Source organism: Lagopus muta, chromosome Z (genome assembly GCF_023343835.1).
Source record: "Lagopus muta isolate bLagMut1 chromosome Z, bLagMut1 primary, whole genome shotgun sequence".
Lineage (NCBI taxonomy): Eukaryota > Metazoa > Chordata > Aves > Galliformes > Phasianidae > Lagopus > Lagopus muta.
Genome location: NC_064472.1, coordinates 13,109,401 through 13,230,383, shown reverse-complemented (window position 1 = coordinate 13,230,383; position 120,983 = coordinate 13,109,401). Strand labels below are relative to the sequence as shown.

The following is a 120,983-nucleotide window of genomic DNA, read 5'->3' as shown; positions in this document are numbered from 1 at the left end:
TTATTTCTACCTTTAAATTTTGAGAACTGGAATCCATCAAGACATTAGTCTCTTGTTTAATAAGCAAAAATTGAAATAGGAAATTGTTGAAAATGGCTTTTTAGACTAAATAAAGCTGACATAATCCTATTAAAACAAGGTTCTCATATGTATATCCTGAGCTGCAACGCTAGAAACTTGAATGGAATGCCACAATCCCTCTCTGCTCTGGCTTTAGGGACAGCTACTTTTAGCCACCTAAATCACTGTTAATGTTTAGAACACCAATTTTTAGGGCGGTGACGTAGGATCTGAACTGAAAGACGACCCATGACAAGGAGGGAAAGCCAAAGCATTGAAACAGCAGCTGGAGCTGGTGAATCTATGCCTGTAGGGCCAATCCTGCACGTCAGTGTGTTCACTACTTTCACGTCTTGTGAATCCTGGTGAGGGCCGTGCCTGGACTGCAGCTTCCCAGAGCCAGGGCAGGGAGCAAGTCGCGCATGTGGATGGGCTTCTGCCTGGAAAGGACAAACGGGTGTGTAGGCAAATCTGCCGGGTCTGCGTAGGGCCTTCCTTCAGCAAAAGCATTTCACACACACACACACTGATCTCGAGGAAATAAACAGATCCACGCTTGAGACCGCAGGGACCCACTGCGACTGAAACAGAGCAAGGAAGGGATATTTTCCTTTTTGTTCTTCACTGATGCGCACACCCGCTGCGCGCACTGCCACTCGTCATCCCCCGAGCCACCACCGCAACACGGGGCAAGTGCAGCTCTAGGGAAAGAAAAAGCGAGCATGAATCCCCCCCCCCCCCCCCCAAAAAAAAAAAAAAAAAGAAAAAGAAAAAGAAAAAAACAAAAACAAAAACCCAGAAAACCCCTCTCCTGCGCCCGGCCCACCCCGCGAGGCTGGCGCTGACGGCGCGGGCTCTCTAGCCACCTCCCTCCCCTCAGCCGCCCCCGCGCCGCTCCCGCCGGCGGCGCGACGGGAGGGTGGGGGGGGGGCCGGCATGGGGCGGGGCGGAGGCGCCGTACGCGGCCGTGGCGGCTCCGCGGGGTTTTTCTCGCGAGAGCGGGCGAGGTTTCCGGTGTTGTGACTGCGGGGCCGTAAACATGGCGGTGAGCCTCCGCGCCCGCTCGCTGAGGCACCTCCGCATTCGAGGTAAGGTGCCCGGCCGGGCCGCGCCGCCCGGTTTCCGGCGCCCCGCCGCCCCTCTCACCCGCCCTCCTCCCCCCCGGCGCTTCCTTCTGTCTTCCCTGGTCTTTTTTCTCGCCGCCCGCCTAACGCTCTCTCCGCTTACTGTCCCCGTCCCCGCAGGTCGCAACGACAGCGGCGAGGAGAACGTCCCCCTCGATCTCAGCCGAGGTACGGCCCGGGGGCGCTGGGGGGCTGGTCGCCGCCCGTTCTCTGGCCGCGTCCCGCCGAGGGGAAGCGGCCTGCAGCTCGGGGCCGACCGCGGGGCCTTGCTGCCGTACGGAGGGGCTCGGGGAGCGGGGCGGGGAGAGCGGAGCGCGGCGGCGGGAGCTGCCGGCGGGCCGTGGGGAGCGGGATCGGCCGCGGGCGGAAGCCTGTGCGCGGACCCGTACCCTGAGGAGGCGCTGGGGCAGACCCGGGGGCGCCGCCGCGGCCGCGAATGGAGACGCGGCGCAGCCTGGGGCCGGGCGGGCGCCCTGAGGGAACCCCACTGCTGCTCCCGCGGCCGCACGCGTGGCTTTGCTGCGGCTGAGGACCCCGCTGCGGTGATCGGGACGTTCGTCTGCCGCTTGTGTGCCGACATGCCTTGCTACCCGTTGCTCTCGGAAGTACGTGGGGGACGAGAGGAAGGAAACAACAATAACGTGCTACACATTAACTAGTTCCCGCTTAGACAAATAACAGCTTGTTCTGTACCTGAATGCATTGTCTTGCTGCATGCTGGGCTCTTCCAAGAAGCAGGATAAATGCAGGAAACAAACTGCCTTCAGCAGCAGCAAACCTCCTGTGGATAGAAGATTTGCACCTGAGGCATGGGATAAAGTAGGAGCTTTATTGCTCGGTGCCGAGGCAGCTGCTCTCATGAATAGGTCCATTTTGCAAGGAGCTAGACAAGGAAGTAACATAATCGATGAGATGAAAGAGGGCTGTGAAATTTTGATATACCTAGACTTCAGCAAAGTCTGACACTGTCTCCCACCGTATTCTCCTGGCAAAGCTGGCAGCCCACGGCTTGGACAAGTACACTCTGCTGGGTAAAGAACTGGCTGCGTGGCCAGGCCCAGTGTGGTGGTGAATGGAGTTAAATCCAGCTGGTGATCAGTTACAAGTGGTGTTCCCTAGGGGTCAGTAGTGAGGCCTGTCCTGTTCAATATCTTTATTGACGACCTGAATGAGGGCATTGATTGCACCCTCAGGAAGTTTGCAGATGACACCAAGCTAGGAGGAAGATGTTGACATGACTCAGGGTAGGATGACCCTACAGAGCGATCTGGACAGTCTGGGTTGCTGGGCTGAGGCCAATGGGATGAAGTTCAACAAAATTGCTAGATCCTGCAGTTCAGTCATAACAACTCTAGACAATGCTACAGGGTTGAGATGCAGTGGCAGAAATAGTGCAGGGGGGAAAAGGACTTGAGGGCATTGATTGATGCTCAGCTGAACGTGAGCTAGATGGCCAAGAAGGCCAGCAACATCCTGACTTGTACCACAAATAGTGTAACCTGCAGGAGCAGGGAGGTGGTTGTCCCCATTATTCAGCTCTGCTGAGTCCCCGTCTTGAGTACTGTGTTCAGTTTTGGACCCCTCAGTACAAGAAAGACATCAAGGCCCTGGGTCGGCTTCATCAGAGGAAGGTCATACTTGACCAATCTGGTGGCCTTCTATGATGGAGTGATGGCATTGGTGGATAAGGGAAAGGCGACCAGTGTCATTTACCTAGACTAGAGCAAGGCCTTTGACATGGTCCCCACCACATCCTCATCTCCAAATTGGAGGGATGTGGATTTGATGGGTGGACCACTCAATGGATAAGAAACTGGTTGAAAGGCCGCAGACAGAGAGTGGTCATCAATGGCTCTATGTCCAGGTGGGGGCCGGTAACGAGTGGTGTCCCCCAAGGGTCTGTCTTGGGACCGGTGCTCTTCAACATCTTTATCAATGACATTGATGTAGGAATCGAGTGCATCCTCAGCAAGTTTGTGGTGACACCAAGCTGAGTGGTGCGTTTGACACGGTGGAAGGAAGGGATGCCATTCAGAGGGACCTCAAGAGGCTAGAAAGGTGGGCCCGGGTGAACCTGATGAGGTTCAACAAGGCAAAGTGCAAACTTTTGCACTTGAGCTGGAGGAATCCCAGGCGTCTGTACACGCTGGAAAGAGCAGTCCTTGAAGGCAGCCCTGTGGAGAAGGACCTGGGGGTCCTGATGGATGAAAAACTTAATATGAGCCAGCAGTGTGCTCTTGCGGCTCGGAGGGCAAATGGTATCCTGGGCTCCTTCAGAAGAGAGGTGGCCAGCAGGGACAGGGAGGTGATTGTCCCCCTCTACTCTGCTGTTGTGAGGCCCCATCTGGAATACTGTGTCCAAGTGTGGAGCCCGCAGTACAAAAAAGACAGGGAGCTGTTGGAGAGGGTCCAGAGGAGGGCCATGAAGGTGATCAGGGGACTGGAGCACCTCCCCTATGAAGACAGGCTGAGGGAGCTGGGCTCGTTCAGCCTGGAGGAAAGAAGGCTGTGGGGTGACCTCACTGCAGCCTATCAATACCTAAAGGGAGCCTACAGAGGGGAGGGGAATCAACTCTTTGAAAGGGTTGATATGTGTAGGACGAGGGGAAATGGTTTTAAGTTGAGGGAGGGGAGATTTAGGTTGGACATCAGGGGGAAATTCTTCACCCAGAGAGTGGTGAGGTACTGGAACAGGCTGCCCAGAGAGGTTGTGGATGCCCCGTCCTTGGAGGTGCTCAAGGCCAGGTTGGATGTGGCCCTGGGCAGCCTGGTTTAGCATTAAACGTGGAGGTTGGTGTCCCTTCTTGTGGCAGGGGGTTGGAGATTCATGATCCTCGAGGTCCCTTCCAACCCTGGCCATTGTGTGATTCTGTGATCTGTGATTCTGTCGTGTCTAGAGAAAGGCACCAAAGATGGTGAAGGCTCTGGAGCACAAGTTTTAGGAGGAGCAGCTGAGGGGTTGTTTGGTGTAGAGAAGAAGATGCTCAGGGGAGACTTTATTGCTCTTTAACTACCTGAAAAGAAGTTTGTGGTGAGGTGGGGGTTGGCCTCTTCTAGGTAACAGTGAAAGGATTAGAGGGAGTGGCCTTAAGTTGCACAAGGGGAGATGCAGATTGGATGTTAGGAAAAACTTCTCTGAAAGAGTGGCAGGGGCTGGAAAGGGCTGTCCAGGAAGGCAGTTGAGTCACCATCTTTGGAAGCATTCAGGAAACTTTTAGATGTGGTACTGAGGGACGTGGTTTAGTGGGCAGTATTGGTGGTAGGTGGACAGTTGGACTGGATAACCTTGGAGGTCTTTTCCAACCTTAATGATTCAGTGTGATTCCATGTAAAGAAAGTATGAATACTGGCAGTATCTATAATAATTTTGGCTTGGAGTTAACCATATCAACAGTTTCACCTCTAATTCTGTCCTTTTTTTTTTTTAAACTGATGTTTATTTTTAAAATTTTATTCTTAAGTAGTTTTATGTTTTACCTTGGACTGAGAGGTATCTGTGCCTGTATGTATCTTATTTAGAAGTACATTTAGTTCTCTGGAAAAGTTCTGAGTTCTTTTCAGTTTAAAGGAGCAGGGTCTTGTGTTCTACCGCCTCATCATGGCATGGATACAATTGTTTTAGTGTCTTTAACATTAAAGCCAGTGTAGCTTCATCAACAGAATGTGGGATGAAGGCCTAAACTGTCCAAACACATGACACAGCTGTTACTGTAAGTAGTGTTATCTGTTTGTGAAATTTACGGAATCAGGATTTTAATGAATGTGTTTAGTAACCTTTTTACATTGTGTAACACTGAGTTGTTCTGATGTGTATTGTTCTTCTGCAAAATTTAAATGCTGGAGTGGTAACTTTTAGATCTGTTGGAGATCTTTTACTCAATTCAAAAGGCATCTATAGTAAGGGGTTTTTTTTTTTTCTTCCATGAGGTATTTTAAGCCACCTGTAGATCCAATGAAACTCTTACTGATAACATGTAACCCTTACCAACAGTAAAGGATTTGGTTGGTTTAGGCTGTTACACTGGCCAGTAATGATATAGAGAATTTTGAATATAAAGCTAAAATACAAATGAAAATGTCTCAGTGATCAGCTAATTAAGCTAGATGATAGTCTGATTGCCTCACTGAACACACAGTGCATGTTCTTTTTCCTACTGTTAGAATAGTTATATAAGCAATTAGTTTAAATATTTTAAATTCTCATACTTCTGTATAGTTATACTGTTTAGATTGACTCTGTTGATGCTGATGGCATAGTTTTCCCACATGGCTCACATTTTTAGTAACTTAAAATAATATTCTATTGTTCTTTGTTTCCCCAGCTAACTTTGTGTAACCTGGAGTATCTGAGTTGGGTGAAGTAGAAAATTGCCACCAACAAGGCATCAACCATATATTTTAGCTACAGTGATCTCCTTGTTATTATGTGAATTCCAATTGGTGTTGCCTTGTGTTAAGCAGATTCTCATGTAAGCCACATCTTTTTTCCTCTCTACAAGTCAGACCTTTAGTAGTTCGTAGCTGTGGATGGTGTAGGGGGCCAGTGCTGATGTGAAGTATTTCAGAACTAAGAATAGATGAAGGGAGAGTGCTAGCCCTGCTTATGCTGCTTTGGGTTCTGCTTCTTTCTATCTCTTAGTGCAGAGTACTCCAAGAATACCTTGCTGCATGCAGAGTTGATCTGTCTTTTCCTTATCTGTCTGTTCCTGTCTGCTGCTGTTGCTTGGGGGTTGCCAGTGTTTCCCAGAACGCACCATGTAGTTTTCTTGTTATGTTATTTTTATCATGCCTAGTGTAGTGAATTTCACTCCTTGGAACTTTTTAGCATTCTTCATTTTCAAAAATGGTACTGTAATGTTTATGAAAGGTGTTTTGTATTGCGGTGCATTATGTGTTTGAGCTGCTAAACATAGTGGTGTAGAGTTTGTGATTTGTTGTTTGTTTTTTGAAAGTTTTCTGTTGCTCAGGTCAGGCTATTCTTTTAAGACAATTACAATGAATCTTATGTGGTGACAATGGTTTTCTTAACGCCTTTTCTCCCTATAAAATCAATTTTCTGAAAACATGGTCAGGTCTGGAAAAATAATCCCTAGCACAAATAAGGTTGGGCAATGTACTGGTACAGTAAAGATAAAAATGTGAAGATATAGGTTAAACTGGTTGTGTTTGACTATTTAAGGATATATATTGACTCATCTTTTGATTATAAAATTAAATTATTAATTGGGATTCATTGTATACTCAACTTTTGGCCTTGTGTTATATTACCTTTTCAGAATAGAAGAGGAAAAGGAGGACAGATTCACCAGTAGCGCAACTCCCATTGCAGTCATCTGGAAGGAATTAGCGATGGGATGAGGCAGACTGGTTTAATTAGACTCCTGAAATCAAACTCCTAACTACTTAAGGCCAGAGAGGACAATTGGAATTATTGACCAGGTTATCGCATTCAGTAGGAATTCTTGCTTTGAGTCTGTTTGTGGTTGTGTCTGTAACTGTGCTGCAAGCATTTCATGCTGTTAGCATAACTCATCTTAGTTCCTAACTGTTTTGCAGGGGTTCCTAGCTGAACCTGTGAGCTCCTATACCTCCCAGAGCTCTAGATGTTCTGCAAGACTTGTGTAATATTTCTTGCTTTGCTCCTGTCTGTTACAGAATTTACTTACAAACAGATTTTGAAAATTGGTTACTGCTTCAGTATTGCCTTATGCTGCTGTGACCCACACCCCTGCTTTGGGGCCTATTAGCTGCTGTATGGGCTCTGGCAGTCTGAATGAGAACTATTCTTTATAGTGCCTTATCTGTAGGCAGCGTCCTTTTTATGTGCTTTGTTCAAGAGAGCCCCATATTTGTGTGTGTTTCTGTAGTTCTGAGCCTGCAGTGTCTATCAGGAGCTTTCCAGAGGTCGTTTATTCCCTGCTGTGTTTGCGAGATAGAAGGGTGCAGATAGAACTGCTGAGGACGGATGAGCCAAGTTCATGACTCAGTTTCCTTCTTTTCAAGGGTAACAGTCTTCACTTTTTGACGTTGTGCTTTTTATTAAATGAAATGCACCTTCTCAATCTTCAATTTATAATCGGTAAATATGCATTACAAGATGCTGCTTGATTTAGCAGCTTTTTTGGTACTAATTTGCTTTTGTGCTGAGTCTTAGTTGCAGTGAGAGACAAGTATGAATAAAGTAGCTGAGAATTGGCTTTTTTTCTCCTTGAGAGTTAATTAATTGGCATGTTGCTATCTGAAAAAATATTGTTTTCCTTTTTTCCCTCCCTTCTCCATCATTTCAGTCTAACACACAGGAATTCTGTTAGACCACAAAATTTGACGTATTGCCTTTCTCACTGTGCTTACGTCACTTTAAATTGTGTTATATCTGATTCCACGTGCCCACATGGCAAATTATAATGCACTGAATGCAGGACAAAAGTCTCAGGAGGCTATTTGCATTTTGCTGTCCACAAAAATGTTTGGCGGTTCAAGGGTTATTTGAAAGGTAGTTAAAGAAGGCTGAGTTTTGTTTCCAGATTCAGCTTGAGACTTGGTGACCACTTCATTTCCAATTTGCTTCATCAGTAAAAAAGGAAGCAGGAAGGAATGCTGCCCACCTGCCTAATATTGAGAGCTTAAGTTGTGGGGGAGGGGGTGTGTGTGTGTGTGTGTGTGTGTGTGTGTGTGTGTGTGTGTGTGTGTGTGTGTGTGTGTGTTGAGAGGGGGAATGATTTTGGAGTCCTTACAAGAAGGCAGTAAGGAAGACGTGGAGATGCTGGTTGGTGTATGCTTTCTTGATGGCTCAGAGGCAGTCTTCTGCTTTAATGGCAAGACTGTTACAGAGGAACTGCCCATTCTTCTTTGCATACTGTTGTGATACATGATCTGGCTTGAGGATATGGAAAAGCAGAGCTCCTCTGCTTCTAAAAACATGATTTTAAAAATACCCAAATAAAATGTATGAGCAGTTTTTGCCCTTACTTCGCAGTCTGCCTTCATTGGTTGGGTTACAGTAATAGGGTGGTTGTATTAGCAAATCACACAGAGCAAGCTGGTTTTTGCTTCCTTCTTTGAGAATCTGTAACAGAGCTGTAATAGTAGCAAGAAGGTATTTAGCAACAGCTTTTTGCAGCTCAAGGATGTGGAGAGTCAATCTAGGAAGCAGTTGAAGGGTTATCTTATGTGCCTGGCTGTCTGAACAATTCTCAACCTCATTGTTTTTGAATACAGGTGCTTTAATTTTTTTAAAGCAGTTTAGACTTCAAGAGGGGAGCTAATTGCTAATGGCAGCCTGATAGCTTTTTAGACAACACGTATCCTTTTGGTAGATTTTAAAAGCGGGGGAATTAGGGGGACTCAGCATACGCACTCCAAAATTAAGACGTACGCTTAACTATCTACACATGTCCTTTGAGTTGCCGTTGTTTTGGAATTTGTATAGTGTAGTAGCCTGGTTAGATTAATAACACTTGCATATTTTTGGCTGTACTTTCTAAAATATTATTGCTTTTACAGTGGTAAGATTTTTCACAACTACTGAAGTAGTGTGTGCTTTTACGGTATTTTCACTTTCATTTCTTGAAAACAGGATCTACATCTTTGAGGGGGAAAAAGTCATGAAAAGGCAATTCTAAAAACTTGATTTGCATCCATACTTAGTATTAAGGTATCTGCAGGAGCTCAGCATTCCACTGTCTTTGAATATCTGTACTCATGTTTCTTGAAAAGTTTTAGCATCACAAAATTTGTTTGTTTTTTTATGGGTGGGTTTTATGTTTTTACTGTAGTGGTTCAAATTGGTCTACAAATCTCAGCACTTTATTTCTGAAGGGCAGAAATTACAATTGCCATTCTAATATCTTGTGATTTCATTTTGTATTTGACAAAAGAGATTGTTTTGATATTTATACTAGTATAAGTAAGTTCTTAGGTATGTAAGCAATGCTGTGTTTTCACAACAGTATAGTCTGCTTTTTATGGCCTTTTTTGGGTGTCTGGTTAGAGTCTTACAAACTTCTGAAGTACCAAAATCTCTAGTCTGTTACCTTCTTGACAGGAGTGTTTTATTATTTGTCATAAATACTTTTCTGCCTTTTTTATCGTTAGCTTCCTTCCTTGTTTTAGACTAACACAATGCTTAGTTTCTGCTTTTTTTTTTTTTTTTTTTTTTGTCAGAGCCTACTCAGGGCAGGTGCTATGTAAAGAAATGCACAGCCTTCATCATAATTACAGTGAATAAGGAAGCTGTGTCAACAGTAGCCTTCCCAGGAAGAAATACATCAGACTTTTGTCCTATCTTGTAATCTTTAAGCAGTTTACCAATTAGCTAGCAAAGTTGAAAGTTTTTTCTTATCAACTTAGAGAAGATGCTCAATATCAACATTATAAGTGAGAAGAAGCAACTTATATTAAAAAATGGCTATTTACAAACTGGTTAGATCCCATACAGATCCCAGCATTGCAGTAAGGAGTTGATGATGAAATAGTAGCTGAATAGTTTTGGGAATCTGCTGAAAAATTGGTTATGCATTTTATCTTTCAGATTGAATTGTACTGCTGCCTGTGTCATATAGTTTTTGAAATTACATGTTACCTACCCAAAAGACAGGCTAGTTTTCTTAGAACTAAGATATAAACATGCAGCACTAGGCTTTGAAAACTACATAATAGATTACATAAAATAAGAGGTTTGCTTTTCACTGGAAGTGTTTTTTTACTGCATGCAAGTAGGCAGATGCTTGTTCCACAAGAAAGGTGATTGCAGACTGAGCAGCTCAGGGATGGTCCCTTTCAATGCAGAAGGGAAAATGCCACAGCTGTATACAAGCGCTGGCCAGTAGCTGACAAGCTGCTTTGACTGGAACACTTGGAACTTTCATAATAAAATGTTTTGATTTATTGTAGCTTAGAAATCTCTGCAGTTAGTATCTTCATTTAGAAGCAATGTTGTTTCATTTGTTAACCATCTGCTTTGGTGATGGAAAACTTGTGTGAATGGATCAGAAGAAAGAGGTAGCAAAACTTCAGAACATGGTTAGTATAGAAAGTATTCAGCAACTCCTTGCAGCTGTTGAAGAGGAGGAATGCTGGTAAAGAGGAATAAGTGAGAAAATGGCTTAAAATAAAGAAAGGAAAATCCTATTTACAGTTGTATTTTTGTAGTTGTCTGAGTGAATTATTATATCTCTGTAGGACTCATGTTCTTACATTTTTGTTGTATTATTCAGTGGTGTACCAAGACGCATCTAAATAGTTGCTTGAATATGTATGAGTACGTATTATGACCAAGTCCAAATTCTGGCTGAACAGCAATATTCTTGGAATCCAAATTAATTGATAATTTAGACTGAGTGATGGAGACTTTATGGAAGTTTCCTGAAAGATGAGCTTTTGTGCTACTTGTTATTTTGGCTGCATGTGATCTTTTAGGCAAGAAAGTGTTTTCCAGCAGTTCAGCAATCTTTTTCTTCTTTTTCTTCTTTTTATTTATTGTAGAAATTAAATATATTTGTGTGAGGCATAAACTAAAAACGAAGATTCTGAATTCCATTTCAGTTGGAGAAATGTGAAGTTAAGAAAATTTTAGGCTGCTTTTTAGTGATAATGTGAATAACCTGGTGGGTCAATAAGAGGATGTCAAAATGGTGAGAATGGGATGGGACACTCTACCCACATTTGAAATGGATATAGATAGTTAGCACTTTTTTGGTCAAAGTGAAAGAGGTACATCTTAATTTCCCAGTTTATGTGGAATATAATGTTTGTGAAATGAGCAGCAACTGTTGATGTAACACTATAGAACATGAGTAAGAAATTAGTTGTTTGCAGGTATAAGGTATTTAAAACAAAACAATGTGACCTTGATTAATTGAAAAATATACAAATACTCTGAAAGAGTAACAAAGAATAGCTTTATTAATTTTTTCAAATAAAAATATATGGTAATTGGTATGGAGATTTGATGATTATTTTCTTTTTAGCTGCATTAAACTGGGGCTTCCTTGTTGAAGTTTATAGGGATTATAATGAAAGTATATATCGCTTTAAAAATTGACAGTTTCTTCATACAAAAAGAAGATATCAGGAACAGCTATTACCTGAAAATTACTGCTGGGAGGAAAAAACAAACAAACAAACAAAAAAACAAACAAACAAACAAAAAAAAAACAAAAAAAAACCAAAAAAAACAAAAAACAAAAAAAAACAGGCAACAGAATAAAGCTGTGATTAATCTTCTTCCTTTACCTCCTGAACATGATATCAGAAGTGAGCTTTAGCAACCTCAAACTTAAAGAATTTAAAATGTGTTCAGCTCCTGTTATGCAAACTGTTTGTGATTCTCACAGGTAGACTTGCTGGAATTTTCTTCTGTGAAATAAAAAAAAGTGGGAAAGTGGAAAAACGTTTGTTTTCTGTTCCCATAAATGTGGCTAAATGTAATTTGTTAGGCTAGCAAGTTTCTTCAGCAAGATGGCTAAAATTTCACCATAGAAAAGTCTTTAAATTAGATGTCTTCTGCGCTTAAAAATTTGTGCTTATATCTTCTTGTGAAATCTGCAGTGCGATTATGACTTTTCCTGCCCTTTCTCTGAAAGTAACTGTTAGGGGAGAATAAAGGCTTTGAACAGTCAATCACAACTGTGAGTAAATGTCCTCTCTGCAGCTTCTAACAGTCATCATCCTGTGTGCTATTTAGAAATCTTCTAGTTATAGTCTTCTGAAGAGGTAGTAATCACATCATACAATCAGCGTAGTGTAAAGAGTTCCTGCTGCTGTTGGTGCTGTTTGTGAATTACCTACATTTTGCAGTTGTTTACCTTTATTCATGTTTGGATTTGCAGCTATTAGTTTGCTCTTTCTCTGTATTGACAAATTGCCCCTTTGTCTTTATCAGCAGACTGGGTGATCCCACCTCAGGGTAATGGAGTTAAGTTATTGCTAATTACGTGAGACCCTGTGGAGCAAAATTTTCTGGGGACATTGGGCAGCTGCAGGCACCTTGCAGTTCATCAGTAAGGGTCATTCAGTTGGACTGCATTTATGTTTTTGGGTTCTTGAACAAATTAAAATGTTTGCAGACAGGATTAAAGTGCTACTTGGGAAAATATTCTTAGATATGATCAAGTTCCTCCCTTTCAGAAATTTTCTGCTAATGTCAGTGATAGTATTATTAACCTGCTTGTTAGCTCAGTAGTATTCAAGGAGATGCATCATCAAAATTACTTTGAGTAGTTTTGAAAGAAGATTTGCGTGATACACAAACCAAACAGTAGTGCATGATGTGAAGCAGTCAGTGCACATCTTTTTAAAGCTACTAGAAATTATGTCTGGCCTGAATTATCCTTTTAGAATTCAGGAAAGAAGAATATTAGTTGGAGGGATTAAACACAAATTTCTAAACCATTACAGTAAGCTTTTATCCCCCGTTCAAATTATTATATGATCTAGAAAATATTGATGTCAAGCCATTGAGTGCGGTTGATGCACCAGAAGGGTGGGTTGCCATCCAGAGGGACCAGGGACCAAGAGAGCCTTGAGCACTGGGGCCAGGTACACATCATGTGGTTCAACAAATCCAAATGCAAGGTCTTGCACGTAGGTTGAGGCAACCCCCATTACCAATGCAAGCTGGGAAATGAAAGGACTGAGTTCAGCCTTGCCAAAAAAAAAAAAACAACCAGGGAGTTCTGAAAATGGCAAGATGGACATGAGCCAGCAATGTACCCTCACAGCCCAGAAAGCCAACCATATCCTGGGCTGCATCAAAAGATGCATGGGCAGTAGGGTGAGGGAGTTGATCCTGCCCTTCTTCTCTGTGCTGGTAAGGCCTCACCTGGGGTACTTGTCCGATATGGAGTCCTCGGTACAGGAGAGACATAGACCAGTCATGTCCAGAAGAGGAGCACAAATGTGATCCAAGGACTGGAACACCTCTCCTATGAGGACAGACTGAGAGAGCTGAGGCTGTTCAGCCTGGACAGGAGAAGGCTGTGAGGTGACCTGAGAGCGGCCTTTCAGTATCTAAAGGGAAGGAAAGAAGGGGGCAGACTTTTTAGCAGGGTGGTGACAGAATAAGGGGAAATGGTTTCAAGCTTAAAGGGAATAGGTTTAGGTTGGATATAAGGAAAATCTCCTCTACAGTGAGGGTGGTAAGGCAGTGGAACAGGTTGCCCGGAGATGGGATTGTTGCCCCATCCCTGGAGATTTTGGCCCTGGGCAACCTGATCTAGCTGCAGATGTCCCTGTTCATTGCAAGGGAGTTAGACTAGATGACTTTTAAAGGTCCTTTCCAACTTTAAGGATTCTTTGAATCTGTGACTAACTTGATTTCCATATAACATAACCAATGTTACAGATCTGGCAAAGGGTTGTCCTCCAACTGTTTACATTTTTACCAACTTTTCAACAAAATAGCTGTGGTACTGGGTTGTTCCTGCCTTGCAGCCTGCTTTTGGCAGCAGATAATTGGTACAATAAAGAGAGTAGGAGAGCGGGAGCATAGTCACGCTGCCACGGAGCTTTTCCCGGCCTCTAGCAGTTCATGATTGAGTTTGTTTTTCCTTCTTTGTTTTTAATTAATATCTGAATTTCTGTGTGGTAGAGCAAGTTCTTTTAGACTGTAACTGTATGTACTGGAAGAACGTATATCAGTGTTTTAATAGGAAGTACTAACATCAGGACTTCTTTTTGGAGTCTAATTTCAGCTTGATTTTAATAATTAGCATGTTCATCTGTTACTGTAGAAAGATGGAAATATGTTTTGCGTGGGGGAGAAAAGTACGTGAAATATAGAAGATTGTAGATTGGTAAGGCTCTTGGCACATCTGTCTGATGTTTGAGAGCTCCAGCAATTCCTAATGCGCTGAACAGACAAATTACTGAATGAATTTTGAAACCTATCTTGGTACCTTATGTAATTGTAACTTGAAACTTATTTTCAAAATTAATATTTGAGGAAACTTAGGCAGGATAATTGCGTGTATATTACTCTAAAGAATCACTTGTTTATCAAAAACAAGTGTTGGTTTTATCCTTTGGAATGGGTTTTCTTTGTTATGTCTTGCAGTGTTCAAAGTTTAAAGGTATTTTATGTTGTCTCTAGCAGTCCAACATCACTTAAGTGATGCAAAGCCTTCAGCTTTGTTCAGTGCTTTTGTTGGAGCTTTAGATGCTATGAATGTTGTGAACATTTTAAATATAAACCTATTGTTCTCGAGTTCTAGTAGTAAAAATAAAACAACGCTGTCTACAAATGTAGTATACAAGATGACATACTGTGAATAATTAACATAGTCCAAGGGTGAGAATGTATGCTTAGGTTGAGTTTTCTACGAGCATGATCTGAATGGATTGGTTTGATATATAGTATTCTAAGAGGGTAACTTGGAAAATTGTGCATTTCTTGAACTGATCTCCACACTTCAAGGTTAATGCAATGTAAGAATGTTATTAAATGTCACCTTGGGAATCCTTTTTAAAAAAAAATGTTTGATTTGCATTAGTTTATATATTGCATCTGCAGAAGTCTGTACAGTCACCCTCAGCAAGTTTGCCGATGATACGAAGTTGAGAGGATTGGCTGACACGCCTGAAGGCTGTGTTGCCATTCAGCAAGACCTGGATAGGCTGGAGAGCTGGGCAGAAAAAAACCGGATGAGGTTTAACAAAAGTAAGTGTAGAGTCTTGCATCTGGGGAGGAATAATTGCATGCACCAGTACAGGTTGGGGGATGAGCTGCTGGAGGGGAGCTCTGCGGAAAGGGACCTGGGTGTCCTGGTGGACAACAGGTTGGCCATGAGCCAGCAGTGTGCCCTTGTGGCCAAGAGGGCCAATGGCATCCTGGGATGCATTAAAAAGAGCGTGGCCAGCAGGTCAAAGGAGGTGATCCTCCCCCTCTACTCTGCCCTGGTAAGGCCTCATCTGGAGTACTGCGTCCAGTTCTGGGCTCCCCAGTACAAAAAAGACAGGGATCTCTTGGAAAGAGTCCAGCGGAGGGCCACAAAGATGGTGAAGGGCCTGGAGCATCTCTCCTATGAAGAAAGGCTGAGTGAACTGGGTCTGTTCAGCCTTGAGAAAAGAAGACTGAGAGGGGACCTGATCCAGGTCTATAAATATCTAAGGTGTGGGGGGCAGAATGACGAGGCCGGACTCTTTTCAGTGGTGAGTGGAGACAGGACAAGGGGAAATGGACAGAAACTGGAGCATAGGAAGTTCCGCACAAATGTGCGCAAGAACTTTTTTACAGTGAGGTGACGGAGCACTGGAACAGGCTGCCCAGGGAGGTGGTGGAGTCTCCTTCTCTGGAGATGTTCAAGACCTGCCTGGATGCCTACCTGTGCTACCTGGTGTAGGGAACCTGCTTTGGCAGGGGGGTTGGACTCGATGATCTCTGGAGGTCCCTTCCAACCCCTACAATTCTGTGATTCTGTGATTCTGTGTAATAGGCTCTTAAACTTTACTTGCTTGTTTACTTACAGAAGTATATGCAATAAAATACATATGAGAGATTAAATTCATGAATGTAATCCTGATACAAGTCTTTTTTGTTCTGAGATCCTTGCTTTTCCTGGATTCTAGTTTTTATATGTTGTTTCTTATATTGCTTTCTAGACATTTTTGTAAATATGAAGCTTAATTTCTGTCTAATTGCAGTAGAGGAGCAATTCTTTTGCTTTCTTAGCTAACTAATATCTCTCCAGATGTACTTTCTCTGTTGCTGTGCTGCGTTCATGTATTCTTAGCCTTCTTGAGCAGCATGAGTGAAAATAAGCTTAGTACTTCTATTTTCTCATGATCTGGACTTTTTCTGTTGCATTTAAGCTAGAGTGCTTTATGTGTTGTTCACCTATGGAAAATATAGGAAACCACCTAAATTTGTGCTTGCATCCTGCTAGAATCACTGCTTTTGGTGAACTCTACTTTTACAGGAACATTCTCAGTTGTTAAACCTAGGGCTTGTAATACATCGTTTAATTTTTTTTTTTTTTTTTTTTAATTTTTGGTGGTAACTTAGCAACACTTGCATGTCACTTTATACCAGAGCAAAGCATATGGCACCTTAGAAATTCAAGTAATAGTTTTATCTGCAGTCATAGAGTGAGTCTGCACTGCTTTGTTTTCAACACAGTAGTATGTGTGTAATGTTCAGATGCAGAGACGATTCTCTGTAATTGTTTTTTCCTTTAGATTGAAGGCATATTTCAGTATTAATGTGTTTTGTTTTTTGGAAGTCATAGGCTGAAAGTGTACCATTCATACACTAGCTTGTTTTTTTTATTCTGGCAAAGTTTGGTTCTCAGTGTGTCCATATCAATAATTCAGAAGTTATCTCTTTCCTTTCTTATGTAGTTGTCATTTCTTCCACTGATCTCTGAATTTCTTGGTTTTTCTTCTGTATAGTTTCCACATGTTGAATTGGATGTAAATTAAGAACATTTCATATTATTAGAATGGTTTGCAATGGATGGATATAATTTCTCTTTGGCATTTCATTGCTCTTTTTTGATTTATGGTCAAAAACCATTTTAGTGGATTGATTGCCTGTCATCTAGACTTGCATGGCACCTCTAAGTAACAGATTCCTCATAATTCATTGCTTTAATAACTGATAACTCATGGCTATTTCAGTGGAAACAAAGAACAGTGTATTAATGTTCATAGATATTTCCTTCATTTTGTTCTTCAAAAAGCCACCAAAAGCAACCTTGTAGCATTTGATTATGTAGCAGTTAGTCTTAAAAAAAAAAAAAAAAAAAAAAAAAAAAAAAAAAAAAAAAAACTGTACTAAACATAGAGGTTCAAGTTAAGTAAGGTCACAGAATCATTTAAGGTTGGAAAAGATCACAAAGATCTCATTCCTGTAATATGAGGAAGGTATCTCCTGTGACATTGTTCTTACACAATTACTAAATGCTTTACTTCAGTTAAGTACAGTTTCCTTCTTTAAGAAAAGTATTTAGCCAAATTTAGTCTCTTATCTCATTTCTTGTCACTTTGATCCTAGTATGTGTGATAGCAGCCATAGTGCTGTCTTTCACTTGAGTTTACTTGGTGTTACGTGTTGCATTTTCTGTGCTCAGCCACTGACCTGGCATCTCAGAGGTAATATGTATGTAAGCATACACTCCTCAGTTTAACTCATGCCTAACTTCAGAGTTACTGAATTATTTGTATGTTAAAGCCTGCCATTCTTGTTTGCTTGTTATTGGCATATACATAACAGAATAATTAATTGACTTGCTGCTAGTGCATGTGGTCAGCAATGTATGCCAGGGTCGGGAGGGAGGGAGTTGTCACACCTGGTAACATAGCTGTTGCTGGTCCTGTTTCATTTCTGCATTGGATGGAGCGTTGTTTTGTGTAATGGAGCTCTGTGGTGATGTTATTTACTCTCAGGAGAATGAGATCTGTCAGAATGCATTGTGATTTCTCACTGAGGAAAAAACTGTTACAGTCCTGAAGGGATGAAAAAATGAGTCAAATGCTAAAAGGCCACAGGAGTTTAAGAACAAACATTATGAAACAACATTGAAGACTTGATGTATATGCATCTGTGAATTACTTTAAGGTGTAGAGTGACTGAAGTGTTGAGGCTAGGGTTTTTGAAATATCAAGTACTGCTGTGGGCTAAAGATGATATGTACTGGACTTTATGCTGCACTGTTATTCAGTACAGACAGCTATGGATTAAGAACTATGTGCTTGGTGTAATGAGAATACCCACAACATAGAGATCTGCTACTTCCATAAAGGAAAAACAGATACATAGAAAATCAGACAGTAATGATCATAAAGCTAAGCTGTTGCAAAACACAGATGTCCTGGCTTGGAAGTTTTGTATATATCAAGCTTTTAGATTTGAGACAGTGGCTTTCCATATGTTGATCAGGACAACTGGCCGAGTGTAGATGTGCAGGTAAAAATAAAGTGCCTGACTTTTATCTAATGAGTCACTTCAGCTGAAAGGGGCATGTCTTTGTTCCACCGCTGTCTATGAATGTTTCGGTGTCTGAGACTTGTGTAGCTTGTTCCATGACTTCAGGACTGGGTCCAGTAACCCAGCAGAAAACCAATGCAACCAAAAGAATGAGAAGTAGACTGCAGAGTTAGTTAAGCAGAAACATTTTTAGGTGGAGCTGGCAGATGCCAGAGTAGTGTAAAGGATAAGGTGTATCCTACAGAGGGGACAGGGCAGGGCAGGGGGAAAGAAGGTAAGGGAAGGAGTTGTGTATTCTTTGTCTGAGGGGAGCTCTGATCGGCTCAGTCATTTTGCACAACTCCACCCTCAGAATCACCATGGGAAAGAATGTGAAAATATTTTGTTGTTGTTGTTGTGGGCTGACTCACAATGAGTCAGCATCTCAGTGATAAATGAGGTAAAGTGAGGAAATAATAGACTGCTGTGGGGGTCTAAAAAGTTTGTAGCTTCTCTTCATCTTTTTCAGATAGAAAAGCAAGAGATACTGAGGAGAAAGGGTGCATTAATCAAAGCTAAGAAATGTCTGCCGCAGTGGTCTGACATGAGATATGAAACAAACAAACAAACAAAAAAATCCTGTCCTTGCTGACACCAACATGTACTGTTAAGCTTGATAATGAAGTATAAAGGCCAGGATATTTATTCTCTGGGAGGTCATTCTCAGACTGCGTGCCATGGGGCTTTTTTGTATGTCAGGGCTAAACTGTTCTTTAGGGTTGTTGGATGGTGCTTTTTGGTAATAAGGTGTGCAGTATTGGGTCTGATCTTCGATAAATAGAAAGTACTGTTGCTTGTTTGAGAGTATCCAGTGTGCATTTTATCTATTTTCAAGTCCCTTTAGAGGAAGGGACAAAACAGCAAAAAGCTGCATCTCCACTGATAAAATCACATTACTTTGTTTAAATTACTTTATGTCAACAATGGGTCTACCTACCTTCCTATTGTTGTTATTTTTAATTAAAAAACTTGTTGGAATATCTGAATATACTTTCTACTCCTGGAAATGTATCATCTATTTCAAAGAACATGAAAAAACGGATAAATATCTCTTGAGTTTAAAACATCACAATTCTTAGAAAACAGAATGGAAACAACTCTTCCGAAGACTAAAGCAAGACTTCAATGGGCAAGTTTGATCCAAAATAACTCTTTAGTTCATTCTGATGAGAGTATGCTTTTAAGGAGTGTTTATTTCTTTACTGTCTTGGTTTTTGCGGTGTTCTTTTTCCTCCAGTGCTTTGGCTCTTGATTTTGTCAAACTGTGAGCAAGATAACTTGCTGTATTAGTATGATCAACTTGATAGCAGGAATGCCTGTTGTATTCTCACAGTGTTGCAGATCTGTTGCTAAGGTCCCTATCTTGCTTCAAAGTATTTGTATGCTAGTGCTGTGTTTCTGGGAAACACTTGGCTGCTCTGTTAAGCACTGCAGAGATGGTTTCCATCAAACCTTCCTGTCTGTAGGAGTTACACTGTTTCAGAAAGAGAAGGATATTAGAAAAGATACTCTAACTGCTCTTTTTCATGTGCGTAGAATAAAATGATTTTGCATGTTTAAACTGGGCAGCTATTTTATAGAGGTATGTCATTGCTACAGAATTGTTATAATTGGACATGATGATGTAATCATGTCCTAGCTTCTACATTTCCACATTGTCTACTCTGTTGTAGGGCACATGTTACTTGGTTCCAAGTTATGCCCACAACATCAGGCAGCAAAACAGAAATGTTTATTCCTAGTGATACAGCAGAAATTTACTAGGTGATCTCATATCTTTTCTGACCATATGGTAAGCTTAATTTTTGGAGGTTTACTTTCCATGTGTAACCATCTGCATTTTCAAAATCTGAAATTACGTACATGTTTCTACTAATTTAGGAAAGCTATAGTTTCTGTTTGTTCTTCATAGAATGTTCTGGAGAGCTCAGAGACTGCTCTTACTGATCTTTCTTGTGGCATAAATGGGGTTATGTTACAGGTCCAAACCCATAACAGGCCAAGAAGTAGAAATCAGCTAAACTATTTTCAGAGAAATCAACTTATGAGGAAGTTGTTTTCCTCTTCTGTGTTCCCTTGAAATTAAGGGTTATGGTATGAACTATTTGTACCGCTATAACTGTTCCAACCTGCTTATCTTTGACGTTTCTCTGTAAGACTTGATTTGTTGCAAACAGCTGAAACTCAGTTAAGTCCTGGAAAAGTAAGCTGTACAAAAGAATCCTGTACTCGGAACAGACAGAAAGTTTTGTTCTCTTAATTCCTATGATTTTATTGAAGATTTTGCTGTCCCTGTTACAGAGAAGGAAAGGAGGGTCTGAACAGATACAAAGAAATGTTCCAATTGAAATGTAAAGCTTATTGCTTAATTTCACTGTGCATCATATTTAGAAAGAGAGGGTGGCTGTTCCTGATAGCTAACTATGTATTGCTGGTTTGTGGAAGAGGGTATTTTGTGTAAAGCTGGTGATGCTTGACAGGCTCCTTAAGTGGGGATCAACCTCATCTAAAAATCCAGCTGATCCTTTGTCTAAAAAATAAAAATAATTTTAAAAATCCTAATTACGGGGTGTGATAGTAGCTTAAGTCCCTGTTATCGGTGTAGTTGAACCAATTGATTCATCTTACTCTAGAGAGAACGCCTTGCAGCTATTTAATATTTTTAGGATGCAGAGGTTGATAGATGAGATCTCTGTGGACTACATTAGGAGCTGAGACATCTAGAACAGGGTTACATACCAGAATCAAGGAGCTTCCATGTAGTCATCTGTCTTTTAAGTAAATTCTGCCTAGAATTCCTGAAACCTCTTTGCTCTCTATTATGTTCCAAATACATCCTTCAGATTATTAGTTATGTCTGCTTCTTTAAACTTACTGATCATAAGCTAGAGAAGCTGGTAACAAATTCAGCTTGCAATATAGAAAGGTAGTGAGAAGGTGCTTTCTTCCATGTCTGCTTTTGGTTTCCTTACAGAAAAATATACAAATACGCTTGCAGAATGAATGGGGAAGTATGAGAGTTTTATTAACACACCACAACTTTAGTTGTAGCTGCCTATGCTATGGTGGAAGCAAGTTTCTTTCACTGGAAATTTGCACTGGGCACAAAAAACACAGCTTTCCAGATGTTCAGTGTTTGGAACTCTCAAAGCTTTTTCTTAAGAATGTTTTTTTTTTTCTTTTTTTTTTTTTTCTTATAACAGTAGATTTCAGTTGTTCATGTTTCCATCCTTTGTATTTTATTTCAAACTGTGGTGCTGTTGACAGCATTGTAGTGCTTGGTATCACAAAATACAGTGTCTAATCAAAGATCCACAACAATCTTGCAATCAAGAAAATTGTTAAAAACTGTTCTAACTGGGTTCTGCTGAGTACAGAGCTTGCTGAGTTTGATATAGTAGATGTGTGCATCTCTGTGGCCAGGCCTGTTCTGTGCTTTTTGTCCTACTCTGTGTACCCCCGGTCTTATTCCCTAAGACAGGAAAATATCATGTCTTCTCCCATGTTTAGTAGTCCTTTTCTGTTTCTCAGCAAAATATAGGGCCAACAGCTGGTGTCTGAATCTTGTTAATGTGGAGAGCAGAAAAGTTTTTTCTTCTAAAAATCCCACTGACTCCATTTGGAGAGGGGGAGGAAATAAAGTCATGTGGTGAGGTAATAAAATGTCTTTTTACGTCAGTGGAAAGCCTGTGAGTTTACTAATTGTCTTTAAAATACAGAGGGAGTAACAATTAGTTAAGAGATACTAGACTGGAGTTTGAGTCACTAAACAAATATTTTTGTAAACCTAAGATATTGATTAAAATCTGCTTTGAAGAGGAGTGAGACTCCTATTTTAGGCTTCATCACTTATTTTAAGGAACTTGGGTGTACCTGGCTTTGATCCTGGACGTAAATCCAACTGATGCAGATCATTTTCCTTCAAGCAGCATGTTTAGTTAGGAGGAGGAAAATACCATGCTTCGGAAACTGCATGTTGGGTGCATGTTTAGATTTGATTTTTTTGAATTGTCTTCTAATAACCCATCTTTTTTCCAGAACCCTGTGATAATATGAGAGAGATTCTTCAAAATGTGGCCAAGTTACAAGGCGTATCAAATATGAGGAAACTAGGTCACTTGAACAACTTTACTAAGGTACGTGCTCATATGTGGTCAGATGGACAAAATGCTTTGCATGTACTCTTTCAGATGCCTGTAAGATTCATCAAACAGTATAATAAAATAGCATGTGAAAATTTACAAGATTTGGGAGAGGGAAGGAATAAACAAGAACAAGCAAACAGGTGAATACAAAGTCATGCTGAAATTTGCGTCTGCTGACTGACTTTGTAGTATTGTAGTGCCTAGGAATTGTCTCCTAATTCAGGGATTAAGTTGCTCAGATCGAGCTGAAGAATTGCTTCATGCTTCACAGGATTGAATAAAATATCTGAAATGTGTGACTCTCTGGATGTTAACTGACAAAGCATGGTGAGGGGGAGGGCTGTATTAGGGAGCATGACAGGCAGCGGCTTGAGCAGTGTTCACGCTTTTATTCACTATGAAAGCTGTCAACTTCCATTGTTGATAATGAAAAAGACTTAAAGGATCAATTTCACTAAGTGATCTATATTGCTGATTTGAGGTTGTGTTTTTTTTTTTTTTTTTTTTTTCAAATTGAAAGTTCCTGATCATGGGACTATAAATGAATGATCTTTGCTTGAAACTTTGATAGGCATACTGGGAGATGCCAGGATTCAAAGTTTTAATAACTTCTGAATGAGAGATGATAGAGTCAGGAAAGAGACTGTGAAAGACTCTCAGAATGACAGCAAGTATGATTACTTTTTTTTTTTTTTTTTAATCAAAGAACAACTTGTGTAAGAGAGCAGAGAAGACTGGGAAGTGAGCAGTGAGTTGGGAAAAAGTTGTCTGCTGTAGGATAGTGAATGGTTATGGCTGAATCAGCATTCCAGATATCAAGGAAAGAGACAGATGTATTGCAGTAAGTAGGATAGGCAGCAATGGTGCTACAGTGTTTGTGTTACCTCAGCAAATGTACTGACACACAGGAGTTGGTACACCTTTCTGGTAGTGTCACATTTAGGACTACATTCCTGGAGATGAAACCTATGTCTCAGCCGCACAGGATGGATTCTGCAATTGGCTGTAACCAGGAAAGGAGGTAATAGTAGAGAATTTGTGGGAAAGCAAAGTTTAAATGATCATTGTTACATGTGACAACATTACAACAGCCAGGAGGCTACTTAACGGTTTTGAGGCGCTCAAGAATGAAAGATCAGGGATAAATGTGGAGCCAATTGATATGAGAAGGACAAACATTCATCATAATCTTTCAAGTAGGCATGTTTTTTGGCTGTTCAAAGCACTCCTTATAAATTCTACAACACTCCAGTGATAGCATATGAGATACATTTGGCAGGAGCGTGAGTGCTGTGAGCAAACTTAAGATAGCAAGTAAACTTGTCTTTTAGTGTTTTAATAATAAAGCTTTAAGTACTTCGTCTTGAGTTGCTTCAGAGTACGTGAAAATGCATAGCATTTGCTGAGAAACTGCTTATTTACAGTAAAATCTTTTTGTCATTTTTTTTTTTTTAATTGCATCTGCAGCCACTAACTGACAAATGCTGCTACAGTTACTGAGATTCCAAACTAGTTCAAGAAAACCACTATTAAACTGCAGTAAAAGGCTCATGTGTTTTTGTGCTGATCTGGAAATGTATAAATTCAGTTGCCTCTAAATTCTCTAGCTACCTTAAAACTAAAGAACTGGATTTAGGTTCCCGGGTGCATGATTTTTAGTAAGAAGTCAGCATTTGAAACTATGGGCCTAAAACAGTATCATTTTATTACTGAAAGTCAACAGATGCTAATTAGTTATAAATAACGTAATTAAAGGATAAACCAAAAATTCTGTTAGGAAGTTAATTTTGAATGATTTCACAATGAAATATTTTGAAAAGCTGCTATTCTTAATACTGACCCAGTGTTAAAATTGGAAAATGCATTCAGGAACATCGAAAAGAATTTTGTCAACTGAACAGTGGCAAGGAATGAAGAGTTTCTGAAAAGTAATTTGCATCTTTGACTTCTGAAGACAGACTGTAGTTCATAGTTGGGTTTGGATCCTAAATCAGAATGACCTTGTGCAAGGCAGACATCCTAATCTTTGGTGTTCAGCATTTGTTTAGCGCTTTCAAAGCAGGTATTCCAGGGAGACCAATATAAGCATATAGTTTGTATGTTTAATTTTGAAAACCCGTCCAATTTTTGTTTGAATTGCAAATCAAGTAATGACATAAAAGTTGCAAAATGCATTGTGGTTGGAACTGTCACAGAATTACATAATGGCCGAGGTTGGAAAGGACCTCAAGGATCATGAATCTCCAACCCCCCTGCCACAGGTAGGGCCATCAACCTCCTGATTTAATACCAGAACAGGTTGCCCAGGGCCCCATCCATTCTAGCCTTCGTGGGGATCTAGGGATGGGGTATTCACAACCAATTTCTTTTCTGTTGGGTGATCCACCCATCAAATCCACATCCCTCCAATTTGGAGATAAGGATGTGCTGGGGGACCATGTCAAAGGCCTTGCTCAAGTCCAGGTAAATGACATTGGTTGCCTTCCCCTTGTCCACCAATGCCATCACTCCATCATAGAAGGCCACCAGACTGGTTAGGCATGACCTTCCCCTGGTGACTCCATGCTGGCTGTCTCCGATCACACGCTCATTCCTCATGTGATTAAGCATGTCGTCCAGGAGGATCTGCTCCCAGAACCCTGGGATGCACGCTGTCCAGCCCCATAGACTTGTACACATTCAGTACCATGAGGCAGTCTCAGACTTGCTCTGCCCTTACAGTAGGAGAGGGGGATTTACCAGCCCAGTCCCCACCTAGAGGTTTAGGGATGCAGAACTTGAGGATGTGAGAAGGATGTGAGAATCCTGGCCACCAGTGAAGAGCGAGGCAAAGAACTCATTCAGTACGTCAGCCTTCTTTTCATCTGTTGAAGCCAGCTCTCCTTTTACATTTACCAGAGGAGGTACACTCGCTTTGACCTGTCTCTTCTGGACACTGTTCTTGTAGAATGTCTTCCTACTGTTTTTCACCCACCATGTTTCTGTAATAGCAACAAGGTCATAAATTTCCAAGTGCATCATGTTTTCCAGCTTGTCCTTCTTATTTCCCGGACTGTGTGCATTGGTATAAAGGCACTTCAGCTGGGTTTTCCTTCTCACAGCCTTTACAGAGGATCTAGCTTCCCCTAGAACAGTGGCATCCCCCTGCTCTAGTCCGTCCCTTTGTATTCCACAGTTTTTGCTCATCAAGCTTGGTATGACCCCTTGAACGATGCACTCAACCCCAGCAGCCTTCATTTTGTCCCCTTCCACCTTCATACCTAGTTTAAAGACCTTTCAATGAGTGCTGCCAGTTCCTTGGCTAAGATCCTATTACTCCTTGGAGACAGGCTGATTCCATCTGCATTTGCCATGCCTGGTGCTGAGTAAATTGCCCTGTGGTCAAAAAAAACACAAAATTCCTGTGTTTGCACCAGGAAGTTTCCTAGAAATGTTCCTGACCCCTGCCCCAGGGAGGCAGCACACTTCCCTATGAGTAGGATCAGACTGACATATAGGGCCTTCTGTTCCTCTCAGCAGGGAGTCACCTACAACAGCGATCCTTCTGTCCTGGGTGGAGGCTGTCTTGAGTTGTGGGGTTGACTGCTTCAGCCGAGGCAACCTCACATGTGGACCTCCCTCCACACCCCATTCACCTCTCCCTTGAGTTCCAGGGCCTCAAACCTATTGCGCAGAGGCACCTGGGGAGCTGAGGATGGTTGAGATGGGGAATGCCCACTTTGCTGAGCTGGTATCCGTTTCCACTTTTCCTCTCTCAAATTGCCTTGCTCTGCTTGGCATTGGCAGGGTCCACCACTGTCTGTTGAATATCACCCTGGTGCCTTTCTAGGAGAGTTACACTTCTTTTGCCACTGCCCAATCCCCCTCCCCCCCACCAGTTCTTCACTGTTGTTGTTAGGGGGAGGAGAGGACAGGAGGCTTGCTGCAGCACCGTCTGCCCTCTGGCTCCCCTCTACCACCTGTTTGCAGGGTGGCAGGGGGTGACGTGCTCCACGTGGAGCCTCAGCTGTGTGCCAGGTTGTCTGGGGTGATAGGGACTGGCACCACCAATGGATCTCCCTCTCACATTCCTTTATGGTCCTCAGCCACTCCACCTCCTCCTCCAGGATGACCACAAGGCTGAGTAAGTCATTTCGCTGGTCACGTCTTATACAAGTGCTGCCTTCATTGCCTGGCACTGCAGAGGCCATCTCTGGCACTCATCACAGCCAGTGACCTGCACGCTAGTGTCTTGTGTTTGGGCCTCAGTCTGGGTCTCCACGTTCTTCTTGGCTGCAGTCTTCCTTTTACGTGAACATGGGACCTCTGTCTGGGTCTCCACAACTTTTGTGGTGGTAGCCTTCTGCCGGGGTGCTGGCATGGCAAACCGGCAGGCTCACTGACACCACTAGACGGCCTTAATGGGGTGACTGATCAGCCCCGCCCCGCTGCCGATAGTGCTGGCTCTGCCCTCGCCCCGTTGCCGTGTCGTTAGCAGGAGCCCCCGCACTTATCACTCACTTCACAGTGATAACAGCCCTCGCTGGTAGTCCCGTGGATGGGTGGCTTACGGGTTTCTCCTCGTTAAAACAGCCCATGTGATTCTCACACCCTGACTCCTCCTCTCCGTCCCGGAGGCTTTTTGCAGGCAGGGGACGTGAATGCAGAGCCGTTGCCCCGGCAACGCCCACGCCACGTCAGCCGCTCTCGCGAGAGCTGCCCGGCTGCTCTGTTGTCTCGGGGATCCCTGGATGAGGGAACCGACCGAAACCCCCTGTACCGCCCAGTCAGTCGCTGCGGTTCTGGCTGGGACGGCTCCGAAGCTGCTAACCTCGGCGATCAAACTGCCTATTGTTGAAAAACCGTCCTTGTTTTTTCATTCTAGTGGTTAAAAGTCTGGGTACAGGGGGAGTTTTTTATTTCACTTATGCACTCTCATCTGCTGCTATGAATTAACATAGTCTCAGTTACTTGTTTGCAAAATAGAAGTATGTGGAAGGCAGTAGAATGCTTGATATGTTTGTTTGATAAGTTAACAGCTGAAGATGTCTGTATTCTGTTTTGAAATCTTATTGGTATTGATGAACTTCATTTGTACTCTAGCGTTTAATCCATGTGGAAGTCTGTAAGAACAAATAGAAAGGCTGAGGTTGACATGACCTCCAGGTCCATCTGTTCCCACCACTTGTTAGGTAGGGATGCACAGAGCACAGAACATAGTCAAGATCATGTCTAGGTGGCCTCTGAAGATCTCCAGGGAGAGTCCACAGCTCCTCTGATCAGCCTGTGCCAGTGCTCTGGCACCCTGTATTTTTATACTGTGGGTAGGGAAAGTAACTGACATTTTTAATAGTGTATTTCGGATAAAATAATATGAAAAAGAAACCAAACTATAAAATCCAACCTCTCCTACTATGAATGTTATTACACTAAAAAAAGCAACAGAATGGCTGGAAAATGTTAGCATGAAACAATTGCTTCCTGCTGACCCAAATTTTTCCTTCAAAGACTGGGTAGCTGTTACATTTCAAAGGAATACTGCTCTAGTCTTCTGGTCAGAGGGAGCAGAACACTTCTATTCTGGTGAAAACTAGTAACGAGTTAACATGACTTTCCTGGCAGACCTTGTGGTTGACTTTAAACTTTGCATTAATTCAGAGGTATCTGAGATACATTTAGATTTTTTCCCTTGAAAGAGACTAGATTTTCAAGGATTTTTTTTCTATTTGTATGTTATCAAGAGTACAAATGCACAAAATTATTTTTGAAGTTGTTTACTTTTATTTAAAGAATTACTGAACTGGACTCTCAAGATTTTATGCAGAAGTTAGATAACTATTAAAAAAAAAATAATTGTGATGAGCAGTAAGTAGGATTTCTTTCTTTATTTCCAAGATTGATGGTTTAAGGCAGATACTTAGTATGAAATTACTGTGTCAGAGTTTGAATTATATTTTCATTTTTCTTTCCAATCAAGAGAAGTTTTAACTAGTGCAGCATGTGTAGTTACTGTGCAAAGTATGCTGGTATTTTATAGAAAGTTGTATTTTATCCATCAAATATTAATTAGTACTACTAAATAGTAAAATCCTTAGTGTTTAATTCCTTGGCTTTTTGATTGCAGAACATGAAGTACTCTCGTCTTACAAGCACGTAATATTTACACTTTCTACTTAAAAACATAACATTCTTGGTTCTGATTGATATTCAGAGTACTGAAAAGAATATTTTGTTCTCAGTTTTTTTCCTCTTGTCTGCTACTCATCCGCTAGTACCTGAAGCAGTGCCTTTGAAAGTAAAATGATTTAGGGAGAACCGCCTGACCTGTATTGGGCAAAAACAATCATGTAGCTTTCAAAATGCCTTTATCGCTATTTAAGTAATAGGAATTTTGACCTGGAAAACTGAGGATTTGACCTTTTAATAAATGGACGGTTGCACCTGCAGTTATAATAGTGGTTTAGAACGTTATGTGCCGCTGGCTTCAGTGAGCTGTCTTTGCTTAAGCAACTTTGATTTATAAAGCCATCCAGAGAAGGCAACCGCCTTGTAGTTTCCCATCTTTTACTGATTAATAACAAAACATGATGGTGCTTTCTGGAGGTTTTTTCCCACCCCAGTGAGAAGTAGTAAATGATGAATTACTGAAAACCAGAGGGAACAGTAGAGTTGTATTTACCTACTTGAAAAGGTCTTTTGTATTTGAAGTACTCACTTAAAATCCTGCACTATATAAGGTTTGTTTCCCTGTTAGCGTCTGAGAAACTTATACTTCTTAAAGCTGACACCGTTTAAATATTAATAGGAAAAAATATTAACATAAATATTACTAAAATATTAACAGTTTAAATATTAACAGGAAAAAAAGAATCAGATTTTGTGGCACTTCTGTTCGTTCACCAACAGTTTCATTTTTCAGGACAAAATGTAGCATAATTCTTTTTATCTGGACCCTAGCAGCTGAACTGCATAAATCATACTAAAAATTATCAGTCAGCTTAAAAACTTTGTGGTTTATTGTCTAATGAGACTCTACTGCTCTGTCTTCCTGCTAGCTTTTGAGCATGCTGTTGGATTTTGATAGAAAGTGGGCTGCGTTTGGGAGCTGTCCCAAAGTCTGTGTCTGTCTGATTCATGGACCGTTGCATTGTCTTGTTTTCTGCTTCCACTGTCATTTTAGGGTCTGTCTTGTACCAAAGATCATAAAGTCTGAATGCAGTAATTACTGACTGTAACGTTCATCCAAATAACTATACCATTATGAACAAAACTTGGTACCTCTTGATAAAGTATGTAGCTGATAGGGATATTCAGCTATGGAACAAACTTGAAGAAGAAAGAAATAGGTCTTAATCAAGAGTCTGTAGTTTCCATACAGTTTTCTAGTAAGACTGAAATCTGCTAAGCGACCTCTTCGTTTATATTACTGCTGTGATTCAATCCGTATTTCAAAAATTAGTGTAATAATAGCATTTTGGACATATGGAATAATATCAAATTTTTCTTGTTAATTGCTATAACTGTTCTGTCAATTTTAAACATGGAAGAGTCTGTGCGCTTAGTTTGTGTGTGCTGTTGACCTCCTGTGGTTTTGTTTTCAGCTACTGTATCCAAGACATGTTGATGTGTTGCTCATATTGCTATGACTCATCCAAGTAGCATGAAAAACTCATAGCTGACAGTAAACATACCAAAAAAAAAAAATACCCCTCACTGTAAGTTAGTCACTGTTTGGCCTAGAGTATTGTTTCATGCTAGTATTAAATCATCTGTTCAGAGATGTTTTCTGCTATTCCCATTAACTTACCATTATATCAAAAACTTTAAATTTTAGCTGTAGGCAGTTCTAACATGCAAAATACAGATTGTGTGTATGTGTATATTTATATATATGTAAATGTAAAAAACATGAAGTGTATTTGATTAATCCTACGAATTTAAATGGTAGGGTAATTTTTGCCATTTTAGTGAACTATAACATTGTCAAAGTAAAAGAAGATGTTTAGTGTTCTGATAATGCTTGTGCCTACACACTTATCCTTACTGTAATGCTTAACAGTTAGTATATCACAGAATCATAGAATGGTTTGGGTTGGAAGGGACCTTTAATGTTATCTAGTTCCAACCGCTGCTATAGGCAGGGACACCTCCCTCTAGACCAGGTTGCTCAGGGCCCTATCCAGCCTTGAATGCTTCCAGGGAGGGGGCATGCACGGCCTCACTAGGCAACCTGTTCCACTGCTTCACCATCTTCACTGTTCATTCACCAGTTGCCCTCCACTGGACCTGCTTCTACAGCTCAATGTCCTTTTTGTGTTGGGGGCTCCAGAACTGAACACAGTACTCCAGGTAGCATCTTACAAGAGCAGAGTAGAGGGGCAGAATTAACCTCCCTTGTCCTTTTGGTTGCACTTCTCTTGGTCAACCCAGGATACCGTTGGCCTTCTGGCCTGCATTGCAGACTTGTCTGTCAGGAACTGAGCCAACTACTGAAATTACTGCATTAGGCCCAGATTCATTGATCTGCGTAATGTTATTTGAAAGTGAAATGGAGAGAAAGTAGAAAGATTTTGCCTTAAATATATTTCAGACCAGTCTTTTATAACCAAGCAAATACCCAAAGCATTCAGACCAGCTGAACAGTATCTTATTTACAAGCAGCCTCTGTAACTTTCTTCCTTTTTAAATATATATCAATCCAGCTTTACTTTATAAGTGTTTGGGTTTTTTTTCTTAGGTAAATTAACACAATGTATTTTCTATCTCCTGTATGTATTTTGCTGCTCCACTTAGATCAGTATGTCCGGTCTTGAAATGTAGAACCAAAAATTTTGTTCTTTATGCAGTCTAAGAGCAGCCTGTGAAGTAGAAAAAAAAAAGTCTTAGTCTCAAACATGATATATGCCTATTACATAGAAAACACTCTTAATAGGATTACCTTATGTTTAAAATTAACATATCCAATTGTTTAGGTTATATACTACTGTAACTCATAAATCTTACCTTACTTTTGAAATAGCTACCATACTCCATATTTGATACTCTGTCATTTCTGGAGTGTTTGTATTTCTCTGCTGGATTCTTCACAGTTCTCCTGTGACTCTTAATGTGTGGTTGTTGATTGTTATGATACTGTGTTCACTTAACTGAATTTTCTTATCCAATTTGTGCACTCCTTTTGAATCAGTGAAATATTTCGAATTCTGAACTTGCTGTCCATCTTTTATATTATTTTCTAGCTGGTAATCCTGTAAGAACATGATACTGTGCAAATTCTAAAGAGATCCAATATTTAAGTAATGGTGGCCCCTTGGAGTGAGAATAACTAACTAGTAGCTACTCTTATGCTTACATTTTTCTTAGCTAGTTTTAACTATTATTCTCTTGTGAGGGGTTTTTCACATCCATGCACATACTTCACATACTGATAACAATTATCATATTCAGAAATTCATATAGCAGTTAAACTTTTCTGAAGGTACCAAGGAGCTAATAGCCACACTGTGTGTGTTTGACACAGAGCAGTTATATTGCACTAGCTCTAGTCTAGTCTTGAGAATTGAGAACTGAGTGCATAGTGGCACTTCAGGATATGAGCTTCTCTGCTGCCTGCTGTTGTGCGCACATTAGTTGCAATGCTGTTTCTAGTTTATGGAAGAATATGAAAGAAAAAAATGAAATCTCATCCAGTAGTAAGGCTTGAGATGACCTGAAATGACAGTCCACTACCAGGGCCAACTGCTTTTTAAGTAAAATCTCTGCATTTGTAATTATAGTTCCCTTTGCACATTAAACAGAACTGTGTCTCTGCAGGAGTGTATTCTGAGGTTGATCTGCAGAACCATTGAAATAAGCAGCTTGTACTTATGTCAGAATGTAGGGAAAAAGGTGCTGAAAATGGTCTGGTGTATGTTAAATTCAGTTTTCTCATTTGCTAGTGGGAAGAATTAGGGGAGAGGTCCAGATATATAATGGCTGAACCTGAATGACTGCTGATGAACTTGTCTGAAGTGAACAAGAAACTGTTTTTACTTGCTGTCTTCTCACACTGTTCTGCTTACACTCTGCCAGCCAATTTTTACAGTTCATGAGATATCAATAGAAATGCTAAGACAGCAGTGGTGGCCTTAGGCAGTCCAGCAATATGGCATAAAAACAGATTGACAGTAGGATTTCACATATTGTCACAACCAGTTAAGGCATGCAATTGCCTAGTTTTATTATTTAAAATTTAGAGGTGGGGGAAGCTGGTTGTATAATAACTTTCCGTATACTTTATTATTTCTGTTTATAGCCTCTGCTAAGAAAAGTGGAAAATTGGCAAGGTTACATTTTTCTTAGAGTATTAAATTGACCTCAATGAGCTCTATCTTTGGGCTACAATTCTCTGTCTCACTAACAGCTTTGGTTTTCAGCATAGTTGTTGTGCATTTTTCTCAGAATTAAAAAATATTTCTTAATACGTAATGTAGTCCTTGCAAGAATTTGTTCTTGTTGAGCATAAAATTAAAATATCTTCATTTTGAGTGACTGTTGTGCTAATAAAATTGAATTAATAATAAATAGGCAGCGTATGCTGTATTTTAATAATTCCTGTGGTATTCACTAGTTGCACAAACACTGACTTTCCTTACAGAGGAAAACAATACTTCTGTGACTAAGAATTCAATGAGTATCTCTTTCAAAAGAAAGGGACAAACTGCAGAACTGTTGCAGTCAGTTATTAGTCACTTGAGTTTTTGGAAGTCCTTTATTTCTAGTGATTTCACATTAGGCTGTAGAACTGTTTTATTGTTTTAGGAATAGGCAGTAAATAAGATGTCTAGGAACTTCTTTGCTGGTCATATGAAGGAGAACAGTATCAGATCTTTTAGAATAATTTTTTTTTTTTGATATGTTAAAGCATGACATGTACCTGATTTGCTCTTTCTGAGGCTGGTTTTGGCCTTGAAAACTGCATTTATAAAAATTAAGCCTCATAACTGACAAATGAGCTTGAAGTGTTTAGAAGTTCCTACAGCTTATGTAGGAACTTATGTAGGTACATTTAACCTTTGCACTTATTTTAGATGTACCAAAAATTGCAAATCCTGAGGAATTTATGGCAGGTCAGGCTGAATATCTGTTGTGGGACACATTTTCAGCTTCTCCTTTTTTGTGTGCCTGTGCTGCTGTAGACAATCTGTGTCTAGCTTTGCTTCAAAACTGTTACCCTAGCTGTGTTTTTCAATGCAACTATTTTACATTCTTTAGGCTTTCTAATCTCTGCTGAGGTTACCAGTTGCACAACAAGTACATGTTCTACAGATAGCCTGAGAGCAGCTAGAGGAACAATCTGAAACATAGCATTTGAAAGTAAAGTTGAAAAATCTGTCAGTAGGCAAGTTATTCAGTTGTGCAAACATTTCTCTTCTGAGAGGAGTATGACTTCTGTATCTCATGTATATAGAAATAGCAAAAATAATCAAGGAAGTCTGATTTTTGGTATGCTTCCCCTTGTGATGAATGAAATTCCTTGCATTACTTGGGAAGTACTACCAAATATCTTACGTTTTATACAGTCATTTTTTATAGAGTTGTAAGTAACATATGTTTTGTTTTGTTTTTTTATTTTCAGCTTCTTTGTAATACTGGCCATGCTGAAGAAAAGCTAGGTTTTACATACGACAGGATCATAATATGGTAAGTTATACGGAAAACAGGGATGCTACAGAATACTTTGGTAAAACTGTGGTACTTTAATTGATTGAAGTGCAGTTAAATAAACTTTATTTGTATTTTTGACCCTGATATTTTATAACTCCAGTGTGTTTAAAATGTCATAACATGAATGTACACTTTATGAATATTTTATTGTGTAAAATCAGAAGTAAACAATACACTTTCAGGCAAAGGGGAAAAAACATTAGCATGAATATTTGTTCTATATTTCCTCAAATGCGAAAATACCTTTAAATGTCTCAGTACTTACAGGAAGGACTTGTATAAAAAATCTTTTCTTAAGGAATTTGGAGCATACATACTCTTCATGTTGGTGTCAGATTGAAAGGTGAACATTTTGTGTATGTGCATATGCTTTGCAGTGCTGCTCAATTTGCTGCTTAGATACTGTGTGTATACTTTCAAGTGGAATTTTCCTATATTCTGTATCAATTTCTGACACTTAAAAGTAACTACATGCCTATTTCGAGAACTTCTGTGAATTTGTGTAAGCATTGGCAAATTGGCACTGAGGTTCAGCGTTGATGGTATAAAAGAAACAAGATCCAGTATTTTATGACTTTGTGTTCTTTCAAATATAGTCTCCTAATTTAGGAGAGCAATTTTAGAAAAGCTAATCAATCTTTCAGTAAAATCTAAGTAAAAATTAAGTAAAATTAGTGTGATTTGTCTGCAGATGCTGTAGGTACTTTTGTTAAATAGAACTGACTTTCTCTGGTTAAGATGAATGTTATTTTAAATGCTCATATTTCTGTGGATGCATATTTAGCTGTTTAAAACTTTAGTACTTAATGATCTCCTCATATCTGTTATCTGCTGTAGTGTTCTGCATTGATACAAAACATCACTGGAGGGTATATCTTCAAAATTAAAAATTTACCACACATTTTTAAATACAGCTCTGGAATGGTTACGCAAATATTGTTCGTTTTTATAGGAAAAAAACTCTCAAAGATCTGCTAATCCCGATACAATTGGATAAAAATACTTTATTCTTAGCAAACAGAGAGAAGAAAAATAGCTGTAAATGCTGAACTTTCTAGTGAGTGTAGGATGTGACCTTGAGCTAGGCTAAATACGTATATTCCTTTGGAAATAATTTAAGTTTGTAACTTGCTCTGCAGACGTTCTTAATTTTGCCTTGGATTTTCATATGCTAATCTTCTAGTAGAGAACAAATTCATTTTCACTGCAAGGAGTTAATTGGATATAAGTAATGCTGTATGAGCTTCTGCATTTGTGGAGTATAAATGGTTAACTTTAAAACTGTAGAGAATTAAAAACTGTAAGAGAATTAAAGATTTCAAGAAAAATCATGCATTTCCCATAAAATTTTAGGTTTTGGTGCCATTAATCCTGACAGAACTTTTAACGTTTAAAATTAAGGACAGTTGCAGTGTGGACAGTAATCTGCAGCAACTACAGTTATTCTTGAGTTAGAAGATCTGATTTTTAGAACTCATTCTTTTTAGTTGGTCTAAGTACATTATAGTTCTTTCCTGCAAGAAGATGGAGAGAATAGTGACATGTTTTATTGTCATTCTCAGTGTAGATCTTGCTGGTTTCCAGAGCATCAGGCCGTTGGTAGCTTAGCAGAGATCTTGAGCCATGAAGAGCATGGAACGCTGGTAGGCCTCAAATTTCTGAGGTCTTTAACATACTGACAGGCTTTGGCCATTTGAAGTTTATAATATTTACAGTTATCTGATGGATTCAGAAACCTGTCAAAACCATAACTTGTTTTTACTGTAGAGAGTGGGGATGAGGCAGTTTAGAAAATAAGTCTTAGAATGAAGCTGTGGTAGGCAGCGAATATGCATTCTGCTTTTGTCCTCTGTTAGTCCTTCCATACTTTTTGTCAGTATTAAAGTTTATTTATCTTAATGCTATCTTAATAAGTTTTTAATTTCTCTAGTGACACTTAAAATACTGGAGCAAGTAGAATGCTGTTAAGTCTTTATTCCTTATACGATCATAATGTCTCTTTAGCTTTTAGTCAGATGTGTGCATAGTGTGCAGATCGGAATCGCTTAGTTGACCCAGTGGCTGCTTCAAAATCCTTTGCGTTATCTCAAATTTAACAATCTTGAACTTTCATAATCTTGTTAGTTTTAGATACAGGTAATTGTTAAATTGCCTTGAAAATTCTTATAGCCTTACTCTATTCTATTTAACATAATGCTATCTGTAATTTTCTCATAGTCTTTTTCCAAAATATGAATTGTGTATTAAATCCTGTTTTTCAAAGGAGATTGTGAACCTGATACTTAACAGAATAAAAATCAGCATAAAATTTGTCAGGACAGAAATCTTCCACTCATTCATCTAAGATTTTTGCATTCATTCTGTTGATTTATGTGACCAGTTTTCATCACCCTAAAATGTCTGTGTATCCCTTTCTTCAGTCTTCAGCAATTTCTTGTATTAAAGTTGGATTTGCTAACTTAGGGAAGTGTTTCCTTATTAACATACTGTTGTAGCAACTCCTTTCAAGTATTTCAAAAGATTACCAGAAGTCATTTTGCATAAACTGTATTTTTTTCCCCATGTGGTTAGCTAGTTTTCTTTCAAGAATATCTGATGGTTGCCTGGATGCACTATGGAATCCTTTCTGTAGACAAATTTATTACCTTTCCTCTGTTGTGATTGCTACTGTTCTATAATAGAATGCTAACAAACATATGAAGATACTTCATGTAAATGTTCTTTCCAAACACTTCACATGGGCCCATCAGACTTCTTATTTAGTAGTACCTGATTTCTTTCAGCTCTTCTACTGTTTTCATTTCTTATTCCAACATTTAGTATAATAAAAAAGGTAATAGAATAGAAATTTCATTGCAGAGCAGTGACTTAATATGAAGAAGGCATGTTTCTCAAAGACTTCTGTCCATCTCATTTGCTTCATTCTTTCTCCTCTTCTGGTTCTCCAGTAGATCTGATTCATTTTTTAAATTTTCTACATGAGAACCCACAGAAATGTTCATATACGCATGCATATATGTTTGTGTTATTAACACTCTTCCCCTCCCCAGTTTTCTTTTTCTTTTTTTCTTCTGTGATTATTGGCTTTAAAAAGTCAGATTTGTGTTTTTTGCCTAACATGTTTTCTCAGGTTTTGTGGTTTGATCATTGATCAGCCAATGCCTTAGTTTCTTTACTTTGTTTTCAATTGAAAGGTTTTGGTTTGGCCTTGTAGTTTTGTTGTAATTGCTTTTATTGGAGCTTGATGAATTTTTAAAGCCTGTAATTTAGGACTTTGTCAGCTAGCTGTAGAGTGGCTTGGATTGGAAGGAACCTTAAAGATCATCTAGTTCCAACCGCCAGCCATGAGCAGGGTTGCCTCCCAGTAGATCATGAGGACTGGGTCACCGTCCTACTTGGCCTTGAATGTCTGCAGTCATCGGGCATCCACAACTTCTTTGGTGTCTCACCACCCTCTGAGTAAAGGGTTCCCCCTTAAGATCTCACATAATCCTCCCTTCTTCTTGTATAAAGCTCCTCGTCCTGTCACTACCAGTAAAGAATTGGCCTTCTTCCTGTTTATAAGCTCCCTTTGCCAGGATGAAAACAGCTAGCTCCCATCATCTTTCTTTGTAGCTGAGGTATTCCAGCCCTCTGGTCAACTTTGTGGCCCTCCTCTGGACCCAATCCAATGGCTTCATATCTTTTGTGATCTGAGCCCCGCCTTGGTCTGAGCTCAGTTCTCCACATGGGCCTTGTGTGGCCAGAACAGATGGAGGGGCAATCACCTCCCTTTCCCTGTTGGCCACTCCTCTTTTGATGCAGCCCAGGATACGGTTGACCTTCTGGGCTGAAAATGTCCACTGCTGGCTCATATCACGCTCACCAGGAATCCAGAGTCCTCTGCAGGGCTGCACTCAATGAGTACTTGCCCTAGTCTGTACATATATCTGGGATTGACCTACCCAAGTGTGCTTGGCCTTCTTGAACCTATTAGGTTCGTGTGAGCCCACGTGTCAAGCTCATCCAGATCACTTTGGATGACATCCCTTCCTTTTATATTAACTGTACCACTCTGTTTGTTGTCATTTGTAAATTTGCCGAGATTGCACTTGATTTCCCCCATGTATGGTCTTCATCAAGATGTTAAAGTGTGCTAGTCCCAAGGCAGACCCCTAGAGAAGACCTCTTGTAGTTGGCATCCACCTGGACGTAGAGCCAGTGATGACAACCCTCTGACTGTGACCATCCAAGCAATTCTTATTCTCTTAATAGACCACTCTTTAAATCCATGTCTCTCTATCTTAGTAATGAGGATGTGATGTTGGACCGTATACAAAGGACCATATCTTCCTTTGTCCCCCTAATGCAGTCATTGTCATAGGTCACCAAATTGATTGGTCAGGCATGATCTACCCTTAATGAAGCTGTGCTGGCTCTCTCAGATCACCTCATTTTGCATTTCTTTCAGGCAGTCTGCATTTTCCATGCTTTGTCACTTTTTAAATAACAATATGCCTCTTCTGCTTTTAGGTAACTTCATAGTGTTGTCCTTCACAGTGGTTTCACTGTTGGTATCAACTAATTCTTGCCTACAAATTAACGTTGTCTTCTCTTGTGAGTTGTAGAACAAGCTGTCAAAGCATTATTGCTTTAAAAAACTTTAGAGCAAGATTTTTTTTGTTTTATTTTGTTCAAGGAATGTTTTCCTCTCAAATATAAAAGTAAATGTACTTTTCTTGGGATAAAAATCCTTAAATAGTATTTGGCTGTCTTAAGAGACATCGTGGGTGGCAACAATGTTGTTTTCTTGAGAAATGCATACTTTCTGTATTAGAAGTAAGCTCTGGAATGTCCTAAACTGAAAAATCCAAACCAATTCTAAATAGCAAAGTAAAAGTCCAAATAGAAAAGTATCATTTAGAAAAAGTGAGTTGTATGAGCTTCTCTCTGATTTACATCTCTATAAATGTGCAATACTAGAAACCAAGGATGACTCTTGACCTAAGAAATACGTATTATCTGCTTAAGACAGCTGAAGACTTGCTTATTCTTCTTTTTGTCTGCTTTGCCTGAATGACTCTGGAAATATCTCCTAGTTCTGCTTTTGTATCGGAAGGATCTTTCCTAACATCATAATATTTAAAATCTGTTTCTTATTTTCTACTAAATGAGCTTAAAGTAAGCAAAGACAATTAGTAGCACTCAACTTCTATGTGAAAAATCATATTTGATTTTACAGTAATTATGGTCTTCCTGAAATAATTCCCTGCTGGATATAGAAAGTAATAATCAGTTTGTCTTTATTTCCATGTGGTGTGTCAGCCTTTCTATACATATTTCATTGAGTAGATTACTGTTAAAATGACTTCTACATGGACTGACTAATTGATCTCCAGAAAGATCCAGACGATCTTGGCCTCAAAATAGTTGATTATTGTGCAGGACCATTTTAGAAAAAGAAATGTTGAAATGCTTACAAATCTATGCTATGTAATATGTATTTTTCATTTAATTTCTTATTTCACACAAACATTTTGTATCTTCAGAGAGAAATGCTTATTAATTAGTTAAGACACAAATTTGTCTCAGTTCAGTGTCAAGATGTTGTTTTGAGGGTCCATGTTTAGGAGTTAACATTGTAGAGAGGAGAAAATCCTGCCTACCTGTGTATCTTTCTGGAAATTTTAACTGATCTAGAACACTTTTTCAGGATTATTCTTGTATTCATCTGCTTTGATAAATAACATGTCATATACAGATCATAGTGATATGTTACTTCAGGGATGCACAGACTGATTTTAAAAGTAAATCATTGTTCAGATTAATATATCAATATTAGTATCAATATATTAATTGTCTTAATCTTCTGGCAAGATAATGGTTCGACTTCTAGATTGTACAATATTTCAAAGACGGAAAACTAATTGAGGGTATTTCTCTTTAAAAATCACCTTTTATGTTAAAGGAGTAGATAGTACCTACATGTCAGGTGGTAAAATCTACCAACTACTATGTAACTATATAATTATTATACAACTATATAACTATACCAACTACTATATAACATATACTGTATGTTTGCTCTCTTTGTTTCCTTTGTTGTAGCTTGCGGTTAGCTTTACTAAATGAAGCAAAAGAGGTGCGAGCAGCAGGATTGCGAGCCCTTCGCTATCTCATTCGAGACTCTAGTATTCTCCAGAAGGTGCTAAAGTTGAAAGTGGATTACCTGATTGCCCGGTAATTTTCCCTTCTTGTTTTAAATAGAAATTTTTTGAAATTTTATATTACATGTTTTTCATGGTTGAGACAGGTGAGAATAGGTTTAATATCTTCTTACATTTTTTATATGTAGTATTACAAGTCTATTTAATTCAGGGTGGATAATGTCCAACCCTTAAAAGGAGGACAGTGGTCATAGCTTCTAATGCAAAGGCAGTGCTGTTCTAATATTTGATACACATGAATAATGTAAAAAATTAATAAAGATGTGATTGAATCACAAATGCTATTAATCAGAAATAAGCATGTGATATTATTAGTAGGTTGAAACCTTTGTAATTTTCATGTCTTCAGTTGTTTTGCATAGAATGATAGAATGGCCTGGGTTGAAAAGGACCCAAAGGTCGTCTACTTTCAACCCCTCTGCTACGTGCAGGGTTGCCAGTCTTTAGACCAGGCTGTGCAGAGCCACATCCAGCCTGGCCTTGAATGCCTCCAGGAATGGGGCATCCACAACCTCCTTGGGCAACCTGTTCCAGAGCATCACCACCGTCTGAGTGAAAAACTTCCTCGTAATGTCTAACCTAAACCTCCCCTGTCTCAGTTTTAAACCATTCCACCTTGTCTTATCAATATCAATGCATGCAAACAGCTGTTCCCTCTCCAGTTTGTATCTCTTTCAAGAACTGGAAAGCCACAATGAGGTCTCCCCAGAGCCCACTCTTGTCCAAGCTAAATAAGCCCAATTCCCTCAACATTTCCTCATAGGAGAGGTTCTCCAGCCCTCTGATCATTTTACTGGTCCTCCTCTGCTCCAAGAGCTCTGTGTCTTTCTTGTACTGGAAGCCCAGACGTGGACGCAGTACTGCAGATGGGGCCTCAGAAAAGCTGAGTAGGGCGGGGACAATCATCTGCCTCTCCCTCCTGGCCGCCCCTCTTTTAATGCAGCCCAGAACACAGTCAGCCTTCTGGGCTGCAAGCAAACACTGCTGACTCATGTCCAGCTTCTCATCCGCCAGGACCCCCAAGTCCTTTTCCACAGGGCTGCTCTCAAGGAGATCTTCCCCCAGTTTACATAAATACCTGGAATTGCCCCAGCCCAAGTGCAGCAGTCTGCACTTGACCTTGTTGAACCTCATTAGGTTTTCATGGGCCAACTTCTCCAGCCTGTCCAGGTCCCTCTGAATGGCCTCCCTTCCTTCCAGTGTATCAACTGCACTGCTCAGCTTGGTGTTATCTGCAAAGTTGCTCAGGGTGCACTTGATGCCATCGTCTATGTCACTGATGAAGATGTTGAAGAGCACCAGTCCCAAAACAGACCCATGAGGCACACTTGTGACTGGCTTCCATCCTGACACATATCTATTGATTACAACAGTTCAGTGTCCGGCCAAACAATTCCTAATCCATCAAACAGTCCATCCTTCAAATCCCTACCTCTCTATCTTTAGAGAGAAGGATGTGGTGAGGGACCATTCCAAACGTTTTGCAGAAGTCCAGGTAGATGACATCTGTTGCCCTTCCCCTATCCACTGATCTTTCACATCCTTGCCAACTTCAGGTCCAACTGTGCCTTAACTTTCTTAGTCGTATCTCTACACATGCAGAGAGCAGTCCTGTATTCTTCCCAGGCTACACAACCCTGCTTCCACTTCCTCAATATTTCCCTCTTTTCCCTCAGTTTAAGCTTCAGGTCTTTGCAGAGCCGTGTCTGTTGCCCGCCTCCTCTGCTTGGGTACTTCTTCTGGGGGATGGAGAGCCATTGAGCTCTTGGAAGGATGTCCGTAAAGAGATGCGAGCTCTGTTCTTTGTACCCATGCCCTTATAGACAGTTTCCCAGGGGATCCCACTCAGCAGTTCCTTGTACAGCCAGAATTTTGCTCTCCTGAAGCACAGGGTCCTAGCTCTGCTTTTTGCTAGCCCGCATTCTTCCAGATCACAAAATCCAACAGGGCATGGTCACTGCAGCCCAGGCTGTCCCCAGTCTTAACCTTTTTAATGCCCTCCTCTGCATTAGTGAGTACCAGGTCCAGTAAGGATTCACCTTGGGTTGGTCCATCTAATACCTGGACTATGAAATTACCCTCAACAGACTCGAGGAATCTCTTGAATTGTTTGCCAGTTACCCTAGTAGATATCTGAGTGGTTGAAATCCCCCATCAGGACAAGAGCCTGTGAGCACAACACCTCCTGCAGCTGAGGCAAGAAGACCTCATCCACAGGCTCCCTCTGATGAGGTGGCCTGTAGCAGACCTCAGCCACTAGATGCCCTTTACTGGGCCAATCCTTGAGTTTAATCCACAAGCTCTCAGCCTTATCGTGCCTGTTTCTCAGGTGCAGCTCTTTGCAATCTGTCCACTTGCTAACATAGAGGGCAACTCTACCCCCCTCCTGCTCCGTCTATCCCTTCTGAAAAGCCTATAGTCCTCAATCAGAGTATTCCAATCATGGGATTCATCCCCCCATGTTTCTGTGGTAGCAATTAGGTCATACTTTCCCAATTGTGCCACAGTTTCTAACTCTTCCTGTTTATTTCCCATGTTTCGTGCATTGGTATAGATGCACTTCAGCTTAGCTATTGGCCTTGTCAGATTTATTCCAGTTCTTTGTATTATCATTTCCATAGTGCTTTAGAGGCCCAGTACAAAGTCAGGACAAAAAAAGTAGTTCAAACCTGAGAAATTGTAATGGAAGTAAAACCTATGACACCACAGTGATACTAAAGAGCAAACTAACAATGAGATGATAAGGCCAGCATGGTGACTAGATGAATTTACTGTTACTTCTATTGCTTCCTTCATTAAAATTTCCAAGTTCGTTATGATGATACGAATGTGTGTGTGTTTCTGGATTGATGCGCACACACATGCTCGGTTTTAGTGTGCTGTTAAATTCTGATGGTCAAAGGCACTTTTCTGATCTGAAAGCACTCAGAACATGTTGATTTAAAATAGTGCAAATGCTCTTCTTTAGTCTCATTTGAAAAGACAGATGCAGCTAGCACTAAATTGTTCCTGAAGTTGTTATGCCTTGTCATTTGAAAGTATTCTAGTCATTTACTTACAATAAAAACAACTGAAAATTACATAAACTGAACGTAATCTGCAAACTATGAGTATGCTTGCTTAAAGGGATTGTTTTTAAACAATTATTCATAATAAGCTTTCTTCTGTTTATTTAGTTGCGTGAATACTCACACAATATGATAACTGTTAAGGTGAAAGTTAGTGCTATAAAAAAACCCACAATTAAGCATGCTTTTGTTTTTTGATATTTTAGGTGCATTGACATACAGCAGAGTAATGAAGTAGAAAGAACACAAGCACTTCGCTTAGTCCGAAAGGTAAAAATTTAACTGCAAATAGTCTTACTGCATCTGTCAGTCGGCTATGCTGACTCCAGGATTTCTCTATAAGCAGTTTTTCTTTGTACACTCTTATGAGGAAGAAGACTGACTTTGATGTTAATCTTTTTGACTGAGAATCTTGAGCAGGCTAGAAAATTCCTGCTGGTTTTTCATTGATGGAGATAAAACTAAACACAATTATTTACCTTATTTTTGATATCAAAATTCCTGTGTTAAGAGTAGCATCCGATAAAACTTCAATGCATCCTTTCACTTATCCTTTTCATAAAGGAGAAGAATAAAATAGAAAGTGTTTTTGATATCTATAAAAAGCATTTCTTGATAAACTTGTTTTAGAAAGTTTGCAGGTTAAGTAGTAAAATAAAAAATAACAACTTCAAACTTTGTAAACTTTGGAGATTTTTTGTTGCTTTTTTGAAGAGTTGGCATGTTAATAGTGTATTTCAGTTATGCTCTATGAGGATGTTTTGTGCTGAGAGCTTTGTAACTTAACAGTGTCTATAAGGGTAAAAATAAGTTGCTTCAGAAAGTGTGTTAGCATTTAGTAGATATTAAATACCCATTCTATTGCTAATTATTATTTTATGCTGTTCTAAAAATGAAAGGCTATGTGGGTGGGGAAGAGTTTGTATTTTCTTTAGAGTGTTATCTTAAGGCTTCCTGTTTTGTGGGTAATAATGTTATGTATGACAAGAAGTTTCTCAAATGTGTCTTAAAAATAAACTTGTTATAGTGTTAAAATGTACTTCTTCTCACTTTAGCATTGCAAATAAAGAAAAACAATCCCCTTTGGCAAACAAGTATCTTAGACATCTCACAGAACTGTAAGAATGAACTTAGGACAAAACAATTTTGGAAAAGACCCAATTTTTTAAAATCTTTTTTATTTTTGGAAAGAAAAGAATGTGAGAGAAAATCTTCACAAGTTGGCTTGAAAATTTTTGTAGATATTTGGTGGCTGTTGAGCATTTTTTCACATTGCATATTTTTCATTAGTAGAAAATATGATATAATTGGGTGGACTTTAAGAAAATATGTTGTTCCCTTTTAAAGCAGTCAGACAACAACAAAAACCTATTTCTCCTTAGTAATATGTCTGCTTATCTTCAGTAATGCTCCTGTTCCATAGTACATAGGATATATGTATTTAATTTTAGCATACTGAAAATATGAAACTATATAGTTTTTTCAGCCTCAATTAAAGCCTTGGGATGGGAAGTCATTTGTTTAGTTTGATTGTTTTTGTTTTTAATGTGTGCATGCAGCCTTTCTCCTTAAAAGTGGTTTAAATTCTGCTTGTCCTAAACTAGCAGCTGAAAGTTTTGGTACAGGAGCTCTTAAGTAGCACGAAGGACCATTTGCTATTAGGGCAAAAATTTTGTCTTAAATTTATTGCAAGTGTTTTTTATATCTTAATTTAGTGACTGTTGACATATGAAAGCAGATCTGGTTTCGTCTGTGCTTTTCAATATGAAATGTTTAAAATCTGTATTTTTTGTGATGTATCTATGCAGCTTATGATAAAGGTACGTTGGCTGTTACTTCTATCAGGTACTATGCGTGAGGGTTCAGGGATGTATCTAGCAGTTGCCTTCCAAGTAGTGTAGCAACATCTTTTGTTGACTGTTATTTTTTTCTTGTCTACAGTTCTCTGTTCCTTTGTGTGCAGCTGCAGGTCCCTAGAAAACATAATTTTGGTCTTGGCAAATTTAACAGTTGAATAGGTATAATGAATGTTGTGGTATGGATTAATCTTACAGAAGAGTTTCTAATCTTCTCTTTGTCAGTAGGTATCTCTATTATGATGAAATAATAAAAAATAAAAGCAGGAAGAGAATGGTAAAGTAAATTCTCAAAAATTCTTCAGAATACCATAAGAAGTTACAGGATTTGCAGGATGTAGCCAAGTTATATGTGGAATTATTAGTACAGTTTTATCTAAGAAACAATGCTGCTGAATCCAAATATGTTTTGAAAAATACTGTAACAAAACCAGATCATATTTTTCTTTTATTTTTAACAGATGATCACTGTGAATGCTTCATTGTTCCCCAGCTCTATTACTAATTCTTTGATAGCAGTTGGAAATGATGGTCTTCAAGAAAGAGACAGAATGGTTCGAGCATGTATTGCCATTATCTGTGAACTAGGTAAGATAATTGAAGCTAACTAAGAAAACTGAAATTATTGTCATCAGTTTTTGAAGGGATTCTCTTGTGTGTTCATAGTAAATAGCTTTTATTCAAATAATAAAGTGAATTTTTTTATTAATTAATGAATCAGAGTTTAAATCTTCTTAATGTCTATTTTGTAGGTTTAGCTTGATATTAGAATTAAAAAATAAGGGCTTTAAACTGAAAATCTCTTAAACATCAAAGATTTTGGGTACAGTGCTTTAGGTACTGTACTTTAATAATTGGCATTTTTCTGTTAAATATTTTCTTGAAACAGTTGATAATTTCTAGGATTAATGGATTGGAAATTGTGAGATCTTCATATGTGAGTTTCAGAGTATTTATATAGTATTTATATAATATTACTTAGTATTAGTGAAAAATAACTTCAGTGTTTTCAAGACATAGTTTTCTGGTTTAAAGAAATAACTAATTTGCTAATTTTTTAAGTTAAAAGTATCCAAGCTTTGTAATTCTGGACTGATATTTTTTTGGAGGGAAACTTGAGCCTTGCTGTATAGAAACTTGGTTAGAAATATGGAAACTTGGTTAGAAATACAGTGGAAAATTGCTACACAATGGTGATTGATTGACCAGAGTTGTAGTTGATAAAATTAATTAAAAATCTCAGTTCATTGCTGCAGTCTGTCAGTTCCATTATAAACCTTATGTGTATCTCAGCAGCATTCAGGAAGAAAAGGATATGTATGTTCTAAACAGACACGTTTGTCATGCTGAAAATCTTGAGATGTTTTCTATCACCTACTGAAGTGACCTGTTTTTCATTTAGCACTTCAGAATCCCGAGGTGGTGGCTCTTCGGGGTGGCTTAAGTACCATCCTGAAAAATGTGATTGATTGTCAGCTGAGCCGAATAAATGAAGCTTTGATAACTACCGTTTTGCACCTCATTAATCATCCAAAGACCCGTCAGTATGTGCGAGCAGATGTAGAGTTAGAGGTGAGTTCATTTTTACTTACTTAGTGACAGAAATTAAACAATATATTGGTAATGAAGATGTTTAATTTTCAGTTGAGATTTCACACTTGGTGTTAATGCAAAATGTCAAAGCAATTAACCTTTAAACAAAGAGCATGATTTGTAAAGAAAGAGTAATATGACAAGTTGTAGTGGGACTGATGAAAGGGCAAAATCCATTAATTGTTTTGTTACGTGAAAGTAATGCATGTCTTTCTTTTGTTTAGCGAATTTTAGCTCCTTACACAGATTTTCACTACAGGCATAACCCAGACACGGCAGAAGGACAACTCAAGTAAGTGTTAGCGCTTCGACTTTGTACATGGAATTGCAACTAAAATATTTTTTCTCCTAAGTGACAAAACAAACCAGGGGACTAACACTGAACTGTTTGAAGATGAAGGCAATGGCTAGTTAGAGTAGCCATTTATAGGACGTTGCCAAGTAGCCAAGTTTGTAGAACATTGTTAGGAATTAAGAATTAAAAGATAAAATTATTCTTCTCCCATAATATTTCTTTTATCTGGTATTATTACAATCTGTGTATCTTCTAGTATAGATTTCTTTTTGTCTTAAATATTTGCAGTGTTAGTATATTTGAGTTAAATTCTGTTTGGTGGTTGTATGGTCAGGCTTGGGGGACAGTAATTAAGCCATTGTATTGTGTCTATGGTCGTGTAATAAGAGTGGTACCGCAAGGGTTTAGCATGAGACCTACGCTGTTTAGCATCTTCATCAGTTCCCTGAAGGTGAGGAAGAGGTACGCTCTCAGGAAGTTTACACATGATAGCAGACTGTGGAGCTGATAGAATAAAAAGACAGTGCTGGCATCCAGAGGAATTTCAAGTAGGAAGAGTGAGCCAAAAGAACATGATGAAATTCAGCAAGGGCAGATGCAGAGTCCTGTGTCCGGAAGGACATATTATGAGGTAGACTGCGAGCCTGACTAGGTGAGAAACTGTTCTAGTAGATAGAATGCCTCGGGGCATTGACAAGATCGACAGTGTATTGGCCTACTTTTAAAAGTTCATAGCTAGCAAGTTGGGGAATGTCATTTTTCTTTTCAATTTGCACTTGCAAAAATTCACGTAAACCACTTGTTCCTGTTTTGGACCTCTTAGTTTAGGATAGTCAAGGAGCAGGAGCACATTGTGTGAGGGAAAGCTTATGGAAGAACCTGTGCAAAGGTTATCAAGAAGAGATAGTCAGTGGTGCATTGTGAAGACATGAAACAGCAGAGAGAAACTGAAAAAAGAAGTCCCAACTTGAGAAGCAGATTTCTGGGAGGTTACTCAAGTGTTGAAACAGGCTGTTCCAGATAAATGGTACAGCCTTCATCCTTGAAAATTTCTGAGACCTGACAGGATAAAGCCCTGATTATTATTACCTGGTTTGCTCTCATAGTCAGCATCTTCTTTTTGTAGAAAATTAGAATAGGTCACAGAAGTCACATTCAACCTCACATATCCAATGTTCTGTGTTTGTTTTTTTAATTATTAAATGTCAGTAGATTATCAGATTGGGACAGTGTCCAAGTCCTTAGCCCCCTGCTACAGTCTTAATATTAGTGGAGACTTCGAAGTGAATAACACACCAAAAATAGGTGTTTAGTTTGTAATCTTTCTAATACAAAACTCCACTGAAGAAGAAAGACACAATGATAAAAAATGGTAATCTTCGTATATGTGTACATATTCAATGAAATGTATATGCACACACAAAAATGCAAACGTACATGTATGAAAATTTTCTTACTCTTGATTTTTGTACCCTGTCCAGAATTGCAGTTAACTACCTGCTGTGTAAGTAACACAGTTTGTTTTACAGTAATTAACTGTGTCTTGTCATATTTGTTTTATGACAGAGAGGACAGAGAAGCACGGTTCCTAGCTAGTAAAATGGGAATTGTGGCAGCATTTCGATCATGGGCAGGTAAGATTTCTAATTTGTTTTATTTGTTGACTGACAAGAAATTTTCAGTGCAATGTAATGGTTTATTTAGTCACACAATCTGACAGTCTTGGTTTTTTTGTCACTCATTCCTGTAATGTTTTGATATTGTCAAATTTGAGGACTCCTAAACAGTTTCTTTAGACTAAACCCTATAGATAGGATGCAGCCTTATTTTCAGTTCAGAATACTGTATCAGTTGTGCCTTAATGGTGATACTTGGTATTTGGTGGGTGAAAGAATATTGAAAGTAGCATTGTGTCATAAGAATTTGCCTTTGAAATTATACTGTCAGTGTAATAAGAAATCTTTATCTATGCAAAAGTTTTCAACAGAGTAGATTGATTAGCATCTGCTTTTACTAAGTTGTGTAGTTGAAGATAAATCCCAATCTGGACGTAGTTTTGGTCCTCTTCTGTAGAAGACATTTCTGAACCCAGGAAAGTTTTTTGTATTTTTTTCAAATCCTTTCTCTGCTTTCTCTACTATCTTACGATACTTAACATGGTAATAAGGCCTCATTCTTTTACCGAAGTCAGAGTCTTACAAATGAACTAAATCAAGTCATATGACCCCTACAGAAATTTTGGATAGGCTTTGCACATGCTGTACTTAAGAATGATTTAGACTGTATAAAAATTGTTTTGATTGTAAGACTATTTAAATTACTTGTGCTTTCAGAACTAGATGTTCTGAAAAACTGATCAGAGATCTTAACATTGAGATATCCTTTCAAAAAATAACTCGTGTTTTCTTGATGCTGAGGTGCAAGTTTGGAGAGCTTGTGATAACTCTGAAGATTCTACAAAGCAATTTATGTTAGGAATGTTGCTACATTTTCTCTCATTCATACAGTTAGAACTAATACCACAATTTTCTTGAAAAGTTCAAGTGAGAATTGTTTTGTAATGTATTCTTTGCTGTGGTACTTTTTCAGATGCATGTTCTCTTATTTTGTTGGAGGCTAAGAGGGCATTAATGCTTGTAGTACAGAAGTGTCCTCATAATGTCATCCTTCCCAAAGCAGAAAAGACTGAACATCTATTTGGTTTGGTTTCTGTTCTGGCTTTTCAGCTTTATTCTTCTTATTTTACCTGTCTATTCTGTCTGTGCTTTTTTGTTCTGCTTTCCTAACTCTTTGGACTGAGTTATTCTGTAGAGTTTATTACTACGTACTTTATCCTCCACTGCAGTCTTCATCTACAATTGAAACTGGGACATGCAGCAGTGACTTTGTGCACTGAAATCTATTCCTGCATTGCAGTAGGAAGGTGGCTGTCAGCTACTCTTGGGAAAAAAAATGATCTCTGTGGGTACAGAGCTAGACATAAGTATTTGTGACGTGGAAGTTAAGAACTTGAGGATATAATTCCACATAAAGTACATCATAAAAGTTAACTAATTGTTTTTACTGAAACAATTTAAGTAGTTACCTAATTTCATTTTTTAGTACTTCCTTCTGAATTAAGATTTATTTATGTGTTCCAAGAACTGGCCCCTATTTTATTCATGTGCAGTTATTTCTTGGATAAACTTCTTTGGTTTTAGAATAGTGTTACTGTAAGGCTTTCTCTTTTGTAACGTGAAGAAAAACAGTAAGGAAATGAGCAAGGTTGCTGTCTCAGGAGCCACATCTTGAATGAAGAGATGTAAGTATAAACTGAGGCTGAAAATCAGAGTAGTGGTTAACTTCAGGTGGTATTCAATAACATTTAAAAACAGTTTAAGTATTCATCCTTTTAATGCTAAGAAGTGAAACTTGTGTGAAAATACTGTGTAGAAGGACCAAGCATGAGAAAGGCTGTCAGATTTTATGTGAAATAAAATAAGTTGTTTTGGAAGGTGAGTCCTGCTTATTTGGGATAAGATGACTAAAAGTGATGCATAGAGAATGTTATTCTAAATATTTAAACTTGCTGTTCAGAATATGTCTGAGATTAAAAGGAAGCTAATTACTGGTTGGGTTAAGACACAATTTCTGTTGCAGAATCCGCTAATAGTTCTTTGTACATCTTCTGGCCTAAGACTGATCCTTTGTTTATGATTTTGTCTGTATGCAGTTTCTTTGTGAATATTGTTTTTGTGGAGATAACTTAAAAATACTGTTAACATTAAAAAGGAGAAAAGAAACTATATCTCTTAGTGTTGAAATTACTAGATTTTGTTAAACATTGATTGAAAATGAAAGATGACATAATCCTAGTGATTAGTAACTTTTGTCATCTGTACTTTTGCTCAAGCTAGAAATCACTTAATGTTGTCTAATATCTCTTTTTTTTTTGGTGAGGAAACATTGTGTGTTAATTTTTTCTAGGTATTATTAGTCTGTGCAAACCTGGAAATTCTGGGATTCAGTCTCTCATTGGGGTACTTTGTATACCAAATATGGAAATACGGGTAAGTGTTAAATATTTCCTACTGGAATAGGAATATATTTGATGTTTTAGTTAATATGCTTACAATTTTTTAAAGCAATTTAGTGGTCTAACAGAGAATCTAAATATGAGACCACTAGTCTTGAATTTATTTGACCCTTAAATTTCCTGTGTGATTTTTCCATGTGGTCAAGCTGTCTGCTCTTTCTGTGTCAGTGGAGTGTGAATCAAAGCTCACTCTGTCTGACAGGAGGGAATGGAGGAGGGAAAAGGGAAAAAAGTGTTAGACCTGAGCAGGCAATAAACAAAATATTTGTATACGCAGGAATATTTTTGGCATTGGAACTGATTTACCATTATAATCTATAATCTTACTTTCTTTCAGCTTATTTGCTTTTAGTCTTAGTCTCTTTTCTTATTTTATATATATCTTAAAATTACTCTGTATTAAAACAAATTTTAGAAATATGCTAAAATACTGTGAAATTGGTGCTGTCAAGAAAAATATACTTTCAACTGCTGTTCTTGGTTTTAAGTTTAGTTCTCATTTATATTTTATGATGTTTAATTACTACATTACTATTTAATGATTTTTTTTTCATTTGATATTTAATTACTACAGACAGAGCAGGCATTAAGAGAATGTCCATCATTTCCATGAATTCATGTTATATCAGTGGTGTGCAAGTTAATCAGTTTTTGCTTTGACAATAAGTAAAAAATAAAAAATAAAGAGTAAAATATTTTGTAAAAAATGTATGTATAATCTGAGGAGCTTATGTTTCTCTAGATTGCAGCGACAATAAGGCACCATTGTAAAGTGAGCAGAACTTCCTTTTTTCTCCAGGTTCCTTTAGAAAACATGCTTATAATCCAAAAAACAACTCCAAATCAGTTGCCAGTTTTAGCACACTGTAAAAATCAACTTCAGTGCTAATTTAATTGTGAGCAGAAAGGCCGTATTTTCTAAATGTATCAAATTGTTGTGCTTTTTTTCTTTGTTTGTTTTTGTTTTTTTGGTTTTTTTTGCAGCGAGGTCTGCTTGAGGTTCTCTATGACATTTTTCGTCTTCCTCTCCCTGTTGTTGCAGAAGAATTTATTGAGGCACTTCTTAGCGTAGGTAAGTATTTTGTTCACACAAGAATTCTGTCAAATCCTTCTACAAATTTGATGAACCCATTATCTTTCCCCTGGATTACAAATTATATCAGTATTAACTTTTTCGTCAGTGAATTCATGACATATTCTGAAGTCCTGCTTAAAATCCCGTTTCAACAAACTAACAGTGTTCAAGTTACAAGTCCACTTTTTTTCTGACGTACTTAATCTGTTGAAGTTGGATAGAAAATCAGTAATGAAACATAATTGAGCATTTACACAAAAGACTGTACAATACGTGTTATTAGTCTTCAAAGCGTTTGAAGCATTGGTATGTAGAAGTGTTGGCTGACACAGAAAAGTTACTCAAAAGTATCTCTGTATATTGAAAATATGCTAATTTTCCTCAGTGCACTTCAGGAAACTTACTTTTCCTAGGGTAATTGTATGTTTTCATGTCTAAATTAAGAAAAGTTACTCTTTTAAGTTTAGAATTATTTATTTGCAAGCTTTAAAAATGCCCTCTACTTCTTTCTCACAAAAATGTCAGCCTGAAGAGAGTAATTTTGAGTCTTTCATGTTCCATCATCCTCCAAATTCTAGTTACGGATGCCTGTCAAGGGCTTGATTATAGAAGCTTAATCCTTGTTCTGAACTTCACTATTAATAAATCATTATTTGTTGCACACTTGTGACTTTGCTAGATATGCATGTACATTTAAAAATGTTACAGTGTTTTCAGTTGGATAAATTTCATGTGTTTTTGAATAGGAGAAATTATTATTTTGATATCTAAATGAAATATTTGTCCTAGCTTTGAAGTTGGCCTCACTTTGTGTTGTACTGTGGATTGAATGAGTTGCTGAAAATCCTTTTTGAACAAAAGTTTTCTGTAGTTTCAACCCTGAGGGTACACCTGCTCATAAAAACTACTATTAAAATAACACTGAAATACAGAGCTATAATTGGCACTGGCTTTGTTTGTTTTCTTGTAGATCCAAGCAGATTTCAGGACTGCTGGAGACTGTCTGATGGCTTTGTAGCTGCTGAAGCTAAAACTATATTACCCCATAGAGCCAGGTCACGGTGGGTATTTAATAAACTCAGACTAAGCCTTTGATTTATGGTGTACAGAAGAATTGCTTTTCTCTTGCAGAAATAATTTGTAAAAAAAAATGTTTTTTCTAAACTCTTTCCCTATGTTTTTCTCCTTAGGCCTGATCTCATGGATAATTATTTGGCTTTAGTGCTTTCAGCTTTTATTACCAATGGACTTCTAGAGGTAACTGGTGATATTAGATTGAGACAGATGCTTACTGCTTATCTCTTAAAAACATTGAAATGAGATACGATATATACATCATATATTAAACATTGTAATTATTTTTTAACTTTTTTTCCAGGGTCTTGTAGAGGTGATCACCAGTAGTGATGACCACGTGTCTGTTAGAGCAACTATCCTTTTGGGAGAACTTCTGCATATGGTAAGTAAAGTTTCTTTCCGAGAGTATTATTAATAACTCATTGAAAATAGTTATTTTGTTAGTGAAGATTGGAGTTTGTTTGGAACTTGGAACATCCACTTTCCATCAAAGCAATAGGCTATTTTTTTATTTTGTAACACTTCATACATTAAAAACAGCATGAATTAATAGGCTGTTCATCTCCAGCTCTCACTATTTCTCCACCTTGCCTCAGTAAAACATTGTATTTTTAAGATAGATGTGCAATGTGCAAATTCACTTATCTGTTACTTTGTTTGGGAATAAAACTGCTACTTGTTTTAGCTTTTCTGTAACGGTACTAGTGACAGCATGCTTAGCTTTCTGCTTCACAGATGAAACTTGCACATTCAACTGGAGCACTTCTTAATATTCATTTGTGCAACTCCCAACTTGAATTGGTCTTCTCACATTGCTGTTGATAGCCTCTGAATAGCACAGAGAAGTTGAAGACATCTTGTTTCATGCCTCTTGCCTCTCTGTGTTTGAAGAAAATTCGGTCTGTTTGTTCTTGCCTAGACATGATGTTTTTAAATGCACATGCAAGTGCTACTTTGCAGCCTGCTGAGGAACTGTTAGTCATATGTGAAGTGGTATGGTTTACATTTCTGGCCAAACAAGTGGTTTTGTTTTTCTCCACATCCTTTATTGACAGCAAGGAGAGTACACACTCTCTGTTAAGGTTTCGTGTGTATTTTTTGCTAATTTTTGTGTGTGAAGTATCTTTTGTTGTGCAAAAGTATTGAATGGGCATGGTGAAATTGTATTTCTGATTTTATATGTATTTTAGTACTCTCATACACGTGACTTAAAAGGATAACTGATACTTTGAATGTTTTTGCATGTTACATCTCCCAGCTACCACCAATGCAAAAAAAAAAAGAAAAATTAGAAATTTCAAGATGGAATCCTGCAATTGTTTGAATTGTTTTTAGTTTTAATTGTTATTCAGATTTATTAATTAGATAAAATATTCAAAATTGTGCCCAGTTATTGTTGGTAATATGTGAAAAATTTTCATGGATGTGTGAAGCTCTCATGAGAAATAGTAGGCTTTTTCAAATGCTGATCCATCAGAGAAAGACAGAAATGTTATAATAAGTTATAATAACCAGACTTCTTTTTTTTTTGTTCAGGCAAACACGATTCTCCCTCATTCTCACAGTCATCACCTGCACTGCTTACCAACGCTAATGAATATGGCAGCATCTTTTGACATCATGAAAGAGAAGAGATTGTAAGAATTCCAAGTTTCTCTAAAAACAAAAATAAATATGTCCTTTCTTGTAATTGAACAAAAAGTGCTTCACATAATTTGTTTGAGGAACGCTGGGAGAATTTCATAGATCCAGTATCTTTAAAATGTGTGTGTAAACTCAGGTTTCTTACCTGTATTTGCTTTTAGAAGACTTTTTAAAGTGAGTATGAGTGGGAATGTTTCTTTTTCTTTACATAAAAAGTTATAGAAAATCCTTCTGTTAATTTGGTCATTGTTTTTGCCATCCTGGCTTGTTTGATCAGTATTTTGATGTTATCTTCACATTTTGTTTTGTTGTATCATCAGTGATGATTTACGGAATCTTTGCAAACTGCTGAATTTTAAGTGACACTTGTAGATTGCTTCCCAGAAAGTTTCAGATTTTCTCTTTGTATTTCTAAAGATCCCTTATGCCACCAAAAGATTTTGGTATGTGAAAATGTTTATCAAGAAAGACATACTATTTTGTAGACAAACATGTCTATTAATTGGGCTTAAGCCACAACACAGGCCTTTCTTTTGTTGCAAATAGTGTCAGTAGTTTGATTTAAAAAAAAACACAAACAAGTCTTCGAATAGTGACCTAACTTGAATAACACTGAATATTAATATATGAAAAGTGCTAGGTATAATTATTATTAATATTTTAAAAAATTATATAATTTGAGGTGAAAATTATTTCTTGGTATATACTGGTTTAAACCATTAATAGAAAAATGGCTGTTGTGTATCTTTGCCTGAAACTCGGTTTGCAGGGTATTTTGCAGGGCATTTCACTTAGAACTCTGGGAGGAAAGGAAGAGTGAAAAATACTTGTGAATTTCAGGTTTTGTACTTCTTGGCATTTATGGATCCGATAAAAGAGCTAGAAATCCTGTTTCTGTTTTAAAAATAAGATTTTGTAGTTTTATATTAGGCAGTCTAAGTTTTTGTGGACACTGCAATTTTTCAGAACATAAAGAATTGCAAACGTCTACACGGGCCTAGGTTTGTATAATTTAGGTGAAAGAATCTGCATATTTGCTTATTTGAAGATGTAAGAAATTAAAAATATTTCCTGTGCTTCGTGGGAAAGAGTGATACGCTTACCTTCTCATGTTTACACTTTCTTCATATGCTCAGTAGTATTTTCTGCTAGCAGTATTTATTGATATGCCTGTCTTTTACTAGAAAATTTCTTACATGCTGCTGTTGAACTGTTAAGATATAAAGAAGGCAGTGTACTGCTGACACTGCTGAGGCCCGGGAGTTTAGGGGTCATAAGGGGAGGAAGAGAATTGACAAGGAATGCTACTTCAGACAATTTGACTCTAATCCCTTGACTGCAGAGTGTTGATCTACTGTGATGTTTTATATACTTTTTCAGCTTTAATCTTCACGTGTTCTAGATGATCTCTGTAGATCCCTTGTAATTGAACTGTTGTATTTTTCTGTGAAGTGTGAAGGACACCGCTGGTTATAGAGTAGAAGAAAAAGTGTCAAGTCTCGTTCTTCAGTAGAAATTCTGAATATTTTCTGTGTAATTTCACTGCAAGATTAAAGCACGTGAATGTATGAAAACTTGCATCAAGACAAGCATCTTTGGCTTCAGAATTGTTGGTGAAATCTTCCTTGAGCTACGCTAACTGAATTTAGTATATAGCACTAATTCTTTAGTTGGCTCTTAGTTGTCAAACACTGATTACAATATCTTTTTTACTAGACGAGCAAGTGCTGCACTAAACTGCTTAAAACGATTTCACGAGATGAAGAAAAGAGGACCTAAACCTTACAGCCTTCATTTAGATCATATTATACAGAAAGCAATCTCAACCCATCAAAAAAGGGATCAATACCGTGTGCAGAAAGACATTGTTATTTTAAAGGTATTACCATTATTAATCTGTCAGAATTTAATTTGAAATTGTATTCTGGATACTTAAATCCCACCCCATCCTACCACCTCACTTTTTAATTCAGAGTAATTAATATGATTTTTATAGATTGTTTCATTCAATATTTTCTTTATCTACTTGTAGATACCATTATGTGTTTTCTAGAACTTGATTGAGTGTATAATAATTTTAATGCAATTTAGGTCGCATTATGGTCTCTTGCTCTTAGATTACTACTTCCACAGTAGAACAGCCCTGCAGTTTACTCTCAGGTACAAATTACTGTGTAGCAGAGCGCTTCTGATGAGTGTACATGAAAAGTAAGTGTATTGTGTAACAACTACAGCAGTGATATGAGAAAACTTTTCATGTCAATGTTGCAGGATACAGAAGAAGCACTGGTCATGAATCTGCGAGACAGCCAGGTTCTCAACCATAAGGAGAATCTTGAGTGGAACTGGAATCTGATAGGGACCATACTGAAGGTGAGCATAAAAAGATGAAGTACAATTTTTAGAAGTACCTGTTGGGAAAAAAGACTGTTTCTATTTCACATAAGAGTTTTATCGTTTATTATTGACTTCATACTATATGCCATAGTTAGCTGTTTAGATGTTTTATTAAGGGACATGGTTTAGTGGGGAAATATTGGTGATAGGTGAACATGTTCTTGGAGATCTTTTCTAACACTGGTGATTTTATGATAGTCTTCTTAATTTCAGAAAGTTCGGAAATTGATTTAATCAATACCAATATACTGTACGTACAATGTACAGTATACTTACAATATAAATAAATAACATAAAATAGTGTACAGTATACCAATACACAGTAAGTATAATTTGTCAACAATCTGTAAGCTGCACGAAGGGAAAAGCGCACTACTAATAAATCCACAGATGTCTTTGTAAAAGCATGTTAAATTTTATTTGGTTTTATTTGAATGGAAATAGATTTGAGATATAATGATCTTAAAGTTACCAATACTTTACACTTCTGTCTGAACTATATACAAATATTACCTTGTTCAGTTTCTTAGCATAGTTGTATGTTTGTTTACTTTCACATAGCATGAGCTGAAGGTTAATATTATACCTGGGTTAGAGGTTAAGCTTCAGATGTTTTGGCCAAGTTACTAGTAATGTGTAGACTTAACTAATGAAGACAGTTTTTTATAAAATTAAATTCACTTTGTACGACATTTAATAACAGGAAATCTTTGATAAGGAGAGCATTCATCTCTTTCTGAGGACTGTCTCTTTTTTGAGCACTGAAATTCCTGTGAGCAAGAAAACTTTGAGTATTCAGTACATCATCTTAAAGACAAAGGAGCTCCTGTCATTCTGTGTAGCAGAACCATCCTTTTGTTACTCTCAGGAAATATTTTCCAATAGTCTTTGTTATAACTAGCTTGCTATAAAATGGTTGAAGTACTGACATAATCAAGCTTGCACTCAGAAACAAAGTAAAAATGAACATGCAGGGAAACTTACCTCAAAATACCCAGAATATTTGTATATTTTTAAATTATAAGTTTAAATTAAACTTTTAAATTAAAAGGCTGATTGAGAAAGCAAGAATCTGTCTGCTATAAAGACCTAAAAATGTGTGTGTATATGTGTATATATATTTATATATAAGCATATATATATATATATTTATATATATATATAAATAGATACATTTAGGTATATGTGTATGTGTATATTTGTGTATGCATGTTTATGCATATTTATACATATACACATATATATCAGAGTAGCTTTGCTTCACTAAATTTTGCTTGTTTACAGATTCTTACTGTAATTTAACTAACTTTATATTAGTCAGTTATTTTACTTAATATTAAGGGTGTTAATCAAGAAGCTGTTCTTCAAAATATCACATTTAGCTAAGCTGTGTAATATTTCGGTAATGGATATTTTATAGGGATAAATAAGGAGCTTAGTTATAAGGACGACTAAGGGCTACTGTTTTCCTGAGCTGTTAAAGCAGAAAAGCTTCTAGGTAGAGCTGTCAGTTTCCCTACAATCTCAGATATCCTCTGCAGTGTATTTTGCAGTCTCCAGTAAAACAGATTTAAATGCCTCAAAATTAGGGACTTCTCTCTTTCACAATGAGTAGTCACAGTGCTTTCTGGTTAAGTTCTAACCACTTCAATTCCTGCTAATGTTATCTTAATTTACATTCATGTTGTATAGTTTGTCAGAGCAGTCCATCTTTAGACTGAATGAACTGCATCCAGATTTCAGTGTTTGGAGTTTGTTATCACATGTGGCTATACACCTTCCTTCTACTCTCAGTCACAACCTTATGACTGTGGAGCATCATCTTTCTTACCACCTTACTACTTCAGTCTCATGTGGTCCCTTTCTGCCTTTTACTCACTCAACTTGCTGTTTAAATGGCTAAAAGAAGAACAGAAGTGCTGGTGGTCAGTATGGAAGAATTAAGACTTTGCCGTTGACAGGTCTGCACCCTTAGTCTGGTGCTGTGAATCCAGTGTTACTAGTATAGTCAGTTTTATTGATCATTAATTATTGTGCTGTCTTAATACTAATGTACCCATTGGAAATGTATAATTCTGTTGCTTAGATAAGAAAGAAAGGAGAGAAAAAAGAGAAAGATCCAGCAAAATGTACTTTTTGCAATCCTTTTTAGAACATCTTTCATGTATAGACAGAGGAATTTGTCTCTGGGTAGCCTCATCTAGTGGCTGGTGAACCTGTACATAGCAGGGGGTTGGAAACTAGATGACCATTATGGTACTTTCAACCCAGGTTATTCTATGATTCTGTGAATTTAAATAATATATTACTAGGTGATTTAAGTGAATGACAATTTTTAAAACAAATCAGATTAATAGTGATTTATTTTTTTAAAAAAACAGTTACTGTTATGCATACTGAAATGTGTTGTTTACTTTCAGAACAGATAGTAAGGCAGTTTTATTTACCTTTCATTAGCATGTCATAGTTTGTTCTTTTCATTATAATTTTGGACTTCTGCAGATAGCATGCACCCGACAATTTCCACTTCTGTCCCAGAAAAAATATAATAGTTACTGGAGCAAGAAGTATGGCCTTTTCAATAACATAAGGTGTTTTTTTGGTTTGGTAACATTAGATTAGCATTAACATTAGCAGGGAATCTTACACTTCAAAATATTAGCTGAATGCAAAAGAAATAAGTAAATATTAGTTATTAATATTTAGCTGATGTACAAGTTTCATGTAATGCCATATTTCCTATTTTTCTAGTGGCCAAATGTAAATCTAAGGAACTATAAAGACGAACAATTGCACAGGTATGTAAAAATTACATAGACTTGCTTTGAAGAAAGGAATTGGAAAAACTGTTCTTTGATAATTTCAGTAAGCTATTCCTTGGAGATGTCACATTTCTAAAACTTAATCTGGACATAAGCAGCAAAACAGTGAATATTTAGGTTTCAGTATTTGCATTAAAGAGGCAGGACTTTAGGATTTAGTAGTTTCTGTGCATAATTCATATAGCTATTCACTTAACAAGGATCATTCGAGTTTTACAAAACCCTATTTAATTTTAAACTTTATTACCTCTCTGTTATTTAAAACAGTAACGTTTCATGGCAACAATTGACAACTTTTGATGAAATAGATCTATGGTTGTGTAGTTGTACCATTACATCTGTCATCAAAATCTAAGAGAAAAATGTTTCTAGTTGCTTGTTTGTGCTGTGTGATAAAGGATTACTTGCCAAGTCTGTTGGCTTTCTGATATTGCTTCTCTAAAGGTGTATCTGCAGTCCTGTCTATGATACCCACATCTCTACCTGCCTGCATGGGACAGTGCTATTGTGTCCTCGTTTTGCAGTGCAGTTGGGCTGCAATTCAGTGAGATAATTGGAAAATGTGGAGTTAAGATAGTATAAAACTTCTACAGGATTGTGGGATACATGTTTTAATGACTGTAAAATGCTGTTGCTTGTTTAATTAAAAGTAATTAAACTGCTAAACAGCTCTAGTTTCACTGCTGAGGATTTTTCCTTTAATTTTGTATTTTTGAAGACGTTTGATATATTTATTTTACTGTTAGCCAGGAAATATGACAGAAACACTATTAAAGGAAAACTGCAGTTTTTTTTAATATAGATTGCCAAATTTCAGATGCACAGTTCATGCAGTGTATATATGTGTTTTTATATATTTGCTCTCTTGTGTAATAGGCTCATGTATAAATGTAGGCACTAATACAATACGTGGCTAATAGGTAATAAATCACCCTTCATTTGAAAAAAAAAATGAAATTCTCAGATTTCATCTGTAATTGGTAACTGGGATAGTTATCTACTCTCACCTTTTTTAACTAAAGGCAGTGCTGTATAAACTTCCTTAATGTTTGATTTATCTACCTTGAGATAGAATATTGATTTTTGAAAGCACAAACATGCATTTATTTTTGTACTAATAAATGGTAGGGGGAAGCTCTGCTGAAGTTTTATTTCTGCAATGCAGAGGTGAAGTTTTTTTGAACAGTGAGTCTCTATTTGCTAGCAGGATTGCTAGCACTGTTTTGCTTCAGAAATGCTTAAGTGAGGTTGAATGAAAATACTGTTAATGAATAAATGTAGCCTTTTCCTAACAGAGCATAAGAACGTATCTTTCACAGTAGTATTAATTATTATAGCTGATGAAAAGTCATGTCACACAAACATTAGGACAAATACTTACTTTGCAGATACTTTTTTTTTTTTTTTTTTGCTCTTGGCACCGAATAAATTATAGCAGACTAAATTACATAAACAAGAAGTAAAAGTAAGCCGCAGTTTTTAAGAGTGTAGAGATTTTGAGTTCCTTTGCATATTTTTAGGTCATGACAGAAAATCCTTTGAAACACAGAGTACAGTGACAGCTTTGAAATTATCTGGATAGACCCAGTACTGTACCTGCTACTCTCTTTTAATGGCTTCTGAAAATGTATTGCCAATAAGCAATAAGAGATAAAATACCTTTTATAGCAGCATCATTTTGTACTGTTAGGAATTGCTTTTCTTACAGAAAAATAACACGTTATTTCTTACTTTCCATAGGTTTGTAAGGAGATTGTTATATTTCTATAAACCTAGCAGTAAACTTTATGCCAATCTGGATCTGGACTATGCCAAGGCTAAGCAGCTCACTGTAGTGGGTTGTCAGTTTACTGAATTTCTTCTTGAATCAGAAGAGGTAAGACATTTTCATTTACAAGGGAGAATGCATAAAACGAAGAACCCTAAATTTGAGTAAAAACTTAAGAAAACTTTTCAGCATTAAACCAAAGATGAACAACATACTTAAGAAATACAACATAAAATCCTGAATTGTCCAGATGAGACTTGGAGGAGATACCTAAGTCTGAGTTGTTTGTTTGTTGTTAAATGCATTTTCTTTAATTTTTTTTTTATTATTACATTCTAGGGGGATTTTTTGTTTAGTTTTGTTGATTTTTATGTTTTTGCTATATGTATTTGTCCTTTCTTTATGTCCTTTCCTCTGTATTGAAGGCTTATGCCTTGAGTCAGAAAAGTAGGGAAAGTATCACTGAACAGTCCTTTTCCTAGAACAACCAGAGTTGATTCTAAAATGTTTGGAACATTTTTTTTTAGTTTGAATTGTTTACCTGTCAACATTTCTATTTTGTGTCTGTATTATGCTTGTACATTTAAGAAGCTTAAAATGGCAGATTTCAGTAAAGAGTTCAGTTTCTAGTAAATGCTTTTAATCTTTGTTTTTTTTAGGATGGACAAGGTTATCTGGAGGAGCTGGTTAAGGATATTGTTAATTGGCTCAACTCTTCATCAGGAATGAAACCTGAACGAAGTCTTCAAAATAATGGGCTACTAAATACCCTTAGTCAACACTATTTTCTGTTTTTTGGTACTCTTTCTTGTCATCCTCATGGAGTCAAAATGCTTGAAAAATGTAACGTGTTTCAGTGGTAAGTGTTCTTGTTCTGTTTGAATTGTGTTCACAAATATAATCATTACAGAACTTGTAAACTGTGTATGAGGGCTGCTATCTATAAAGCTGGAGACTTCAAAATTCTTGTGATTACATCAAGTAGAAACCACATGTTTATAGGATGGATTTTTTTTTTTCATTTTATATTTCTCTTGGTGGTGGGGAGGTGAAGGGATTTGTTTCTATTTTGTCTTCTTGGTTGTTTCTTTTTAAGATAACGAAATCCATACGGTTTTACAGTGTTTTAGAATGAAGATTGTTAACAGTTCTTCATAAGCATTTATTTTTGTAATAATCACTAGTTTAGATGTGCTGACAAAACTACTACAGAACCATTTTAAAAGCTTTTTTTTTTCTCTTGCCATTTAGTGCTTTATTCTTCCCCCCCTTCAACAGTTTGAATAGTTTTAAGTCACTTTATAGGAACCTGCTTTGAATTCTTTATTTGTAGAAATAAAGGTTTATTCAGAAGGCTAAGTTGAAATTGTTAATTGAATAAGTGGATATTATTGGATTCAAATACTGATATTTTCTTTTTCTCCTGCCAGTCTTCTTAATCTTTGTTCTTTGAAGAACCAAGATCATTTGTTAAAACTGACTGTTTCTAGTTTGGATTACAGCAGAGATGGCTTAGCAAGAGTCATCCTGTCTAAAATTCTGACAGCAGCTACGGATGTAAGTGCTATTCAATTGATGTACCTTTTCTATTTGCCTCTTTATTATCCAAGATTGTAACATTTTTAAGATGTTGTATAAATTCAGAAGAGCTTTTGTATTTAGTAAAATGAAATTCATATTCATGTAGCTCTTGTATTTACAATGGACTTTATACCTTCTACTGCATTTGCACTCAGTACTTAAAGTCATTTAAACAGATATCTCATACCTGAAGAGAATTATTTTTTAAATGTGCGTACCAAGGGGAACAAACCTGATGAAAATAAAGGTAAGAAATATTGAAAAAATTAGAGCTTGAATCTTCGTGCTATGATAATACTAGGAAAAAAAAAAAAAAGGAAAATTTATTTTTTGAACCCCTTAAATAGTGAAACTTCCTTTATTGATCTCTTGAACATTGGATAATGAAAGGCATTTTGTTTCCTGATTAGCTGGCCTACTTGGAATTCTTAGAATTCAAATGGACTTTGTTTTTCTTTGATCTGAGAGAGGCAAAACACAAATAAAATGGACTATCTCATCTGGAAGAAGTGGATTCTGTCAACCACACATAATTTCATACATCAATAATTAACTTCCTTAAACTCTTTTCCTGCTTTCTATGTGCCTAGCACATGCATTCTTATGGCAGTAACTGAACTGTTGGAGTTTTGAGAAGAAAATTTCACTGAATTCTGCTTGACTGAAAAGCAAAATGTGAACTTGCTGAAGTATTGTTTGGCAATACTGGTATACATATATTGTCAATACCATCTCTTAATATTTGGATCTAGCAATTTTGTCTGATTTCTTCAATTATTTTGAATCAGCTGGATTAACTGTATTTTAGTGGTATAGGCCATATTTTTGAGCTTTTGTAATTGCAAGACTGTAAGTCTCATCCAGAAACTGGAAGGAGTAGTCTGGTCTGGGAGAATAAGATGATTCAAAAGAATAAGGAAAATATTGAAGTGACATGCTTGCGTGAGTTGTTCCATTAACTGAAGAGTAATGTGAAAGTAAATCTTTATCAGGTGTTAGGGGAGGTATTTGCCATTTTATGAGTTTTATTATGTAGAACTCTGAAACACTGTCCAAGATAGAGCACTCCTTTTGTATTTAGAGAGCATGATAGGGAGAAATCGAAACTTGTTCCACTTCATACTTCTCACTCTTCAGATCCATAGGGAGAATATATATATTCTAGCTATACTAGCAATCTGCCATCTTGGACAGGCAATTAATTAAAAACATCCAGTTCAAATAAGGCAATTACATGCTCTCCCACTTTGCCCATTTAAGGATTTCTGATGAGAACGTGAAAGAATGAGTACAGCCTGTGTAGCAAATAAACAAATGCCTGTGGAAGGATTTCTCTTTTATAGTCCATACGTTAGATTGTGATTTTGTTTTTGTGCTGTCTCTTGCTTCTAGATTAGATTTAACAAGGCATGGAACTGAGTGTAATTTATAAAAAGCTCTTTGTAAGGGTTAAAGACAATTTCCAATAATGCTTCTTCTTTTTCAAATTCTATTTCTCTGAGATGTTATCAATGAAATATTTCTCATTTCATGAGCTAAAGTTGCTCTTTTTCTTGCTTTAACTGAATATGTATAGATTAGACATAGAAGGGATGTGGAAATACTAAATCCAACAGCCTGACCTCTTTGGGGCTAACCTGAAGTTATACTGAGGGCGTTACCCAACCCAGATGCTTCTTGAATACTGGCAGACATAACGTATCAACCACATTTCTAGGAAGCTAGTTGCAGTGTTACCCTGGAATTTGTTGCTATGTCCAGTCTGAATCTTCCCTGGCACAGCTCTGTGCCATTCCCGTCCTGCCAGTGGTCTCCAGGAAAGAGTCTGGCACCTCCCTATTTCCTTTCCTCAGGGAGCTGGATTGAGCAGTGAGGTTACCTCTTGGCCACCTCCAGACTGGACAGCTTGAGTGCCCTTAGCCTCTCCACCAAAAAGATAAATATATATTGAATAAGTAAAAATGTGCAAGTATTTGAAGATGAAATAATGAAACAAGATTTACAGTTCATACTTTGTTTTTTGTGAAATCCCATTTACCAAGTATTTCAGGAGGAAGAGAACAGATCGTTCCAGAAGACAACTTACTTAGTGTCCAGTCTGGACCAATTCACTTGTCTCTGATAGTACAGATTCACTTGTCTCTGATAGTACAGATACTCACATATCTCCCCAGTATAGATCCTCTATATTTTAACAAATAGAAAATTTACTAGGTTAGAGGTATCATAGCCTTGGAAGTATAAGAACACTAGAGACGTTAAGTAAGATTTGACAGTGACCGAGTTATGATCTCAGACTCAAATTTATTGTTTGAATATAGTTCTGTAATGGACTATAGTTTTAATGCTATAAGGTGTTCAGTACAGTTATTTTATGTAAAATACGGTAATTGAAAATGTATTTTCAAAAGTGAGAAATCATTAAAGGCATTGACTATCTTTCTTCCATACAAAAAACATTTATTTTCCTTGCTTTTGCAGAGCTGCAGGCTGTATGCAACAAAACACTTACGAGTATTACTGAGGGCGAATGTAGAGTTCTTCAGCAACTGGGGGATTGAGTTACTAGTGACCCAGCTACATGACAAAAATAAAACTATTTCTTCTGAGGCACTTGATATTCTAGATGAGGCATGTGAAGACAAGGTGAGCATCTTTTCCCTTTTTCATCTCCCTGTGGTAAGCAACTCTATGCTGTTTACCCCCCCCCTCCAGTTACAGAGGAGAAGTTCAGGAAGCTACTCATGCTTTGCTCTCTTGATTGTCCTTGATAGTCTTAGTAATACTCTTTTCTTCATCATGTGGTTTATAAACTGCACCGTTAATAGCAATAAGAAGTACATTTTGCTTACTAGAAATATTTACTCAGTCTTAATGTATTTTATCATTATAGTCTTTTTAGAAGAATTACGTATGTTATGACAAAAGTGGATGATATAAGAGTGAGTGCTGTTTGATACTTCCTTGTATGAAAACTTCACAGCATCATTACTGGCAGGTTATTGTAATTGTAGTTTTTAGAGGGTTATAATGCTCTGATATAACTTGCACATTTTTAATTATCTTAGGCCAATCTTCATGCCCTTATCCAAATGAAGCCAGCTCTATCTCACCTTGGAGACAAGGGTTTGCTTCTACTCCTGAGGTAAATGTATTGAGTATGCTGTTGAAATTCATACTGTGGAAGTCATAAGCATTTGGTTTTTATTCATATTATGTGATTGAAGTTTGGTATTGATGGTCTGCTGTTGCTTTGCAGGTTTCTGTCCATTCCAAAGGGGTTTTCATATCTGAATGAAAGAGGTTACGTAACAAAGCAAATGGAAAAATGGCAAAAGGTAATACGAAGAATAAAAATGTGTGTTCACTTGGAATTAGAAAGAGATAATGTATAAGAACACACCTGAGAGGGCTAAAATGTAATTTAAAATATTGTAGATTTACGTATGCATTACTAATGCCAATACATGTATTCCCTCAGTGGCTTAAGAATTTGCTGATAAAGCTTGACAGCTTGGTCTTAGAGTTGTTTAACTTCTCTGTTGATATGTACTCTTTTAGCCAGGGCTTTCATGTAGTTTTGCTTCTCCAGCTAATACACTGAGAGTAATGACTTTCCAAAATAGGTTGTTTTAAGTCTCACCTACAGAAATGTGGAAAGGAATACTGCTTTTCAAGATGTGTGTCAACACTGATAATAGGTAATTAATGTTATGTCCAAATCTCATGAAGATGGAGTTAGCCTATGCTGTTAGGAAGTGGATAGGAACACACGATGCATTCAAAATAAAAAAAATATGAAAGTGTGCTCTGAAGTGTGCTCTGAAAGTAATGCCTCCTATTTTATTATGCTGTTCCACAGTGTCAGAGGCAGGTAGGTGGTGGTGGTATGGCAGTAGAGGTAGGTTGAGTCTTCCCAGCAGTGTCCTGTTGTGCTTTGTTGCTTTGCAACAGATGGCAGCAGAGAGGCAGTCTGTCAAAATGGCATCTGACATGGAAGTACATAGGAAGCAAAGGTGTGTCATTGAACTTGTCCATGTGGGAAAAATTGCACCTATTGACATTCATTCACACTTGTGGAACATTTGTGGAGACCAAACACTGGATGTTAGCACAGTGAGACACACAGCAGTGGCTGGTGTGTTACTGCAGTGTTGGCAGGGATGTGAAAGAAAAACTGTTTTCCTCATGGCCTTGCACAGCTGTTACACCACAGAATGGGAATTAGCTAATGGTGGTGGCTATGTTGAAAAATAGTATTTTGTAGCTGAGAACGTGTTCTTTGTGTATGTTGTAGTTTCCATGAAAATAAACAAGAGGCATTACTTTTACAATAACATTCATACATTGTTGGTAAAGTAAAAGTAGTACTCATGTATTATTTTGTTTTTACAATTTTTACGTTTATTTTCTTGAGGTAGTAGTTGATCATTTTGTTAATAGTCACAATTATATGAGCTGTTAAATGATTTTTTGACTAATTTATAAACAGTATTAGGTATACTGAAATGTACTGTGATCTGTTCAGATTTTTCAGGTTAAAGTCAAATGTGAAATGTTTCTTTCCTTCCTTTTAACAATTTTTCTGAAATAGTTATGGAATCAGTTCTTGATTTTCTGTGAAGTCGTATGAGTGAAGCATGATTATTTTGGAGAACACCATGTTCAGATCATAAAGAAACTCAGCCTTAATTAACAAGCACTGATGTTTCTTCTTTATAAAGTACCATACGATAAAAAATAAACCACCTAAATGTATTGTGTCAAACATTACCTTCTTTTAGGAGTACAACTTAAAGTATGTTGAGTTGATTGAAGAACAACTAAATGAAGCACTTACAACGTATCGCAAACCTGTTGATGGTGATAACTATGTTCGTAGGAGCAACCAAAGGTAAACACTGTCCACAAGAATCTTCATCTGAAAAAAAAATATTGCGTAACTCACTTCAGTGTAATTTATTGTAATAGATAATTTCAAAATTGCTGGGAAAGCGTTTTGTTTTTTTCTTTTTTTCCCACCAGATTACAGCGACCACATGTCTACCTGCCAGTTCACCTTTATGGCCAACTGGTGCACCATAAAACAGGCTGCCATTTATTGGAGTCTCAGGTGAGAATTGTAATGATTTATAGCTTGAAGGATTTTAGTGGACAGCATCCCTTTTTTAAGGAATATGTTTTAAGAGATGTCAGTTAAATAGTGACTACAAAATAAGTAGGTTGTAAATCTGAAATGTTATGGAGCCATAGTTTTGTGAAGACAACCTTTCCATCCAGATTCATGTAAAATTCTTTCCTTACAGTGTTTTTCTTAAAATGACCAGTAAAAAAAAACAAAACAATGGGAAGCAAATTGCTAGTTGTAATATATTTTAGTGCCTATTTTAGTGGCAAAATTGTGCCTATCCTTCCATGTGTATCAAAGCATGGAGGCGAGGTAATAAAATGTTCTTTCTGTTAACTTGAAATTCTCAGAAATGCTAAAAAAGTTGTTTAGTTATTGTTTGAAATTATTTTTAAAGTGAATTTAAAAAAAAAAGATGAATTGTGTTGAAATTTGAAAAATTTTGGAGTGCCTATGTTGTAGTGTGTTAAGCGGAAGAAATTTGCCTTTATAAAATCTGAGATAATCTGATTCATTCAGAGGTGATATTAATTGTTTTTAGCTACATTACCATTCCTCTTAACTTGCGCTTATTATGCCAGGGCTACTGCTGTTCACAGTGAGATGCAGTTATAGCAAACATAAAGCACTAATTTAAAAGTATGTAAGATAACCTCTTCAACTGAAATGTCCTTCCCATTTTCAGCTGAATATTTTTTCTTCTTTCTTTCTCTTTTAGAGTATTGTTACAGATCTGAGTTACACTGTTCGTTCCCCAATGCTGGATAAGTGGGAAGGAATCAAGCAGCTGAAAGCAGCCCTTTGGGCCTTGGTTAGTAACAGATTTACAACCTTTTTACAGCAATTTGGGTTTTTTCACAACTTTTGATTCTGAAGTAACTGAACAAAATCCTGTAAAACCATTGTTTATGAATTCTTCTCAAAAATTTGTGCTTCTTCCCTCTCAGTTGATTTTTTTTTTTAATATGTCATAACTGGAATATCACATGAAGTTTGTTTACTATGTCTGTTTTGTCTAAGCTTTATTGTAATTGCTTTGACTATTATTGCTGTTTTTACATATAAAAAAAGAATAAATTTCAACATGTGGTGACAGTGTTAATATGGAATCAGATGTTTCAACCTGCTGTGTTCCAAAATATAATGTTTCTACAGGAAAGCTTGCTGCCATTGCTGAGGTTTGTGAATATAGTCTTAGCAACTCTGATACTGGGGATAACACTGAATAAAACCTAGTGTCTTTGCCTATCCAAGCTATAATTCTAAAGCTGCTTAGTCACCTTAATTGTTCACTTACCTCTTTCCTGTCTTCCTTAAATTTTCTTTTGTAACAGTCATGATCAAATGTGTAATAATATAAAAAATGCTTATTTAACAGGCAAGTAAAATAAGTAAACTACGATCTTGCTGCTAGCTGTAGTAGAATTAGTAGCCTGAAGAGTGTGTACTAGTTAGCTGTTAGCAGTTTTAGTTGTTGTATCCTACTGTCCTTTACTGGATTTGCTTGACTAAGATCAAAAAGGAGAGAGAAGCTGCTAAAGTTTTCTAAAACCTTTGGGAGGATGCTTGTAGAAACCATACCACTGACAAAAGTGTTGAGGGCTTTTTTTCACTGGTGTTGCAGGTCACATCAAAGTCAAAACTTTTTTGACAAACCATTTTATTCCAGGGTAACATTGGATCATCAAACTGGGGTCTTAACTTGCTTCAAGAGGAGAATGTAATTCCAGATATAATGGCACTTGCCCAACATTGTGAGGTTCTCTCCATTAGAGGGTATGTGTATTTCATTATTAAACAAAATTTTTAGGTTACAGTCACAGAAGGTTCTCAGATACTCTTGCTTCATTCATGTAGATGTATTTTTGCCACTTGGAAGTCAGTTTGAAATCAGTTATTAAGGGTTATTGATAACAGATTTTGAGAAAATTCTCAAAATTATATACAAGTTCAAAAGTATAAACAGTAGGCAAATGGGAAAAAAAAAAGTACTTTCTGTCTCTTTTAAAAAGCAGTTAAAGCGTATATAGGTCCTCTCTGGAATCACTTTACTATTCCATCATTTATATTCAGCATCTTTCAAATTCTTAAAAGAGAATATCATTGAAAGGATGTTCTTTTGCCTAATTGTGCAGCTTTGTTCATGTTCTACTTTGAGTTTTTTGTTGTAGTTGTTTTATTTTTGGATGGTAGATGTTTTTTAAATGAATTTCAGATATTTTATTTCATTTTTTAGTTTTCTGTTTATTTCCAAATGAAAATTGGGAACAAAAACTTTGTGAAGTTTCTACTGAATTGTTTTGAAAGTGTTTCCTTACAAAAAAGTAAAAAAGGTTTAGTTGAATTTGATGCTATTGTTGCTTTTTTCTCTATGTATGTATTAAATACAGAACCTGTGTCTACGTGCTTGGTCTAATAGCCAAAACTAAACAAGGATGTGACATTTTGAAGCATCATAACTGGGATGCAGTAAGACATAGTCGTAGACAGCCTTGGCCGGTGGTTCCTGATGACATGGAGCAGCTCTGCAATGAACTTTCTTCTATACCCAGCACTCTTAGCTTAAACTCTGAGTCCACCAGTTCTAGGCATAACAGTGAAAGCGAATCTGCACCTTCCAGTAAGTGTAAAAAAAAAAAAAAATCAAACCAGAAAGCGAAACAAATGTTTCTTTGTTTCACTCTTGGCAAGGGTGATGTTAGGTAAGTAGTTTATAAGTGATATCAGCAAGGAAGAAGAGTGAAAGCATGGAGGTGATTCTGCTTTCAGAGAGATAAATAAGTGAGAAGAAGAAGTAGTACTTCAGAATTACATTTAATGTAGAGGTAAGAAACTTTAACATTAGGCTAAGCTAGTAATTCATAGTCAAGTCTTGGCAGCTTGATGTAGTACCCTACAGAAAAGCGCATGCTCTAGATGTACATTAACTTGCTTTTCCTCCAAGGAATATCTAGAAATAAATAGATACACACATAGCATTGTTGTATTTTGTCTATAGTGTTACTGATATTTTGAATTTGAATCCAGATATATACCATATTTAGATGCCATTAAAGGAGTGTACCACTTGTAATCTTAGTAGCTGGATGTATGCACTGAAGTAAGATAGCGTGGCTTTTCTTTTAAAACAAAGAAAATTTTAGCATGGGTGTTCCTGAAGTTAGTTAATTCACCGTACTAAGTTCTGAAGAAAAAAAGGTTCAGGTGAACATAACGATAAGCCATATACCCAACAATTTTAGCTTTGTTCAGGAGCTTGTTTTTTCATGACTTACTTGATGCACATTGTCCTTTTTCATCGACAAGTCTCTCATGATTTCAGGTATGTTCATCATGGAGGATGATCGTTTTGGTAGTACTTCCACTAGTACATTTTTCCTAGATATTACAGAAGATGGAGAACAAATATTTTACGACAGACCTGGGCCTTCAAAGGAGAAAGACCGTAGTCCTTTTCCCTTTTTTTCATCAAGCAGAATTGTGAAAAATCGCATTCTAAACTCTCTTACTCTACCTAATAAAAAACACAGAAGTAGCAGTGATCCAAAAGGAGGAAAGCTGACATCATCTGACAGTAAATCAAGCCTGAGGCGAAATCGTACCGTAACAGAGCCTTCCTTAGACTTTCCTTCTGGAGAGGAATTCAACCCTGTTTTCAGAGTTCCAAAAATTCAGACTTTACCAACAGAAACTTCCATGTGCTTACTTCCAACAAAAGAGGATACTGATAGTACCCCAAGTATTGGAGAAAATGATTTGAAGCTGCCGAAAGGTCTTGGAAATGAAATTCACCGAGAAAACACAAGCAGAGAAAGGCTAATAGGGGATGGTACTACACAAACACATTTCAAGAGTCGTAGTTTAAGTTTTAATACAGATACAACAACAAGTGGCATAAGTTCAATGAGTTCTAGCCCTTCAAGGGAGACTGTAGGTGTGGACAGTACAAATGTAGACACTGACTGTGGAAGTTTGAGTACTGTGGTAAGCACAAAAACAGTTAAACCTAGTCACTGTTCGACACCACAGTCTAACCATCTGCCTCTCTCAAAATCAAACTCTGTGTCTCTGGTACCACCGGGGTCTTCTCATACACTTCCACGGAGAGCCCAGTCTCTTAAAGCTCCTTCTCTTGCTACAATAAAAAGTCTTGCTGACTATAATTTCAGCTACACAAGTTCTCGAGATGCCTTTGGTTATGCTACACTAAAACGCTTACAGCAACAGAGGATGCATCCTTCACTGTCTCATTCAGAAGCTTTAGCATCTCCAGCAAAGGACGTGCTTTTTACTGACACTATTACCATGAAGTCTGGCAGCCTGGATTCTCGGCTAACCCCAAGCCGGTAAGAAGTTATTCTGTATTTATTCTTTCTTCAAAGCTAGGAGAGCAATTGAATAAGAAATGTGTTGTTCTGATATTTTTTCCAAAGTCATCTGAAAGTGACAGTTGCTACAGCATCTTTTAGCATACTTTAGTGCTGATATTAGGAGTCCATTAAGCTAATGAGAAGTTTTATATTTGTAAGTGCTCTAAGGGAAGCCCAACTTTCACAGCTGTCTCACTCTTTTAAATGCTGTTGGTAACAAAGGAGTTTTCTTCCATCATGCTTGCTTTCTGTTTGACTGTCATGATTTAAACGCAATTACATGACTTGTTTGAAGTTGCAGTTGCGTAACATTGCCTGTGCAGTCAGAGCTGTATTTCAGAAGATAATTTTCTTAATGTCACTTGGTAAGGTTTTAGGACAGCATGTCCTGCCAATACAACATACTCAAGTTCATTGTGACATTGAGGCCAGAGGTGAAATACTGTTGCCACTGATGTTAGTGTGCAGAACAGAGGAAAGATTTTACTCATTGGGCTTGTTTTTAGACTGCAATGTTATCTCCTTTGTTTTTGGATGATATTAGATGTTCTGAAAACGAATTGGTTATATAAGATATCTAACTCATAACATTGACACCGTTTCCAGCAGCTACAGTCAGTGCTTAACAACTTTCTGCTCCTCAAATTTTTGTCCTTTAAGATCTGTTTTAACTAATGGGTTGGATTTTCAAGTAATCATTGGAAGGAAAAATACACATTCTATCATTTACTTTTCCTAAACATCCTTTCTCACAGGAATGAAATGGGGGAAGTTACATTAGTCACCTCCTGATTGCACAGAATTGCAATTGCATTCCACACAACCAGCTGTGTGTATATAACTTCTGCTTGTTACTGTTAATTTTCGTCTTGATTAAGAATAATATTAATATGTTGATATTTTCAGAAGATTCTGCATAAATGTCATAGAAGGGTTTTGTTACCTTCGATCAGTTAAGTTAGAAGTAAACTGAGTATGATTCTGAGGATGATTCAGTAGTTAAGATGTGCCATCCTGGCAAACAGAAAGTGCTGTTCTTTGCTCTGTTACTGGTATCCTGTGTAAGATAGGAACAAGTCAGTGCAATATCAGTGGCTTAACAAATTCTGTTGTTGCTGTAGTCATGCTGCAACATTCCTTGCATTCATGCATTTGATCTGCAAAGTGAGCCTTGCTGAGGTGGACTTCCATCTTGAGACTCGGCATGTAATGTAATACTTAACAGTATTCCTAACATAGAACTGCAGTGATTGAAGTGCTCATCTAAGAAAGTTGAAAACTAGAGTGGCATATTATGAAAGGTTGTTGGATTGTCTTGGTTACTGATACAATTGATTAGAGAGGTTGGTCTATTCAATTTCTGCATATGTTACTGCTTCCAGTTAAATAAACTGTCCTGAACTGCTCTTTAAGTAAAATGGGAAGAGATATTCTGTCCTGTTTGTCTTCCAAGGCCAAGAAGCAGTCATTTGACTTTGGTGATCTTTTTAGCTGGTCAGTTCTGTCAAGAAGTCGACAAGCTTATTTCTTTAGCCTTGCAAAATAATGTATACAAATTTTCCACCTCAATCTTTAAAGACAAATAAGAAAAATTAAGGTGTTTATCTCAACTCCTGCTGTGCTCTCCTGCTAGTACCTACATGCACGATTTGCCAGGATAAGCAAAGGCAAATAATTACAGTTTATACTTTTTTGTAATTTTAAACTAAAAGCAATTATAGAACATTTTATTATGAAATAAAATCTGCAATTGTTAACTAATCTGGGTTTTCAAGTATGGCTTGAGACTTAGTGCAGTTCTGCCACTACTGTATTTAGCATTTGTAAGAATTCGTCAGTAGTTGTCAGTATAGCAAGAGTAGCGATGTCCTCATAGTCTTTCATTCACTTGGCCATTGCATAAACTTCACGTGATCAAAACACAATGGTTTGTTTTGATTTCAGTGTAAATTTGTTACAATCTTACAATCCTTAGCAGCTCAGTTGTCCACCTAAACAACAACAACAACCAAAGACCTACAACAATTACAGGAAATAATTTCCAGGACAGAAAGTCCGTTTCAAAAAATCAAATGTTCACGACACACTAGCTCCTGATGTGTAATAATCTGCAGCAATCTAAGAAAAACTGTTCCTGAGAAATGTGTGTCTTTTGATGTTCAGAGCACATTGTCACGCTTGAAGCTTCTTACTCTTGAAGCTCTTACCTCAAAAGTCTCTCCACCACTCTTGGCTATGTTTGAATGATAAATAGCATTGGGTTTTATTTTCATACCAGCTCTCCTGAGTCAAGCTGTGCTTGTGTGGACAATTTCTTGATCACTACACACAGTCTCTTTCAGTCTAATGTAGTAATGTATGTGTGTTAAATAAGGCATTGACTCTGGTGAACAAACACAGTTTTTCTGATTATGCTGTGATACCGTTACGGTGTTACACCATCAGGCAAATCAGCACCTCATGGATGCTCACTGACTGGAATGGGAAGAGAATCAAGTAAAAGTGCAAGAAGTTCAGGGAGCAGTTCATGCAGCAACTGTCACAAATATGAATGCTATCACTCCAAACATTCCCTCAGCCCTTTTTCCTTTTTCTTTCCTTCGGTTTTTATTGCTCAGCGTGACATTGTATGGTATGGAACATCTGTTTGCCTTATTTAGTCAGCTGTTCTGGTTCTGTTCCATTCCAGCACCCTGCATTGACCCAGCCCCTTGCTGGCAGGGCAGGGTGAGAAGCTGTCCTTGGCTCTACTCAGCAGCAACTGAAACATTGATGTTTTTATCAAATGTCCAAAGCACTTAACTCTACACAAGCCAAAACCATGGCAGCAATGTAATCCTTTTTACGGCTCTGCATAGTAATTGGCAGTTTTTTTAGTACTTGTATCTTCTTAACCTTTTCAGTTTTTTTTTTTACGTAAACCTAAATACGACTTTCTAGGTGTGGATTTTTTTTTTCCTTTAATTTCGTTTTGAGGAAGAACAGTGATGAAAGAATGAAGCAGTCTTGTCGTAGTAGATAAGCTCTTGTGCAGTTATTGTGGAATAGGAGGTTTTATTCCATTGTGTAGGCAATCTGCTTTTGCTTGATTTGAAGAAAGCATTTATAGGTTTATAATTTCAATTAAATGAAATAAAATAGAATTTTATAAATAAAATGAGAGGTGGCCAAATGAGATTTTCATCTTCAAGACTAATAGCAGCACTAGGGCATGTTCTCCAACCTCTGATCTCCCATCTCATTTTTCCAACCTATTTCTCTGTTCCTCAGATTGTTCGTCACAGTCAGCACTGCTCACTGTGCAGCTTCACATTTGTTCTTTGTATTCATCAGTTGAGCAAATTCTTCTTCCACATGAAGATGTCCTTGGAGTATAGGAAGTGTTCCATCTCTGGTTCCTAGCAGGTCCAGGCTTTGCATTTGCAGTAATCTGCCTGAGATTTGAGTTTGTGAATAATCATTATGTCTGTACATTTTGTGTACAGAATACTCAAATATGTACTCAAATATGAGACTTCTAGCAGTTTAAAAGCTGAAATCTGCACTGATTTGTGTCTGGGCTGTATATTTTCAGACTTAAGTTGAATAAAACTTGTGCTTTTATAGCATTGGCAGCCAATTAAGCAGAAGCTTTATCCAACTATTTTTCAAGTCCATATCCTAGGGCTTCGAAAGAGATCACAAATTTTTCCCTATGAACTGCAAAGCAAGGCACTGTGACAGTATGCAGAACAGAAACAAATATGTAGTTACAGGAGAAACAAGCTCTGGATTCTACAAAGGAAAAGTTAGGGTAGTCTTTGTGACTGCAGCCCTTCTTATTTGTAATGTGCAAGGATGACAGATTTACTAAGACTGCAATTTGTTTATTGTTACAGATTCATGAAAGCTTTAAGTTATGCTTCGTTAGATAAGGAAGATTTATTAAGTCCTATTAACCAAAACACACTTCAGCGTTCTTCCTCTGTTCGTTCCATGGTTTCTAATGCTACGTATGGAAGCTCTGATGATTACATTGGCCTTGCTCTCCCAGTGGATATCAATGAAATATTTCAGGTATGTATGTGATGCTATAAATGGGTTCATTTGCATTTCTTAATGAAAGGTAGTGAATTGTTACATTTGCATCAGAGCACAGTAGATCTACAGAAAGGAGGTAAACAGAATGTTGCACATCCAAGGAATGTATTATGGAAATATTCAAGACTGACTTGGATATCTGTGCCTGCAACCTGCTGTAGGGAAACTGCTTTGGTGGGGGATTGGACTTGATATGTAAAGGTCCTTTCCAACTCCTTTGATTCTGTGGTTGTCTCTGTGTCTTGCCAGTTTCCTTCTATCTGTTTAGTTAAAACACATTGCAGTGTAACATACTGATAACTCACATAGTTTAATAATCAGTTATGTAATTATCAGAAAGGATATGATCTACGTCAAAAAAAATCTGTGGCTTTCTTACCTTTAATTTACTTAGTCTTTGCATTTAAGACCTCCTTCCTTTATCAGAAATAACTAAAGCAAAGGCATGATCTCCTGTACTACTTTTCTGTTCTCCTTTGTGTGATTGCTTTGTTTTTCTTTTCTTCATGGTCTTTATGGTATATCTGTGCTGCTTCACTTCTTCTTGTTCATCTCTACATCTCACAGGCCATCACTATGTATTTTCCACTTAGTGATTTTTTTATAAGCCTTTGTAAGTGTTTATTCAGAATCTGTTTTCTTGCTTTCATTGGCTTGACTTTAGTACTCTTACTAGGTCTTTCTGTTGTAGTTACCTTCACAAAATCTGTTCTTCTTTGGGTATAAAATTGTTCAACTGTGCAAAATTTGATTGTTTCTGGAATGTTCCAGGTAAAAGAGACTCCATATTTCCAGAAGAAAACTACACCTCCATTTGATGACCATGGAGCAAGAGTTTTTGCACCTGAGGCAGGAGGTATATTTTTTCTCTTTTGTAACTTCCTGTTTTTGTTTTTATTTATGTTGGTTGGGTTTAATTGTTTGGGTTGGTTTTTTTGTCTATTTACAGAAAAGGTTATTATTAGTTGTTGAGCTTTGACAGCTATGTTCTGGATTTTAGGATAGTAGATGATTAATTCTTTTTTTTTTTTTGATCCACTACAAAGAAAGGTAGTGTAATTTCAGCATGAACTACATCCACCAGTTCATTGTAATGTGATGAACTAATGCTAGCTGTTGATGGGTTGTGATAGTGCATTTAAAAAAGAAAACTATTCAAGCTTACATATATGTGTGTGTGTGTATAAAAAATATATATATTTAAGCTAATGTTTATATATATAAAAATAATATTTATATATATATAAATGCTATGTGGAAATTTTACTCTTAACATATGAATTTATAGGAACTAATAAATGGAGTAGGTGTTTATTTCAGAAGTAAATTATGTCTTTCTGTGATGTTTCTGTAACAGTTGATCATTGGAGGTGATGGGACATGGTACAAAAGAATTGCCAGTGCTTTACAAATGCCTGACTTGTTCTGGAAAGCACTTTCAAGAGCAATTGCAAGTCTGTAGGGCATCAATATGTGGTGTTGGTTTTTTTTTGTTTGTTTTGTTTAGTTTCAGTAGGACAGTTCAAAACATAGATACTGGTTCCAGAGTAGTGTAGTATAGCTGTTGTCTTGTTTCTCAATTACTGGAACCTTGTTACAGGCACTTGAGGAGACAGATAAACACATCCTACTTGCTCCTTGTCTTTCATGATTGTAGTGTAATGTATAACTGATTTTCCTGAAGGAATGTTGCTGTGGTTTGCTAAGTTGCAGTATACTTGGTTTATAACTTACTTGTTGATATATTCTATCCAAGGAAGAGCTTTAAAGACTTTGTCCTTTTCCTTCAGTAAGTTTAGTTTCTTTATGTCGAGCAAGGTTCTTAAAATGGTTTCTATTTTCATTTGTGAATATACAACATATACTTTGGATATATTGTATTAATCTTGTCAGATGTTATGAAAATTTGTAACATATTGGTGTTAGGGTGTTAGTTTTCTCTATCGATGTACTTTTTGGAATTAACTGCATGCCTTGTGTATGTTTAGAGACTTAATTCAGTCCTTTGCATTACTGTGTTATGTTTGGTAAGCTGCGGCTAAAGCTTGATGTTTATTTCTAGAATTTTAACAGATTTTAGGAGTTTAAAATAATAAAATAAAAACTAAAAAATTATTAGATCCTCCCCTAGCTTTAGAATAAGAAATTTAATTAAAATTGTGTTGTATTAACTGATGGTCTTGTTGTACTGGTTTTTACCTGCTTATCTACAGGTCTTCCATCAGGCACTAGTGACTCTGTCAAAAGTCCTTTTCAGATGCTCCGACAGCAGATCAGTCTCACAGAAATAATGAATACCAGCCGTTCAGATGCCTCTCAGTTTTTAGAAAATACAGAGGATACTGGATTACAGGAGCACACAGATGAGAACTGCCTTTATTGTGTCTGCATTCAAATTTTGGGTTATCAGCCTAATAACAAAGTGAACTCTTCATATAATCGTACAGGTCTGTGTTCCTTATGGGGATGTGTGATAAAACTGAATGAGAATGCTGGATTTTATTCATTTTTAAGTCATGGGTCTTTAGTTTTTTTCTTATTGAAATTAATTCTTACTAATAAACTTCTTATGCAGTTAATGGTATTTCTGTGGACATTGGTATTCTCAATTTCTGGGGGCCTTAGTCTGACAAGTTGTTTGCATGCTTTTTAGATATCTCTAAAAGCTTTTTGAACATGTAAAAGATTTTAAAACATTTTGAATGTAATTTGTCCAAAATTCAGCATCCAATTTCCAACTTATTTTTTTATGCTGGCAGTTACCATACTAAGTGTGTTGGGGGATTGTATATTCAACATTGAAAAGAATCAGGTGACGAAAAACAGGAGTAACAAAGATGCAACATTTTGTTTCTGTCAGATTTCTCAGACATTCCATATACTGACTGGTGTGGGCAAACCATACACAATCACTTAGATGTGCATTCCTCCAAATTTTCTGGAATTTCAGGCTGTAGTGATGCAGTATCCCACGGTTCAGCCAGCAGCACCAAGAGTACAGAGCTTGTACTAGGTGAGTTCGAAAGCTTAGTATTATTAGAAGCTATAGCTCTTACAGTATTTTAAGTACTGTGGAATTTTTTTTTCGTACTGGAATGAAGTTATGTCTGTTATTTAAAATAAACCACTTTTGGATGACTTTATCAACAAGGTAGCTGCATTGTACATTATGATGTCAGATAGGAAAATGTACTTGAAAATTCTGCTTTGATTGTATGGAATTTTGCAGTTAAACATCTCTCCATCTTACATTGTGATCAGGTTGACTTTTTTGTTCTTTTTAACATAATGCTGTAGAAAAAAAGTAAAAGATCTTTAAAGGAAGTACAGATTTTCTTTAAAGAGAGACATTTCAGTTTTTTATTCACTTTCTATTTTGAATTAATGTAGCTTCTTAGTACTATCTCACCCAGCAGCATGCTTTAATAATAGATGCAGTGCTGCAGTTGAGGCTGTGTTTAGTTTCCAGTTTTTCCAGCTGTCTCTCCGTATTTTTGAAATGCTTGTATACCTTTAAAAAAAGCTTCCTGAAAAAATGTATATAAGTTTTAATGAGTATTCAGGAGCATTGAAAATATATATGGAAGTGTTTGTATGTGTGCGTGCATGTACGTGTATACGGAATTTCAGAACAGGCTTACGTGATGTAAAATTAGCACAATCAAAGTGCTAATTTGCTAATTGATTCATTTGTTTTTTTTTCAGGAGTAAAATCAATCCCAGATGATACGCCAGTGTGCAGAATACTTCTCCGGAAAGAGGTCTTACGTTTAGTAATCAATTTGAGTAGTTCGGTGGGAACTAAGGGCCATGAAACTGGACTCCTGACGTAAGTTAAATACACTTCAGATGTTTTATCAACATTCAGTTGTTTATATTCTGTTTATATTGTTTATGTCTGGTGAAATTTGATCTTATTTCTTAAGATAGCATCTTCTTAAAATAGCATTAAGCAAAAACTGTTGTGGTGGACTGGAGATAGCTGAACATTGTGTAAAGGCTAAGCAAAGAATTTACCTTCTAGTATTTTTTGCTCTGTTCTTGTCTTTCTCTTCGCATTCTTCTTCAAATCACTAATCCAACAGTATAGAACTACAGAATCATTATGGTTGGAAAAGGCCTCTATGATCATCCAATCCAGCCATCAGTCCATCGCTGCTGTGCACACTGAACTATGTCCCTAAGTACCATGTCTACATGCTTCTTGAATAGTGGCTTCACCACTTCCCTCAGCAGTCTCTTCCAGTGTATTACCACTCTTTGCAGAGAAGATTTTTTTCCTAGTGTCCAAGCTGAGCCTGCCCTGATGTATCTCATCCTGTCAGCAGTTACCGGGGAGAGCAGGATAATTCTCATCTTGCTGCAACCTCCTCTGAGCCTCCTGTTCTCCAGACTATAACAATCCCAATTTCCTCAGCCACTTCTCAAAAGATTTGTGCTCCAGACCAATCATCAGCTTCATTTCCCTTCCTCTGGACACAGTCCAGGCCTTGATGTCTGTCCTGTAGTGAGGAGCCCAGAACTGAACACAGCCTCATCAGTGCTGAGTACAGAGAGAATGATGTTTCACTGTATACTCATTTTGTCTTTAATCTTTAAAAAAAAAAAAAAAAAAAGATAATTGCTGTGTTTATTTTTTACAATCTGAGTTATGTAGTCAAAATGGCAAAATAACTAATTGAGAAACACAAATCTGCTTGACGGAAGAGTGCAATTACTGGTGTTAATTCATATTCAAAAGTCGTGGTAAAAATATAGAATATAAATACAGAGACTAAACACTGTGATAGAAACTAGGCTTCTGGACTGCTGATGTTGAAAACAGGCATGCAGCTGCTAAAAGAAAATTCGGTAGTGGTCATCCTATTTATAAGATATACATTATATTTTCTGTATTTACTTTTTTATAGCAATACTTGTGAATGCCTCTGCAGTTCTTTTTCAGTATCTGTTGTAGAGACTTGGTAATCTTATATATCAATTCTGAAAGGTGTATAGAATATTCTATTTCATCTTTTTAATGCAAGTTTCTTCCAGTTTTATAAGACATGATGCTGTCTGATCTGATTTTTCTTTGTCCATCAGATCCAGAATTTATAATACCTATTACTGAAGAGTTCTTGTTCATTAATTGTGAAACTCAAGATTTAATTGTACAGTTTTAAAGAACATTATGGAAACCTCTCAGTATTTGTAAAAACCTGTGTTTGTTTGTTTGTTTCTTGCTGTTAATCAGAATTAAGGAGAAGTATCCTCAAGCATTTGATGACATATGCCTGTATTCTGAGGTGTCCTACTTGTTAGCACATTGTACATTTCGACTCCCATCCAGAAGGTTCATTCAGGAGTTGTTTCAAGATGTACAGTTCTTACAGGTAAGAGGAAGGTTCAGATGGTTGGAAGGAACCAAAATGTGTGGGGTGTAGGTTTCATTACACTGAATAATAAATGCTTCCAGGTATTTTTATTAAAAACAATTTTGCAATGTCCTTTGCAATTCTTGTAAAATCTGTAATGACATTAATACTTCACCTGACTTCTTCTTCTTCCAGATGCATGAAGAGGCAGAGGCTATTTTAGCAACACCAACAAAGCAACCAGTAACTGATGTATCAGCTGAATCCTGACCTCTGTCTCACACAGTTAATTGCATACAGGCTTCCTGGAATTCTCGGACATCCTCCAATTGAGCGGATAATAAAGTTTGGAGCATCATCTTTTAGACTGTTCCAGAAGCTACTGGTACCTGAAGAACGAACTGAAAAACCTTTTCTTCCTCAACCAATTACTGCCCTAGTCTATGGAGTCCCTTGGGGATTTATTAAACATTATGTAGTTCTAATAATAGTAATTATCAGTATATGCAAGAGCCGAGCACTGAACACCTCCACAAGTTTTCATTTCATTTTTTACCTTAAATTAAAAAAAAAAAAAAAAAAAAAAAAAAGAACAACACACAGAGACACCTATGATTGACTTCTAATTCTGTTCTGGAGAAGCAGAATTATGCCTTGCTTTTTTTTTTTTTCTTCTTCTTTCTATTATAAAACCCCAGGAGTTGGATGAGGGTGCATTCCGTTGCCAGCAATGGGGAGCTGTGCTGTGATTGTGGACAGCAGGGGATAAATGTTAGACCTTTTCTGTTGATTTTTGTACTGTTTATAACACTACTTGGGGGGTTTGTAACTTCAGACAGAAAGAAAAGCCTCTGAATCTGAGGTTCCTTTAAGTTATTTTAATGTTACTGTAGTTGTAAGTCATTTTATTAGCAATCTCTCCATTTTCATTACATTTACATACATGTATCTTATCTGAACCATTTAAGGATTTTCACTACAGTTTGATTTAAAAATAGCAAATCATTTAAAGTTAAAATGCTGAAGTCAGATTGTTTTCCCTGAATGATATGCATGCGTTTGCAGTTTCTATGCTCATGCTCATATAGTGTGAATGTTGGTCTTATTCTTAACTAAAAACCTTTAACAGGCATGATTTGTATCAGATAAATGAATATTGTATAAACTAGACTTGAAGACATTTAATCATTGCTGCTTTTGTGAGAAGGCATATGAGCGGTTTTCCAAATTCCATGAGAACAGCCTTTTATAAAAACAAAGGTTTGATTGAGTTTTCAGTGGATGAGCGGTCAAGCATCAGACAGTGCTAATAATTGTAGTGAAAAGCCTTAAGTACCAAACTTTGAAGCAACAGAACTTAAAATTTTATATTGGTATTTGAGACTTGTGAAAGTTATGTGATACAGTGACTGTTAATGAGGAAAACACATGCCTCTATCAAACTGGTGAAGTTTCTAAAGTAAAAAGTGCAATCCTAATGGAGAAGGAAAATATAGGAGTCCCATCACTTTTATAATGCATCTAAAAAGTCAGAAGCCTTCATACAAGGGTAATATAAATATATGCAAATGTGTATATATACAGTAGCATGGCCACCTTTGTTAGAATGACTGTAATAGAAGGGGTTACCCTTTGATTTTGATATAGGTGAATAATTCAGCTGGACTGTACTAAGTAGAACGTATTTTTATCCATTCACTTTTACCATTTTTATAATTATCAGATTAATACTTAAGTGAAGATAAGTGAAATTTATAAGATAAGTGATACTCATAACCATATTCTTACTAGCTATGCTACTGGGGGTTTCAGTAAGTTGTCTCGTGAGCAGTAGAACATGAATCCTAATGACATTTTAAAATTTACTTGCTTTTATTGAAAACTTCATCTTGCTGCATAAGCACTGCTTTGCAGATATCACTTCACTGAGTTCTTATATGCACTGTGTACCATCAGGATCTCATAAAGCAGATCTGTAAGTTGCTGCTCATAGCCAAGTCTAGTTCCTAAGATTCTTCTCGTGAGTTCCCACTGAAAGAAGGGGCGAATCTTCAGATTCAAATACTTGGTAGTCAGTGACAGAAATAATGTATCAGTGTCAAGAAATGTTTTGAAATATTCTGAAAACATACCACACCAGTGATGGACTTCTCTGGTTGTAAGAAATCTTCTGTAAAACCAAAATGCCAACCACAGTAGACCAAATAGTGGTGTAAACTCCAAAGGAAGTAATGTAATTTTCCCAAAAATGGGGCTGGTGTATCTTACACAGTAGTTTCAAACACTACCTCAGTTAGGCTAGAGTACAAGAGATTTGTTTTAGCAACTAGATGGGGTTACATCAAACAACTCCATGTATTTTTTTTTTTTTTGAGTTAAAGCAAAATAAACAAGTTTTATCACCTGTATTTAAATAAAACACACGTGTTCATTTGTTACCAGCTTAATACATAGCACTTAAAGTAGAAAGCGCAATAGAAAGGCCTCTGATTATAGAAAAAGGTAAGCAAAGCAATGTCAGTATACTTTTGAAAGATTTAGAATCTTAAATTTCCTAATGTACTTGCTTGTAATGGGGATCCAAGACTACAGAAACTTGATGTCTGTATTATTGCTGCAAATTTAGTTAAAATGATTTTTTCTAAAAGTGTGTGTGTCAGTAGATTTCAACAAGTAAGCATAAAGGTTGTAAAGTCTGTACATAACATACATTTCTAGAATTAATTTACATTAAGCTCATACTAGTGTTTCGTTTTAATTGGCAAATGAAGGGATACTGATACCTAGTTATAAACTGTGAATTTCTAATTCTATCAGTTGCTTTTTTTTGTTTGTTTGTTTGTTTTAAATATCCCTTTTAAAGTTCTTATTTTGGGGCTTTATTTGCATCATGATAAAACTTCAAAAGAAAGCTGTGGTAAATTAAAAAAAAAAAAAAAAAAAAAAGGTGTGTCTATTAAACCTAATAAAGAATCCTTCTATTTTTCCTAGAAGGGGTAGGAAGGGAAGCTGACAGACCCACTCATGGTTGGAATACAGTCGAACAAATGGTAAAGCAGACAGCGCTCATTGACACAGGTTCAGTTTGCTGTGGCAGAGGAAACTCGTGACTGCTGAAGTGTGCTCACATGGGAAATACTCAGAACAGGTCTGAGGTGGAAGCCTTCGTGGGAGGGAGAGCCTGACTATGAAACCAGGGCAATGTAGCCTTCTAAATTATCTGACTCACTTTCTTGGTCATCTTTGGTAGCCAGTGAAAAGGGAGAGCCCTTTTCAAAGGGCAGAGATGTAATTCCAGGGCTCTGAGTTATTTCCTGCTGCTCTGCGCTGCACAGGGAGGAGGAGGAAGCTTTCGATGCCTGAAATTCAGGGATGCTGAATGCTTCCAGCTGTGTGGTTGTCACTTGGAGCTGTAGATAGTCAGGCTTTGAGGTACTCTAAGCTTGTATGCTGGACCCTTGGCGTGTTGTGCTGGTGACAGATGCTTTTCCTTATCTGGCAGCTCTTATTTGACCTGACATATAGGCCCCAAGTTTTTCCCTACAAGAAACAATAGCCTGTAGTTCAGGGTGCAGAGGTTGGCACACTGAGGTGAACTGCCCTTAGAAACATCTTAAAAGGTAGTAGCAACAGTACTGGTCATTTTCTTGTCATTTTGAAATGCATGTTGTGTCTTGAATGAGGGTTGTAATCTGCACTGAGAAGCCAAAGAAACGTATGGCGCTCTCACTGCTTCGCAGTGAAGATAGCTATGTGAGAAGCATTTCAAAAACAACAGGCAATTGAATCCCAGTGAGAAATCAAAGAGTAGTTGCTGCTTCCTAATCTGTGCGCTTGTCTTGATGGCTGGCAATTTGGCCTTCAGGAAGGTTACGTTAACTTGTGAGCATGAGCTCAAGCTGAGGAATCACGGTGAAATTCTTGCCACGCTTTGGATCTGCTCGCCTCCTGCTGTGCAGAAGTGCTGTTACTGGGGGTTCTGTGTGGAGGCAGCTGGAAGCCAGTCCTGAACATTCTTTCTGTTACACTTCGTTATCATGTTCTTATTAAAGGTATACGAGGTGAGGACAGGACCAGTCCTTTGGGAACATGGTAGAAACACTGTTTCTATCTTGGTCAAAGCTCCAGTCTCCCTGTTGTGTTTCGTCTCGTTTGGCTTAATTTGGTTCTGGTTTGCTGGACAGTTATTTTCATTGGCTTTTGTATGTTCAGTAAAGAATGTGGATTTTCTTAGGGCTATTTTTGTGACATAGACAGATAGTAATGCCACAGCATGCAGAAATTGCACATTTTGCTTAAATTGCTTTGTAAAACACAGTATTTAATTTGAGAAATGTAATTTATGCCATAAAAGTGTAACATGCCATTTTGCCACAGAGTAGGTTGTTTCGTCACAAGATGCAATATCTTAGGGAGTCAAGGTAGACATTTTATAGGCTTAATTAAAACATTGTTCCAGTACTGGGCTGTCAGCATCCCTAAAACTGCATTAGAGGAGATGATGTAAATTAATCATTCTGAGGAGGGAAGGGATCAAGGAAAATCTCTAGACTTACTCTCCCTGCCCCATGTTGTCTTTATTTAGTAATACGCTGCTACGTATTTGGAGGTTCTAGTGTTTGTAGGTCACTGAACAGACATTGAAATCTGATTTATATTGTATACCTGTAACATAGAAAGAAAAAGTATTTATATATTTTCCGTAAGAATATTGCATTGAGCTGTGTATAATTTAAACAGAGGCTTGTCCCAAAATGGTGTTGCCCACCTTGATTTTTGTGGTTTTTTCTTTTTCTTTTTCTTTTTTTCCCTTTTTTTTTCTTTTTTTCTTTTTCTTTTTTTTTTTTTCTTTTTTTTTTTTTTCTTTTTTTTTTTTTTTTTTTTTTTGTATAGTGTGTACAGTTCATGTCTATGGGCATTAAAAGCCTCCTGAAGCATAATCTTATCAAAGGGATGCATTGTTAATAAAATGTACTTAAACTTCTCATAGTTGTTCTGGTCTCATATGTACCTCTCAATGCTAGAAATGGATTAGAATTTTATTTATATTTGTACGTTACTAATTAACTAGAACAAGCTGAAGCTTTCCAAATAAACATTTTTTGTCAAAGTATATTTTACATTAGTACTTTGTAAGATGTCCTGTAAAAATAGAAGGGGACTCCTTAGTATTTTATACACCATTTTTATTTTAAAACTTTATAGTACTGATACTGAGAATTAGTCACTTTCCACTATGTGATGTTTGTACAATTCAAGTGTTATCATTTCAACAGCAGATGTGAAAGCTGAATTATGAACAAGAAATAAATCTTTCCGTTTTGAACTCATTCAGCCATTATTAATACAAGACAGATGTCTTAGAGGGAAGGGGAAAAAAAAAGAGGCATTTACATGCCTCTCTATCCCCGTGTGAGAAGTACTTTTCTAGTGCCCTCGCTATACCCTTCCACCTACACAAAAGCCTTGTTCTCCTTGGAACAGTCTGTTCCTGCGTTTTGTGAAACTATCGGCCTGCAGACAGGCAGAAGAACTAACCTCTCAGGCTGCCAGGCAGGCCTGTACCTGCTCGTAAGCTGTTCTCTTGCTTCCAAATGACAGAATGCTTTCACTGGAAAGACCATGTGAAACGCCTTTGCTGGAGCTGAGATGGGAGCTCCGGAGCGGCCCAAGTACCTCACCCACCATCAGGAGGGCAGCACCAGCTGCATGACCTCCACCCGTAGTATCCCTGCCACTTTGTGCTCAGCTGCTGCAGCCAAGCCCCAGCAACAGCAGCTCAGAAGTATGAAATAACACCTCATCAGAGCCCCCCCCTCTGCCATAATGAACCTGCACCACATCAAATATTAATACGTGATTAATACGTGGTTTGTGGGACAATCTTGACTTTTTCAGTGAGTCCTATATGAGAATTCCTTAGATACCTACTCTTGATTTTAGTCAGCCTTCCAAGTTTTCTTTAAATAAGCCTTTTTTTAAAATGAAGGATACAATCTTTGTGCTTCCTTACAAACATTTTTGAAAATCAAAGATGACCAAGTTCACCTCAGTATGCTGTTCAAATTCTCAGTTATCACAAAGTCATAGTGCTCAATTCATGTGTCTACAAATGCTGCAAGCTAAAATGTGCCAGTACAAAATCAATGTCTTTGTGAGTTTCAAAATGACAGCCAGCAGGCCCTTCCTTCATTGCTAGCTGGAGGAAGATTATTTTTTTTAACATGCAAACAACAGTATCTGAAGATCTAGCTGATAGAGAGCCTGAACATCTTCTTTGCAAAGGGGATTAATATAGCTAACTGCATCTGACTCGTGTCTGCTTACATAGTTGTCTGGAGTTTGCAAGGAGTAATGCCAAAAAAGGCACTACGAGAGTGTTGCTAACTCCTCCACAAACAGCTGCCCTGATGGGAAGATGGTTCCCACTGCATGTTACAGGCTGCAAAACATTGGCCTGCAAATTCTAAAGCCAGTAACTTCTGATCAAAAGATAGCATGCAGCATTTCACTGCAAAAGCCTTGAACTAGTCACCAACGTACAGCTTTGCAGGGATAACAGGAGGGGGACATCTGGGCTTGTGAAAGCCTGTATCAGAAAGAGAAGTTACTGTGCCTTCAGAAATTCGTGTTTGCATTTTAAAACACAACCAATCGACACACTCAGTCAAAGAGCCTCCTTCCAATGCAGTGCACATCTGTTTGTGATATGTATCTCAGATTGCTCTTCCTGACAGCTGCTTCTCCAGGTGATGAGGTGGAAGCATCATTCAGAATATTGAGGTAGTACTGTGGCTGGTACAGCACTGCTGACACTTCTCCCTTGCTGGTTTCTAGTGTCTCTGGTGTTTCATAGGGATTGGTTTCAACTGCAAGTTGAGAAGAATAAGCAAAATTTTCAAACCAAGTATAAGTCTGAGGTGTAGGTGTGGATGGAAAGTTTCTCTCTTCATTTTTGTTATGATAAACTGAGGAAAGATTCTGATCATCAATCTTATCTTCTGTTGGCGTTGAAGACATCAGGCTCCGTGGAGGTAATTTTCTGGCCTCAGCCTTATTATCCAGTGCTAGGATGTCAGGAATGCAGTCAGTTAGCTTTAGTACTTTCTCAGTACCAATCTACAGGAGAAGCATCAAACACAAAAAAGTGCTCAGTGGAAGAATTCAAGAGTAAAGAAAAGAGTGATTAAATGCTTGTAAAATTATCAATTTTTTGAGTTTGGATTAAATGAACAGAAATTAATGAAAAATACAAAATGTTTGATGAAAGCTGGATTTTATGTGAAATTCACAGAGTATCTCTCATACAAAAGGACACAGCATTGGAACAGGCCATCCAGGGAAGTGGTGGAGTCCCCATTGCTGGAGGTATTTTAAGGGACAGTGGATATGGCAGTAAGGGCCATATCCACTCAATCCTTTATATGTTCACAGAATGGCTTGGGTTGGAGGGAACCTTAAAGCCCAGCTAGGGGCAGGGGTTAGCACCCACTAGAACAGTCTTCCCAGGGCCCCATCCAACTTGGCCTTGAGTGCCTCCATCCACAGCTTTTCTGAGCAACACATGCCAGTCCTTTACTACCCTCTGAATAATGAATCTCCTCCAAACTTTTCATCAGTCTCCCTTCATTTAGTTTAAAACCAGTCCTCCTTGCTCTATCACTATCATACTGCATAGAAAGTGAGCCTCCACCTTTCTTATAAGCTCTCTTAAAGCACTGAAGTCCACGATGAGGTCTCCCATGAGCCTCCTCCAGCCTGAGCAATCCCAGCTCCCTCAGTCTATCTTCAGAGGGGAGGTGCTCCAGCCCTATGATCATTTCCGTGGCCTTTCTCTGGACCTCCTCCATCAGTTCCGTGTCTTTCTTGTGCTGGGATCCCCAGGACTGGCATCAACAAAGCAGAGCAGAGGGGGGCAATCAGCTCTTGATGCGGCTCCTTTGCACATGGCACTAAGGCAGCAGCTCCTGGTTTATAGGACACACAGGGGAAGCTTAGGGCCTTTAACCGATTCTTTCCTCACCACCAGACCTGGCAGAGTCCCATGCATCCTCCCAGGAATCATTAAGTAGATCACACTCTTTCCTACGCATGACAGCATAAGGGATGCATGCAGCCAAGGGATGGGTGGATACAGCAGTAGGCTGCTTCAAAGTGCACCATCCCACAGTATGTTCTGTTATGTTCAGATGGCACTGCTTTTTGAAAAGTAATGCTGGAAGAAGCACTCCAAAAAATTCCACTTGGTGTATAATTTTACTTTCACTTTTAGTTGTATCTAGCTATCACTAAGTTTTCCATGAAAGGGGGATATTAATTTGCATTCATTTCTGCATGTGAGTGTCACTCATGTTAAATGTAGCTAACACTAGAAAATATTTACTAATCAAGAAGGGAAAAATAAAAAATACTAGATTTCAAGTGATCTTACTTTAAACTCTTTGAATGATAGCACTTTGCTCTTGTTAGGACTAGGTATCACAGGACAACAGCAATCCTTCACCCTGGAAACAAGAAAGCAAAACAAGTGATGTTTCTTTGTTCTCTCATCAAAGCATATTCTGCCAGCCAAAGCAACACTAGATGTGTAGAGAAACAGCTGGAAATGATGAGTGTCTCAGAAATGCTGCAAGCCAAATACTTACAGCATCCACACAGATGGACAGTCAAAGAAAAAATGAACAAGGCTTTGTAACAGGCTGGAAGCAACAAAAAGCAGCTGTGGTTTGTGAATTACACTACTTGCATTCTCTGGCTGCAAAAATAAAATGCATTATAGCTTACCACTTCATCTTCCAGAGGCACACAGCCATTATTAGTGACGGAACTACCACAAGCAGGACTAGAAGGTACAGCATGTCTGCTGTAAAAGAAAAATACTTCAAAATTATTTTGTTTACAACTTCTCATTTGTTTAATATAGCCTCAGAATCTGCAACAGAAACACAACCAAGTCCATGTACGATATGAGCCAGTAACTCAGCAGTGAAATTGCCTGTGATTGTAAGATATTTTGGCTCTAAGTTCTGGGACATAGCTGTATGTTTTTGGATATCGATTACCAAAACTGAAATATTGCTAGGTTCCTTTGTTTTGCCCTCACATTAACTTCTTAACTGTAAGCACACATTTCCAAAAGCTAAAAGTGTAGGAATCTTACTTAGCAACTACTGGTTTCAGATTTCCTTACAGATCCCCAGAGGCAACATATTTTTTCAGTGAGACAAAGCCGACTTCAGTATGGTTAGACCGTATCAGGACAGACACTGCCAGTGTTCTTGCTCTCCTAGGTTTTATGCAGATTAAGGATCTCGGTATTTTCACTTCTGGGTATAGCCTTATACTATATACATAGCCTTAGACTATTTCTCACAAATAATTCAGACTACTACACGTAGGCCCTGACAAAGAACAAGTGTCCTCTGAAAACTTCCCCTAGCTGCTGCCCTCTTGCCCTGTGCCAGCCAGCTTTTGTGTCTCTACCACAAACCACAGCAGGAAATAAATAGTCACATTACATTCTCCTTCTTAGCTTTCCTAGGATAATTATGTCAGTACAAATGTCTGTGCCTAAAGAAGGAGCATGGAAGATAGAACAAAGGTGCAGGATGCAGAACTGCCTCTCATTGGGTACCATGAGCATTTGGGCCCTTTATTTAGTTAGTATAAAGCACGAAGTGTCCTTGCATAACCAACACTTCACCCTTTCCTCCCCCTTCACCCTTACCTCAGGCAAATGTTTCAAAATGAGACATTCCCAACTTGGATCACAAATCTCTCAACTGAGATTGCTGAATTGTATTTTCAAGGAACAGAACTAGAGGCAGGTGATTTCATGTTCTGCTTTGGAGATCAAATCTACCCCATTAGTGAACTGCAGTGTTCAAAGAACCCTCTGTTACTGACTTACGAAAGAGTTAGCTTGACAATGGGTTTAAGGACTAGTAAGTAAAGGAATCATAATTAGAAATTCAAAAGTCCATACAGAAGTTCTCTTTTTGCATACTGGTATTTAGTTTCTCCTGTATTATAATATGAATTAAATCCAAATAAAATTCTTCAGTGATCTACCAAACTGGACTCCCTAGGCCTGCAAATCTGCATGAATTATTATACTTCCCAGAAGGATATGCTATGCCTGTGGAATTCTTTTCATTCTAAAATAAAAACACAGCCACTTAAAAGCATCAAAATATCATATTGGTATACATATTTCGTTTTCAGAATTGAATGTTTTCCCTTGAGAAAGGAAGATTATTCTAGCACCCTCCCATCCTTCTGTGGGCAGAAACATTTCTCATTCCCAGTACTCACAGTCATGTGGTGTATCTATGTATCTGAAGTTAATAATGGGAGTTTCTCCTCCACCCGTATATGCTTTAATGGCTAGCTTGTATTTCGTGTTTGACGTCAGGTGTTTCACTGTGTATGTTTTTTCCTCTGGGTTTTCAATTGTGAACTTACATACCACTGAACCACCTAGAATGAAACGTTACAAATCAATGTAGCTAAACCACTGAAATAACAGAACATTTGCAGTTTCCCTTCTTTGTAATCTGCACACTTTTTTCTGAGAAAAATGATGCATCCTGACTCACTGCCACTGTGCTGTGCTCACATCCCTTCTAGCTGGACTCTGACAGCATAGTCTGTCTTGCAGTAGGCCTTCTGATGACTTGCTGTCAAGAAATACAAGAAATCACTATACTTCCATTTCCTCTGACTAGAGTTTGATTTGGTGTTTTACCATTTTCTTCAGAGTTCTCTTGCTTTTAAGCTTAGATCAAATTCTTTCAAGTTAATTGGAAGCAAGACATCTCTATCCCAGAATTATACTCTGTCTATTGTGCAACTCCCAGACCCCAGGGAGAGAAGGGTTAGCTTGTTTCTCATGTTCCCAGTCACACCTCCTATGTGCTAGCTCATGCAACTGGAAAGTAGCATTTTTTAACCACTCTAAGTTTGACTGGGATTACTTGCAGAACTGTGGCTCTTCAGTGCTTAATTTAAGCGTTGATTAATTTAAGATGACTGAAACATCTAATAATTTTCCTTCAGTTCAGCCTATGTTTTTCATCCTGGTGAAAACCTAATAGGGAGAGAGATCTGAGAGAAAACATGACTCACCTGGAAGAAGAGATAAGGAAAAAAAATAACCTTGAACAACTTGGAAACACATGAAAATTTTAATGTACGAATCATCGGAGCAGTTTCGGACACGAATCATTAAAACCAGAAATGAAAAGTTAAACATGGCTTTGTGCCACCCCACAGCTTAAGAACTGCCTTAAGAACTCCACTGGAGAGCAAAGCAACAAATACTTTCATTATAAAGGAATTCAAATGGGGAATTTCCACAGTGTTCCAATTCTGAAGGAAATAAGTGCTATTCCATCTGTTTCTAAAATACCTAGTAAAACTACCATGCTTCCTATGACTCTCATCCAAGTAGATCACAAACAGATGTTTTGGAAATTCATCTGGAACTCAGATTGCAAGAAGCAGGAATGACTCCTCCTACAGTACTGAAAGAATCCTTTCTGTAGTTCACACTAATGCTGAAGGGACCTACAGAAAAAGGACAAGGAGCTATAAATCCTTATAATGCCAGGACCCTAATTCTGCCCAATAACACCTCAAATATTAGGAAGGAATCAAAAGAAGCAGATGCCAGATTTGCTGGCCCAATACGACCTTTTCAAGAGGTTGCAGTGTAGGCCACAAGGCCTCCCTCTCACCTATATTAATGACAGAACTTCCAAAACCCCGGGGCTCTGATACCTGCAAGAACATGTTTTTTGGATCCTTTCAAATTGCAATCCTCTTGCACAGGTGACACATAAACATGGTAACCTCTTAAGAAACCAGGCAGTATCTCATCCGTGGGATAAGGATCCCAGTACAGTGTTACTTCATGATAACTCAGTTCAACTTTTTTCACATCAGGGTCAAATCGAGGAGCTGGAAAAAAGAAAATTTCTATTGGACTTGGCATTATCCTTCAATCACATTAATCTTCTCACTTGGAAAAGTTCTGAATTCCCATGTATATTTGTATCTCAATTTAATCTAAAGATTGAACAAAGCCAAAGCACTCAAAAAAATCTGATACCTTCATAGTGTGAGTCTACATAGCACACAAAGCACACATGCACTGCTAATCATAGTCTGATCAGCATGGGCTTGACCTGGTCACAGCACTGGTCTCATATCCTCTGTAAAGGGAATATACATTGTTTTACAACTTGTAAATCATCTATTTCACAGATTATACTGAAACAACACAGCAAGTGCATTTTAATCTAGCTGCAGAAGCAGGGCCGAGGAATTCCTCAGTTGGTGGTAGATGAATTCAGCAAATACATAAACTTGAAATGCATTCCCAACTTACGAAGCTCCTTGAGATAACCAGTCTTCTTCTCCAGTAAGGAGACTCTATTAGCAGCAGACGCATAGATGCAGAAATTGTATCTCACCCCAGGAACAAAAGCAGCTAGAAAATAGTAGAACTGATTACAAAAATAGGTTCCCATGATGTGACTTTTTTTTTTTTTTTTTTTTTTGGTCTTGCTATTGCTGTGTGGGTTGCTTTTTGTTTTTATTCTAATGACTGACTTGCAATTTATTTATTGAATACTAAGATGTGCTCAGCCAAACTTTGGTCATTTCATTTCAAAAGTTGAACTCTCAGTTGAGAGGGTCTGGGAAGGCTATGTGCCTTTATCCATTTCAGTAGTAGGTCACAGTGACTTTCAAAAGGCCGGGAAGGATTTGGATCTAATGGTCACTACCAGGATAAAATCTGCACAATCTCTGGGGAACACAGAGAGTACTAAGCTTCTCATCGTGCAGTAGATGTTATAATGTCAGTGTAAACTTCTAACCTGTGCTACAGACGAGGCAGAGCTCCATTTTGCAACTCTATACTTACAGATAACAGTCACTACACTCCTTCAAGATGTCACTTAAAGACACTCAGAAGATGTTTTGCTAAAATACTGCTCTGATTTCCATGGCTCAGTGGTGCTAATGTATTTATGGCGTCTATTTTAGCTGCTGGGCAAACCATCATGCCAAATGCTTTTACATAATTGTATGTGCACTGCACAAACTTCAGTATTCTACAGGACATGCTTTCTGAATTCCTTTAATGCCTATGGCATAAAAGAGTTTGGACATCAGAAAAAAAATACATTCTGCTTTCACCTGATTTGATCAGAGCACTGGAAGTGTTCGGTCCAAATCTCTTCCATTGTAAATCACAAGGCTGCAGGATTGGAAAGTTACACCAATCAATAATGTAACTGTCAGATTTATCTCTGGGCTTCCAGGAAATCAAAATGCCGCCGTCTGTGCCATTAACCTGTTCTTCTTTAAGCTCTGACTTATTGAGCCTCTTTTCAGTGTCTAGGAATGAAAAAAAAAAAAAGCAGTTATTATCCTGCATAAGATCTGAATAAACAAGGGTCAACCATAATGAACAGTTATGCTCTTCCATGATCAGACATATGAGCCCTCTCCTATGCTGAAAGCCAACTGTTCAGACATAAGAAGCTATTACCATAAATCCAGAAAAAGAATTCAACAGCGAGAAACTGGAGTCAAGAACAGAAAGCCACAAGAGGCTAATGGCATGCACAAGTTTCACTCACGGAGGGCTGGGCTGTCACAGCACATGCTGCAGGTCTGATGCCTAGACTAAGGCTAAGCACACTTTGCGAAGACTGTGGAAAACAGACTTTGTCTTAGGAGGGACAGATTGAGGCCCTCGTGTCAATATGCATAGAGTACTGCCCTGTAGGCCAAAATACAGTGATAATTTCCAGATAGCCATGATTTCCGTTTTCAGGTCAGGTTAATTTATTCCCTCAAGATTATAAGTCATAGAATCATGGACTCACAGAATGGTTGGATTTGAATGAACCTTAAAGACTAGCCAGGGGCAATATTTATCCAGCCTCTTGCCCAACACGAGCTCAGGCTGCCCCCCAGGATCCCTTCCAACCCATCTTGAGCATTTCCAGGGATGGGTCACCTCAGGAAACATAAGAAGTTATTACCATAAATCCAGAAAAAGAATTCTTTCATACTTTACTCTCTGTGTAAAGAATGCCATCCTAATATCTAAGTTGTATCTCCCTTCTTTTAGTTTAAAGCTATGCAAAAGGAGCCTCCCTCCTGCTCATGAGCTCCCTTTAAGTACTGGAAGGTTGCCATTAGGCCACTCTGGAGCCTTCTTTTCCTCAGGCTGAACAACTCCCTCAACCTTTCGTTGTAAGAATGGTGCTACAGCCCTATGATCACCTGCGTGGCCACCCTCTGCACCTGCTCCAACAACTCCATGTCTTTCTTGTGCTGGGGTCCCCAGGGCTGGACATAGTACTGCAGGTGGGTCATCAGGACAGAGTGCAGGGAGATGATCACCTCCCTCACCCTGCTGGAATTTTTTGATGTAGCCCAGCATACAGTTAACCCTGTAGGCTGTGTGCTTACTGCTGGCTCATGTCAGCCTCATGAGGCCATCTCTAACTTGCTCTGCTCTTAGAGCAGGAGAGATTTTTCTCCCCTTACACCTGCCTAGAGATTCAGGGATGTGAAAGAAGAACTGGGAAGTCTGGCTGCCAGTGAAGACAGATGCAAACAACTCACCCAGTACTTCAGTCTTCTCTACATGTGTTGAAGGCACTTGTCTCTTCTCATTTATCAGAGGGGGTACACTCTTCTTTCCTGACCAATATACGTATAGAATCTTTTTTTTATTATTTACCTTGCCATGTTTCCTCTTTGCTTTGACCTTACTGATCTCTCCTCTGCACATCTGGATGACATCCCTGTTCTCTTCCCAGGTCACACATCCCTGCTTTCACTTTTTATCCTTTAGCTTGATCAGGAGGTACCCTCTCAGCCATGCTAGTCTCCTGCCTTCTCTGCTTGATTTCAGGTGGATGGAGAGCTATGGTGCTCTCAAAAATGCAGCCTTAAAGAAGTGCCAGCACTGCTCCACTCCTTCATCCATAAGGACAGCCTCCCTTAATATAAGTGGATATAAAACTCTGGTAATGAAAAGCCAGTTTTAGCTGGAAATACTCCTACTGTTACCTGTAGCTCCAGGGATGATCAACACTGAAGGATGTGAATAACCAACATTGTTCTTTGCTGTGATACTGATTCTGTAGGGATGATTATCGATGAAAATCCTTGTACTATTACAATCTGATGAAAGAGAAATGTGTTCAGGCTTAAATCGGCCTACTAGTTTTTCCCAGGTTACTTCATATGAAATAATTTCCCCATTCGCTTGAAAATCTGCTTCTTGCTAGGAACAAAAAAGAAATGTAGGTAAACATCAATTACTTAGAAAATTTTTGTGAAGAAAAACACAAGAAAAACAACTTTAAATAATAACTCACATACATTATTTCTGTAACAATATAAACACTCATTGCACTCATAATCATAAGCATACTGTTTCAAATGGAAATGCAGAAATACCAGTAATAGGATTTACCTTATTATAATACTTGGCAAAACAGAAGTATGCATGTCTGAAATACCAAGATCATATAGCTAGAAACTTCCTGAAATATGTAATATAAAATATTTTTCTTAGGCTCTTGCCATAAAGTGCACAGAGGCTTGTTAAAGTTAATGAGAGAAGTTTCAAACCCATTTTCAAATAGTTTTATTTCCATTTCTGTGCCAATGTCTCACCTTCCAGAACAAGGTCACGTTCCGCCCCCACAGAGCTGGTGTAATTTTTCTCCAGACATCCAGTTTCCCTGATGGAGCTGGAGGAAATACAGGAAAACAAAGATGCTTTATTTGCCTCCATTTGAAGACATGCAACCCTTCACACTTCTCTTTCCCAGAATCACTCCTACGTCTTGGCAAAACATCCTTTAACTTCTTGCTGTATTCAGCTTTTACTTCTGAATACTAGTATAGCTCACTTCTCTAAAAATCCTTTCTTTGCTTTCAGTTCCCAGTTGTTTATTCCCACCTCTGCATTGCTTTTCTAGCCCTCAAAGAACACTTTCATCCTCCTGGTCACCTGGATTTTCCACTGCCTGCAGTAGATGAAATTCCAGAGGCTGCTATGAAGGATGATTTAAGAGGCCACCTTCCTAAAGTTTGCTTAGTATGATTCTGCTTTCATGACTGCAACAAGGACTCTCCTCTAGTGGCATTAGTAGCAAGTAGCAAGAAGAGGGATCAGGTGAAGACTCCTTTTTCTATAGACCAGACACACCTATTTCCTTTGTTCTGAAAGTGTGGGCTTTGCTCCACTCGCTCCATCTCCAGAAATGCTGAGCTGCACCACAACGTACTCTAGCTGTGTAACTGGTGTAGGGCTGCAGTCCACCAAGGGTGATGCGGTTACGATATAGTTGTGTGTCTGAACTATTGTACTGCAAAACAGAAAAACAGAACCGTCAGAGCTTAGTTTTCCTTCATGAGCAACAAGAAGCTTTTGTTTGAAAAACTGATTCTGCCTCTGCTACATACAGTGGCCAGTAAAGCTTGTTTTGGAAAAGACAATAATTGAACAGCAGTCAATAAAAAAAAGAAAAGAAAAAAAAGGAAAAAAGAGATAGTCACGAGTGCTAATGGGAGATGCAGAAAGAGTTGTACAACCTTGTTCAGTGCAACCATCTGAGTAGGAGACTCCTGCAGTGAGTCAAATGACAACTCTTCACATAAAGGCAGACAGAGTTTACGGAGACCTTATCCTCACCATTACCAGGTCTCTTACTCAGCTAATTTAAGCAATGTGCTGTTCTAGACACATGCACAGCATGTATAGCTGCCTTTTCTTTCAATTTTCATTTTTTTTTCCACACTCAATCTTAAAAGATCAAATGAGTTCTTGCAAAAGTGCGCATGCTCCTGTAAAGGCCAACCGCAGCAATGATTTAATCTGACAGCTCTTAGGCAATAGTAAAGACAGAACACAGGTTGCTTCTGATCTTCTTAATGCCTTTTAGTATGTTGAAGTCAAGCTGCCCTCATAAGAAAAGGACTACAAAGAAACCACAGTAAATACGCAAAATGTAAATCAACTTCAGTGTTTGTGAAAGAACTGGAACATGATGACTCTACCTAAACAATTTCAAGGAGGTTTAAGAGGATGGAAAGAAAAACTGTCCTGGGATTTCCTCACTGGAAACCATGCACACTACCATTAAGAACAGCCAGTGGTGTACAGGAGAATTCTGGACTAATATCAAAAAAGTGTGATCCTTCAGTACACTTCCATGCCATTTGCTTCTAAGATGATATGAGTTGTAAAAGTATGGCAAACAAATGAAGATTAGCAGTAGCTATAATAACAGCAATTATAAGGCCTGTAAGTATTTTCTTTTACTTCAGCAGACCATTTGGCAGAGGACAGAGTATATAGACCAGTCACACCATACATTTCAGTCAGCATTACAAGCAGTGTTGGAAGTATGAATTAACATTAGCAATGGCCAGCCATGGGGACCACATAATAAGCATGGAACCTGATAGCAAATAAAATCAGAAAAACATACAAATCAGCATGCTCACAAGACTCAGATTAAATTAAGATTGCTAAAGAATAATTTTTGCATTAGAATAAATTCAGATTTCATACTAGTTTTGCTTTCCCATCAGGTTGACACACTTCAGCTTGACAAAAGAGTTCAATTTCCTTTTCCTTTTGTTCCCAGTGTAACTCAATTTCTGCATCTGTGTATTCTTCCCACTGCTGGAAAGGTGGTAGGGGATAAACTACAAACAAATAGAGAACCTGAGTTAACTCTTGTAAAACATAAAATATACACAAATGTATTTTAAGGTATTTTAGTTGAGCAATTAAAGAAATATTAAACACAATGTAATTGTTTTCTGCTGCTCTAGGAGAAGTAGACATAAGTTAAAAGTTAATTTCACGATGAAAACGTAATGTTCATAGTCCTGTGTAACCTCCTTGAAGAAGGGGATTGGACTAGATTTCTTCAAAGGAAGAGATCCCTTCCAAATCATTCTATGATGGTATAAATGTTATACAAGTAGCAACAAACAAGCAAACAAACAATGGCAAGAAAAAACTTTTCCTGATTTGGAGATATTTTAGAATATCATGCACTTAAATGCTGTAACATAGGGACTGGTGGAATCTTCTGAAGCAGAATAGTGAATAACACTCAACAAGTTCCTATACTCCAGAAACCTGTACCACAACCTTTCACAATTCTCGTTTTAAATGCTACTAGCAGTTACCCTCTTGGTAAACATTACCAGTGCTACTTGTGAAAGATTTTTGAGATCTTTTACTGCTATGTAAATAATACTCAGCAAGAGAAGCAGATTTCTAACTCTGCTATTATCATCTCAATTCCAAGGAATGAGACTTGGCAATGCAAATGAGTGATATGTGTCCAGCTTTCATCATTGTACTAAAACTTGATAGAGCATAAATTAAAATCTGGGGACTTCCAGACTCCAAGGAATTTGTGCTTTATACACAGTGCCCACAAGCAGAATTGGAAATTATGGACTTCAGTTTTCCTTTATTTACAAATGTTCTACTGTAATTATTTCCAGGATCGGAGAAAACATTAAGAACTTTATTGCCATCACTACTTAGAAGACTGACTCATCATAAGTATTATATACCATTTCTGTAGCTTGTAACAACCACTAAGACTGGCAAAAGAAAACTGTAGTAAAAACTTGAATGTATGGAGCACATTCAGTGTTAAATATTCAAGACTAATTTCCCATGAAAACTAACTTTATCACAATGCAATGTCATACTACAACCTCCCAGTTTTTTCTTTCTTCCTGCTCCATTTCTTCTTCCCTCAAAAAACTCAAATAATCAACTTGCTTCTATGAAATAAACTTTACAGAGAAGGACTTTTAACATGTTCCTATGAGTCATAAGAAAATAATGTGTCTAATAAACCTGAAATGAGAGCCTGTAAGGAAGGAAGTGCTGCCAGAATGCAAAAACTACATCATCAAACTCCTGGTCCATCGGCCTTTCCACTTCATAAGCAGATAAATCACAGATTGCTTCCTGCTTCTTTACACAGGCAAGAAAACTGAAGGAGCATGGCAACACTGAGGAGGATGTGATGGGGTTAAAGGACACAAAGACAATTAAGAAGAACTGGAAAGACTGCTGGAAACACAGTAAATAGACAAGTGTTTTAAGGTAGAAGTAGTTCACAGAATCACAGAATGGCCAGGGTTGGAAGGGACTTCAAGGATCATGAATCTCCAACCCCCTGCCACAAGAAGGGACACCAACCTCCACATTTAATGCTAAACCAGGCTGCCCAGGGCCACATCCAACCTGGCCTTGAACACCTCCAAGGACGGGGCATCCACAGCCTCTGGGCAGCCTGTTCCAGTACCTCACCACTCTCTGGGTGAAGAATTTCCCCCTGATGTCCAACCTAAACCTCCCCTCCCTCAACTTAAAACCATTTCCCCTCGTCCTACACGTATCAACCCTTTCAAAGAGTTGATTCCCCTCCCCTCTGCAGGCTCCCTTTAGGTACTGAAAGGCTGCAATGAGGTCACCCCACAGCCTTCTTTCCTCCAGGCTGAACAAGCCCAGCTCCCTCAGCCTGTCTTCATAGGGGAGGTGCTCCAGTCCCCTGATCACCTTCATGGCCCTCCTCTGGACCCTCTCCAACAGCTCCCTGTCTTTTTTGTATTGCGGGCTCCACACTTGGACGCAGCATTCCAGATGAGGCCTCACAAGAGCAGAGCAGAGGGGGACAATCACCTCCCTGTCCCTGCTGGCCACCCCTCTTCTGATGGAGCCCAGGATACCATTTGCCCTCCGAGCCGCAAGAGCACACTGCTGGCTCATACTAAGTTTTTCATCCATCAGAACCCCCAGGTCCTTCTCCACAAGGCTGCTTTCAAGGACTGCTCCTTCCAGTCTGTATGGATGCCTGGGATTCCTCCAGCCCAAGTGCAAAACCTTGCACTCCGCCGTGTTGAACCTCATCAGGTTCACCCAGGCCCACCTTTCTAGCCTCTTGAGGTCCCTCTGAATGGCATCCCTTCCTTTCACCGTGTCAAACGCACCACTCAGCTTGGTGTCATCAGCAAACTTAATGAGGGTACACTCGATTCCATCATTGATGTCATTGATAAAGATGTTAAAGAGCACCAGTCCCAAGACAGACCCCTGGGGGACACCACTCGTTACCGGCCTCCACCTGGACATAGAGCCATTGATTACTAGTTAGGAAGTTAAGGGACCAGGGGCACACAAAATAATACAGAACATAGGACCACAGCCACTACTATTTACAGAACTTTGCAAAGCTGAAACCAAAGAGAAAGCAGCTAACTATAGCACAGAAAACTAACAAAACCTGAGAAGACAAAACCAGTAACTTCTGCTTTAAGCTGGCATCCAAGTATTAAGACCAAGAAAACAAGGCCTTCCACAAAAAGTTTTCATCAAAGAAATAGAAAAGGACTTACTTCTGTGAGCTACATCAAAAACATCCGTGGCAGTTCCCTTTCCCAGTGGGTTTTCAACAGTCAGTGTGATATTATAGATCCTCTGCTTCCCTATATCCCAAGAACATGAGCACCTCTCAGAACAATTTACCGTGCATGGAACAGAAGATTTGGAAAACCTATTAAAAAACAGGAAGAAAAAAATAAAAGGAAGAAGAAGAAAAGAAACTTTTTTTGATATAGAACCAAGATAGGTGTGGAAATCACCGGTGCCTAAACTAAAATACAGCATCACAGAAAACAAGGCTGCACTGGTCTGTGAGAAGCTACCTAGTTCTCTTCTTAGTCCAAACTAGCATGAATATACTATTCCTGTAATTAGATGAAAGTTTTCTTTGAAGAAGACTTAGTTCCTCCTTAGTTGCCAGAAAAGCTAAATTGCTTTAGGTACTTCATCATGGGTTTGCAGATTTTTAAACAAGGGACAGAGTTTATCAATGATAAAGCATTCCCATGTCTACAGTTATATTTTCAAACGAAACAGCAGTCTCAGCGCATCTGCTAACCTTCTATTTTTGAAACATCATTATATCTGAATGGAAGTGAATGATGCAGAGATCCTGAAGGTGCTATGATGACTGCCTTCTGGAATCTTTTGATGCAAATTATTTGTTTTAAGAGTTCTCTTCAAGCCTTTTTCTTTGTTGCCCTTGCCCTAAGGTCTCACCTCCCTTCCTCTCCTGTGAGCTTAAATGCCTCCGTAGCAAGAAACCAGGGCCTAGGTCTGATTTGCCAAAGACCTTGACCCAGACTGGTAAGAAAAAACTGTGAGAAAGTCTACACAGAGATTAAAAATAGAAGAGGGAAAAAAAAAGAAACTAAAATTATAGACAGATGTAGGATTGTTGAGATAGCTTGAGAATTCAAGAAGGAAACGGAAAGTTACAAAAATTTTAGAGAAAAAAACTAATAAATCTAATGAGGCTAACTGGTGCCTAGCTAGGAAACAGCAATTTTGATAGGCTTTACTGTCAACACAGATTGTGAACAAAATGATTTCCACTCTTAAATCCTACTTATCTGTTGTGTGCATCATCCAACAAATTAGATTTTATTTGTAAGTTATAAATATCCTGTTTGCAGGTATCTTTACAGCTACTTAAAAATGTCCATACAAATTGATACCAAATAATTGTTATAGCAGGCTCTATCAAGCAGAAGCTGGTCTAATGAAACAACAACTTTGTTACAGGTCATAGCTTAAATAAGCTGATAAGTGAGTTACAAAGAGGCAAGCAGCTAACTGCAACAAGGATAAAAATACTTCTATGGATTTTGATGGTCAGAAATAATGTGTTTTGTACATCACAGGCTGGAGTTATTGTAACAATGAGGGGACTTACTGTTCAGACAACTTGTATTTTGATGAGTGACTTCCATAAAGGTAGGTGTCTCGTCCTTGGTCCCAGGTACATGTTATTTCTCTCATGTTCTGAGTTTGGCAGGAAAAATCATGAGGTGCATCAGGTGGTCCTTGTCAGAGGCAATAACCATAAAAAGCAACAGTATGGCAGTTAATGCAAAAAAATAAATAAATAAATAAAAATCAATACACTCAATGTATTAGCATACTAGAAATGATGGATGCATACAAAGCCTGCTTTACTACAGATATCATTATTTCAATTACACTTATTAGGTTATCACTCTGCAGAGATACCAGGACTGCACCATAAATTAATTGCAATCCAAATGCTTCTTTAGGATGCTTTTCCTTATTACTTTTTGTTATATTAATACATTAATTTAACCTGTATTGTGTTGTTGTTTTTTTCCATGCAAAACTTAATGCCACATACCATACCAGCTATATTGATATCATTAACGAGATTAATATAAACATGTTTAAAACAAAGCTTTCCATTTAGTAATGTTTTCTACATGCATGCATACAGACTTTAAGTCAGAGTTTAACCTGAATTTGGCTAGACCTAAGAGGACAGTGACAAGTTACAAGATATCTTTTTCTCTCCCCACATCCCTCGCAGCCATTATTGACTTAATAGGAACAGGGAAACATAATCGTAACAAAGCCTTCACTTACTACCAACAAAGAACACTGCATGCGCAAAGCAATTGTCTTCATGGCAAGACTCTCTACAAAGGACGTGAGGCACTCCCAGAAATGTCACATTCTTTGCAATGAGAAGTCCAACTTGACTATTTGTGCGATTGAAGTAAGGAATAGGTGAATTTAAAAAAAATTCCTTTATGATTTGACCTTTCCTTCCAACGCAACAAAGACTGATGTCAAAGCCTTCCTCTATAATTTTTTCATCCGGAAAGATTTTTGGTTCACTGATGTTTGAAGTATCCAGACCTGTAAATTAATGCATAATAACCCATTTCAAAATTTTCTCATGGCAGGAGCCTCACATAACAGAGCATTTACATGAAAATTTGCTAACATACTATCATTCATGATCAATTATTTAATATTCTTCCCCATCAGAGATCAATTAGACATGTAATCACATGTATATTCTGATAAATCCATCCACATATAATGTAGCACAACAGACAACCTAAGAGGCCTAAATCCATCTTGCTGCCTTTCACATGGGTGAAAACAAGCAGAGCGTATTCAAGAATTGCCTTTACAGATGAACTCTGCCTCCTGGACCTATGAACAGATTGATGTTTACCACCAAAATGCCCGCTCTTTTTGATTTTGAGCAGAGGACTGAAAAAGCGACATACTCTGAATCTTTCACAGGTTTGACTAAGACAAGCCAACAATGAATGAATCAGATTGGTAAGGGGATATGGAATATCTATGGCTTTCAATGTTGGACTCCCTGATGGGGGCAAAAATCTGTGGGATTTAAGCTACCTCACAGGCTTTTGCACAGGCTGGGAATAAAATTTTCTCTCTGGTTAAAAATCAGGACATTCCAAATAAGATCTGTAGTGCAGGATCAGCTTATGAAAAGCCTTTATGATTCCTACCTGATTTCAATTAAATACATAAAATCACAAAAATCTCACTCCTGAGAATAAAATAGAAACTCTTTCATCTTATCTTCCGTTATATAAAGTGAAGGAGATCAGCAATTTGCATACAATCTGAGCATATTGATTTACTACCAGGATCTCCTCTCATAATTAAAAACCCTTGTTGATCCAAGCATGAATAGTATTTATTTACAAACCCATAAATCATCTTTTTCCTAAAATAGCCATACGTTTTGTTTAAACCAAATTCTCTGGAAATCAAATTGCTTTAATAAGACATACGATGATCCAAAATTAAAACCTTCTTCTTTTTTTCTGATATCATTTGTTTATATTATTAGCCCATTTCCAAGTGACATAGGGAGTTGACTTACTCCTCACTCTCCATGTCTTTGAAACTAATCAAAGCTATGATCCCAAGACAAAACATGTGTTGATGCATCAGATGAAGAAGCAACCACAACTACGTGCTTCCTTTCCTCTCCCTCAGACGGTGCCAGTGCTGTGTCTGACCTGGTGAAAGCCTACTCTAAAAATTAGGTCGTGACTAGGGCAAGATATTGTATCAAGAAAGCAGGCCAAATTCTACTCAAATTCAAACTGCCATACTAGCCAACGTATCACACTGCTTTAATGTATGAGCAAGAAAAGTCCTGAAACTTTTTGTCCATTAACTTACGAAGGTAGTCTGCAAATTAGAAGAAGGGCTGCAAAAAAAGAGTTGGTTAGCGCTCAGAGATAAAAAGAGGTTGAATGGTTTTTCTTAATTTGACGTTGTTTCCCCTGAGTTGGACTTTACCATTAAAACCACCAGAAAATTGAAATCTAGCTTTGTACTGGAAAAATAAAGCCAATATTGCAAAGGCTTGTTTTGCTCACCCTGGACAGTCTTCCACAGACTCCACTGACTCCAGCTGTTTGATGCTTCCGCTTTGCTCCTGATTCTCACTGAATGTGACATACACTCCAAAGGTAAGTCTGAATCCCACATCCAATGAAAAGGCTTTCCTGATTTATCGAGCGTGGTATTAAAAAACGCCTGCAAATAAAGGTTGGTAAGGCAATTTACTGAAAACACAGCAATATTTAGACACTTAAGAAGCATGACCAAGCAGAGAGCAGGTTCAACTACTTTTGAAAGATGAGTCTCTGAAATCCTACCTGCTGCTCATGTTAATTAATGGCTTACAAACCTGCACTAGCAATGGCAGAGAGGCAGAGACACCGGCAAGACTGCTTGGTTTTAACAACAGAGTTATGACTCAGGACATGTTCCACGAGAAACAGGTTAATCCTCAGGGACTTTCAGTGAGTTATTTGTGCCTGCTTACACATCAGTCTGCAGACACACTGATGCCTGCTATGTACCTTGTCTTACGCTCTGTGTTACATATCTTTGGCTCTGAACTACAGCAGACAATTGCATTGGCCAGTAGGGAATTATGCATGTATTGTCTTGTTATGGTTCTGACAAACAGCATCAGAGAACAGTACATCAGGCAGAGTAGGAAAACACCCACAAATTTCTCCAAAATATTTGACTGTTGTGCATATACTGCACATTTCTTGTGCGTGTGAAAGAACACATATAAAAGTAATAAGAGCTCCATAATAACAGAAGAATGACCCAAGGTATAATGTGAAGTTCAAAAACAGAGCAAAATGCTCTCTAACTTGTCAAACATTATTATACTGAAATGCATAAATTCAAGCTCACAACAACAAATATAAAATGTCCTACTGTGTTCTAAGAGAAGGTATTGTATGGAAGTTTTTCATACCATACACATACTACGGACCACCTGGAAGCTGAATGGGCTAGACTAATACACAGCACTGCAACTCAAACTAAGCAGGCCACTATCACATAGGTAGGTCTCTCTGAAAGTAAGCCTGCTGTTTATTTCCATGGAAACTACAACTGATATCAAGAACACAATAACACTATTTGATAAGGCAAGTTCTCTGCTACAGAACGTATTTTTCAACACAGTCACCACCATTAGCTATATGAACAAGATTTTTCATGCCGCACTTATAGAAATCTGCACTAGCAGAGATGTTTCAGAGTTGCTACAAACATGTCTTTGCTAGGAAAATGTTGTCCATACAGTACATTTTTCATCATTCTGAGCAGATGGAAGTCAAATCTGCACTGTGGTTGTGGTAGGACAGTCCAGACAAGATTAGCAATGTTCTATAGTCTTCAAAATGGCACAGGGCCTGGTGTTATCATGTTGCAAGAGAAAAGTTGTCTTCTTCTCTGGTCTGACTTTGGTACTTTGATCCCTTGTCTCAGGCAGCACCAGAGCATAGTTGTCAGGGGTGATGATTTGTCCAAGCTCCAGGAAATCCAGATGGATCAACCCATTCTTACCTCAGAAGACAGTGCACATCACTTTACTTGCTAAATTTTTACATCTTGAATTTTTTCTTCAATGGAGAATTCCTAAGTTGCCGCTCCAAGGACTCATGTTGTGACACCACCTCTTGTCACCAGTAATGATGGAAACTGTCACCTCCAGTTTTGCATTGATTCAGCAGGCCTTGACAAATTTGCACATATACATACATATATATATATATATCCATATACAAGTTTCCTGGCTATAACCCTTTGATTCACATAGATGAGCTGATCAAGATACTCTCCATTCTGTGGTTTGACAGCTATGCATGGCTGTTCAGAACATGGCTTATCTTTCGTGTCCCACTGTTTCCACTGCTGAAAAGTACCACTGACAAACTCAGTGCTACCATTCACTCTGTAAATGTTCCAAATGCATCAATGAATGTCAAGGAACCTCATTTTTTTCTGCTTTTTTTTTTTTTTTTTTTCAGTGACACACCTTTTCTTTATACGCACTTCCATGCCAGGTACCCATCTTTCAGACTGCCTCTCTGTTGCCATTTGTGTTGTATACCCACAAAATGTAGTGGGATATTAGTGGGAATGTTGAACCTCTACTGCCACACCACCTCCTCAGACGTGGGGGGCCAACAGCACAAAACAGGAGGCATTACTTTTGGACTAGCCTTCATATTTGAAAAATACATTTTTGCCAGTGAAAGGTGGTCTCAAGGATTGTATTAGTGCTCGTAATTATAAATACATTCTGGAACACAACATGTATTTTAGTTCTCCTTAGAGTAATCACATCACACCCTCAGCATATAGATCCGTATTCAGTGAACTGATTCAGAGCCCTGGCTCACCCTAGCAACTAGAGAACTGTTCTCTATTACTGCTTTCTATCTGCAACACCTGCAGCTTCATAATAGCACCTCTTGGAGAAGAATATTGTAAATATTTTAAAATTTATTTTCAGTTACAGCACTTACTACTGCAGCCACTGCTTTGAAAGTTACACGGACTGTGCATGTGAGTCTGCTTACACCAAAGCAGAGTATTTTATTAGAAAAGTCTTCAGAAAAAAAACATAAGCAAATACATTCCTGTGTGACAGTGACATCCAAAATATCCTGTTTATTTTCCACTTCATATTTATTATGAGTAACACTATAAACTCGGTCCTTGGATTCAAAAAATTCTTTCTTTCTTCCAGTAAGTTAATAATTTGTTGGAAGAATAGTCCAAACTCCACACCCCCAACGTTCCTCCCCTCCCCCCAGAAATAACCACAATAATTTGGAGTAACAAAGCCCCAGTTTCTGACTTGAAAGTTATATCTACTCATGAGATTCTACCTCATGTATCAAAGTTGACAAAATCTTCTAGACTACACTGAGCAATGTGCTTCTTCAAACCTAAGAGAAAAAACACTACCAACTAACTGGCTGATCTGGAGTAAGTCTTTTTCTGCTATACATCCTTTCTCACAAATAGCAACTTTAAACAAGTTAGAACACTTTTCCAGTTTTATTAAATCTTAACATGTGTACTTAATATCCCTCTATATTTCAATCAGCAGATGACTCATAAAAAGCTATTCCAAAGACATGTGTTAAATTCCCAAAAGATTTTATCAGATCCAAAGGAAAGGCAATTTCTTGGAAGACCAAAGTTCTCACGCTAAAGTCGAGGACTCAGAAGAAGTCAGAAGCAGATCTAAACGGTAATAATTTGGGTGATAATACATGAGCCTCTTCAGAAAATCCTGCTGTTTCACATGCTAAAGAAAATTAGCAGAATAGGGACTTGGCAAAGGGGATTCCACCACCTTCTTCTCAAACGGACAAGCTGGATACATGGTAATTGCTGACAAGACCAAATATTGGGCTTAAAAGGTCTCAGTCATGCTGAGGCAATACTGTTTGGTTCGTAAGATGAAAGGAGTTGCAGCAATACACAGCTCATGCGTAATTTGTCTCCAGTAATGCTTAGCTATTACATTACCAAAAAACCTGTCTTCTAAAGTGAAATGGTATTTTTCTTGGAGGTTGTCTGTGGGAATTGTGTCTTGGAAGGGAAACAAAATGTTTTAGAATCAGATCTTTTAAGCTTGTCTACTGCAGTCCCTCAATAAAGATATATAAGGCATATATACATTCTTCTACAGACAGAAATTACCTCTTCAATTGAATGATAATTTTATTTTCACGATATCTGGGCATAACTATAGACCAAATCTGGCACCTACTGAAATGTGCAGGTACTTCTATTACAGCTTTAGAAATACTCTGCTGTAAATCATAAACCTATACAGCAAGACAATCTGCATACGCATTTGAACATTTTATTATCCTTTAGATTCTTTCATATTGCAAGTATTTACTACAGCTATTTCTTTTTTTAATGCACTTACTGTCCACACAATAGCTTCATCTGCTCGACGGACTTGTATTTCGAAAGACATTAACAGCCCAGCCTTGTGCGCTGACTTGCCAACATCCCACTCCACGAGCAGACGTTGAAGAGCCAAATCCTTGTGAACATTAAGATATGTTACTGGAAACACAAGGGATTCTAGGAGCACAAAAATTACACAAAAATATTAATGCTTATATATTATTTAGTCCTTTGAAGAGTATACTATGAAAGACCAGAAAATCTCCACGCTAGCTTTTTCTGGGAGACATAAGCCAAGGCAGTGGAACAAAGAGAGGGCACAGACTGGAAGAGTGAACACCTGGAAGCATTACAGTACTGGGCAGATAATGGAACACTGGCACAGATTGCCTAGAGGGGCTGTGGACTCTCCTGGGAGATCTTCAAAATCCATCTGGACACGATCCCGGACATTCTGCTCTGGGTGTTCCTGCTTGAGCAGAAGTTGCAGTAGATGAGCTCCAGAGGTCCCTTCCAACCTCAACCACTCTGTTTTTTCAAACAAGTCATAAGACGTACCAAACTCTGCTCCCATCTCCAACAATGGCTCTCCCACTGCTCAACAGTGAGCACAACAAAGAAGTTCAGTAAAAAAACCTATGAGATTGTAAAGGGAACTTCTAATCCCGTTAATGTAATTATGAAAAAATTGAATTAGGCCACTGCTAAGAACTTCCTCAAAACCCTTTTTGATTGCGCATCTTTCTCCAAATTTGTCAGGGTGTGTTCTTTTGTGTCTATCAATTATGTTTAATGTACTGTTCAAGAAGATCTGAAGCAACAGGAGAGGTTGCCTGGGAGAAGAGGCTGACCCCCAGCTCACTACAGCCTCCTTCAGGTAGTTATGGAGAGCAGTAAGGTCTCTCCTGAGCCTCCTCTTCTCCACACTGAACATTCCCAGCTCCTTCAGCCGTTCCTCATAAGCCCTGTGCTCCAGACCCCTCACCAGCTGTGTTGCCCTTCTTTGAACCCGCTCCAGGGCCTCAACGTCTTTCTTGCAGTCAGGGGCCCAAAACTGGACACAGCACTGGAGATGCGGCCTCACGAGGTTCGTAAAACTACTCAGTAACCCTCTGTAACCCCCTCACCATTGTCTTTGACATGCTATTTAATTTTATGATGCTCTGAATTTACCAGCTACTTTATCAGTATATTTATCCTTTTCCTTACAGCCTATAGAAGTGGGACACCACAACATATTAACAGGGACTTGAAGCTCAGGAAATTCCAACACTCAGAAAGCCTTCTAATAGTTAAGTCAGAAAATTTACACTAATTTTCATTCTTTGACCTAATGAAGATTGAGTTAGTTAAGGCAAATGGACTTTGTAGGTCTGGCTTTAACTCCCAGAATAAATTACATTTTAAAAGTCAGATTTAACTCATTTGTCAGGAAGAAAAAAAAACAAACATCTCCTTGAGCAGCAGATTTTTTTTCTAAGAGCACTAATTAGCTGAAAACCACAGACCACCTTCTGAGTGGTTGTTCTTAGATGTATGTTTTGTCACCATTCATAAGCAACAAATCACCCATTTCTGGCAAGAGAGAAAACATGAGAGAGAAAGCTAGGTTTTATTGCCTAATCTCTTGGTTTCAGAAACAGGCTTGTGGTACTTCAAAAAATTTTCAAGGAAGTACACAAATATACATGCACGTGTACCTTCTTCCCATATGGGCTTTCAAGGCAATACAAATATATATATATATTTGTATTTGTATATATATATGTAAATTAGAAAAAGATGAACGTGACAGCAGGATTTGACAGAGCTTCTGTGAGGTAACTACAAAAATATTTTATGTGAAGAAATAAATCTTCTACTTTTCCAACAGTTGTGGCATTGCCTTTCCATCATTGATTTGCTGCTTGATAGTTGCTTTTGATTGGAAAATAGTAATAATAATAATAATAATAATAATAATAATAATAATAATAATAATAATAATGGCTGTCAGTTTTATAACTACTGCGATGATTTGCTAATGTCTGGAATGGAGTAAACAAAGCTGAGGGCCTGGGAAAAAAGTTTCACTTCACTAAATGATGAGGGAATAGCAATTCTAGGTCTTACAGGAAAAAAAAGAAATATTGTTAGATTCACTGCCAATGACTGACCAGGCAGGGAGCCAGAAGAACCAAAGCAATGCAAAGAATGATACAATTAACTGTGGAAGCAGAACAGCTAATGCTTGTCAGAGAAGGTACAATGATCAATTATGTATTCTCACATTCTCCAAACTCTCAACACCAAAACAAGATAAAGGCTGTTAAAATCCCTCTTATGCTGGGGATTTGGCAGTAATGCTACTACTCTGCTTTATGTAATCTTTGTTACTTGTTTTTTCATCAACATTACCTGTACCTTCACCACCCTGCTGACTGAAGTACCAGAAGGCAAAGCCTCGAGAAGATTCATTTTGGATACAAAATTTGGTGGCTGATCTGAATCTCTGGATCCTTACTGTACCTGCATTTTAGGTGTAAAGTACTGAATCAACAGGGGAAGACAGTTAAGCCCTGCATAAAGAAGTAAATATCAAAGGATTTGGACCTTCCAGACAATTTGCAGATACATGACCAAATGTAAATACAGGATTGTAGGTGAGCAAACATTCAGAGAATGACTGCTCTTTGTTTCGCCCTTTCCTGTGTCCTTTCAGATAGCATCCTTAGGAAAATAGTTCTTCTTCACAGAGTAAACTTAAATCTCACAACAGATCAAGCATCATCTATGCAGAAAGCACTGCCATCTTGGATGTACAGTGAAAAGAAAGAGTAAGAAAATGACTCATTTCAGTTACAACCTACTCCTCCTAGGAAATTTAAACAATGAGGGCATCTTAAGACTTGTTCTACTTGAAAGATAACTCAGGCTACATGAACAGCTTTACCAATAACAGCAAAGATTGTTACTCCTGAACAACTGCAAGTGAAAACAAGTTACTAGGCTACTGTGATGCAGTAACTGTTTGGACTTGTCTGCATTGCAAATGTCTGCCACTCAAAGGATATTGGTAATAGAATCTCAAAAATCAAGAAACTAGCACCCTGAGTGAAAGAAGCATGCAAATATGAATTTCAAGGATGAAGTGAGGAGGTAGGGAAAAAGTCTGAAATACATACTTTTTTTTTCAGTATAGTATCAAGTACAATCATACTGAATAAGTAAATAATAAAATAATAATTAAAAAAAAAAAAAACTTTCTTTATCCTTCACCACAGCTAGTGCAATGAAACTTCTATAATGAAGACTACACAGTTATGTTCTGCCTCTTAATGGTGGTCACAGATACGCCAATTAAAATTGTTCATTTTTCTTTTAATAGCATCATTCCCAGTGCTACTGGCAGCAGCGAGAGTGCAAGCAATTCCCTTATTTTAAAATACGCAGTCTTCTGGAAAGTTTTATTACAGTTAACTACGTTCCCTCAGAATATGTATATACACTTTTTACTTTGTATGAGATGTATTCATGAAGAGTAAGACAATAAAAATTTGGTCCTGGAATTTGAAGGTACAACCAGAAAACAGTCATAGTAAGTCCTAACGTTTTCACAAATGAAACAAACAAAAGTAAAAACACAGAAAATCATGAAAGTTTTCAGAGAAGTAAATCATTTTAAAGTGACAAAGTATAGATCAAGATGAGAGAATGGGAGCAGATCTACAAATACAGTCTGACCTCACAGCACTGCAAGTGCTATGATTGATTCAAAGGGCAACTTTGCACAATGGGGTTACAGAAGGTAATTTTAAATCTTGCTTCATCTTTTTTATGAAGTAGAATAACTTGACTGAGTGTGTAACATTGCTTAATCAATGTTACAAATGAGCAAGTCCAAAGCTCTGAATGTTGTAGCTTCCAAATGAAAAAAAAGTATTTACCTTGCTGTGAGTATGCAGTGCACCAAGTCCCCAAGTGGAGCAATACTGCCAGAAACACGAAGTGATTCATCATTCATCTCCCTTTTCCTGCACACAATCTATTGAGAAATACAACATTTCCATTTGTGTGTTTCTTTTAGGATAAATGTATGCCAGATAATTGTTATTGATTTATTTAAGAATAAATTAACAAATGAAAACCCAGCCACACAACAACCCAGGCAGTTTAGGAGACATTTAGGGAGAATGGACAATGGAAAAAGAAACATCCTCTTGTTCTTAGGATCTTTTTACAGTATAGGGGAAAACATATCACGCATAAAAGTTAAATTCAATCTCAAGAAGGAAAACATACAAATCTCTATAATTTTCCCACCAGACTAGAGTCTGGCCTGATGCATTTTTCATTTTCCCCCTGAACAAATAACAAGAGATCCACCCTAAAAAAGGAAAAAGGTGACAGAGGTGCAAAAGGCATTGCGAATTCTGTTCCACTTACAGCTTGAATGATAAATCCTACAGACTTGACCAAGTATGGTTTCATCCTTTGCCAGCAGAGAGGATAGCAGTATGAAAGGGATAAAGCCAGCTGGAGTTGAAATGCCTGTGTTACAGTCTTAGCAACTTCTATATCTAGAAGAATTGTCATCTCAAATAACATCAAGCTTTACGTAGCTGTCTGCTTACAGTTTTCACACTCCCAACTGTGGAGGGATAGAACTCTGACTCGCACATTTCAGCACTGTCCCATGGGACTGACAAGTCAAACTTCATAACACATCACCACTTCAACATTCCCCTACGCAGAAGGAAGAGGTAAACATCCAGCAATGGCACAGTTAAAAGCACTCAGGCACAGAGGGTACAGGACTCCAAACAACAGGAACAATAGCACAGGATAGAGTTAACAGGAACAATAGTATAGGATAGAGTTATCTTTGACTTCTGGTTTCTATGCTGTGCATTCCTGGAGCTGCATAGCTTTCTCCTCCTGAGCCCAAATGCTTCAGCTGGAGTCTCCCAGACACGAAAGGTGAATGCTGCCTTTCCTAGTCCATAGGCCTCTGCAGTCTTTCTTGCCCAGGCAGCAATATCCTCAGAAGTGTTTGGACAATGTTAAAATTAACATGAACAATTAACATAGTTTTGAAAACGTAGGTCTAGTTCATGTTTCAACTAACAGTCTGTTTCAAGAACTAAGTGCAATCAACATCTTCATTGTTATTCCATCTTTAGACATTTTTAAGTCAAATAATTTGATATATCTTGTCTGAAATAAACACAATAAAGGGCTCTTTGCTGTACAGTGGAATGGCAAGTGGAAGAAAAGAAAGTAGAAAGTTTTTCCAAAGTAGATTATGTTAGAAATTCATAAAACTCCAGTACATTGTTCTTATTTTGTATTATAGGAAATGAAGACAAAGCCAAATCTTGCACACCCTTTCCCAGTGGTCCCTTCCAACCCCTACAATTCTGTGTTTCTGTGACGTATTTGTCATGTACCATTTACACATTAAAACTAACAGGAAAGTGTTGTGGCAGTCATGACAGACTAGGCTATTTGCTTAAACTACCACTTTTCTGGAAAACAAGTCCAAAATCTTTTCTGCTCTACAGAGGTACTCTCAGCTACCATATTGAAATTTCTGTCTAATTTAACTACCTCTCTGCAGAGACACACTATCAGTTCTCTAATGATTTGTTCTCTCTCATTTTTACTGCTGCATGATACAACTACTGTACACTGCTGATGGACAGTGTACAGTACATTATAATAAAGAACCATCAGAAAGTTAAAATGCTTTCATAATATGCTAACAGTCTCATTTAATACAGTACTGTGAATTGTGATGAAGTATAGCTGTTGAACCAGTTATCATGGGAAAACCTGAAATTCTCTAAGAGAAGAAAATTTTGAATACAGTCAAATAAAAGAAACATTATTAAAAAATGCATTCCCTAATGTAGGAGCATTATTTTGATCAAAATAATCTTTATACAGAGACATCCAACCATGTCTAACAAATTAATCATGTATTGCCATAACTACCAACTAAGGTCAAGCTCTTATTTGCAATATCAGTAATTAACTACTTTTATAATGCAATCAATTAGAATGTGTCTAAGTTAAAAAGATTAAAAGAGAATCAGAAAACACATAATTAGTATCATTAAAACAAAAAAAAGCAATGCATAGCAATATTGGATTCACAACATCCTTGCCAAAACTGAAAGCAACTGAACAACAGAAATGAAGTCAGACAGTCAGAGAATGTTTTCAGGTAACTAAATCCATCACCAAAAATGAGCAAAGCAATACCTCCAATAACTATTATTTTAATATCAAACGCCACAGGAAAAGTTGCAATATCACAATCACTGTTTTGCTGAATGGTTTGGTTGTTTATTTGTCAATCTGAAAAGATATGAAGTGATGCACTTTGAGAAGCACCACACCAGTGTGCCACAGTTGTTCATCTGAGAGTGAGTCAACGTTTTTTAAAGCCTGAGAGATCATGTTTTGTTACCATTCCTCAGCATGGAAGGCCTGTGAGTTTTGTGTCCACAAACTCAAGGTTAAGAACAAGAAGGTCTCATGTCAGTGACTTTGATTACGGACAGCAAACATGCAATTTGAATGCTTCTGTGATTTAAAAAATAAAATAAAATTGCAATAGCTTTTCTCTATCGCAGAGCTGTTCAAGTGAGTTTTGAAGAACTCCAAAGACAGACATGCCACACCTTCCCTGGACAACTTTTCCCCATTCTTAACAACCCTCTGTGTATATTCAAGCTGAATTTTCCTTGTTAGAATTTGCATCAGGTTCCTCTCATCATTTTGCAAAAGGCTTAGCTTTCTCTTCTCTGCAAATACCCATTAGTTGGGCAAGACAGTAGTTAGAGCTGCTTCTAACTTTCTCTCCTCAAGGCTAAACATGCTTCTATTTCAAATACACTTCCTCAATATGCTCCAGCCTCCAAGCCTCCACAGTATCCTTCTGGATTCAGCCCAGTCTGTCCATCTTCGTAATGGGAGCTAGAAACTGGACACAGTAATGTGGATGTGATCTCACAAGCACCAAATAAAAGGAAATAGTACTCTCTTCAACCTTCTGGATATGGTCTTGCTAAGATAGCCCCATAGGTCAGTTAGTCATCCTCACCAAAAAATACACTGCTGGCTGTTTGGCATTGTGACATCTCAGCTCCCTAGCTGCACTGTTCCGTCCTATTCCATCCAACAAGACTTTACATTTATCTTTCTATTATTAAATTCATTAGATTTGTCAGCTAATTTCTTCCAGGTTGCTTAGGTCCCAACAAATCACACCCTTGCCTGTTACAGTGTGAATTGCTTTCATCTATTTAATGCAATCTGTATGCCATTTAAGGATGTATTTCATTCCGTTGTACAGAGTGTTGATAAAGATGTTAAGCAGCACTGGCTCAGATATCGACCCCCAAGGAGTATCATTCTAAATGTTCACCAGGTATCAACTCATCAGAGTCAATTTCATTCCTTAAGCCTAATGGTCCAGATAGCTTTGCCTCCAAACCCTTAAAGTGAGGGCTGTGTGAAGGCAGTCATATGAATGCTTCCAACTATGAACCACCAGGTCTAGCAGATATTTAGATGAGGGAGAAAAAAAAGCAGAGACAGATGGTAATACATCACTCAATTTAAATTACAGATGCAAGCCAAAAAGTAAGGTGGAATCAGGCCCATTCCCCAAATACACACATAATATTGCTGTTAGTGGGTTGGATTTTTTTTGTGTGGGGTTTTTTTTGTTTAGCTTTGCTTTTAAGTTTTGCTTTAATGTAGTAAGGAGAGACTGTGGTCCATAGAATGTGTGGCATCTCCAAGAGACACAAATCAAAGTGAAACAGGTTACCTTGGGAAAAGATAAATTCTCTTTCTGCAGGTAGTTTTCAAATAGTCTAAATAAATATCTTAAGTAAACTGCTTCTTCTTCGGCTCAAAATCTAGATTATCACCATAAGTCCTCTTCTGGCCAATGCTTTCGCTATTGCATGGAACAGAGGAAAAAGAAATTCCTGTTATTCATCTGATAAATATGCCAAGATAAACATTTTGTCAAAACGCTCTTAAAGGCATAAAACTTCAACTGAAACTTCCTTTAGCATGAGGCTCATGGTACTCATGAGCCAAAGATTGGGTCTATATGGTGCACATACTGCTGCAGTGTCTCCTATGAATATTTAGCATTAGTTCATGACAGAATTGATCTGCCTTGTACTGATCTTTCTCAAGTTGCATTTTTAAATCACCTGTCATACAGTTCTTTTTCAGCACCCTTTGCTTATTTAAAACAGCTGCCAGCTGTACCCACATCTTCAAATGATCCAATGGCAAAATGCTTTTCTGTGATGCAGAAAAATGTATTCATCTGAAGGACAGCATTGCACAGGGACACCAAAGTATAGATACTATCTGACAAATTTTCCTAAATCAGATGTAGAAAATAACTTCTTACCAGTGAGGTAAATACAGTAATAACAATCCTACGGATTTAGATGATGTTTTACATCACATATTCTTATTCACTCTTCTTCAGAAACAAAAAGACCAAGGACAGGAACCACAGTTCAGTTTCTTACCAGGCAACACTACACATTGCTCAATAATTAGCTACCAAAATTAGTGCCAAAATGAGCTGGAATGCCCTTAGCCAGTGATTTCTACAAAAACCTTGGATGGAAGCACATTACTGCTCTTCTAACTCCTGCATTCCAGTATTACATCTTCCCTCGCAGATAAGTGGTGTGAATGTCATCCAGCTGGGGTAACTTACTTGCCCTTGAAGAAGGGAGAAGTGTCAAACCATCTGACACTCAGCAGGTTTTGGTAAAGAAGCAGCTGCCAAAGCATCTTGAACTTAAACAGTTCTCTTCAGCATTATGTCACACTGCTCATAAAAACATGATTTGTAACAATTCTGAATTAAAAAAAAAAAGAGAGAACAGGTGATAGATTGAAAAGCAGCACTGCCTTTAGTTCTTGTGCACAGCCTCTGTCTTCCCAAGAAATATTAAAGATGATTCCCATCTACTTTACTAATTTACAGCAGAAATTACAGCTGTGTACAGACATTGAAAGATGGTAATAAATCCTTGTTGTCTAAAGGACAAAAAGGAATTTATAAAAGCTGCATGTGAAAGAAAGGATTTTCCATAATTAAGTTCTGATCCACATGCAATTAACTGATTATTCAGGGATAGCTTTGTCTCCCGGTTTGTTGTTCGTTTGTTCAAACAGAAAGAGTGAGCTCTTGGATGTTGATTTTCTAAAGAGCTTTTCCAAAACAGGAAAACACTGCATTTTTCGATCCCACGAGGGTTGGAATCGAAGCAAACAAACAAGAAAGAGCAAGTAAGGGGTGCAAAAACGGGGTGGAAAAGATGTGAAGCACTCAGCGAAGTGAGCAAGTCGGGGTGCCCGCGCTCATCAACACGCAAACGCTACGAGCAGGAGGGGAGGAGTGGCACCTCGTGGTGGCACAGCACCAACAGCCCCACCGCGCTCTTCGTTCTGCGGGAACTAGCTCGGCATGAAACACCTAGGTAAAACGGGAGATGAAAGACACATCCCGAACCGTCGCACTCCGCGGAACACAGGACCCGCACGAGGCAGCACTCGGCAGACTCCATCCAGGGGACGGAGGGAGAGCCGCGGGACGACGCGCGCAGCCCCGCCCGGCTCAGCCGCTGCCCGCGGTCAGACAGCGGGGCGGCAGGGGACACGGCCGGCGCTGGGGGCCGTGTGAGCGGGAGGGTGGAAAAGCGGGAGGCAGTCAGGGGGTGCCAGCGGGCACCGTGGGGAACACAAAGCGGAGTAAAAGAGCTCCGCAGAGCGCTTCCCAAGAGAGGACGGCAGCTCTCCTCAGCGAAGGCGCGGGGAGACAGACAGGGGGCGGGGGGAACGGTCCGACTCACCTGCAGCCCGGCAGCTCTCTCAGAAAGCGGGGAGGCACGTTCCCCCGGCGGCCGCGTCGCGCCGGCCTCCCCGCTCGGTGCGGGTCAGGGCTGCGGAGCGCTGGGTGGCCCGGGCAGCCCCTCCTTTCCCGAGCGGGGCGGTGCCTCCCGCAGCCCACGGAGGACGGGTGAGGAGAGCCTCAGGAATTTCCTCCCCGCTCCGGGAAGCGTGGCCGGCTCCCTTGGCCTCGTTCCCGGGGAGGGTTATCACATCTCCCCGCTCCTCCAGCGCCGGGCTCCCGGGGCTTCCCGGTTGGTGCGGCCGTCCGACGGAACTTGGAACCGAGAAGAGTTTGGTTGGCGAGGCCGGACGCTGCCCGCCTTCAGCACGGCGATCCTTTGCAGCTGCGCTCCGCCAGGTGTTCTTCCTCACTCCCTTGTTCTTCCCCTCGCTGAGCAGCGCCCTGCTGCTCTAGTTAGCTTTTCCATTTTCTCATGATGTGGCCAAGCAAATGATCTCTAACGAGAA

General features: G+C 38.1%; 2 protein-coding genes across 4 annotated transcripts; one reads left to right on the top strand and one right to left on the bottom strand.

The window, feature by feature from the left end:
* The first annotated feature begins 1,069 nt into the window (after positions 1-1,069).
* RICTOR (RPTOR independent companion of MTOR complex 2) lies at positions 1,070-85,315 on the top strand. Its single transcript, XM_048930732.1, has 38 exons — positions 1,070-1,148; positions 1,305-1,352; positions 22,186-22,283; positions 33,889-33,953; positions 40,065-40,196; positions 43,458-43,521; positions 45,569-45,695; positions 46,510-46,679; positions 46,925-46,992; positions 48,562-48,629; positions 50,962-51,044; positions 52,055-52,142; positions 53,116-53,206; positions 53,336-53,402; positions 53,524-53,604; positions 54,759-54,859; positions 56,583-56,745; positions 57,138-57,239; positions 60,015-60,061; positions 61,826-61,961; positions 62,513-62,712; positions 63,284-63,410; positions 65,916-66,080; positions 66,503-66,579; positions 66,694-66,772; positions 68,219-68,328; positions 68,460-68,547; positions 69,281-69,373; positions 70,232-70,338; positions 70,953-71,182; positions 71,885-72,908; positions 76,811-76,988; positions 77,784-77,868; positions 79,226-79,459; positions 79,873-80,025; positions 80,718-80,841; positions 82,249-82,387; positions 82,565-85,315. The coding sequence occupies exons 1-38, from the start codon at positions 1,100-1,102 to the stop codon at positions 82,637-82,639; spliced, it is 5,136 nt and encodes a 1,711-aa protein (XP_048786689.1). The 5' UTR covers positions 1,070-1,099; the 3' UTR covers positions 82,640-85,315.
* A 2,223-nt stretch (positions 85,316-87,538) lies between these two features.
* Positions 87,539-120,758, bottom strand: LOC125686595 (oncostatin-M-specific receptor subunit beta-like). Of its 3 annotated transcripts, none has more exons than XM_048930743.1 (20): positions 120,476-120,758; positions 119,335-119,478; positions 118,414-118,545; positions 114,518-114,615; positions 110,608-110,768; positions 106,721-106,880; positions 104,931-105,206; positions 104,230-104,359; positions 102,848-103,005; positions 99,987-100,123; positions 98,619-98,778; positions 98,081-98,157; positions 97,469-97,685; positions 95,576-95,776; positions 94,761-94,862; positions 94,151-94,330; positions 92,684-92,848; positions 91,154-91,229; positions 90,801-90,873; positions 87,539-89,488 (listed from the first exon to the last, which is right to left on the bottom strand). In XM_048930743.1, exons 4-20 carry the CDS (start codon positions 114,588-114,590, stop codon positions 89,033-89,035), a joined length of 2,802 nt encoding a protein of 933 aa, XP_048786700.1. In that variant the 5' UTR covers positions 114,591-114,615; positions 118,414-118,545; positions 119,335-119,478; positions 120,476-120,758; the 3' UTR covers positions 87,539-89,032. The 3 variants fall into 3 exon arrangements, with proteins under 3 accessions (XP_048786700.1, XP_048786698.1, XP_048786699.1); XM_048930741.1 differs by having other exon boundaries at positions 91,154-91,232; positions 120,476-120,756; XM_048930742.1 differs by having other exon boundaries at positions 91,154-91,232; positions 119,335-119,448; positions 120,476-120,756.
* Positions 120,759-120,983: the final 225 nt, after the last annotated feature.

What these genes read in the sequence shown, in the direction of transcription:
- RICTOR (XM_048930732.1), top strand. Translation starts at nt 1,100, where the DNA reads ATGGCGGTGAGCCTCCGCGCCCGCTCGCTGAGGCACCTCCGCATTCGA. An exon ending in TGCCATTATCTGTGAACTAG is followed by an intron (nt 45,696 to 46,509) that starts GTAAGATAATTG and finishes TTTTTCATTTAG; the next exon opens with CACTTCAGAATCCCGAGGTG. An exon ending in TCTCGGCTAACCCCAAGCCG is followed by an intron (nt 72,909 to 76,810) that starts GTAAGAAGTTAT and finishes TTATTGTTACAG; the next exon opens with ATTCATGAAAGCTTTAAGTT.
- LOC125686595 (XM_048930741.1), bottom strand. Translation starts at nt 114,590, where the DNA reads ATGATGAATCACTTCGTGTTTCTGGCAGTATTGCTCCACTTGGGGACT. An exon ending in TTTTGATGTAGCTCACAGAA is followed by an intron (nt 100,124 to 102,847) that starts GTAAGTCCTTTT and finishes ATTTGTTTGTAG; the next exon opens with TTTATCCCCTACCACCTTTC. An exon ending in ACGTGACCTTGTTCTGGAAG is followed by an intron (nt 97,686 to 98,080) that starts GTGAGACATTGG and finishes TTTTGTTCCTAG; the next exon opens with CAAGAAGCAGATTTTCAAGC.